General features: G+C 41.1%; 1 long non-coding RNA gene across 1 annotated transcript; it reads right to left on the bottom strand.

The window, feature by feature from the left end:
* Positions 1-16049: 16049 nt before the first annotated feature.
* Positions 16050-105218, bottom strand: LOC120742774. The gene is made up of 2 exons (XR_005697962.1): positions 104562-105218; positions 16050-21315 (listed from the first exon to the last, which is right to left on the bottom strand). It is a non-coding gene; the product is annotated as an uncharacterized LOC120742774 (long non-coding RNA).
* Positions 105219-144179: the final 38961 nt, after the last annotated feature.

A 144179-nucleotide genomic window follows, 5' to 3' on the forward strand; every position in this document is an offset into this window, starting at 1 on the left:
AAGTTCACCTTTGTTCACCTTCAACGTGTAGCTATTTCAGCACAGAACTGAGCTGTAGCTCACACACAATGATGGAAAGCGTACAATAAATCCAAGTACAAATCTGAGGCACAACCAAGCAAATCATGGTCTGAATCATCATCATCATCATCATCATCATCGTTTATTTGCATAGCACAACAGATCTTTGAATGCTTACCCAAGAGGAGCATTGTAGGCTTTCTATAGGCTTCCTCTTATTACTCTTTTTGTTGTATTTATTTATTTATTTTACAATATTATTCACATTATTATCTGTGTGTATTGTGTTGGAGTGGGCAGGGGGTGAAGGCCAGGTTGGTGAAAGGAGAAGAAGAACGAGGAACAGAAAAAGAAAAAGGGGGTTGAGGATGAAGCCAACAGACATAAACACAGTGTTTGTCATGAGCATCATGTCATGTCATTACATGCTAACAGGGGGCAGGAAGGACAAAAACATGGCATGATACACTAATAACGCTAAAAAATGTATTTTTATTGATTTATTTAGGCAGCAGTAAATTAAACTAGTCCTATGATGATCATTTCCATATTTTCTTTATGTTTCCCACTAAAAGTATCTTTGCATGATTCACGATTCAAAATAATTGCATCTTGGTGCAGCTTCCAGACAGAAGCTGACACTTCAGCTTCTGTCTGGAACAAGCTGTTTCAGCTCCTTTCCTCTTAAGTTTCTTTCTTCTGACTGGCTGCCCTTCAACAAACAAAAGGTTTGGTGTGGCATCAGGTGGGTGGTGCTGCTGTGCACACACAGACCACACTGAGCATATCCTCTCAGTGACGTTACACAAAGACAAGAAAAAAGTGTCCCAGACTGTTAGGAGCAGTGCAATTTTGTTTTGTGGTGATTACCTGTACATATGCTAACCTCCTTAGTTAAAATGTTGCACACGTGACTTCAGACACCTATCAGCAGACTCACAAGAATATTTTTCGAGGCTTATCACACGTAGCACACAGGAGGAGAAAGTCAGCTTCATGCACATTTTTAGTGGAAATACTAATTTAGTCAAGACCGCTGTCCTTTTAGAGCCACATGATGACCACTCACTCACTGTAAATACACAGAATCTGTACCAGAGCTGCTCTCACATCAGAACAGCTGGACATAAGTAGGTGAGATAATATTTGCTTGTCGCATGCAGTTCCATCAGGTAATGTCTAGAAAAGTTCAGGGTAATATATATAAACCATGTGTGAAAACTTGAGATTGCACTGAAAGAACATTTTTCTGAGCCAAGAAAGAAATATTGTAGTTATTGTTGCTTTAGGCTGAGATTTTTCCCACCAGTCATCTAATGTACATAAAACTGAGCATATGGTTTTTGCTCTGGCAGGCCTCAAGTTCAAGCTCAGCTGCAAATCCGTGAATATCAGCTGATGTCGGTGCCAGCCAGCATTATCTGATGGTTCACCTGATGCTCTTCTAAGCATCCAACTGGCAAACATCTTATGAGGCATCCTGTTCAAAATGGTTCAACCTGCCTCCCAGCTCCTCCTTTTCATGTTATTTCTCCATTTATCAGTCATGTCTGTTATTATTGATGCCATCTCTGTTCTGTGAGGGAATCTTGTTGCTTTGATTTGACTTTCCACATTTCCACATCGCTTGTAATATCTTTTCTATACTGTAGCTAGTATTGTTTTAACTTTGGAATATTCAATTTTAATTTAACATGACACTCGAGTGCCTTAGTTTTACTTACCTTCACTTATTTTTTTCTATAGAGTTTCTATCTTTAATATTAATACTTTAAGCGAGCATCAGTAGTCTGACTCTGACATGTGCATTGAAGGGCAGGGAGGTCCAGATGCGGATGGATTAACAGTTTAGGTTTGACTGAAATGGTCCTGATGCGAACGCTTTTAGAATAAAAAGAATTTGCCCAAATCACTGAAACACTCGACTGGATGAAGAGCAAAGTTTCACTACATCAATATTCATGTGGTGAAACATCACTGGGCACTTTTACAAATCTATTCCAAATGAAGTACCATGCATTTGTGCCTGCTATCACAGGATCTACCTCTCAAACATCATTTGATGCTTGAAATGAGCTCTTTCTTTCCAGCCTCCTCACCTGCCTTCCTCATCACAGGAACAGAAATGTGCGCGGTATATTTTTGGTTCCCTCTTCCGCAGACAGGTATTGTTTCGGATTCGTGACAAACGTAGAGTCGGGCTCTAAAGCGATGATGAGGGATTATTCTATTACTCATTTTTCCTCTCTGAAATAATGTACACGGGAATATTTAATATGGCTTTGGCTGCTGGGTGGAAAGCATCTGACTAGACTGCAGATTTACAGCGAGGTTCTGACCATTTTGCATAATCCCAGGAGACATCTGTCTGTGTGAGTCCCACCTAGTACATTTCACATTTGAAGAATTTAAATGAGGCGCTTAAGGAGCAGACACACAAACAGACTTTTCTAAACACATGCAGGCAAAGATGCTAATTTCCAACAGATAATCGGCTGTTCGCGGATAATCTCTGTTGCCCTAAAGCATGTACGCACTTTAAACCAGATTTTAATTCAAAAATAAACCATAACTGTTTAAGGTGTGTGTCTTTCTGCGCGTGTGAAATCCCGAGCCAAAATCTTTCCAGCTGCACTGCTGTTTATCTGTGTATCACTCACTTTATGGTATTTGTTCGCTGGTTTTTCCTTGTTTGCAGAACTCAGTGGATAAGAAGCACTTCTGTCTCAAGTTATGCCAGCCCTCCAAACACACACACGCACGCACGCACACACACGTTCGCAAGTCAGTTGTTACACTCTGTCCCTCTTCCTTGTCCTTGTAGTTCTTATAAATACAAATTACACGTCCTCATCCTCTTTGATTCCTTTTGTTAAGGTTTTGTGTTCCTCGCGTGTCCCGCCGCTAGACGATAGTCTGTCACATCTCGGAGGTGTCTGTGCACATGCGGCGTAGATGTGTGGGCCCGTATTAAAGCAGGAAGAAGTTATGTGGCTGATTCCGATCTTCTTTCAAGTGTCAGCCGGCTCTGCATCAACTTCCCTCCGCCTGTCTTTTACTATGTATGCCTCTCTTTCTACACCTGTCACCGCCATGCAACAGAGACAAATGAGCCTCACGGATGGTGACAGGATCTTTTCAAAACATTTTCCATCACCCTCATGTGTTTCTGTTTTTGCTTAACTTTCTGAAATAAACACATTTACTATTACATAAACAACACTACCAACGAGATAATTGGCAGTGCCCATTGCACCGTTTCTTCTCTTTCTCTGTCCCTCTGGACCAGATTTTATGAGATTTCTGTAGCATTGCACAAAAAGCTGCTGTTCTTTGGCTTCACAGAATAATCTTTCTCTCAGCACATATTGGAAGGCTGAATTTGTTCAAAGCAGCTGATTTTGGGAGCTCACGCACAGAAGAACGTAGGCTGTGGAATCGATTATAGGGCTAGTTATTAAAACAGTTAAATAACTGACCTTTAGTGAACTCAGCAAGTCTCCGCTGGGGTTCGAATCAAGAGAAAATGCTAGAGGTGGAACTTTTAATGAATTAATTCAGGTGTGTGACCTGACTGGATAATTAGGAAAGCAAACAGGAGATTAGGCGAGTAATCCAGATGGTATTGAAGCAATAGATCAACAAAAGAGAAACTAAATATCATTATTCTCTCACACAAAGGATCTAAATTCAATTGTCTAATTCAAGCCTGCATGCACTGTTGCATCAAGCATATGCAAACAGCGGCCGCATCATGTCGCTGGAGTTAAAATGCTTCTACGTGTTATTTTGTTCATCCTTGTCATCATATCTGGTCTTTCCCTGTGTTTGGAGATTTTTGTATTTTGGTTTATTGGGTTCTTTTGTATTTTCTTAGTGTTTATGTGTTCTTTGTTTGTGACTATAGGCTCAGCCACGATTCCTGTTTTGACTTTATTTTTCTTCCTTGTACTTTGTCTTTATTCTTGCTACTTATATCCTTAAATCCTTGGTTTCTTTTACTTAATTCAGCTGCTAGTCTCATCTTTCTTTCTCATTTTTCTGTGTTCTCTACTTTATTAGTTCATTCCTGTGTCCACGTTCCTTGGATGAGTTAGAGTTGTTCATTTCCTGTCTTGATTGTCACTAGTTTTTTCTTGTTACAAAGCTGTATGGATTTCCATCAGTGTGTGTGTGCGCATATTGTAACAGCAGTCTGGCGAGGAAGGAGCGGCTAGCCGGTCCAGCGGGCATGTGGTGTGGAGGTTAGCCGGATAACACGGAGCCAGTCAGTTAAATTAAACAACAGACCTTTATTCCTTGTCAGCAACATAAGACCATACAAGCCAGTTCTCCACGGCTCTACACTGTCCGTACATACATGTGCGGGGATCGGTAGTCGCCGGTGCCAGGCCGTTACAATGGTGAGGTCTATCCTGAGAACAGAACACGAGCAGCATGTAATGGCTGCCACGCTATACTCACACACCCCCTAGGAGACTCCCCCCCTAGTGGTGCTATAACCCAAAAGGTTTGTTACATCACCCCCCCGGCAATTCGCAGGCTGTCCTCAGCCGGACCCAGGTGACCCTCCTCCCGCTACCCTTCTTCACTATACATAGTTACATTAGGTACTAAGCAGGTTGTGGAGGAATTGTTAGACACCCTTACCTTAAGCATTGGTACAGTCAATAAACAAAATTAGTGCTTGAAGCAAACAATACAGAACATGCAGTATTACTGCCAATCCATCTTCCAGAGATGGTCATAGACAAGGGAAACAGTCAGACATACAACACAACCGGTCACACAAATCAGTACAACCGAAAACCAAACAAAGGCTCTCACGGGCCACGATGACGAGGGCTCAGTGGAACAGAACAAGTAATCACCCCTTATGAACAGAACAATTACAGCATGTACATGTATGAAACCAACCCTCAGTCAACATTGAGTCTGTCCGTATGATGACGGTTAGTCCACCTGGTAGCAGTCCAACCCTCAGTGATTCTGGGGCACCGGTGGGGTCTCAAATGATAGTGTTCCCCCTCGGCCGGTGGCGACTCAGAGGCGCCCTCGGCGGGGTGCCCGCCTGCTTCGATATCCCCTGAACTCGGGAATGAGGGCTGTTCCCCCGTTTCAGTCTCATCCAGGCTCTCCTGGGCCGAAGTCCGGTGCCCTGAAGGAGATGTGGAGTCCCAGGAGTAAAATGGCTGAACGTTCACGACGTGGAAGACTCCTGCGTCTTCACCAGTGTCAATCTTGGCTAATCTGTAGTTGACCTCCCCAAGCTTCTGAGTAACCTGGAGGGGCCCTGTAAACAAGGGTGCCAGCTTGGCCGTGAAGCAAGATTGAGCGTCCGATCGATGATGAGCTTTGACTTTCACCAAGTCTCCGACTGCGTAGGTCATCGGCCGGCGTCTCAGGTCGTAGTAGCGTTTCTGCCTAGCATGGCTGCGAGCCAGTGTCTCCCTGGCCCGATCGTGGGCCTCCTGAAGCGACGCTTTAAGGGTCTCCGGATAGGGCATGGATGACTCCTCGCTCTCCCCGGACGGCTTAGTAAGCAAGTCAAGGGGTGTCTCCAGCTCCCTACCATACAACATCATAGCAGGGCTGAGTCCTGTACTCTCATGGGGGGCCGAGCGCAGCGCGAAACAGATTTGGGACATGAACTTATCCCACGACGCGTGCTTATCGCCCACGTATGCGCGGATGGCCGTTTTGAGAGTTCTGTTCACTCTTTCGGTCGCATTAGTTTGCGGATGATACGCCGTCGTGAGGCGGTGGGTGGACCCAAGAGTGGAGAGAACAGAATCAAACAGCTCACTGACAAAAGGTGAGCCCCTGTCCGAAATAAGGTACCTAGGGGCCCCATGCCTAGCAAATACCTCGTTAATGAACTTACTGGCTGCCACTCGAGCCGTCGCATCCCGAACCGCACACACTTCGATCCACTTGGAGAAATAGTCTACGAAGACCAGTATGTACGAGTTCCCCGAAGCGGTGCGAGGTAGTGGTCCGACAAAATCGACCCCTGCGTATTCCCAGGGTCGCTGGGGCGAAATGGGGACCATGAAGCCCGCTGGCTTTCTTTGACTGGGTTTTGTGAGTTGACATACTGGGCACGACAAGACGTAGCGTTTAACTTCCGATGCCATCTTGGGCCAGTAAAACCTAGACTGCATTCTCGCTAGTGTCTTAGCAATCCCCAGGTGACCTGCTGTAGGGTGGTCATGATAATAACCGCACAGGGTACCCCGGAGAGCCGTAGGAGCATACAGCTTCAGCTCCTCCTGGGGGCGAAGATTGCGCTTATGTTTCGGGCCTCGGTAATAGAGTAGGCCGTCATTGACCACCAAGGACGGTGAAGGACTGGCGTCCGAACCCAGGGTGGGGGAACACTCCAGGTCTCGGAGCTTTGGACCTGCACCTGGGTCATCTAACTGCAGCTGCCTTAGTTGTGTTCGGTCTTCTAACAAAAGGGGAGGCTGGGCACGAAGATCCATGCCCCACATGACAGCATGCTCCGGCAAGATTTCAATAGGAGGACCCTCTGGTGCAGGTAGTGGGTTGCGAGACAGAGCGTCTGGCACCCTGTTGTGCACCCCCGCCTTATGTACGATGGTAAAGTCAAAGTCCTGCAAGCGCAGGGACCACCGCGCCAACCGGCCAGTAGGGTTTGGGCGTGACATCAGCCACTTAAGGCTGTTGTGGTCAGTCAAGACCGTCACATGAAGCCCTTCCACATAGGGACGAAAGTGTTCTAAAGCCCAAATCACGGCCAGACACTCCTTTTCTGGCGTAGAGTATGGTTTCTCTGCCTTGTGAAGAGCTCGACTCGCGTAAGCGACCGCTACTTCCCTACCCTCTGCATCCTTCTGCATTAAGGCCGCCCCCAAGCCAAGGTCACATGCGTCCGTATGGATGAAGAAAGGCCAGGAAAAGTCAGGGAGTGACAGGACAGGCGCTGTCGCAATGCTCTGTTTCAGGAAGTCCATGGACTCCTGACACCTGTCATCCCACTGAAAGGTAACATCCTTCCTTGTCAGGGCGTGCAGAGGTTCTGCATGGCGAGCGTATTCCTTTACGAATCTGCGGTAGTATCCCGTCAGACCGAGAAACTGCCGCACCTGTTTCATTGAGGACGGAGTTCTGAACTGCATCACAGCCTTGATTTTGTCATCGTCCGGTTTAATGCCATCCGGGGTAACCCGGTAGCCCAGGAAGGTGAGCTCCTTCAGGCAGAACTGGCATTTCTTAAGCTTCAACGAGAGACCCGCAGACCTAAGTCTCTCAAGGACCTCCCGCAGGTCCAACAAATGCTGTTCGAAGGTAGGGGACACAACCACGATGTCGTCCAGATATACAGCACATGTCTTGTAAACAAGGCCGCTGAGGACGTTGTGCATCAGCCTCTGAAAGGTGGCTGGTGCGTTGCAGAGGCCGAAAGGGAGCACGCGAAACTGAAACAGCCCACAATGGGAAACAAAGGCTGTTTTAGGACGTGAGTCCCCTGAAACCGGCACCTGCCAGTAACCCCTCGCCAGGTCCAATGTTGAAATGAATCGACCTCTCGCTAGGAAGTCGAGAGACTCATCGACCCGCGGTAAGGGGTATGAGTCCTTCCGAGTCACCTGGTTCAGCCCCCTAAAGTCCACACAGAACCGTGGGTCAGCGCCCAACCTGTTAACAATCACGACAGGTGCGGCCCAGGGGCTCATGGACGGTTCAATTATGCCATCCTCCAGCATTTTCTGGACCTGCTCTTCAATGAGTTGTTTCTTTGCAGGGGAGGTGCGGTATGGGGGGAGGTTAATAGGCCTTGCATCTCCCGTGTCGATCACATGTTCAGTTAAAGACGTGCGGCCCAAATGACCATCAAACATGCAGCTAAATTGTTCAAGGAGGACAACTAATAGTTCTCTCTGACTATCTGTTAGGTTTGCCTCCAGAGCTTTGGTCTCCAGCGAGGGCTCTACCATGTCAAGCGTCATAATGACATTATCATCGCTCAACAGATCAACTGAGCAACCCTCCTCTTCATCCGCGCCTGTGCATGGACTGTCGTCCATAACTACGGTTCTTGAGGGGATGTGGATTGTCAAAGAGGCCCTGCTCATAAAGTCCATCCCTAAGACAAAGGGGGATGACAAGTTGCGGATGACAGCAAACCGGTGATAAAACCTTTTATTCAAGAACCCAATGGGCAGCCATGTAACACCCTCCGGGAGACAGCGAGCACCGTCTACTAGGCTCACCGGTGGACCCATCCACTGGTGGGTCCTGTTGGGAGACAAGTTGTTCTCCAAAATGAGTTCGGCCCGCACAGCAGACAGGGATGCCCCCGTATCTAGCGTAGCGTTCACTGCCACCGAGTTGAAGTTAATTTTGGCTTTCAATGGAGTGTTCCAGTGCGCTCCAGACTCTACATCTTCCATGTGCCCCACAATGCCTTGCACAATCTGGTGGGCATCATGCGGGCGAGGCATACTTTGCGAATGGGGGGAGGGCTGCCTCATTGAAATGTCCTCCCCCCCCGGGGGTTTCCCGACTGCTGACTGGCCGCACGAGCTGCCGGCAGTGAATCCAGCCCCTCAGCATCGGCCAGTTCCAGGCCCGGTGGTGGGCCTGGGAGAGGTCGGTGGGAGGTTGCCCTGGGTCTGGCAGCACCTCGTTCTTTTGGGGCAACCCAGGTGCAACTTGGGCACGTGCGTGTGGTAAACCCCGGGCGGGAGCATTTAAAACAATGTGGTTCTCTCGCGCTTGCAACACTAGGGGATGAAGTAGGGGTTGAGCGGCCGACTGTACCTAAGGCTGTGTGGAGCTCGTGCGCGCGAAGCAGTAGGTCCATAACCGACGGGACCGGCGTACCGTACAACGCAACCCGATATTTCTCCAATGAATGTTTACATATGAGCTCGATCTGTTCATGCTCCGGCGGCGGGCACCTTAGCTTATTAAACTCACCGAGCATGTGAGCTACAAACGTTGGGAGGGGTTCCTCTAGTGATTGGACGCGATCGAGGATGCCCCGCCAAACGTGCTCTTGGTTATCAGCTGACACAAACACTGATTCAAAAAGTTGGTAAAAATGTGCCCGTGTAGTAATGTGAGAGCTGAGGGCCCTAAACCATTTACTGGGCTCTCCCTTGAGGAAGTGAGGGAGCTCACTCAGAACCTGCGAGTCGGTTAGGCGCAGCGACGATCTGTAGCTATCCACTGATTGGAGCCACTCCTCCGGTGACACTCCACCGTCACCAGCGAACACTGGGGGCTCCAGCTTGGCCTGGTGCAGCGCTGCGGCGATCATCCTCGATGTATTGCAGAGTTCCGCCGACTGACGCTGGAGAAGCGGAGGGGGCTCTGTGTTAATCCCTTTCTGTGTGAATGGCGTGGAAAAAGCCACCGGGTTGGGGGTTCTCTGAGGAGACGTTTGCTCCCCCGGTTCCCCTCTCGCGCCACCATCCAAGTGCTTCAGAAGGCTCTTTTGTAGCTCCAGCGAATCGTGCAAGCAGACTCGCAGTTTCTCCACCTCTTCTTGCAAGCTTTCCACCTTAAGATTGAGGTCATGAGGGGTAGAGCGAGGGATGATGTACTTAGTCAGGCTGGGAGCTTCAGCATCTGAGTCGCAGCCGTCTCCCTCGCTGCCTGTGTCTGGGTGGGACGCCATTTCAAAAGTATGGCCGAAACCACTCTCTGTCTCACAAAAGTTATGGCAAAGTGAAAGAGCGTTCCCACAGAGTACCTAAGCGTTAATATCCATCAGACAGAGAGCGTCCGTGCACACCCTGATGCTTCACACAAAACAAAACGTCCCTCTGAATGAGCACTGAGTCAAAGTCACTGTAGCGTTAGCCTTAGCTTTAGCACCGCCGATGTCGTAACGGTCCAATAGCACTGAGTTAGCGGTCCGACGGACCGTACAGTTACTCACGGAGTACTCCCCCTCGCAGGCGAGCGTGTCAAGCGATGGGTCGGCGCTCTTCCATGCCTGCAAATATCGTTGAAATCCCGGGGGGTCGGCTCCTTCACGGGGTCCTATCGGCCCGGCCAATACAGCCAGACGAAGAGAAAAAAAAACACGCCACCTCAGCCGAAGTGTCGATCGTTGAAAAACACGGGAAAAACATCCGAGCCCACCGTCTGTCGGTCCGGATGATGATGAAGATCCAGAGAACAATGTTCGGGCGCCACTTTGTAACAGCAGTCTGGCGAGGAAGGAGCGGCTAGCCGGTCCAGCGGGCATGTGGTGTGGAGGTTAGCCGGATAACACGGAGCCAGTCAGTTAAATTAAACAACAGACCTTTATTCCTTGTCAGCAACATAAGACCATACAAGCCAGTTCTCCACGGCTCTACACTGTCCGTACATACATGTGCGGGGATCGGTAGTCGCCGGTGCCAGGCCGTTACAATGGTGAGGTCTATCCTGAGAACAGAACACGAGCAGCATGTAATGGCTGCCACGCTATACTCACACACCCCCTAGGAGACTCCCCCCCTAGTGGTGCTATAACCCAAAAGGTTTGTTACAATATGTCCACATGTTCACAAGTATTTTCTTTTGCCTGTTTTTTCTATACATATTTACTAGGGGTGCAACGATACTCGTATCGATATTGAACCGTTCGATACAGTGCTTTCGGTTCGGTACGCATATGTATCGAACAATACAATTTAATTTTTTTTATTTATTTTATCAACTTTTCTTCTGACGATGCTGTCTGTGTTGAGAGCTCAGTGGATCTGCGTTTGACTACTCCGCCTAGGCTGCATTGTCGAGCGCAGATCCACTGAGCGCAGACAGACAGAAGCTAAGCTCGTTGCAACATGGCAAATTGAACCTCCCCCACCCTCATTCAGATCTGGCCTTTGGAACTATCTTGGTCTTCATGTGAAGCATGACCCTGAAGGTAAGCACGTCATGGACAAAAGTAAAACAGTATGTCGGATGTGCCACGCAATGCTCAATTGGTGGGAACTGGTGCGTTAGCGCAGTTAGCTTGTTAACGTGTTGACGCCGTCCAGCCCCATACACGGGGCAATCCGCGGTAACTCGTTAACAGAGATTTGCCGTGTTGTGGCGTTAATGTCATTTTAACGAGATTAACGCTGACAGCACTAGTGGGAACAAAATGAATATGACTGCACATTTACATCATCCTAGTGCAAAGACAAGTGGAAGCAGACAAAAACAACAAGCACGCATGCTACAAACTTTACCCGAGTCATTTAGACAGCCGTTAGCACAGGATTCTCCTTATGGGGACCTGATATGTTTAATATGCTGCTGAGAATAGAGCCCAGAAGAAGCGTATAGTATAGCTTTTATTTTGGAAAGAGCCATTTCTCTGTAATAAACTCTCTTTTCCAAAGATGAGTGATTTCTCGATCAGATATCAGATTTTTTTTAAAATTATTTTGTTGTTTCAGCAACATTAAATTTAAAAACTGTACTTTTGAGTTAAAATATATATTTAGAATTTTAATAAATGACTAATTAAAAAGGCATGAACATTTTTTTGTATCGAAAAAATATCGAACCGTGACACCAAAGTATCGAACCGAACCATGAATTTTGTGTATCCTTGCACCCCTAGTATTTACCTTAGGTATTTTTTTAAAGTTTCTGTAAAATGATTTTCAGAAGCTCCGTTTATGTGTCTGGATGAAGAGAAACTGAGATTTTGTCCTGCAGTATCAAAGGTGTTTGCATCTTTTTTTGATGTCGGATTGTGCACTGATTTATTGCTTGTGATCTTCTGATTGGCCAACGTTTCTTTATGACTAGATTTATACCAGCAGCTGTTGATTTTGCATGCTCTTAACAACACTTGACATCATGTTTTTCTTTTTCATCTGGACTACGTGGAGCTTTAACTCAGCAGAAATGTGTTTACAGGGGTAAGGACAGAAAGACGTTTTCCCATAAACTTCTACAAGACTATCGTCATCTGGTGGCCTTCAGATTTCCAGATTGGCTTTATTTTTCCTTCTATGGTGCATTCCTGATGTGTTCCTAATGTTTGGATAACCTTGTTCTGATATGTTTTGCATTTGAGCTTTTTCATTGGACTGTGTTAAATTATTTATTTTGTTCATTTTTTATTTATGGACTTTGACATTTAGTTGTTTTTAACCCTGCCACCAGGATCTGGGTCCTGTCCCCTTCAAATAAAACAATCCTGTGTGAAAACAGTTGCACAATCATGACGATTCTGTATTGATGGTGCTGCAACAGCATCAGTGTTGCTAAAGCAACACGTTGCCATGTTGTCTGGGATATTTTGACTTCAAGACACTTTGGCAGTAACACTTTTAATACTGTGTTCAACAAATGATTTTGTCCTACACTTAACCAAAGGAAAGTAAAAAACTCAAAACAAATAAGTCTTAATCAGCTGAAGTCAAATCATATCAAAATTAGAAAGCAACACTGATATGTATTTGACTCATACAGCATTACCTCTAGTCTGCACAGACTGTGTTGCTCTTTATCTCACCTCACTTCCTGAACCTTTCTGCTTAAAAGCCAGGAGGCCTGTAAGACACAGAAACACACTGATTGCCAAGTAGTCCAACTTGGCATTTTTGCCAGTGAGGCTTATTTGGCATAAAGCCCTGCAAGCAAACTTCACACTAGCTTCCAACTACTCTGCTATCTCACCAGTCTGGTGTTTTCCCCAAGTCCCAAATCTATGGCATCGCAGCGGTGTGATAGGTCAACCCCACCGAAGTTTCCTGAAGCAACATTAATCATAACACTGTAGGAACAGCAACACTGGGGCAGTAATGGATACTCCAAAAACAATGAAAAAAAACAAAAGGAACAAGTAAGACAAGTATTATATTGCAAAGGTGTTGATGACATTTCTCAGATTGCATGTCATGAAGATCTCTGAATCAGGGGACGATTTGTTTTAGAAAACAAAAAGAAATCTCTGAAAACAATCAGCAATTGATGAAAACAGTTGTGTTTTTCCATTTGTGTCTGTCTTTGGCTGTTTCATAAATCATTCATGAAACCAATATCTCTTCTAATTAAAAAAAAACAGATTGATTTTTCTGAAAATGACTCTTTGTTCACATTTAAAGATCCTTAAACCTTCAAAGAAAAAGGGAGCTGAACACTGAGCAGCAGAGACAAACAGGATTACGATGTCTTGTGCAAGAGTGTCCTGGGCCAAGATGGGCAGTGTTAGTCGCATTTTTTGATGGGCTGCAGAAACCAGGGCCAGCAGAGGAAACCAGCACAAACACCAGGAGACAAAACCTCCCCTGATATGAAGGAATTAAAAAGTTATAGGATCCTGCTGTCTTTTCTGTGCCGTGTTTGCATGTGGTTCCCATGTCTGTGTAGGTTTAATTGCTGTGTCTCATCAGGATTGTTTGCTGTGCGAAAAGCTAAAGTTTTCTTGTTATTTTATATCTTTCTTTTTTCATTATGATTTCTGGTGGCTTTTCTGAGCTGTTCCATCTCTGGATATAGTGCTTGGAAACTTGCACCCAGCTTATTTACTTCTTTTTCTCATTATATATGTTATGACCGCTTTGATTTTTATGGTGCTGCTGTTGCGTGGTGACCAGAAAAACAACAACAGACATGCCCGCTGAAGGATCAAAGGCAGAGGATGACACACAGAGGATGTGAAGAAGGAAAAAAATGATGAGAAAAAAAGCTGAAGAGATATGAACTATATCTTCTATAATGTGCTGTCGCTGGATGATGGATGCGATGAAACTGAGGGTCCATCTGTGATGGTACAGTTATGTGTTTCAAAGAGGCATTACTCTGGATCTGATGCCGACTGTTGCCAGTTCCAAAACGTTAGGGTGACCATGAATAAATCCAAGCATGCCAAGTATAGAAGGGGATGATGGTCACATTACCATGAAGGAAAACGTCTGCAGCACAAACTTTTACCCATGCAATTCCATCTTGATGGCACCCCTAGATGCCCAGGAAGTTGTTTGCATCCCTCTCTATGCTAACATGCTAACCACAGGTAACCCCATCCAGGCTCTAGACTTTGCATTCAAATGCTTGCAAAACAATTTCCCATCTACTTCAGTTTCCTGAAACTCCAAAACATCTTCACACCGTTCACATCATGAATGTAACTTTAATAAAAAAGTTTCTCAAATGAGAAATCAGACGCTATTTTGCATGTTTAGTTTGGTCTTCTTTGTCATTAATCCTCAGAATGGCAGTTAATTTGACAAAAAATATATATATTGACAAATAGCCCACATTCAGTCAGGTAGATACATGGATAATTAAAGTGTGGTGCCAGTGACGGCTGAGTGAAGAAATGCGTCTCCTGCTGTCGCTGTGCTTTATCAATAAACCAAGATGGATCTCCTCTGCGTGCCGCTCTGTCTAATTTGGATGTCTACCAGAGCCGACACTCAACCAGAGAGATATCAGATGTCACAGCGAGCTGCGCGTGATATTTCTTATTGCATCAAATCAACTTGAGGTTATATTAAAGGAAAATAATCTTTATTCTGGCCTTTATAAAGAAGAAGCAAAAGACTATTCAAAATCAGTCCAGTCATATTTGTAAAATGAAAACAATAATTGTTGAAAAATCCTTTGTTTTTTTAAATTAAAAGGTTTTCTTCATGATTTTTTGTTTTCATAGAAAATAAATTTTCCTGCTAATTAAAATTCAAAGGAAATGCCCTTGTGTGATGATCTCAGTGCTGAACTGTTCAATTTCTCATCATTACCAGTTTTTGATTCATTACAATCTTGTTGGATTTTTAATGCATTTATTTGATATAACTCCTGTTTTTAATCATATCAAAAACAACCAAACAAAACAAAAACACAACTCCCCACGCTGCATGGCTCAACCTAAGCAGGGATCTTAGCTACCACTATAAAGGACTGCTGAGACACCCCTACTAAATCTGCTCTGAGCATGAAGCTCAATCATGATCGTGTGCCAGAAAATAGGACTTGGTCTATCCTCATTCTTGCAGTGTCAGCGTTTACTAACAGCCCCGAAGCAGCCTTTGTATCATTACGCACCATTACATACTGTGAGTCCTAACAGCCCTGTGATTGATCACTCACGAGCTGGTTTAATTTATGATGTCATGCGTGTTTTCCTGCATCTTTTCTCCTTTTTTTTGGTACAGACAGTATGTAAATACATTTTCTTCAGCAGGAATGAAAGTCTCTGTGTGTTTTGACCACTGGCTGCACTGCATAGCCATGATGTGATTAACTAGCATGAGTCAAGCCAGACTCTGTAATGTTTACCATTGAAATCAAACAGCATCATTTTGGCTTTTCCCAATGATGTCTGTGGAGGGAAGCAGCCACTGAGTCAGACACCTCATTAACACGATCCTTGCAGTCTAACACGATGGTGGCAGCATCACGCTGTGGAGCGTTTCTACCACAGGGACAGGGAGGATGGTAAATGAAAAACATAAAACGGGACTGGATAAAAACGTTTTTGTAATTACTTAAGTTCTTTGGCTGAGGAGAAAGTATATATTGCTATACCTTTAGCAGCAATCATGTTCTTTCCTTATGTTCACTGAAGTTTGCAGGCAGTCATTTATGCACAGCTCTCCTGATCATTGACCAGGACAATGTGCTCCCCTCAATGACTGCAGGGGGCCCTGTGACTGGAATACAAGACCAAATCATCACCCTTCCAGCAGCTGTATGAGGTGTTTGGTTTTCTCCAAGCATGGCGCTGTGCACGATTGCTGATTGTTATCTGCCTTTAGCCTCATCTGCCCAGAGGACATTGTTCCGGAAGTGTTGTGATTTGTTCAGATGTATATTTGCAAACCTAACCTTTGATGTCGTTTTTAGGGAGAAAGGAGAGGCTTTCTCCTAGCAACCCTTCCAAATCAACCTTACTTGTTCAGTTTGTTTCTTATTGTGCTGCCTGGAACTTTAACATGCTAATTGCGGCCTGTGGAGATTTCTTTGAGCATTGCACAGTCCAAACTTGGGATCAGTCCTGGGAAGATTGTGGCATTAGTATGCTCCAGACCAGCAGGATACCGAAACGTCTGTTTTTGCAGCTGTGGTCACAGTTGCCGATGATTAATTAATGAAGGGGATTTGATTAGCATGGAGTGGCTGCTGCTTATCCTCTTAGTTCCTCAGAAATCGCTACTTTAACCTGTTATTAAGTGAAACGTCAGAATTGTTAGTGGAATATTTTAGCCTTTCAGTCTACAAAACCCCACATCTTTACTTTATAATTTTGGAGTCTTGTGTGTACATCAGTGAGGGAAAAGATAAGATTCGAATCCGTTTTAAGTCTAAAACAGAAACAAAGATGAAAACAAATATTAAATCAGTGTGTATCTGATGGTTTTGGATTTACAAAGCTCTAATACATCTTTCTGAAGCATATAGTAATGTTTCAGATGTCTGTATGTAGAAGTTAATTGCTGATGACTTTTCCCTTTTTCACAAAAAAAGAGTGAAAAAATAGAATATTTATGTAGCAAAGTGTCTTGTATGTCTTGTATATTTCCTTCTTTTTCTTTATACAGTGAATAACTCCTTCACGTGCTTCATGGTGGACTATCCTTCACCCCAGAGCTGGTTGATGCAGGTTGCTGCCCCTTCCTGAGCCTGGTCTTTCTGGATTGTTCTCCTGCTTTCCCCCAGCCCATCAACAGATCATTTTTTAATTATTATCATTGTCATTGTGTCTTCTATCCCGTCCTTCTCTGAGCCTTTCTTCCCATTAAAAGGGAGTTCTCCTTTCCCACTGTCACCAAGTGCTTGCTCATACGGGTTTGTTTTATTGTTGGAGTTTTCTCTCTATTATTGTAAGGTTTTTAGTTTACAATGTAAAACTGTATGAAGCCGTTGGTATAATTTGGAGCTATATTAAAATAAAACGGAATCGAATTAAACTCGCAAACACACATAACATAGCTTCATCTCAGACAACAACTCAGTAATAAAATGCTTCTTTTAAACTGAAATGTCAGCATTAAAAATCTAATGCTACATAATATATAAAGGTCTCCGAAAGCAGAATCAGGTTTTCTTTTGAGCCTGTAGCTCCCACCCTGGCACACCTTTGAGACTCAACTTAACATGTTGTCCAAATTCAACAATGCACACAAATCCACATGCACTGATAACAAAATGTGTGGATATGCGTGGATGCATGGTGGTATACGCACACACTAACACATGGGAAACAGTCTAATTTCTCAGCGGAAAGCAGCATGTCTTTGTATGTAAATTCATGTACTCATTGTTGTGCCTGCTTGGCTCACAAGACAGATGAAGCAGCACTTGTCTCCCCAGTCAGATAATCTGCTCTCCTGTAATTTAAAATTCCACTTTCTCCTAAAAAATCTCTCGTCGCAGCAAACACACTCCCCTGTTCACACCCAAACAGCCCTCTTCCTCTCCCCTGTCCCCTTTTCCTCGCTCTTTATCTTTTCTTCTCTCTATCACACACACAGGCTGGTGCCAAGTTGTTAAATTTGAGCTCTCCATCTACTTTCCTATACAGACAAACACACACAGACACACACTCTCTCACACACACACATGCACACTCATGCACAAACAGAGGCAAACACACAGCCTTGCAAAAATAGCATTCATCTCTGCATCCATCTCTGATTCTGGGCTCAAAGATGAGAATACTTTGGCAGGAATCTATCACTCTGTCACACACACGCACACACACACACACACACACACACACACACACACACACACAGGGAGAGACAAGCATAATCTCTCGCTTTCTATCTCACCACTCAAATTGAATCTGCGGTCTTGACAGGCCAAGAGGACAGGGACGACGAATAAAAATCACCTCATTACCCACATACACATCCCTCACACACACATACGCAGACAAACGTAGGCAAGCAGGTCATTCACATGCATTAGGGATGGGAATAGAGAAGCCTTGAATCTTGGTCAAACACCATTTGGTGTGTAAATGCTGACAGACGAGGGTAGCCACATTTGTGTCTGGAGGATCAGAGACGGTGTTTGGCAGAGAGGCTGGAATAATGGAGGGACGGACGGAGGCACAATGGTGTGTACATTTGTGCAGGATAAAAATAATGATGATAATGATTAGTCTGATGAAAGAAGGTCACAGTGACAATATAAGCACTGAAACTGATGATAATGATAGTGTTCTGTCAACCATTATCTCCTTTTGATCATCGATCCTGGCACACTGGGTGGATACAATCATAATAAGATGTGTAAAGCCTCCTGCTGTTAATTTTGTTTTAGGAATCTTTTCGTTTGTGCTCGGCTCTGACAGACAAGGACTGCTTAAAGAATGAAATGTATGCCACTGGATGAATACTGCTGTGTACAAATAGGCAACAGTGTGTTTTCAAAAAACTACAGGCCACAGGGAGCATCGCAAACAAACACTGAAGGCTGACACACTGTCACCCATTAAGAATCGACAAAGAGCACTTTCACAGGAAGTGGCAATAATAGGGCAATAATTACAGAGCAGGTATCAAACCTGTGAACTGCCTCATGAATATAGGTTTGAATTCAAAATACAGAGAAAATTTGCACTACTGGTGGCTAGTCCTCGAGACCCTTTACATACACAAGCTTTGTCATGAGTTTATCATTCTGATCATTATATAATCAACATTTTAAATGAATGATCAGTCTAGCATTAATTTCACTTAAGTATATCGTTGATGGCTGTTAATAAACACTGAAGTGATGATTAACAATGTCATTAAAAGTGTTTGTTTGTCATTAGTTAGTTAGACATTTCGTGTAGCATGCCGAGGATAAGAGACAAGATTTATGTTTTGATGACACTGCCTCTGTTATGTATGTGTTAATGACTTTCAGTGTTTTATAGCCAATCAGTGAATCAGTTCTCATCACAAATCAATCAAATGCTGCTGTTTTATCATAGCTATCAGTATCTCAGAGGTACACTGCCATTGGTGCAGTGACACACTTGACTTACGCCCAAATTCTTACATTTGAACACTTCAGTAGGACTCTTTAACATCCATCCATCCATCCATCCAACCATCCATCCATCCATCCATCCATCCACCCATCCATCCATCCATCCATCCATCCATCCATCCATCCATCCATCCATCCATCCATCCATCCATCTTCTTCATGTTTCAATTATTTACTAAAAAGTTAAATTGAGCTTCACAGCGTGAATACCTTCAGACAAAGCACTGTTTGAATGTGTTCTCCAGACAGTGTAAAATTTAAACTGGCTGATTGAGCAGTATTTCACATATAAGGAGTATATATAATCTAAATAAAATCCACCAGGTGTTTTTAATGTTACAATCCCCAGGCTGCTAAAACATACAGAATAAAAATAAATTCTGGTGGTCAGTTTTGCTTTGGCCTATCCTCACAACAAGCCTGAGAAGCTCAGGGATCAACAGATCACAGTGTGTTTGTACTGGGAAGCTGAATTTTAACAATCCTAATCTATGACACAAAATAATTGTTTATTTTATCGAGCTATACTGTAGCAACCTGATGTGAATTTGGAAGGAAAGTAAAATCTCAAAAGAGGACTGGAATTCAGTTTGTGCTGATGCTCACTCAATGCACGCCTCAGATTAACACACTGTAATCATGCAAACATAAGTAACCTCTGACAAGTCATAATTATAATCAGACTATATCGGGCATATGCACCAGATGCACGGAGGCCAAAACAACAATGTTTCACTGTGTTTGTCAGTGAAAGGAAGATTAAAATATTACGTGAACTGCAATGATATGTGAGAACATGCATCTTTTCTGTTGTGCTACTGTAATTTCAAGCAAAGAAATACTTTCTAATTCTTTTGTTTTGTTCTATACTTCTATATTTCTATATACAAGGTCCCTCTTGCAAAACATGCAAACTACAACACACATTTATTTATGGTTTTCAAAATTTCTGGTTTTGATCGTCTTCCAACTCTACGACCTACTACCAACTCTAATTCTCTTCAGAAGTGTAGTCTATTATTCTTACTCTTTCACTTTTTTTTAAGTGAAAGTGTATAAACTAGCAACACTGCTGGCACGGGTTCGTGTACTGTGTAGAAACAGACTGCACACTTATTAAAGAGATATTAGATTAAACAGATTTACCAATAACACCTCAATCAAATCCTTAAAAAATGATTCAATTAGTGCTGAAAGCTGAATGTTATTATTAATAAATCTTTTGTCGCTATCATTCAGCCTACATATGTAAATTGTTTACTTCCTAGTAGTGTAATATAAAATAACCAGAGCTACCATGCTCGGTTCACGATTCTAACATTTGGATGTAGCATTATTTTCTTGTCGTTTATAATTATAGAAACGGTGAAATTTTGAGGAAATGTGGCATTTTGCAGCTGTGATTTGTGGTTATTACACAGAAGCTACTACACGTTTTCAGGAAATCATCACATTATTTGAGGTTTGACTTTACGTAATGTGTGCAACTCTGATCCCTGGTTATTGCCTCTGCATAAACATTGTTACTCTGTTAACTTTAAACAAAGAAGAATTCCAGCATTATAATATGATCGTCAACCATTATCACTATCATCCATGAATCCTCTGCCTCTTATCTTTATCAGGGTGACACAGTAAGAGAAAAAATTTAGACTTTGCTAATTACTGGTTACAACCCTGCTTGACTTTAGACAAATCATGTTAAAGCTTCCGATTCAAAACATAAAAAACATAAAACACCGTCGGATCATGCTGTAATGCTCAGTAGGGTAAGTTTGAAATATTGTGGTATTTTCACTCTAAGCACAGCTCCAATTTGAGTGTACAATAAACACGTCTAGATTTTTCTGTTACCAGTCCCGTGTCCTTGGGTGGCCGTAACCCTTAAACTTTGACAGCTCACAATGTCTCATAAAGGGAAGAGATAATAGGATTTTTCATCTCTCCTCACACACGTGCGCACGCGGTCACACACAAAATCTCCTCCTGTGTTTGTGTCATGAACATTTTCTCAAAGGAAATAAAGGGTAAATCATGTGATGAATTACCTTTTCACCGCGTTGCACGCCTGTTTATGTATGTGTGTGTGTGCATTTTGTGCATTTGTCTGAAATGTTTGCCGCATGCCACTTTTGGTCTAAACTGTTAAAGCGCTGCTTTGTATTCTGCAGATGTCTTCTCATCCAGCAGTGAAGGTTGGCGTTTAAAAGCAGAGACAGAGAACAGAATGAAAAACTGACAGACACAAAGAGGAAGGGGGGGAAACTTTTTACCTTTGCAGATGGAGGTCTTTTCCAAACCAGCTGAGCCTTCAGTCTCAGAGCACTTTTCACATCACTAACAAAAAAGGGACAAAAAGTGGGAAAGGGAACAGGAAGAAGAAAATAGAGAGAGGTTAGTTTAGGGTAGAATGAAACAAGTCATTAAGCCCATTTAATGCCTCTACTTCAAAAACAAGAAAGCTGAGCAGTTAGGATGCATCAGGAAAAACACAGGAGCTGCTTACTATAAGTCTGAATGTGCCATTTTCCTGCAGTTACGGCGCGAGAGTCATCCAAAAATAATAATATGAATTAGATTTATATAACACATTTATAGGACATTAAAAAATCTATGTGTGTCAGAGAGGGAAGAGAGATTGACAGTGAAATGGGACACAGTCATGGGAAAAAAGTGAGGAATTGTTGAAATAAGAGCTGTGTGAGAAAACAGAGGGGGATTCCCATTAAAGAGACAAATGAAGGGACGGCTGAGGATGACAGCAACATCTGACAGTTGGCAAGTCAATGATGGACAGAGGGAGGGAGACAGAGAGAAAGAGCCTATATATATTGAGGCTAATATGTGGCTCTGTCTCGCAGAAGAGAGCTAACAACCTCCTCTGGCCTCTCTGGCACATGACTGTTTACTTGTGTCAAGACCCATGTGTATGTGAGTGTGTGTAGAGAAGAAGCTCCCATTATTCAGTTGGTGGATGAAGAGAAAACAAAAAAAAAACAAAATGCAAAAGCCTGCCTGCTATGTTACTGTAAAGTACCCCTATTATTTTGTCAAACCCCACTAAAATATGACCAGCTCATTGCAGCCTACAGAGGACAACATCACAACAGACCTGTGACTGTGACGAGGCTGACCCACAAATGCTTCATAAACATGCAGCTTATTTAAGCTAAGGTTGCTGTTTGAGGATAAGAAAGATTTTTTAAAATGCAACAGTGTCGTAACTCAGACAGAGGCAGTATTATCGATTTAAGCCAGAGGTTCCCAAAGTGTGGGGCGCAGAGCCATTGCAAGGGGGGGGGGGGGGGGGGGGGGGGGGGTCACGGTATGAAAAGAAAAAAAAGTGGGGATACAAATAATATCAGGCTGATCCTGCCACAATTTGTTCCCCCGGTTCAAATCACGGACAAATATTATCCCACAGTTGTTTATGTTTTTGAACCCATTTTGCACAGAGAGGCATTTTTTGAAAAATGTATTGATAGCAATGTTGAATATTATTACACAGGAAAAAAAACAACTACACGTAAAATAATCCCACCGTGACGCCTCTGCCTTTGTAAATGGAGGGACCGTAACTGCGTGTGTATGTAAGCGTGTAAAACCTGAAGATAGTCAGATTAACAGTACTTAACAGTACTTAACAGTACAGTACTGAACTTCTTTCCTCCAAACTCTCCCAGCTCAGCGTGTCACCAGCTACCTGTCATTGGATCACCAGCTTCCTGACAGACAGAAAGCAACAAGTGAGGCGGGGGGAGATCACCTCTGAAACTCGGTCCCTCAGTATTGGTGCCCCTCAAGGATGTGTCCTCTCACCACTACTGTTCTCCCTTTACACTAACGACTGCACCTCCAAGAACTCGGCTGTCAAACTCCTAAAGTTTTCAGATGACACCACTGTCATTGGCCTCATTCAGCATGGTGATGAGTCTGCATACCGGCAGGAAGTTGAGCGGCTGGTACTCTGGTGCAGTCAGCATAATCTGGAGCTGAACACTCTTAAGACTGTAGAGATGACAGTGGACTTCAGGAGACATCCCTCAACTCTGCTCCCCCTCACCATATCAGACAGCCCTGTGTCAACTGTGAAGACCTTCAAGTTCCTGGGTACAACCATCTCCCAGGACCTGAAGTGGGAGACCAACATCATCTCCATCCTCAAACAGACCCAGCAGAGGATGTACTTCCTGAGACAACTGGGGAAGTACAGTCTCCCACAGGAGCTGCTGATCCAGTTCTACACTGCGGTCATTGAGTCTGTCCTGTGCTCCTCCATCACAGTCTGGTATGGAGCAGCCACTAATCAGGACAGGAGCAGACTGCAGCGGACTGTACGGGCAGCAGAAAGGATCATCGGCACCCCCCTGCCCTCCATCCAGGATCTGTACCTCTCAAGAACCAGGAAACGGGCAGGGAAAATCATCACAGACCCCTCACACCCCGCACACAGACTTTTTGATCTGCTGCCCTCTGGCAGACGGTACAGAAGCCTGCAGACCAGGACCACCCGACACAGGAACAGTTTCTTTCCCCTCGCCATCTCCCTTCTTAACAGTTGACCTGTCACGCTGCTCCCACTGCCAGACTGCAACTGCACCTTATGTACATTTTGTAGTATTCATTCCACCTCATTCATTTCTGTATTTTATGTATATAAGTTTAGATTCGTTATTTATAGTTGGTTTACACAGTTTTGTGTATGTATGTGTAATGTGTATATATAGACACGTGTGTGTGTGTGTGTGTGTGTGTGTGTGTGTGTGTGTGTGTGTGTGTGTGTGTGTGTGTGTGTGTGTGATTTACATTGCTGTGCTTGAGAGCCACCATCTACCGGAACCAAATATGTGTCTGCACATATACTTGGCCAATAAACACGATTCTGATTCTGATTCTGATTTTGTCTCTATCTGCCATTCTGCAATTCATCTCATGTAAACAATAACGTGGCGCACAGCGTGACGTGAAGAAAGGCCCATACCTTTGACGAAATGCATGACGAATTCTGTATTCCTCGTCCACACGTAAACGCAAAAAAGGATTTTTAAAAACTCTCCGTTTTCAGTGATTCGAAACGCCATTTACGTGTGGACAAAAGGCCCAAACGCATAGAAACAGCTGCGTTTTCAAAAATACCCGTGTAGGTGTGGATGTAGCGTAAAACAGTTAGTAGTGTATTTTCTTACTACCTGTAATTTCTTGCAGTTTACTTGTATTTGCTTAATTGTTTACTAAATGTTTGAGGTGTGCGGCGGCGGGGTAGGTGGTTTGGGGGGGCGTGAACATTTTTCTTGTAAAACAAAGGGGGTCTAGCAGAAAAAGTTTGGGAACCACTGATTTAAGCACATATTTTAAGTCATGCTACTTAGGTAGGCTTGCAGAAAGCTGAATGGAAATATATCATGGTATTAATATTATTTTGTCCATCCCTGTAAGACAGGATTCATGGTTATGGTTCATGATCGTTATAGCACTAATAACCAGCTAGTTAGCTAACTGTTGCCGACTTTGTTCAGTAGACGTTTATGGTGCTGCATTTCTGTTTTCTTAGGTATTTGGTTATGGAGAGCCTCAACCGACACAAACATACTATACTCCAGTGCAGTCTTTCAAAAACACAACAGTGCACAGCTCGATGGTGCACTGTCAGCAGGCAATTGACTTACAAATCAGCCAGATCAATTAATGGAGTGACAGTAGAGTTAAAAAAAAAAAAAAAATACGATATGAAACGTACAGACGGTGGCTTTAGAGGACACATTTCTTGTTTCACTTCAGCTCTTTGTATGATAGAACTTTGCTATTCTTCGCGTCTGGCAACAGCCAACAACAACACAAGCAAGAGCAGGCAACATGTCTGCCTGCAGATGCTCTCAGCTGTCTGTAGCTCATTATGATTTGCCAGTGCACTGCCAATCAAGAACCCCGCTGAGTCCTTAAAGCCCCAGTCCCACAGGCCTAGAGGCCAGTGCCTGGCTATCTGGTAACCACTGGTTGCTAGGGAAAAATGTACATTTCCCAACCAGTTGGCAACCTCCTTGCAATTGCTTTGATCTTTAGTAGACTGGAACTTGCTATCATATCTGCAAACTCATGTCAAGTACTCTCTGGGCAGTAGCGAAACTGTGAAAAGTGTGACACAAACCAGAAATGCTTTTACTTTACTTTTAATTTACAGGCAAACATTCTACTTTTCCAGCATTGCACTTTTTCCACATTTGTTTTATCACTTGGTTTGCAGAGGTGTGGACTCGAGTCACATGACTTGGACTCGAGTCAGACTCGAGTCATTAATTTTATGACTTTAGACTTGACTTGAAAAAATGTTCTAAGACTTGTGACTTGACTTGGACTTTTACACCAATGACCTGGGACTTGAATTGGACTTGAACCGGTTTACTTGAAAAGACTTGATATTTCACCCCAAATATAAAATTTAACATGCATATTATATAGAGATTGAAAATGTGACGTCATTCAGGGGTAAAACCGCAAAGGATTCTGGGAACTCGTGGCAAGAGGTACTAGCGCACGCTGGCTTTCAATTGAAATCAGTCACACAGTGATAAAAAGAAACACAAAAATGTCAAGAAGCTGTTGTATTATTAACTGCTATAGCTGGTCGCATGACAGCCACGGGAAGCCGACGGGTAAAGAGATCGGTTGTTATCGGATTACGTCGTTGAAGAGAAATTGTTCAAACCATGTTTCCGAAGTAACAAAGAGGCGACGGATGGCCTGGATTGCAGCCATTCAAAGACCAAATATAACGTCCCAGAACACTCCAGCTCACAGGTTAGTCTGCTCCAAGCATTTACACGAAGGTCAGTGTTTTTTAGTAGTTAATGCGTCATTTTCATAACATAATTGGTGATATAGGTTACAAGCAAGTCTGGCGCTGAACAGAAATTGTCGCTCCTTTGTTTATTGTGCATAAATAGTGAATTGTCCTGACACAATATTGCGTTTCGCTTCTGTTATTATGGTACAGTGACAAAAACATACTTTTATTCACAGGATAAAACAGGTTTTTTGTATCACTAATTGTCCAGTACGATTACAGCATACAATATTATTGTCACTGCTACATTTCTGTGATGCGTACCAGAAATTATTTCCACTACTAATTAATTACCGTTGAGCTCAAAGGTCCTATTAATAAACGGTTAACGAATGTGTATTTATGAAGACGATTTGTGAGACTGGTAAACTTATGATACGTACGATGGTCTTTACTTTCTACACGGTGCATTTCAAGGTCCTGCACCCATCCGTCGGTAAACTGTACGTGGGCTTGTTGCAGTGACCTGAAGTTACTAAACTTCATGAGTGTATGCACTCACAAGAACCGTATAATTATAAATATGCATATAAATATGCTACGATGAGATAGCTGACTTCATCTAACTAGCAAATGTTGTCCAGGCTACGTTGGTGATGCAGTTTTTTTTAATATGTATGATATTTTTGTCATGCGATTTTAAAGCCGGTCCTACAAGCGCATCCAAGAATAACATGCAGCTTATCTCAGAACTCTCGGTGAAAATTATTCTTGGAGCTAGGTTTAATTGAGCTGCATTTTAAAGAGGTGCAATTTCACAATTTGTGTATATTTTCTAAGTTCACTATTTTGTCATGTGTTGAGAAAAACACAGATTTAAAAATTACATGGTCTAATATTTACATTTAGCATATAACTGCAACATTATTTTATTATTTTTTTTTTTTTAAAGACTCGAAAGGACTTGAAATTCAAAATTTCAGACTTGTGACTTTACTCGGACTTTTACACCAGTGACTTGAGACTCGACTCTGACTTGCCTGACATTACTTGAGACTTGACTTGAGACTTGAGGATAAAGACTTGAGACTTACTTGAGACTTGCAAAACAATGACTTGGTCCCACCTCTGTTGGTTTGTATTTAGCATGTCATTGCTGGTGCAGCCCCCTGTTTGTGACCACTTTCACCTCGTGACAGCCATACATTTTGTTACCCGACTGCACAGGCAACACATCGCCCTCTCAGGATATTTGCATAAAATGATTTCATTGGCTAACAGCTGCACTGGATCATTTGAATAAATGTGATTTGATTGGCTGACGCTCGCACTGGCCCTTGGGAAGTTGAATTTCTCTCGACTTTGACTCCAAGCAGGAAGACTAAAGCGAAACAATGGATCCATAATTCAGTTTGGCACTGTGTGACATCACCCGATTCAGCGTAAATGAGAAGCGAGGGCGCCAAATTCTGAAATGCATCCATGTGAATCTTGCCTAAGTCTATCAAGACTAATACTCCTGGCAGTCAGTGTCATACAGTTTCCCTACAGCACCTTTACTAATGGTAAGTGTCATTGCAGAATTACAAATTAGATTTAAATTTCATTACATGATATTGTGAGCTCAATAATTTGATTATCTGCATTTTGCAGGATAATTTAATGCAAATTGACAGAATGTTATGTGTTATGCATGCAGAGGTCTATTCTTCTGTCAAGATGCTTTTTGGCAATAAAGATCTCACATAAATTAGTTTTTGCCTTCGATACAGCACCGTCATTCCCAAATCAGTCTTAGACCCAGAATGAATTTCACCTTTTCATAGATCTACTCTATATTCACATAAATATATGCACATAAAAACTGGTAGCACATATCAAGTCATTGAATAATTTGATTCATGTTGTATTAATCATGAGTAAAAATTACAAGATTATCTCTGTTTTTTCAAAAGGACAAAGAGCTCAAATGTTCAAGTCCTTTTGCGTCATGATGATTTGATGTCATTAAAGAAAAGTCCAAATCTAGTCATGCAGCTTCTCTCAAGCTTGAGCTTAGCTTTGGAGTCTTGGCTTTATGCATCTTGTTGAATAGTCAGTATACTACATAATCCCTTCATTGTAGTTTCCTCTATTTTAAGCACTCAAGTGACCTTTTGTAGGCCTGTAAACCAGAACAAAGATGCTGATCTTTCTTTTTCTCTTTTTCTTTATTGGTTGTTTTGTCTGTCTGTCAGTGTCAGACCAGTTACTTATACTGAATACGTATTCCTTATTACCAATGAAAAAAGTTATTACATTGCTTCCGGGCAGCTCAGCAGCAGACATCCAATCATTCACACCTACACGTTGCATCTTTTGTATTTAATAAGTAGAAATCAAACATCAGACTTGCTGCCATCCCTCCAGTTTAGAAACATTTAATGACCTTTTCAACAGCAGGTGTTTTAGCCTCAGAGGCTCCACACAGTTCTCCAGAAATCTTTAAACATTTTGATACCAGCAAACTACTGACAGCAAACCAGCCACGCACATACATTTCAAAACACAGAGTGCATAATCATCACATGCTACACTGAAAAGTAAAATAATATATGGTTTTACAATCAAGGAATTTTCCTTATTAATTTAAAGATTTTTTCCCATATTTTTTTAACCACACGCTGAATAGTAGCGCTTGCCATGTAATAATGTATCCATTTTTTTTTACAATTTTTTTTAGTTTTTTTACATTGTACTCCCTTCACCCATCAGACTTTCCAGTCTAGCACATCTGGCCACATCTGGCCACTGAACAGCAAGAGCAGTCCTTTATCTAACTGGAGATAGCGAACAAGCTGCCCCTTACGAAGTGTGTATGCTTGGTACCGGAAAATAAAATCACATCACATTTTCCTTCCCAACACTGGTCTGAGGTTAGATCAGGCTGTTGAGAGTGAAACTAAATATAAGAATAAAAAGAATAAAAATATAAACCTGATGTCTTTGGAGATGTTCCAGCTTTTTTTTTTTTTACAGGCTTAAGAAGTCAACTCGGACATGTCAAGTCTAAAGTCAAGTCATTTGGCCTAAAGCTCGAGTTGGTACTTTGAACTGAAAATGATTAAATGTGCTTCCACAATTGAAAGAAATGACGACGGAAATAAAAAATCACATCTACACAAACATACACAAAGACACTCATTCAAGCACTGCAGCTTATGTTTTTTTTATTAGCAAGAGAGCCGCTTGAGCCTGAGGATGTGGAGATGGACAGAACCAAGAGGGAGAGACTGAAGGAGGAACAGGAGGATTCTGGGAAATGAGAAGTTACCTGAGTGGAAAAAGGCAAAATAGCAAACTGTTGAACGGCTATAGAATGTTACTTACAGCCGAATGATATTGCTAACAAGTGTAGCCATTTTGTACTTGTGTGAGTCCTTGGAGCCTGCCGGCCAGGATAAACAGTAAGACATTCAGACAACATCATTGAGCTCCGCAGTTCTGATCTTTACTGCAGGGATCCGTTTTTTCAAACACCACACGCTTTCCGTAATCGCGGAGGGCAACGGCGAAAACACGTATTCTATGATCAACCACAAAGTCTCTCGTGTCATTTCTGGCATTTGACATTACAAACCGAATGGAGACAACACACATTAAAATCAATCCACATGCAGTGGAGGATGAAACAGAGCAGGTGTGGTAGGTTTACAAGAACAATAAAGGAGAAAAGCATGGGGAGATGATAGGGGTGGGGGGTGTTAAAGTAAAGCAAAGAACAGCTAAAATTGAGGTTCTGATGCATTACCTGTGGCAAATTAGCTAAACATAGAAACTACTACTGAACTGCCTCACACAGACGCACAGTGAGTGCTCTTCAAGTATTCCTTATGCATCAGCAGTGCGCTTGCTTCTCTGTAGTCACCTTGACTGCAAATGGAGAGGACAGCAGAGAGAGGTGCTGCGTGTTTATTGTTATCCTGACAAACTAGTGTCTGTAAAGGCTAAAAACGCAGTGACCAGCGAGCCCAGGAGCACTGTGAGTGAGTCAGACTCAGCTGGTCTCCATCAGTGGGAGGTCTGTAGTGTGGGATATCTGATTTGCTGAGAGAAATATATAAATATATATATATATATATAAAGAAAAGAAAAAAGGGAAGTTTGGCCGCAGGCAAGCTCAGGGCACTCTGTCTCAGCCCTCTGAATGTCATTTCACTTGACTACTATAAACATATGCCCTGTATGTGGAATGTACCGTGCGGTGTATGCATTGTGTTAACATTTGTCAACAACACGTGCTTGAATAAAGAGCTGGATGAAGTTTGCATAAGCCGTAGGAAGCTGCACAGCACCTGCCTGACACAGAGCAGCAGACAGACTGATCCTGATCTTTCTTTGCTGTCAAGCAGAAGCCAGCTATCAAGACTGTAAGTGTGTGGGCTCAGGAGTGTTTGATGGGCTGCAGGACCGCTAATGAATGCACACAGCCAAACCTGCTCTGTGGGACATCAAAGGACTCACCCACGGCATTAGAGATTACCTCGGTGTCTGCGTGGACACTTAAGATACCAATAAATGTGTTTTCCAAAGGACACACGCTGGACGACAAAAGCCATCAAATCCCTTATAAATAGGAAGAAGAGAGCTCTCGGGGCTTTGGGGAAGAGAGGAAGTTAAGTCTGTCCAGAGGGAGCCGAAAAGGAGAATGGAGTATGGAACAACACCTACCAGTACTGAAGAGAACAATCTGCAACAAAAACAGTCTAAAGGAGGTGTAGAGTGTGATGAGAACAATCGAACACGCAACTAGGCCAAACCGAGAGAGGAACAAGTGGAATACTTAAAGGGGAAACAGCTAGCTGGTAAAATTTTTATGTACACTGGGAGTTTGTACCTGGTCTTAATCACCCTCTCTGTCCCACTCCGCAGACACTTGAGTATGCATGAACTGCATCAATGTGTTAATATATAAATATAGATATAGATATATATTTCAACACTATGGGTGGCTGGATTTGTATTTCCAGAATAAAAATGACTGTCATTGTGACTTTCAAATCAAATGTGAATGCATTTTATTTTGAAAGAAAAACACGTCTTTTGAGATTGGGATTAGCCTCACAGCCCCTGAGTGGGTGGCCTCACAGCTGAGCAGGCAGGGACGCGGGCACACAATGTAAATTAACTTGTGCTTATAATTGTGGCTTACAAATCCAGAGCAGGCAGCATTTTGTTAGACGTGGTGTACTGTGGTGAAGTGGGTGGAGGTATTTTAGGCAACCAAGATTTGAAGTGTTGAAAGTTTCATTAATTTCCTAGCTGTGACTGGCAGATGCAGCATTTCTGGGCCTCAGATGGGCATTTGAGTGTTCTGTTTTCATTGTCTGTGTAAAAGACTTGTTGTCTTTTTAATAATAAAAAAGTTTAAAGAAGCACGTACATGAATACTTAAGTTGAGAAGTTACCTACTGTATGACTACCTTTGAGCACACAACTCCAGTGAAGACAAACCCAATACCAGGTTCTGTAGAAAAATGCTAGAAGCAATTAGCAGTTTAAATCAGGTTAACAGCAGGGCTTTTTAGTACTTCCTGTTCTGCTCTGTGGATTTCCTACAACTGTGAGTCACACCTCTGGCTTGTCTCTGTTGTGATAGTATTATTTTTTAAAGCTCAAGAGCAGAACCAGGGGTGTCAATCTCATTTAGGTTCATGACCCAAACACAACCAAATTTGATCTCAACCAGACCAGTTTTCAATTCAATTCAGTTCAATTCAATTTTATTTATTTAGCACCAAATCACAATAGCAGTCACCTCAAGAGACTTTAGTTTTGTAAGGTAGAGATGCTACAATAATACAGAGACAATCAAACAACCCCCTTTGAGCAAGTCTTGGCGACAGTGGGAAAGAAAACCTCCCTTTTAACAGGAAGACACCTCTGACAGAACCAGGCTCATAGAGAGTGAAGAGGTGATTGACCAGGAAACATGCAGTGCATTAGTGAATCCTGTATTATACTGTCTTATAACTACCACTATACCACTACCACTAACTATAACTATCAGAAATGTGAGGTTGCTGGTCAAACTCCCAAGTTTAACCGCCTTAGGCCCTAGGCACACAGAGACCTGCGAGCGAAATTAAATCTGTGTTTTGTTTTGTACTTTTACTTTGAACGTGAACACTCCCCATTTGTGGTTTCTACCCCAACTACTGCTCCATGAGTAGTTGGCCAGTGTTAGTGTCTTCCATGCAGACTCTGGGCCAATCGTCTAGTGACCACAGAAATGACAAGAAGGTTTTTAATGCAGCACCTTCTCTCTAACCTTTTCCACCTAGTGACAGCCTCAAGAAACCACACAGCAAGCAGTGAGGGAATACTGGAGGTCTCTGAGCAGTTTCTTTCAGTGTGGTATGGGAGTTCATGGTTAATGCTAGCAATAAAAAGGCTGTTTTAAACTGTTTTTTCCTTCTGTTTTGAGTGCGTTTGAACATTTACGTGTAATTATGGGCTGTAAAAATAAGACTGACTTGACTTCAGTTGATTTGATGTGATACATTCTTATCACTACCAAACCAATGCTTCCTGCTACATAATACAGTCAAAGTAAGAAATTATGCCCTCCTTTTCTCCCATTATGTACCTTTTGTTTGGCTGGTTTTAGTGGCAAATGATAATGAAAAATGAAGACACTAAGGCCATAAGATAAACAAAAAGAAGTTTCTGAAACTCCAGCACAGTTATTCAGCTGAAAACCAATATTTGTTTCTGTTTCTGTTCCAGGTGCTCCAGCTGATTCTGACTGCAGTGTCACAGTGTTACTTAACGTATCAAGGAGTGTTTGTTTGGTAGCATTTTTTACCAGCCAGGAGCAAAACCTGAATTGTGTTTATACCTGTATATGAAGAGATCGCATTAGTTTGAAAGTGAGTTTTTGTATCAAGTTTGTGTTTTTCTTTTTTGTGGGTGTGTTAGTTTCACTGTCGGTGCGTGACAGAAAAGTGTAACTGGTGCTGTTTAATGACTTTCAAACTAGTGTATCCACAGACAAAAGGCACAATCATGAAAGATAAAATGTTCATTTCTTTTCAATTTGGTTGCCGATGTTTTTCTTTTTTGTTCTTTTTTTTGTTTCTTTGTAATGCAATTTTACAATCAGTAGCAGAAACATCCAACTTGACTCCAACATAAAGTACAGTCATAGTTGAAGCAGTAGAGATCATAATTGAACTCCCTTGGTTATGAGGCACAATGCCATTGTTCTTAGTCATTACTCCCAGCATGCATGCTGGGTCGTTTTCCTCTCTGGCAAGGTGTCAAACCCGCTTCCCTGCACTGCCTGACGATGTCTTGCCAGGCGTGCGGCTAATCTTTCCTCCAAACAAATGAAAATGGATTCAGGAGCGACTGCAGATATAAAACACAGTGATTCAGAGCTCACAGTCCTCTTGTCTATCTGCATGCACAGTCCCAGAGGAAAGGGAAAAAAAAGAGAGAAAAACTTTTTCAATTTCCTGCTAATAGCAGCACTCCCAGACACGCACGTGGTCAGGTCAGCGATCAGCTATTTCATGCTGGGCAAACTGACACACAAACACATTGACAAACGCATACTGAGAAGATATTGCCTGAAAGCTGAATGCTGATTTGCTAATGAGCTGTCATGGTGACTGATACTGCCATTTAATTGGCTGGTAAAGGGGGCAATTAGAATTCAGTGCATAGATGCACATCAGGAGAGGAAGACAGTCGGGTTAGGCTGTCTGTACATTATGTGTGAGACTGTTCGCTTCAAAGTGAAGCACACACTGGAACACCGGAGGCATGTCACTCACTCATTATTATTATTATTATTATTCATTCTGATTATGCTTTTGAACTGCTCCATGATCTGAAGTATGAATCTACCAGTCAGTGTGAATACATGTGGGTTACTTTGCATGCAGGGGGTTTCTTTTTCTTCTTCATCACTTTTCCTAGTTTATTTTTCTTCTATCACCGCCCTGCACTCTTTCTCATTTCAATCCTAGTTCACATCTTTTTCTTTATGACCATGGCTCACTCTTTCTCTCTCTCGCTCTCGTGTTTCTCATCACCATCTGCTGGCAACATCACTCAACACTATGCAACATCTGTCCAATTTCTTATTGTCACTTTCCTCCTGTCTCTCCTCAGACGTGGCTCTCTGTCCATTATGTCTGTCTATTTGATTTTCTTGATTAACTTCAATATGGTTTACAAAGTGTAACACTTCCCCTTTCACATAAGGACTGCCCTGATAAACATTAGTAATCTGACTTTACATACACGTTATAAATTGATTTGCATGTCACTGATTGAAATAAGTATTTGATCAAAACATGACTTTGTCCTTGGTGGAGACACTCGTGGAGGAAGGAGGTTCTCATCCAGGATTTTACGATACATTTACCCATCCATTGGCATCTCAATACAGTGAAGTAATCCTGTACCCTTAGCAGAAAAACAGCCCGAAAGCACCATGTTTCCACCTCCAGGCTTGACTGTGGGCGTGGTGTTCATTGCTCCAGACACGACGGGTCGAGTTGATGACAAAGAGCTTGATTTAAGATTTCTCCAGAATTTTCCCTTTAATCATTTAGACGTGTTCAGTGTCAGATTTAAGACGGGCCTGTACACGGTCTTTCTTAAGCAGGGGCACCTTGTGTGATATCAAGGTGGTATTACTGGTGAATGTTAACAAGCTCCTCCCGTGTAGTTTTGGGCTGATCCACCACCTTTCTCACATTCAGCCTCAACCCATGAGGCGAGATCTTGCATGGAACTCCAGGCCAAGGGTGACTGATGATTAGTTTATATTTCTTCCATTTCATAATAATCACACCAGCAGTTTCTCACCAAGCTTCTTGCTGATGGTCATGTAGCCCATCCTAGAAACTACCATAAAAATTACAGTCTTCATTTCATTGTAAGTCGTTATCACTCTGGCCCAATCACTTTCTTTCCCGCCTTCTGCGAGCCAATCAGGTTCCCATATACCCATATAAAGTAAGGTGCTTATGTAAGGGGTACAGGAAAGGACAAGTACAAATCAAGAAGCACAGATTCGCTGGTGTGTGTCATCCAACTGATTTTCGTTCTGACTGTGACATTCTCTGACATTTATTTTTCTGTAAGAAAATATTAAATTTTGTTTTGGTCTGAGATGTTTAATTTTTTATGTTTAATCCTTGAAATTTTAGCTTTATTCAAATAAGGAACTTCCTTCTCATGTATTCACACAGACTGAAGAATGGCAGAATCTGGATCTCTGTGTCTGCTGCCCCCCCCCCATACAGTAAAAAGTGTTTGTTTTATCTGGGTTGCCAGGTTTGTGTTGATCCGCTATGTTGTGGTTGTTAAGTCTGTATTTAACGTTTGTGTTTCCTCATTTCTGGTAGCTTTCAGAGCCCCAAAATCGGCTGCCTGGCATCACATGCAGTGGGCTTACTACGTTTAAATTTGAATGACAGTAGTGGTAACCGTCCAGGAATGGATGTATTTTTTTCTCTTTGAATGTTTTGTTCAACTGTTTCTTTCTTTCTGTGTATTTGTCTCTTGCTCATCTTCCATGAAGCCTCTCTGAAAAAACCTTAGACTCAAGCTTCATGAATAATTTCTGTAGACATTTTAGAGTTTTATGTGTGCTGGTGTGTTTGTTTGTTTATTTGTGTGTGCGCGCGTGCATGCAGGCCCAGACGTGCACGCTGCCTTGTATGAGCCAGGGAGGAGCAAGCACGGATCAGTGACCTTCGCACTGTTACATTTTTAAAACAGGCCGTGAATAATAGATTAAGTTAGAATAAAACAGTGAAGGATGAAATATGAATTAAAATAATGTGAATTAAAGAGATGGGGGCTGAGGGAGGGAGGAGAGGAGCAGCAGGGAAGGAGCGTGGGTGAGTGTGGGTGTGGGGGGAGGGGATGTGGTGGGTACAGGGAGAAAAGATGTAACGAGTGTTATTTGTAAAGTATAAAAGAGAATGAGCTGCTGCTACACCACGTTCTGGCCAATGTCATTAATTAAAGTCATAGTTAAGCATTTGTGCACTTTTTCTCTTTGCAGAAACAGGAAACTTTAACAAAACTGAATCAGCGATCAGAAAGCCCCAAAGAGCTCTTAACTGTAGCTTGTGCGGCTCAGAACAACATCAGATGTGACTGATATACAATTTGTGTCTTTAAATGTCATCGTAAATAGCATAAAAAGGTTTGTGACGCATAGTACTACAGGTACAGATAGGAAAAACATTTTCTTTTAAGATAAAATAAGAGAAAGTAGCTTTAACTAAATTAAATCAAAGCTTTATCTTGAAGTAAAGATGAAGCTCGCTAAAAACGCTGAAAACAAAATTGCAAACAAAATGTTTGCAACTCTTAAATCATCTGAAGATGAATCTGACCTCTTTTCTGCGTTAGTGTTTTGATTATTTCTGTTCTGCGGGAAAACCCGAGACTCGTCTCATAACGAATTTGTCCAGATTCACTGATAAACACAGCGGCAAATTTAATGCACTTTTCAGTGTTTATGCATTCAAACACATTCCAAGTGGCTTAACAAAGTGCCGTGAAGTAAAAACATCAATCTGAAAAATGAAGAGTCCCAAAACAAAGCCAAAAACAAGTAATGTGAAGATCCCAAGTCAATACTGAAATTACTGAAATATGACTGCAAATAAATAATAATGAACATAATAAACCAGAGAAGCAACTTTAACATAGCATGGCTGTGTTAACTTAACTGGTAAAACTAAGAATCTGGATTAGAGATAGATGTCTTCTTGTGCTCATTCTTCTGCACGAAGCGAATCGTTCGAATGTTTCTTTCTCCAGTCTAAATCAGGTCAGTCTGAACGATAGAGCTAAGACAAAAACCTATAGTGTTGTTGCAATTAAGGCGAGAGAGGACTGCTGCTCCAAATGAATCATACAAATTTGTAAATTCATATATTTATTTTTCAGTCAACGCACTGAAACGCTGCTGTTTGTTTGTAATGTGACGGCTCCAAATTAGAGCTTCCAACTCAATACATTTAACTCTGATAGTCGAGGAATAGAAATACCACTTTGTTTCCAGACAGACCACACTTAAAATTGCTTTTATTGATTCGATATTTACTCTGATTAAATGGGTATGTTTGATGTGTGCAGTGTAAATTACTCTAATGATCTAGCCGAGCACCACATTAGTGACTCCTGACTATCACCTATCACATTTGTCTTCATAGTACACCTTTCTGGTATTTCTTTTTTTACATTTATTTGGGTGTTTAAAATCGTAAAAGTCAAAGTGAACAGCTAACTAAAAAGGTCAATAAATGATTTGAGTGATTCTTTATGTGTTACATTAGCTAAGTTGCTTTTAGCCACCTGAAGTATTCAGAGCTTATTTAACTCCCTTCCTTGCTTTATTGAGTTTGTTTATTGTGGAGACGCAGTGCACTCACCAAACACCGCAGGCCTTTTCATGTAATTATAACATCTGTCTCTCATAATTACGACTCACTATCTAATAAATATGAGACACTATCGCATAATTATGAGATCCTGATCTCGTAATTATGAGAAAGGGGTTGAGGTGGTTATCAGTCATCACTGTTTCGGAAGACGAAGGCATGATGGCGCAACCATTTGCTTTCATTTCCCCCTTGATTTGAAAATAGGAGATATTAATGTCACTGAGTAACATATTATTACTATTAATATTAGTGGTGTGGTATTGTATGCCTCGCGTGCAGTACCAGTCACATTTCTGCATGATACAATCCTGTAAAATGAGGCCTCACATGAAATAAAGCAGTAGCTTCATGCACGTCTTGTTGCAGAGTCCCGTGTAATAGACACTAAGAGTGAAAACATGATAAGCATAACAATTATGTCATCGCTGTGCAACTAGAGTCCTTGTGCTGGCAGAGAGCACACTCGCAGGTGCTCTCTTCATTCATTGCTCAGTTCGATTAAACCTGTGTAGGGTGCTTAATGGATGCTTCAAAGTTATACATGAGAAATTTAGCCAAGCTATCAAAATTTGTGGACCTATTGTGTGTTATGGTATCATATAGCAACAGCTGTCATTTCCCCATCAGAGTATAGTATAATCACGATACATCATACAAAAAACCAGCTGATCAGTGAAGCCTCTCCTTTTTTTTTTATCTCAGACGCCAAACGTGGATCTTATCAAAAAGTAAGATTCATGCTATGCAACCAGCAGGAGAATACTCCCACAGCGCAAACTTATGTTAACTCAGCAGTAAAGTTTTTGATCATGGTTCAATAGAAACAGAAAGCTGGCTTCAAATAAATGAGCTTAATTTACTCCAAGAGAAGAAAGACTTGGATGAAGCCGGTTTATCAGACTTGTGCGAGTCGATGGACAAAATTCAGCACCACCTCTTGGCCTTCGTGACTCCTGCCTTCTCTTGTGAGTGCAGGTTTGATTTGGCATTTCAGAAGAACATCCTTCACCGCTGCAACTCACCGTGGAGCTCTTCTGCCACTCCATCCCACAGAAAATCTATCAAGACTTCCAACTTTGAAGTCCTCCCGATAGCGAATGATCAAAACAAACGAGTTCTCGCTCATCAGCAAAGCATCGACTGCTCTGCTGCAGATGCTCATTAAATTCAGAGATTGTAAAAATGAGCTCAGAGAGAGAGACAACCTTATGGCTCCTCTTTGCCTCACGCTGCTGCCGAGAAAGGCGGCGTGATGAGGCTCAGAGAGATCCTGATGGACCGTCTGCTGACAAACCTCATCGAAGCAACAACAGATCATCCCGGGTAAAGCAAAAGCTCCCCTCAGATAGTTAACGTCATGTTGAAAGCAAACTTTGCTTTGTTTTGCTGAGTTAGCTTCACACATGCTGTGTGCTGGAAGGCAGGAGAAGCTGCCAACCTAGTCATGCCCTGCTCAGTCAGAAAACCACTCCATCATACACTCCATCAGTGAATCAATTTACGCCACACAAGCTCAAATGAACGGACACGAACAACACACACGGCCACTTCTGCGGTCCACTCCGACAGCAGCCTGGCCGTGTGATGATAAATTGTAGTTACCCAGTGTGTGGTGAGATGTTCTGCTCCTCTGTACCTCTGTGCTAATACCAATGACATCTTTCATAGATCATGTCATTTTCTACTGAGCAGAGAGGGAGAGAGAGAGAGCCATCTAAACACCTGGTCACCTAGGGAGCACTGACCGAGGAAAGAAGGCAGTTTAGGTGACATTGAGGATGAAATGCATTTCACCGCCCATTGTCCTAAATGTGAAACAGCTAGAGAAGCAGATATTCACTGCACGCATTAGATCTCCCCTCTGCAGATTCCCCATGCAAAGTGCAGCTGTAAATAACAAATGTACTGATGTACAATGTGATGCCATGGTTTACATGCTCGTAATTAAATCGAGCATTGCTTACCCCAGCAGATCAGCTGATCATCTGAGCCATCAGCTCGCATCAGCTGATAGCTCATGAGATGCCCTTCTGCGTATCTGTCGCTTATATAGCAGTCTAAGCTGCTTTAGCACGCCCACAGTGACTGCATATCTGCAAGCTGCTTTGCACCCCAGTTCCTACCTTCATGCTGGTCTGACTTGATCAGTGTCCTAACTCTTATTATCGATGCCTGCTCTGTTCTGCGTCCTACGGCCTCGCTCTCTGCCTCTAGCTTTGCATTTTCCAGCGTTATGCCACCACATACAAATAATTGCATATGGAAACAACAATCTTCTTTCGACTATGGCGGTCCTGACCAGTGTTGGTCAAGTTACTTGAAAAAAGTAATCAGTAACTAATTACTGATTACTTCCCAAAAAAAGTAATCCTGTCACTTTACTGATTACTTATTTTCAAAAGTAATTAGTTACTTAGTTACTTGGTTACATGATTTACACCCTAAATAGGTAATAAAGCGATAGATCTTTCAGCCCAATTCTACTTTTTCTGCATAATCCATCATATAAAATGCAATCAAATTTAAAAGTCTCTTTTTAAAACTTGTTTTATTAGTTTTAATCTTTTAACTTTATGCATCAAACAAAAATTAAATTATATGCAACATTCTCTGACTGGAAGAAATTTGTTTAACATTTAAACCTATTTTCTGCACATTCCAGCACATAAAATAAAATAGTTTGTATTTACACTCACTCTTTCAAATAGATGCAAGTAAAACACAGCAGAAAATAAATAAAATCAAAGACTAAAGGTCCTGTTGCTCTATTTTCACCTGTATAGCAGGAGTGGGGCAGGCGGAGGTGTGCTCTGGTGCAGGTGTGTCGCAGCGGTCAGCGGAAGGATCCGACGGTTTCTCAGTGAGTTTCCCATTACGTGGTAGCGCACTCTGTGCTTGCTCGGAACTTTAGGGGTTTTTTTGGCTGTAAAAAGAAGTTTTCTTCCCATACAGTGAACAGCTGACGCTAATGTTTTTGTCACTTTTTACAGAATCAAACTCAAAGTAAGGTCAGTACTTCCACGCTTTAAACGCTGCACGCTCATACTCTCTCCCGCACTCGTTATATTATTCATTGTTGATCTGCACACAGCTGTTGTCACGAACGTCGCACTCGCTTACGTCATTGTCATGAGACACTCTCGCAAAAAAAAAAATCACGGTTTTAGTAACGCAGTAACGCAGCGTGCTTACGGGAAAGTAACAGTAATCTAATTATCTTTTTTGCAATAGTAATCCCTTACTTTACTCGTTACTTGAAAAAAGTAATCAGATTAAGTAACGTGTTACTGCCCATCTCTGGTCCTGACTGAAGGTTAAAGGGTATAGGGTGTGCTGAGGTTATGCATTTCCTTAGTATTCATTAACAGTGTTCATGCTGTAAAGTGTACAGTCATGCTTTACATTCTGGAAAGCAACAGCAAAACAGATGACACAATGTTACAACCATCATGTCAGTAAGGCAAAGACACATCTAATCTTAGAGGAAAACACTGCTGCTGGGCTTCTGAACACAAACATTCATGGTCATTTCTGAACCATGTGGCAGCACTGTGTTTTTTCAGTGAGCACCTAGTAAGTAAAATTCAAGGGGCATGAACACACTAGTATTCATGCCCCTGGCTTGCAGACAGGTACTTGGGTTAGGCTTCCATGTTAGGTGGCTTAGATGATCATCCATGCTTTATCCTCCGCTTATCCAATGTGGTTGTGGTGGCATCAGGCTAAGTAGTGTATTCCAGACATCCCTCACTCTAGAAACACGCACCAGTTCTTCCTCTTGTCTGAAGCATTCCCAGACAACATGTATAATCTCTCCAGTGGATTCTGAGTCTGTCCCAGGGTTCCTCCCAGTTAGACATGCCCAGAAAACCTCCAAACAGAGAATAAGTTAGGTGTTCACCATTTTATGCGCTGCCTATAACAGTGATGTATCGCTCCTTTCCCTTTAAAAAAATATCAATATTCCACCACAAGCTGATTCCAACAGACAGAAGATGCAATAATAAGGGAAATAAGTGTTTAAATCAGTAGCAGACAGGAAAACAACGCGTTCTTCTCATCATTTGAACAGAGGCTCAAGTGTTGCTGCAATGCAAGGCGGAGTTATCTGACAGGGCACTGAGCCAGGCAATTAAGTACATGCAGAAAACTGCATTTCCCCTGTTTCCTTTAGGTGTCGAAGATGAAAAACTTGCCACTGTAAATGGACTTCCCAAATGTTTTGTTTGGACTTTAATGAACAAAACAAAAGTAGGAATATGAACCAGGTCCCTGGTGTGCTTTGGCCTTCCTCTGTGATTGCTGTGATTAGTTTAATAAAAACCAAGCAAGCTTTATAAGCAAAGTTAAATGAGCATTTAAAACAAAGATCAAAAAGTTCACCTGAAATGGTTGAAATTACGAGGATACAAATCAAAAGGGATTAAATGTGCATCACAAATCTGTGTAACAACTTTAATTCCCTTGCTTGCTGTTTTGATTTGGCAGATCACGCTTACAGTTGCCCATATTAGACTTAAAGATTGTCCAGTATAAATAAAAAGGGTGTTTTGCATAATAACATTATGTTAACACGTTTGGCAACGATGATGTCTACTGTCTACTGAAAACTGGGCTATTTGCAAGTTTAAGTTATGTTAACCTGAATAGCTAAAAGGCAGTAGTTTCCCTGAGACTACAGTAGCCATCATACATTGTGCCTGCAGTTGTGTCTCTTCCTGCCTTTCCTCACTTATTTTCCCAGTCCACCTTCCCTTGCTCTCTGTCATAAGAACACACACATATACACACTTCTGATTTCACGTCTCATCACCCCCGTGACCCACATAGACAAGGAAACTAATTCACACAGGAAAGAAAGAAACAGATAGAAAGAGGGAGAAACTGAAAGGTGACAGGAGGCAGACCAAATGAGAAGGACAGGAGGCTGAGACACTAAATTAGAGAGAGCAGAAAAGACAGCAGTCTGCAGTGAGGATCCTGAAGGCAAGATGAGAGGAGGAATTGGTGGGAATGTGGATTCGGGAGGAAAAAAAGGGCAAAAGGGAGCAGGAATGGAGCTGGATAATGCAGCCGGTAAGTGATAGACCAAGCAGTGGGAGCGGTAGAGTGAGGTCAGATGGAGAGATGGATAGAAGAAGAGGAGTGAAGGGGTGGAAGAGAAATTTGGGTCGGCGAAGTGCAGCTGCATCGGGAGGGAGCCGAAATGAGGAGGTAAAAAGGGGGAGAGACAGGAGGCAGGAAATCAGTTGAGCAGACAGAATGTAGAGTATGTGTAGAGAGGATAAATGAAGGGGGGGGGGGGAGGGGGGGATGGGAGAGAAGTAGAAAGAGAGGAGGATGAGGAGGAGTGAGAAGGGGGGGGGGGGGGGGGGTGAAGAGTAACAGTCATCAGTATTCCAGCCTTGTACTCAGTTTCCAGCCAAGACAAATGAGAGCCAACATCAGGGAGGAAGTGGATCAGCTGAAAACACACCAACCTCTCCCTCTGTCACCCGGCTCCCCTTTCTCTATATTTCTCCCTATCTCCCTTTTCTTCTTTGCCAAAAAAGAAAGAACCTTATAGCTGCGGTAGCTCATGCCGTGGCAGCTTTCCCTAAGATTGCAGAAATATATATATATATATATATCTGGCACCATAAATAAATAGAGCTGCATCGGTGTGTGTAGTTCGGCCTTATCCTGGGTTATTTCAGCAGCGCGGGCATCCTGATACTGTGAGAGCATTAGTCCCCCTCCCCCACTGGAGACTTATTTGAGGTGTCATCAAGTCAGGGTTTGTTATTGACATTGCTTATTTATGACCTTTAGAGCTTGGCAACGCCAAAGGGGAAAAGATTTACACATTTGTTCAGCGAAGCATGTTAAATGTTGTCAAACATTAAACAAAGCAATTTGCTTAGAGTCTTAAATTATATACTGCAAAATTTGATTCACTGAATATTTTAAAAAAGACTGTATAAAGTATAGAAATGTCCTGTATCAGATAGTTAAAAACTACCAAGCTTGGTTTGCAAGCTACTTCATAAACTGTATGGTGCAATGCACAGACACACATCCAGGTTAATGTTTGCTATGCAAGAACTTCACCTAAGCTGAAGCAAGAACTTCATTGATGGGTGGGACCTCCAGAGGAGGTGTTATTATTTGTCCACAATAATTGCATAAGAAATACTCCAAAAGGCACCAACAGCACAAACATAGTTCAGTGACTCGAGCCAGTGGAGGTGAGGCCTGGCAGACAATCGACATGTTACTTAAGGCAGTTCCACCCTTAACTTTAGGTAATCAAAAATAACCCACTGAAGAGATGCTCTGAGGAGGGAAATTATCCAACTATTCAAACAGTTTTTGTGTTGGTCTAGCTTTAAGTGACTGCTAGAGAAACTGCAATTTTTTTGCACCAAGAATTTACACTTGGATCTGTGCAGTGTACGCTAATACTAATTAGTGCTATGTTACAAAAAGGTAAAAAATGCAAAACTAGACTTTACTCACAAACACCGAAGCACAGATTTCTCTTAGTGGAGTCATGCACACTGCAGATGATTGTATTTAAAATGCTCTAAGAGGCACCAACTCCACAAACACTTGGATTAGCAGAGGTAGAGCCCAGCAGGTAGCTACCAAGTACAACCGTTTGTGTGAGCATCCACCTGTCAGTCAGAACTGCCTCTCAGTTTGATCGCCATGGTCTTAATCTTCATTCAGTGCTTTATTTCCCCCCATCTTGCCTTTCCCTTCACCCTCCTAATGGTCATGGCAGATGGCTCCCCCTCCCCGAGCCTGGTTCAGCTGGAGGTCTCTTCATGTTAAAACGAAGCTCTGCTTACCCACCGTTGCCAAGAGCTTGCTCATAAGGGATTGTCTGACTGTTGGGGCTCTCTCTAATACTGTATAGAGTTAACTTTACAACATAGTGCCTTGAGGTGTTGCAAATTGCAAATTGCTTTGAAATTGCCAGCACAGCTCTGAAAAGGATCCGATTCGATGATTCTGACAGTTTTGGCAAACTGTAGCACACATGATGATGGCACTACTAGAATGACGACTCCTCCATATCCAAAACAGTTCATTAGCGTTCTGCTGGCATAGTTAACACATTTTCAGTACAAACCTGGCAAACATTGTGAGTCCTTTGAAAGAGTTAGAAAATTTGCAGGGAAATGAAAACTGACTTTGAACTCTGTCATTACAGCTTATATGGATGAGGTGAATAGCTGTAACTACAATTAGAGCCGTTACAGTAACATGGCAGCAATAACTGATATAAACCAAAAATTGGAGGAATAGTTTACTACATGCCACATATGTTACAAAGTTTGAGAAATAAACATGCTCGTTCTCTGGCAAAGAGTCCTCCCTTATATTACCTCTGCATAGTCTGGAGTCACATTTAAGTTTCGCTTGACTTGTTATTTGGTTATTATAACGCCCCCAGAATGCTAGGGAAAGAAGGCTGTTTGTTTAAAATGCACACTTTTACTACATCCCACCAAGTTTGGGTTTAATCCCATCTGCAGGTGGCAACACTAGTCCATGTTATCCACAACTATTCACAAGGTAGAGGTGTTTAAATATTACAAATGTTGTAAAGACAGCTTGCACATATCACCAAATGGCTATTTTCTGGAAGTATGTGCATCATTTATGTTAGCCAGAGCTAACATTCAGCTAGCTTAGAAAGACAATCAGGATAAGACAGGCAGCCTGGCTGAACATACTGAAAACATCCATTTGCCTTTGTATGGGTGATCGTGTGCCAGACATTTCTTGGTTTACCAGAAGCCCTCCGCGTGATCAACACTTTATAGAAAATGTACCCATCATCACCTCAAGATATGATGAGTTGCGCTACATTCAGTGCACAACTATAAGTGCAACAGGATGTGTTTTTGTATGTAAAGCAGGCAGAAAATTACTAAGTTGCTCACTGGTAACGGTTTTCTTTTTCCTTGACACTTTCCAGTAATAATCCTTGTTTACAAGGAAGCACTTTATGTCCCCCAACTCAAACATTTTTCCCCATAGAGAATATTTGACATTTTTGTTCAAATGCTGAAGCCAGCATTGCAGCGGTGCTAAATATACACTTGAACACATGCTGTTTAGAAGCTCTGCTGACTGAAGGCTGTTAGAGGGGAAAAATACAAACTATGATCTTGATGACACCATATATCAACATGAGACAGTCACATGCTCCTGGGCCTTGCCACAGCCTTCAATCAGCTTTGAGTTATCCCTTCAGTGTAATCTCCCCCCTCCCCTTGTGAAAAGCACAAACAGCAGCACACACAGTAATAATTCCACCCACTCTCTCGCTCTCGCTCTCTCTCCTGCCCCCCCACTGGGGTTTCCTGCTCTGATTACTGTTTGTTCGTACAAAAACAAAACCCACTGTGAGAAGGATGTTCAATTCTGACAGAAAATGAGAAGATACAGATTTATCATCACTCTCTCTCTCCCTCTATCTCGCTCACACACACACACACACACACATATTCAAAAAAACACACATTTACAGTTGTGTATAAATTACTTCAGAGAACATTACATCAATTTATAATCATCACTTATTATCATCCCCATCAGCAGTTCTAGGCTAACTCAGCCTACCTGGATCCTGACTAAAATCACGTCTTCTATAACTTATGTTGTAGAGACTTTTTTGGCTTTTTGTCCCTTTAAGGAAGAGACGTCCCCATAATGTGACTCTGTAAAAAGATTTAGGTCCCCATGGTATGAGTATACACACACACACACACACACACACACACACACACACACACACACACACACACACACACACACACACACACACAGGCACTGATAAAATCGAATCACACGGTTACTGGAACAACTCTATAAAGAGACACTGCGACTCGTTTAATTAAAATAATTTTGTTTTCATTTGTGTTTAGTCAGGTTTAGACGAAACAGCTAACTGGTCAGTTTCAGAAAAAAATTCTGGTGTAAGTGGGTGGCTGTGTGAATAAATGCGTGAAAAATCTCCGACCTTTTTCAGAAAGGCAATGGTGTCTTTACCGCTGCCCGGGGCGGGACTTGACATCCTGGTAACCAAGACAATAGAGGAGCAGCTTGCTGCCTTCTGCGGTGCCCCTGTGTAATTTTAACACATTATGTGCCACCACCATGAAATGCAGCACTAAGAGGTCGAGCTTTCCATGAGACCAAGCTGGTGGAAATTCTTATTGCAATTTCATGTGTTTAGTTGCATCTCTGTGTGTAAGCACAGCTCCCGCAGACCCGACTGCAGACTCATTCCACAAGCTCTCATTTACAACGAGATGCCCAACTCTCTGTCTATCTCGCTTTCTTCCTGTGCATTGTTCAATTTATAGAGTGACATAAGCTTATATTCCAAAAATAACATTTTTAATTAAACAATATGCCTACTGGAAATTGGCATGGATTTGTTCAAATCAGCCTCTAAGCATTTAGTTAAATCTCTATATTTAGGCATTAATTGAAGCATTGCAGCAATGTGCTGCAGAGAACAACAACTCTATGGTTAATATGGCCCACTGTATTGTCCTCATTGTTTTTTTCCTCCTGCAACAAACTGCAAACACATTTACACATGCACATGCTTGGATGGAGTAATAATGGGAATGAGCTAGTGGCAGCCAATTGTTTCTACAGTATCGTGTTTCTACCAGAGAAGATAAGCAATCAAACTGAAATTAAATGAAGGGAGCAAAAAAGGAGACGAAGGATGCATTAGCCAAAAAAATTAAGTTGAATTTAAAGTGCTCTGAAGAGGATAAGCAAGTAGGCCAGTCAAGAGAGGAGGAGAAATAGGAGGAGGAGAGGAGAGAATGGGTGGAGAGGAGAGAAACAGGATGGGGAATTGATAAATAGATCATTGTATGCGAGGAGCTGCTCAGCCTCTTCTCTCCGTCTTTCCCACGTCTCCATCTACTCCCTCCACCCCCCCGGACACCTGATAAAGAGAATTTCTAACTCATCTGTTTATTGTAAGTGAGCCTAAATAAGGCCAGGACACAGAGGAATCACACAAAAACAAAGGATCCACACACACACAGCAAACAGTAGCACAGTACAATGTCTTTTCCTGTTTCACGCCTTGTTTGTCTTGTCTTTTCATCGTCGAGCGTCCCCTATAAATGAGCCTCTGTGTGTGTGTCTGTGTGTGTTTGTTTACTCAAGGTTTTGACAGGATCGTGGCTAAACTCTTAACAGCTCAACACACACAGACTTGCACTAGCTCTTCTGACATACTGTTTCTCTAATGGAGGAAGCAGGCAGGCACACATGTGGATGGGACGGAAAACGTGAGAGAGACACACACACTCTTCACAAATTTAATACACAAACATAACAGAAACACTGTGCAGCTGTGATAACTTGTGGTACTACTCCTAACATGACAGAGAACCGAGAGATGAGGGGATGCAGCAGGCTGAAAGGTCATTTATAGATTTCCCCTCCCCCACACACTTTGTTTTTCATCTCGGAAAAAAATCATTTAAAACTGACTTTTTTACATTTGTGGGCAACCTTGAGCACTATGCACACCCGAAAAACTGCAGGGAATATTTACCAGCCAGGTGTTGGTGTATAAGTTGCTATATATGTGAGTTCTCGATGATTCATGGGCTCTAATCACATTTTGATAGATTACATAAACAGTATCAGGAAAGTTTGCTGGTAAAATGTAAAAGGTTACAGGTTATTAATTACCCTTTTACATATGAAGTATGTAATGAAACTTTAACGTAACTTTGATGACTTTTTGTTTTTAGAAAAAAATTCCTTTTTTTTTAAAGAGCATCATGGAAAGTCCTCTAAAGGCTTTCGGTCCTTGCCAAGGTTGACGCCGAGCGCTCGATACTTATTACATTTACGCTGCTGGTAAACGGGCAGTAATGTTAGAGCTCTGTTCGCACTTTAGAGCAAAAATATTATTGAAATCTGAGAACTGAGGAGCTGCCAGGCGATACAGTCACTCATCTCAGCTGTTCTTGTACGTCTGAGAAACACGTTTCCCAGAGCAATGCCGATTGATCTACCTTGGCAAGAGTCTGCACGAATACATAAGGAAGAACCAATCAGAAACAAGGATCCAAACCTGAGTGCATAACGTCAAATAAATGGAGACTCGCCAGATGTAGAGGTAGATTTTTGTGAGCCTTCCTACCCTTGAGGGTGAAATCTTTTCTATCTCAGTGGCTTTTTTTGTTTACCCAGGTTGAGACTATCTGTGAAAAAAGGCTGTTTCACACCAAAATGATGCAAAGCCACAGAAAAAATCTTCTTAATAAAAATAAAGTAGGACGTAACACCTTTTAATCACCAATATTTTGAAAACAGATAAATAGGATAGTAGTATCAGATATTATAGGAGTATAGGAAAGGCATGTCGCCTTAATTTCTCGATACAACGAATGTGATTTATGTAGCGATGATGATACAGTTTTTCTGATTCCCTCATGCTGACTTGAATATAGTTTCCTTAATTACAATAATATTCAACTTGGCTCCTTTGTTGCTTCTCCAATATTTTGTATGGTTGATAAAAGTTTAGTCGTTACATTAAGAAGTTTGAGAACTTGAATGTTATATTAAGAAGTTTGTGAACTTTTGCAATAACATCTTTCTACTTACAGAGACTGTATAAAAGTTATTAAAGCAGAGCAGGATATCGGTTGTTGCTTCGCAGCACGAATGCCGTCAGACCTCTGGAATGTAATTACTACACACAACACATCGTTGATCCTAATGATGTAAACCATTTTAAGAACTCAGTGCCACATCAACGATAGCAGCAGGTGCAGCAGCAGCTCCTTACTTTGGAATGAGATGGTGTACACAGAACATTGCAGTTTCCAACCCAACCAAAATTGGAAAAACGGGGGTAAACATGGAGGCGCTGCATTTTTCTACGATACTGGTATTTGTAAATGAACTGTAGGCAAGTGTTAAACCATCTGAAATTCTTTGCTTTGCATCTTTTAGGCATGACAGCACTATATAGTGAAATACTGGGAGAGCTGGGAGGGGAGTGTTGATTTAGTTTCTTTAATTTTTATTTATTTTTTTATAACTGGGAATAAAAACTTTCACGAAATCCCCTGTAAAGGATTTCATTGCCCTCTGCTCTACCTAAAGGTGCTGCATTTTCAGTTGAGCTCTACCTCCATATAACCTCCTGAAATCCTCATTTTGTAAATACAAGGCATTTATACGCCACCTGTTCTCTGCCTTCATGTCCCCCTGCACTTTATTTGCAGCTGTGCACCAACACACTGTGTTAGAGAAAGTGCTCCACTATGCAGTAAGTGATCGTTTCCGCAAGACTATAATAGGAAAAAAAAGATGAATACGAATAGGACTACGAGTCTGAGCAGAAAACCTGTTTAATCTGCCTCACACGGAGAGAACAACACATTAACAATATAAACATACTTTTAATTAAAGTTCAGATGCACTGGTAGCCACTGGGGTTCAGTGCTCGCTAAAACGAGGAAACGCTCTATCGCCGCAATTATATTTTTACATTTAAAGGCCAAATATACTCTACCAAACAAACTCCAGCTGCCCCATTGTTATAATTACCAAACACCTGTGAAATCTCTGGTTGTTGTTCCTTTTAGTGATTGCAGGAGGGGCATTTGCATCTGCATGTCGAGAGAAAAAAAGGTTTAATCACAGTGAAGCTTTTACCTTTTTAAATTGTATATCTGAACAAAACCACCTGTTGGGTTGCTCTTGTTTTTGTTCTGAAGCTAACTCTAAATTTTTACAACAACAACAAATCCTTTCCACCTTATACTGAAGCCTAAAAAAACCAATAGGTGAAGTAATGTGAAATTCCTGCCACTTTATACTAATAGTCTACTAGTAATCACAGGTATATCTTATTGTATCTAAGACATATGAAACATGATCGTCTCATGAGCATATGTTTAATTTTTATAGATAAAATCATATTAAGCGGAGTGCAACATGCAGGTTTATTGGTCTAAAAATACCCCTTTGCTTCGATTTCCATAACGATAAAAGTGCAGCATTGGAAAGTCCATTCAGGTACTGTAGCCGTCGTGCCAGCCATTCGACCATCAGGTCACAACGAAGGCACAACTTTTACTTTCAATGCGGCATGCTGTTTACTTCATGTCTCAATTGAACAACCCCGTCATTGTACATTTTTAAAAACGACATCATTAAGTTATGCATAATTAAACAGAAAATTGCATGTATTACATCTAAACATCTTTGCGCTCACTGTCTGGCTTATTTACAAAGCATTAACCAAGATTTCGAATGATTAAGTCTTCCCTGCTGGGAGGCATGCAGATGTGCTAGATTCTCATTGTTGTTATTCGGATGCTTATTAGAAGGGCAATTTCAATTTAAGACTCCACCTGTTACTCTTTGATCACTTTAGTCTGAACTTCCAAACACAGAACAAGGATCTCACTTATCCAGAAGAGACAGGGAGGGCCGCACTCCCCAAAGTGTTCATAGTCTTGTTCTCAGTTTCTCACACTGATCTCTGCTCGTGTGTCTCCCGCATCTGTCGACTCGCATTATCTTACTAATATTTCAGAGTTTGTTTCCTCGCATAAAACAGCAGGGATTCATTTAGTAGGCAATGCTCTGAGAGCACAAGAGGCTACGAAGCAAAAAACAATCCCTATCAATAAAGGATGCCTGATATTAGCACTGTGGATTTTCATTTCTTTCAACTGCAAAATAATTGCAAAATGTATGTAGCTGTTGAAGTTGCACTGAGTAAAATTTTAGTGTCACATAAAACAACCATAATATATCTGCGGGGGTTCCAATCAATACCAGTGCCTCAATACATTCCCTGCATGCTGAGAAGCTGAAATTTCCTCCTGCCACGCATTCAGGCACTCGAGTTCATGCACACCTTTAGAAAACTGTTACAGTCTACTTTATTCTTGAGCTTTGAAAAGCAAACAATCTGTTTTATTTACACACACAAACCTGTGGATGCAGCTGTATTAGGATAGCAGCTGGTAATTGCTGATAACACTCATAAATGGAAAAATGCTCTTTTCAAGGTGGACTGGACAAAAGTGAGCGCTGATAATGCATCTGAACAAAAACAACAAAGTATGTGCAGATATAACTATGTTGGAAACATTAGGGAACAATCAGAAAACACCAAAAGACATGACATGTTGTGGTTGATAGAAATATTTCAGAAGTCCACTCAAAGCTGCCTGGAAACTTGAAGTGGCAATTTCACACCACATTTGTGTTTTAAACAGTGTCACACTGCAAGACATAAGGCTCAGTAAAGACATTTTGATTTATCACAGTAAGAAAAGGCCTGCTTTCTGTGACTGACTGGGACTTTTGAAAAGAGCCATTATTAATTGTATTAATAGCATGTGTGCTTTTTCCTGTTATGAAAAATCAAAATGTTCTTAAATTTTTTTTATAATATTTATTTGATAGAACCTTGAGCTTCTTGTCAAACATATTTTAACATGAGATTTTAGCTTCATGACTTGTTTTTGTCATCTGCCATGGAAGAGTTGGTTCATCTGTCTATATCTATAAACCCTCTGATGTTTGAAACAGGTTGTGCAGTTGCAACACTTGCACTTCAATCCATGCATTCATTTTCTTAACCACTTATCCAACTGCTATCATGGGGCAGGGGTGTTTGCATTAAGTAAGAGGCAGCTTGCTGACTGGATGTGTCATCACATCCACCCATGCGGCCAATTTGCAATCACCAGGTAACCTAACAAGCATATTTCTAGACTGTGGGAGGAAGCTAAAGAAGCCCTCACAGGAATGGGGAAAAGATGCAATCTCCACGCAAAAAGGCCTGAGTCAACCAGGAGATTAAGTCCAGTGAACATTTTTGCTGTGAGATAACAGTGGCGACCACTGTACCAAGATACTGCTTTTAGGTTCTTAGTTCCTTTTTCAGTGTAAAAGGCAAATGGCATTTAGTTCCATAAATGTGAGTTGATTCTTTTTTACAAGCAAAGTAATTATCTGAAAATGTTAACAGAAAAGCCAATTTTGATGTTCAGACTGAATTCAAAGCAAATTTTAGAGGAATGACTGCATTCAACTCAATAAAAAAAATTCATGTGACTCTGAGATTGCTCTTGATGACAAAGCGGTTGCAACAAACACTCAGGGTGTTTTTTCTTCTACTTATCCTACTCAACTATCAGCAAACACAGAAAGCCAAGAGGAAAGAGTGTAAAGCCGCAGGGAGATCCTACTACGTTTTAAGCCTAAGCAGTCACAAAGTGCACGCTAACAATACGCATTCAAGTTGCTAACTAGCGATATTTAAAGTTATTTTCTGTTCAGAAACATGTGGACACACAATAACAGATCAATTGAGGTTAGCAAATCATCAAAACTCGATTAAAAAAAATGGCAGTGAATTTCTCACGGGAGTGTAAATATGTTGTACAGATGATGGAAGAAGACAGTGAGTTAGAGGAGATCAGGATGAAATATGGACATGTTCAGCACAGGCCTTTTGAGTGTGATTACCAGTGCGAAGAGGGCTTTAATTTAAGCCTCAGGCTAAAGAAAATACAGTATGTGGATTTTTGAGCAGCCCACATACAGTACTAATGACTCTGGGTTCAGTTCATTTTTCATCAAAATGTACAAGCTGTGCTCTCATAACTGTGAGTGTACACAACTGCGGTGCTCGCAGTCTTCCGGGGCCAAAATCTGCAAATGTCTGTCATCTGAAAATGTAAATTGGATTGATGTGGTTTGTTGCCATGAACATTTAAATAAGTAGCTCTTATTTTTGTACGCTCTCAAGTTAACATGGAGTGACGACCAGAGAGTGTTTATACTGAAGAGTCTGAGCGGCGGGTGATTCATAAGAGGATGTTAAAGTGGGTTGTAATCATTAAAATTCTAAGAATAGGATGACTGGTGTGGGTTGGCTGGTCAGGTCATGTGACCATTTATACCTCTTAATGACTGTGAAAAGTGCAAATCAGATCACCACTTACATTATAAACTACAGGAGTCTCCTTTTAGCACTTATATTTTATTAAGAGAGAACAGTTTGTATGGTGTTCTTGCCTTCAGTATTCCCTCTTTTTCTTCTACGATGAACACAAACACATTAGTGAAACACGCCAAAATGGTGAACATTGGCACTGCATTAAACGAGGGAACCTCGTCATTTATTTCACCTTTCAGTATTTGTTGAGGGGTAAAAACTTTGTGGCGTCTCCAACTTAAAAAAAAATATGTGCAAACTACTCTTAAATAATAGCAAATCCATCCTATTTTATATATGGTTTGAGCACTGTTAGGTATTGTTTGTGTATTTAATTCCATATATACAGGGAGTGCAGAATTATTAGGCAAGTTGTATTTTTGAGGAATAATTTTATTATTGAACAACAACCATGTTCTCAATGAACCCAAAAAACTCATTAATATCAAAGCTGAATGTTTTTGGAAGTAGTTTTTAGTTTGTTTTTAGTTTTAGCTATTTTAGGGGGATATCTGTGTGTGTAGGTGACTATTACTGTGCATAATTATTAGGCAACTTAACAAAAAACAAATATATACCCATTTCAATTATTTATTTTTACCAGTGAAACCAATATAACATCTCCACATTCACAAATATACATCTCTGACATTCAAAAACAAAACAAAAACAAATCAGCGACCAATATAGCCACCTTTCTTTGCAAGGACACTCAAAAGCCTGCCATCCATGGATTCTGTCAGTGTTTTGATCTGTTCACCATCAACATTGCGTGCAGCAGCAACCACAGCCTCCCAGACACTGTTCAGAGAGGTGTACTGTTTTCCCTCCTTGTAAATCTCACATTTGATGATGGACCACAGGTTCTCAATGGGGTTCAGATCAGGTGAACAAGGTGGCCATGTCATTAGTTTTTCTTCTTTTATACCCTTTCTTGCCAGCCACACTGTGGAGTACTTGGACGCGTGTGATGGAGCATTGTCCTGCATGAAAATCATGTTTTTCTTGAAGGATGCAGACTTCTTCCTGTACCACTGCTTGAAGAAGGTGTCTGCCAGAAACTGGCAGTAGGACTGGGAGTTGAGCTTGACTCCATCCTCAACCCGAAAAGGCCCCACAAGCTCATCCTTGATGATACCAGCCCAAACCAGTACTCCACCTCCACCTTGCTGGCGTCTGAGTCGGACTGGAGCTCTCTGCCCTTTACCAATCCAGCCACGGGCCCATCCATCTGGCCCATCAAGACTCACTCTCATTTCATCAGTCCATAAAACCTTAGAAAAACCAGTCTTGAGATATTTCTTGGCCCAGTCTTGACGTTTCAGCTTGTGTGTCTTGTTCAGTGGTGGTCGTCTTTCAGCCTTTCTTACCTTGGCCATGTCTCTGAGTATTGCACACCTTGTGCTTTTGGGCACTCCAGTGATGTTGCAGCTCTGAAATATGGCCAAACTGGTGGCAAGTGGCATCTTGGCAGCTGCACGCTTGACTTTTCTCAGTTCATGGGCAGTTATTTTGCGCCTTGGTTTTTCCACACGCTTCTTGCGACCCTGTTGACTATTTTGAATGAAACGCTTGATTGTCCGATGATCACGCTTCAGAAGCTTTGCAATTTTGAGACTGCTGCATCCCTCTGCAAGATATCTCACTATTTTTGACTTTTCTGAGCCTGTCAAGTCCTTCTTTTGACCCATTTTGCCAAAGGAAAGGACGTTGCCTAATAATTATGCACACCTGATATAGGGTGTTGATGTCATTAGACCACACCCCTTCTCATTACAGAGATACACATCACCTAATATGCTTAATTGGTAGTAGGCTTTCGAGCCTATACAGCTTGGAGTAAGACAACATGCATGAAGAGGATGATGTGGACAAAATACTCATTTGCCTAATAATTCTGCACTCCCTGTAAACTTCCTGACTTTTAGATGTTTTTATGCCACTATAGGTTTGTATGTGATTGCTTTGGAAATACATAATGGATTTTTTACCTTTTTTTCCCCACATCAATGAAATACTTGTACTATCATAATATGGCATTGCAAAGGTCTGAAGGGCAAAAGATTATTCACTTCTTAAGGCGAACATCGTTACCTTATTCTGGGTCCAAATGCTCCCAAAATCAAACAAGCTCTGAGGCACCTATAAGTATTAAAAACAGTCTAAATTATTTCAGCTACAGTAAATGGATCAATGACACTGTTCTCACAGGTGTTACAATGCTATTTAATGCCCAAGCATCCATGAAAAAGAGGATTTAAAATGTCTAGCTGAGACATAGGTTAGCAGGAAGTTAGCTAATCTAGCTTTCACCTAAAGATGATATATATTATTTTCTGACTGAAATATTTTCTTTTTCTTTAATGTAAACCTCTGCCCTAACTTTGCAAGTAAATAAAGACAGAACACAAACTACTAGAAGGTTAGTGGTGTTGGACAAGCTGACATATATTATATGCTATCTGATGGCTAGCTAGGCAAGTGAGGGTTAAGCTAAAAACAGATTAGCACAGTAAAGACGTAGGATTGCATTACAACACACAATGCATGCAATACAAGACACAATGCATTTACAACACTTTAAAAAGATGACAGCCTCAATCAATTCAGTAGACCTGGAAACAGTGCTGAGATTTCATTACTTAAGTGGTGGGTATGGGCTAATTTAAATGTAGTGTTTTCATCTAATCTACATATTTTGATTAAGTTATCCATATGTAGCCCTTAATTCACTTTATTTGAAACACTGCTGTCTACCTCTGATTTAAATCAAGATGTGACTTTATTTTTTTATTCTTTTCTCTTTTTTTCTCCCACTGCTCCATGAGGATAAAAAAGGTTTTTATTTTCCTAAGAATATCTCAAACCTGTATATTTTTTTGATGAGCAGATTGGCACCCTGATGTGAGGTCTGCTAATGGAGAGCTGAGTGAACAAGTTTTCCCATTGAGTATTAAACTTTTCAAACACACCCTCTAAGGGTATGAATCAGGAAAATATAAATAGTTAACAACTTCCAGGGAAGTATTTAAGAGCGATTAGCTAATGAATTAATAAAAAGGTTTCCATACAGTAGAAAGATTTTGAGAGATTATATTTTTGTCAAACCCTCGTGTGTGTGTGTGTGTGTGTGTGTGTGTGTGTGTGTAAGAGACCCAACTGTTACTCATGCTGTGGGGACTTTCTCCAAATCTTTTCCCACAGTCACATTAACGAGGGGCTTTGTCATCCTTATAGGGAAGAAAATATAAGTCTCTGCAGTGTAAAATGTTACTCTTTAAGGTAAACACGTGATTTAACATGAGACTGCGATAAGATTAGGAAATTAGCAGTTATTGTTCACATTAGAAAAACACAAGGAAGTATAAGTAAATGTCCTCTAAGGTTATAGTGCCTGCATATGTGTGTGTTCATGTACTTGTTAAAGCCATCACTACCTCCATAGGTGAGGAGATGTACGCTTTGGGAGCACTTTGGGGGTCACTGAGTTTTTAAATACACACATTTTTTCCACATACATATTCATAGAGTGTGTACTCATACACAGTCCTGCTGTACCTTTATTGGCTCTATTTCAAACCATTCAATTATTCAGTGACTCATCTTATAAATATGCATATTCAATTTGTGAAAGACTCTGTGTGTGTGTGTGTGTGTGTGTGTGTGTGTGTGTGTGTGTATGTGCGCGTGTACGTGTGTGTGTGTGTGTGTTTGAAAGAGATCCATCTGGTTCTAAGTACCTTCCTCTGAACAATATGGCAAATGAGAAAGCAGAACCTTCTATTATAGTTACACACATACACATAATCTGTGTTTGTGTGTATTTGCGTGTGTGTGCTGTTGTGTGTGCGTGCGTGCGTGTGTGTGAACACCTACAGTTAAAGAGCTGAGTCAGGTTTGTTCTCTTACCGTGCTTAGTATGACATGACCACTGGCCAAAAGGTCAAGGCCTGGCAGTTTAATGTGTGTGTCGATGTGTGTGTAACTGAGCAGGATCAGGTCTATAAAGAGGTAACTCACATCTCTGACAACCACTAAATGACACAGAGGAGGAATGTTTGTGGTGGCAAATGTTGTTTTTGTTGTTGAAGTGTCTCCATCAAACTTTTGACCTACATCAGCTGGAGAGCCTCGAGCCCTCTCGGTCCATCATATTACTTAATTGTGTTGCACATCACAACCCCAACTGATCACTGATTCTCACTCATTCGTTCTCATTAGTCAACTATTAGAGAGAAGAGGCATGTGTTTAATTGCGTTTGGTTAGTAGCAAGGCAATAACAACAACAACAACAACAATAATAACAGTAATAACAATAAATGGCAAGCTGGAAACAACCTTTGTTGAGGATTTACAGTAACTCATTTTCTGCAATCATTGACGGCGCCTCTTTTTTTGGTGTCACCCTGTTCATCTAGTATCACTAACTGTTAAGGAAGGATGCATTGTTGCTAGGTTGAGAAAATGGCGCAAAATTTGTGTTGAGTGGCTTTCTGTCTGTATTTTATTCATTTTTTCTACCCTCTCCCTGTCATTCTGAATTTCTATTGGCTGCACAACTGCTCGTCACGCTGTGCTGAGCAAAAGCCAAAGTGTCCTGACCAGCCAGTACACCACCACTGCGCTGGACTTTACTCAGCACAGTGGGAAAGCATTACTGCACGGTGCAAGCAATAGAAAGGATTGGATTTTAGTGCACAGCATATGTCGCTTACTTTGTGAAAGTGGCAAGTAGAAGGTATGTGCTTGTCGAATTTGTGTGACTCATCAAGTGTATTTTGGTCAGGACCATTAGGTCATTATTATCAAGTACTTAAGATTTAAGTTATATGACATTTTGAAATGTAAAACAAAAAGATGGCTAGATCTTCATCGGACCTTAAAAATATGCAAATACTTTGCAATAAAAAGAACCATTGTCATAACTAAGTAATGTTTTTCCTTTATTTCATAACGTTCTTTCTGGATTAATAACACAAACAATATTAGCAGCGCTCCTGGTGACTCTAGTGCATCACTACACATCACATTAGAAACATCTAGAGTGAGATTTACAACCTCCTGCGTGTGTGAATACGTAGTTTATGCACCTCTTTCCTGCTGTGCAGGGGAGCATTTTCTGCAGTAATGATAATTCACCATCATTAAGGTCTCCCATAATAATGATACAGGCTGTGGTTGCCAAGCACACACCTCAATAACCCTCTAACAGCCTGCAGTACTCAAGTGGTTTCATAAACCAGGTGAAAGTCTATGATCCCTTCCATGAAACCAAACTGACAACAAGCTCCTGAACATGTGCTTTCGCACATAAAAGCCTGCAGGTGCAGACGCAGCATGCAGCTGCACAAAAAGGGGGAAAAAAGCAAACACATTTGCATGGATGTGCACCCTTTTTCCCCTCACCGTGTCAAATTCAATATTTAAATCACTCACACAGACACGAATTCGCACCACATTTTAAAGTCACTCTCACAAAATCCATACCGACACATACAAACACAGATACAGCTGCAAGGACATCGGTGTCAATCAATTATCAGCCTCATCTTCTGCATCCTGTCACTGTCACTGCAGCTATCACGCACACACATAGCACGGTGTGTGCTGACACAGGTTATTAACAGTCTATTCTGAACACCTGCACCGTTTGCACTCTGAACATCTTTCTCCCTCACACAAACACACATTTTTTCACCCTGCTTTGTGATTGACAAGCCATATTTTTGTCACCCAGAAAGGCTGAGACACTTGGGTGTAAAAGGATGTTCTCTCCCTCTCTCTTTTCTTCCCTCATCCCTCATCCTTCACCCTTTGCTCCTCTTTTATCTGCCTCCGTCCCTCCCTCCCTCTCTCAGCTGCGTGTGTATGTGTGTGTCTGTGTGAGTGTGTGAAAGCTCGCCTGATTCAGCTCCCAGCCTTTCATTGAAATGTTATTTAGCCAACCAATTAGATGTTGGGAACAGCAGGTGAGCCCTGAGCTCTATCCAATCAATGACCTTAATCCTCCTTAATCAACCAATTAAGATTCTATTATCAGCACACAATCGCACACATATATGCAAATGTCCAACTACAGTTCAACTGCAGAATTGCAGCCTAAGCCTATATCTTTGCAGAGAACTACATTACCATAGCCTAAACCTGCAGTGGCTCTTTATAAACTTTGAACCTGTGAGATGGAGACTTCATACCTAACAGTATTTGATAGAGGCTCATAGATGAGTTTAAAATGCTGTTAAAATATACTTCTATGTTTTTTTGTTGTTGTCAGCATCCCAAATAATCATTTTTGAGGGGGTGGGACTTTTAAAGGGTTAATCCCTCCCCACATTTAATCTTTCCATCCCTCATTTTTCCTCTCTCATCCATTCAGTGGAAAGAAAAAGTCAGAAATGTCATAAATGTTTTAAATAATCTCGCATGTGCACCCTCAAGAGTCCCACAGTCTTATTTGCAATTTAAATTTTTTCCAACTTCTTTAAATCTCTTCCAAGATCTTAGAGGTGCAGCTGGGGAAACAGCCTCAAATGGAGGCCACGGTGAATGATGGACCGGGATCGATGGTGGGAGGGGAGCTGCTAATAATTTACAGTAACACAAACCTAAATATGCAAAGCAGAGATGGAGGGAAAAGAAGAAAATTAAACATTTTCGTCATATACATTTAAAAAAGCCCTCAGATTTGACAGGACTGCATATTTTCTTTAGTAATCTCCTAGAATATAACCTATTTCCTCCCTGCCCAGTAGGGTTATGATTACGAATATAACCCTACACTTCTTTAGTGTGTGTGCGCGTGGACACAAGGCAGAAAAAGGCGGGGAGGACTATTCTGACGGTCAGTGACATCCTCTTTCTTTGCATACCATCTCTTGCGTTTCTTCATCTGTTCCTCCCTCACCCGCACTACATCTCTGTAGCAGTTGTGATCCCTACATTTATTCAGATTTATTTTAGTCCAGAGTATCTCAAACAAGGCAAGTAATTGTTTGCTCTGAGCGATAAGATGTGGGAGGGAGCGGCAGAAGATGTACACAGAGAAAGCGAGCGAGCAGGGAATCAAGCAAAACCCAGAAAACCAAAACTATACAGGGAGTGCAGAATTATTAGGCAAATGAGTATTTTGTCCACATCATCCTCTTCATGGATGTTGTCTTACTCCAAGCTGTATAGGCTCGAAAGCCTACTACCAATTAAGCATATTAGGTGATGTGCATCTCTGTAATGAGAAGGGGTGTGGTCTAATGACATCAACACCCTATATCAGGTGTGCATAATTATTAGGCAACGTCCTTTCCTTTGGCAAAATGGGTCAAAAGAAGGACTTGACAGGCTCAGAAAAGTCAAAAATAGTGAGATATCTTGCAGAGGGATGCAGCAGTCTCAAAATTGCAAAGCTTCTGAAGCGTGATCATCGAACAATCAAGCGTTTCATTCAAAATAGTCAACAGGGTCGCAAGAAGCGTGTGGAAAAACCAAGGCGCAAAATAACTGCCCATGAACTGAGAAAAGTCAAGCGTGCAGCTGCCAAGATGCCACTTGCCACCAGTTTGGCCATATTTCAGAGCTGCAACATCACTGGAGTGCCCAAAAGCACAAGGTGTGCAATACTCAGAGACATGGCCAAGGTAAGAAAGGCTGAAAGACGACCACCACTGAACAAGACACACAAGCTGAAACGTCAAGACTGGGCCAAGAAATATCTCAAGACTGATTTTTCTAAGGTTTTATGGACTGATGAAATGAGAGTGAGTCTTGATGGGCCAGATGGATGGGCCTGTGGCTGGATTGGTAAAGGGCAGAGAGCTCCAGTCCGACTCAGACGCCAGCAAGGTGGAGGTGGAGTACTGGTTTGGGCTGGTATCATCAAAGATGAGCTTGTGGGGCCTTTTCGGATTGAGGATGGAGTCAAGCTCAACTCCCAGTCCTACTGCCAGTTTCTGGAAGACACCTTCTTCAAGCAGTGGTACAGGAAGAAGTCTGCATCCTTCAAGAAAAACATGATTTTCATGCAGTACAATGCTCCATCACACGCGTCCAAGTACTCCACAGCGTGGCTGGCAAGAAAGGGCATAAAAGAAGAAAAACTAATGACATGGCCACCTTGTTCACCTGATCTGAACCCCATTGAGAACCTGTGGTCCATCATCAAATGTGAGATTTACAAGGAGGGAAAACAGTACACCTCTCTGAACAGTGTCTGGGAGGCTGTGGTTGCTGCTGCACGCAATGTTGATGGTGAACAGATCAAAACACTGACAGGATCCATGGATGGCAGGCTTTTGAGTGTCCTTGCAAAGAAAGGTGGCTATATTGGTCGCTGATTTGTATTTGTTTTGTTTTTGAATGTCAGAAATGTATATTTGTGAATGTGGAGATGTTATATTGGTTTGACTGGTAAAAATAAATAATTGAAATGGGTATATATTTGTTTTTTGTTAAGTTGCCTAATAATTATGCACAGTAATAGTCACCTGCACACACAGATATCCCCCTAAAATAGCTAAAACTAAAAACAAACTAAAAACTACTTCCAAAAACATTCAGCTTTGATATTAATGAGTTTTTTGGGTTCATTGAGAACATGGTTGTTGTTCAATAATAAAATTATTCCTCAAAAATACAACTTGCCTAATAATTCTGCACTCCCTGTACAGTAACAAGGACATATGAGTACGCAGATATGGATGGATGGGAAAGTGAGTGGTTAGAGAAAAGTGTGTTTGAAGTATGCCACTTATCCATGCTCACAGAACTGAGCGCGGGAGGAGGAGGTGTTGTTATTTGAGAGTAAACAGCAGCTAAGAGAAGATGGCGAATGCTTGTTGAGTTTATCAGAGCTGAAGGTCTTCTTTAGAAATAATTCACTGACCAAATTTACTTATTGGATTCTTGTTTAAGCAGCAGAACCACACAAATTTGAAAATTATAGTAATTTAGCCACAACATATGCAAAAAAGAAGTAGCTTGTTGGCGCACTGTAGAGTCACACATTAAGTATAAAGCTGCTGCCTGAATGTCGAAGCTACCGAACATCAGTAAAATGTCCCTGATTTCAGTTAGAGTTTGCTTGGCTTGTGATAAAAATCTACTCGTTGGTGAGCTGAAACCTGCAATGATGTGATGCTCTTATTACCAACTGAGCCTTTCCATCCCGGAAACCTGCGTGTGACAGAGGTTGTGGAAAGTTTGACACCAGTGTGATAAGCAGCTCCAGCCACTGAGAACTTCTTGCCAGCTACGGTGATTAAGTTACTGCAATCAACCGTAAAGTGTCAAAGTTTCAGTTGGGATGGGAAAAGAAAAAACTGTGGAAGCAAGAAATGATGTAATATGCAACAACAACGACTATGGCAAACCCCTTGGAATGTACACCACTGTGGAAAAGTCTTGAGCCACCCCTCATTTCTTTATTTTTTATTCAAGGAGCCAGACTTGTAATTTTTAAAGTGGTCTTGAACAAGAATACTCCAGGCTTTCTGAAAGTCTTTAAAAGTTGTGGTTTTATTTGTTTAATTGTTTGTTTTGTCTTTTTTGTTTATGAAGTCATAAGGAATGCGTGAATGATCTGTGAATCATTCACGCGCAAAAAGTGCACTTCACTCAAAAAATGAACCAGCAGCAGACAAAGAACCAGAAAAACAAAGAACCACTTTTAAATTGTATTTTCAGGCACTTTGTCAGAAAAAAATAGTATTTTGCACCAACAAGGTGATAACTAAAGAACTACTAACTGAAAACTTGGCATATCTGAACATGGTGTGCACTGTGTCCTTATAAAATTTTAAGAAACTAGAGAAGTAAAGAACAAAAGAAAACGTGTCAGGCATTAAAAAAAAATCCCTACAACAAATGAACTGTATCTGAAAATCACGTCCTTAAAAAATTCAACAGAGTGCTGACACAGAACCTGGGAGATGCATCTGGCCCTTCAGTTGATTCATCTACTGTTCACTGAAGCCTCATCAGAAATGATCTCAGTGGAAGGCTGGCAGCAGGAAGCCATTCTTAAAGAAGGAGAAAACTGGGAGAAAAGGCTGAAATATGAATCATTACACAAGAATTGCACTGAAAGTCAGTGGCAACAGGTCTGACAGAGTGAGGAATCCAAATTTTTGGTGAAAATTGTTTTCAGTATGTAGGGAGGAGATAATCCGAAATACATTGCCAATGCAGTACACACAATGTAATGTGCATAGTGTCAGTGTCTGCGGAGTCGCACCTCAGTATTATTAAAGGCAGCGTAGAATGATATTGACACAGAACAGATCAAAAGGCAGCCGAGATCCAAACAAAGAGCTTCGAATGTTGTTCAGGAATCCTGGAGAACTTTTCCTGAAGAAATAAAGAACTGACAGCTTACCTAAGAGAGTTCAGTCTGTGTTAAAGAATAATTGGTCGTACTAAATATTGACTTTCAAGCTTGTTAAAACTGTACAGACTCTGTTTTTGCATCATATACTATATCCATTCATGCAATTATTTCCCATTTTCCAAGCAAAGTATGCATGAAGTGTATGTCCTGGCTCACTCTTAAAGAAAAAAAGTGAACTGCCAAATTCTATTAAAAAGAAAAAAGAAAAGTCGTGATTCAAAGGAAGCCCTAGAACAGTTTATCATGTCTTAACTACAGGATTGCTCAGAGCAAGGTTTTCCTTCTATAATGAACAGTTTAGTGCCTACTTCATCCAAAAGAGCTCACTGCACCCTAATTTTCTGTTAGACTTTGTGGCCAAAATTCAGCTAATTTTACATTTAGTCAGCAGGATGTTGGCAAGACAAAACGGGATGGCACGAGGTCACGACCACTCTTTTATGCAAAGTTTTTGCATGCAGTCCAAAGTCAAGCAGATGACATCGAATAGGTAGTTGTAATTCGACCCTGGTTAGTGACCAGGGTATAGCTGCTGCTGATGAACTTCTCAGCTTTAATGCTTTATCACTGAAAAATTGTCAAATAGTCACGACAAGTAAGCCGAGCACATAATACAGTCAACAGGAGCCCCTGGACAAAAATGAAAAAATAACAGCTAATCTGAATTCTTGTTTGGTCAGTCTGATGTTCCTCGTGCCACTGACCTCGTTAATCTACTCTGACAATATAAAGGTTCTTTTCGTACACAGCAGATTGGAGATGAAAAACATTTCTCTGTGTCAGATCATCACCCCAGCCTTTCCGAGAGAAGCCACAATCCTCTCAGTCACGAAGCCTTTTAGTTGAATTCCAGCACTCCTGCATCCAGTGCCCTCCCTGTGTTGCCATGGCATTCTACTGTTGGTACACATCCTATGGCTCGGTGAACAGTTCCAGCGGCATTATGTAACTCCTGAATTTTTCCAACACCCTTGGTACCATGTATGTGTATCTGTGTGTGTACGTGTGACAGAGGGAGGATGTGTGCTCTCTGCATTGCGTTTAACGGGGTAGCACATGCTGAGACTGGGGAACAGTTTTTTAACATCTGCCTTAATTGAACCGCACTCAAGCATAAATTAGTCCACCCTGCCAGCTCTGCACTTTCTAGTTTGTGTATCATGTGTGTAAGTGGGTCCTTGCGCCACACATGTTTGTGCATTTTGCGAACAGATTAAAAGCTGGACCTATTTTCCTGATTCATCTCTCGTGCACTTTTACACACACACATACACTTTCACACCTTTTTTAATCACAATATGTAATGACCAACCAAGGCAAGCAAAACTTCAATGGGGAAGATATTTCCTCGCTCATCCTCCTCAGTTGTGTTTTTTACTTTCTTATAGTGGAACGTAGCACTGATACATTTCATGCTCCTTCACAATTTCATCATATCCATGATGTCCAAATTCTGTCCTTTGCAATTTCCTCCATGATCACATCTACCTAATTAGCTAAATTCCAACCTGAAATATTCATTTGGGAAAGTTTTCCACAACTCGCTGCCTCTTTAATTACCACCTTGATCAGCAGATTTCATGAAGTGGTTCCATCTACCAGCTGTTGGCTGCTCAACATCGGCAGCATCTAGACTCAGGGGAAAACCCCATTAAATGTTTGGGCCAAAACAGACTTTTCCCCCCAATTACAGCCATTTTAAAAGACATCAACAACTTCCAACATTGACAAAACAAGCAGAAAAAGTTTTTAATAGTCGTGCCAACTGGCAGAACTAGAGTGACTTACTTAACCATTGCAGTTGATCTTACTTGCTGTTAAGGGTTGAAGATCTCAGTGGGTTTTTTATGAAAAAAGATTTTTTTTTGTTTCATATGACTAAAAGTTAATAAATATAACAAACCTGCAAATTTCTTTAATTGCTTAATTGTGTTATACTATATCATCATGGAAAAACGAGTTAACGTGCATGCAAACACTAAGATTTTCTGTCAGAATTTAAAAACTCTCTGTTACATGTACCTTTGCTGTCTGTGTCAGTGCGGAGTACTATAAACTAAAACTAAGCTGAAGTTAGTGGGGGAAATTGGATATTGAGCATATAAGTTATGTACATGACATGACTGTGAGTTCTATTGAAATTAACTGAAAACTAAACTGGAAATACAGACAAAACAAAGTTAAAGAAAAAACTAATTTTAAAAAAGTTAAACTGTCATAATAATCAAAGCACTAATGCAACTGCCAATAGACCAATACTGTGGATGCTACCTGTCTCTTGTCCTCAGTGTATTTATGCACAAACATGATCAAGATGACCTGCTGAAGTTCAAACACTGCTAATGCAGGACCCACAATGTAGCATCAGAATGGCAAAGAAACACGATTTTAATGACTTCTAATGTAGCATAGTTGTTGGGACCTGATAGGTGCGCTCACGAATGAGTCGGAAGTTGAAATTATTTGAAATTATTTGTTCAACTCTCCCTTAACTCATATTTCCCACTTGGAAGGTCTGAGCAGTTCTACATATTCCAAGATTGTGGCACTGAATGTAAAGAGTATCAACTTTTAACCCTTACTGCCACTGTTGTGTATTTCTGACTTGTTAAATAAGCCATACACAGAGCACTGAACAGGCTCTGTGTATGAATGTGCTGCAATGGTGTTTTTAAGAAGAAAGAAGTATGAATTCTCCGGGTGAAAAATGCTTTTTTGATGCCAAAATAAAGAGAAGAATGACCAGACTCCTGAGCTGATAAGAAAGCAACGATAACTCAAATATCCAATCGTTACAAGCAAGGTATGCAAAGGAGCATCTCTGGAATGCAATACATCCAACCTTGAACCTCTGTCGTAGCAGAATACCACACTGAGTGATTCTTTCAGCTAAGAACAGGAAACTGAGACTATATTTCACATGTGCTCACCAACACTGGGCAAGAAGAAGATGAAGGATAAAGAAGGAAAAAGGATTCAGATTCAGACTGAAGTCAACAACTTGCCAGCATGGTCCACCCTGCCTTGCATTCATGGTTCAGGCTTCAGGAGGATATTTTTTAGTCCCCTTTGAGACCCTTAGTAGCAACTAAGAAGTATTTAAACACCACGGCCTACCCGAGTACTGTCGTTGACCATGTCTGTCCCTTTAGTGTGTACCCATCTTCAGGAATGTGTTTCATGCAGCACATAACGAAGTTCAGATCATCTCAAACTGGTTTCTTGAACATGAGAATAAGTTCCCTGCACTCAAATTTCCAGCCAATGTTGGATTTGTGCCACAAAGAATTAAGGCAGCTTTTAAGGAAAAAGGTGGCTTTCCTTAAGGTCCTTATTTCAAAACAGGTCACTTCTCACTGTTAGTATTCAACAAACAACTTGTATGCAAGTTTTATATTTGCCAGCCCAAAGGCAAACAAAAGCACACAGGCTGATTGCAGAGAGGACATTAATTGGTCTGCAGTCACGCGCTACTGAGAAAGCAGAAACGCTGGGAAGGAGTTTATGGTTGTTTTGCAATTTTTAAAGGATCTATATACATTTTTTAACATATTTTCAAGGCACGTGTCCTGTGGCAGGTTTATTCTAGAAAATGCGTCTGACTGGAAAAAACAACCTGCCTGAGATCCCAAAATAGCCAAAGCCTCTCAGCACGTAACTGACACTATACGCAAGTGTTTCTTCGATCCAATCACTTCTTTGCCTCATCAGTGCGCTGCACCGAAAGAGACCCACTTCCCCTCCACTCCTGGCCACAATCAGCTTTCCTTTTGTCACCTCCCTCCCACACCCCTGCCAGCCCTCCTTTTTCACCTTCCCTCATCCATGTCTCGTCTCCTCTTCATCACTATAGAGAACATAAGCTCAACAGAATGAGGGCTCAGTTCAATCAAACCATATGTGCGCTTACCAAACTTTCTCTCTCACTTCCCCTTTTTTTCCCTTTTAATCTTGCTACGGGAGATAAGATATGAATGCTTCTCAAGGGTCTCGAGCTGGGGTCAGATGAGTTATCTTGGTGGAAGAAAGTAAAAAGAGGAGCGGGCAGTACACAACAGCAAAGGACAGAGAGGGGGGGGGGGACAGGTGAGAGGAGGATCAAGGGAGAAGAGTTGTGCTCTAAACTGAAAAAGCGCTTGAGTGCTGTCGGTTGAAGTGTATTGTGCTGTTGCTCTCAGTCACACTCCAGTGTAGTGTTAGCGGTGTCTGGGGCATACAGGAGTGTGTCAGCACTCAGATGATGGAGACATTTGGTGATCAGAAGCTATCAGGGCATCAGTTGCCTGCTCCCTTCTAAGAAACTGGGACACTTCACTGACTTCTCTTGTGTGAAAGCGTGTATATGTGTGCGTGAGCGAGACAGTAAGATATTTGTATCCTTGGATGAGTCCACTGCAAGGACACACACACAAAAAAAGAAACCACTTAATAAAAACGCAAAGCACATGATGTTTTAGATTTTGTGAAATCAAAATATTTAACCTCCAACAGCAGTCATTAGCCACAGAGTGGGTGTTGAACCAGACACCCGAGGCCCAATGAGAGACGAGAGCCACTGGAGATGAGAGGCATCAGAGGGGAAAGTCTCGGGGCAGATTGCGAGGAGAAGAAAGCTAGATGTACGAGTGAAAGAAGACTATATTTGGACAATGAGAAATGGGTCTGGTTTGTTAATGACACTGCACAGCAATGTCACAGTAAAAATCATTATGTTCTTCAATAACAAGTAGAAATAAGTTGAAAAACACTTACAGTTAGATTACATCAATGCTATTTATCGATTTGAAGGGATAGGTAAAGCGTCTTACCCAGAGTTATTTATGGCATCAAGGTTGCTTTTCTTCTGATTCTGAGCATACAGTGGAAACACTGATTCAGGAGACTTACCGATGCCCCTCCGGTGGTCCTCCTTGGGCTCTCGCACTCTGGGGCCTCTGGATGTCTGGAGCCTGGATCTCCTCCATGCCTCCTTCATGCCTTGGGGGACAGGGCTATGGCTCTCTACATTCTCTAGCAGACCATTACACGGGGAAACCTTTTGAATACAAGCGCACTGATCCACACAGGTGTGCACACGGGTGTTCACTGTTCATAGACATAGACTACACCTTTATTGGCTGCTACTTCCAAGCACATTGTGTGCTGTCGGTCCTGCTTGCTACACAACAACATTCAATATTTAGTATTTACTGCTGTTTACACTTAACTAGATTAACGTGATAGTGTTGCGTTTAGTATGTTGCTCTGTTTTTTTGCTTGTTTTCTCTTCTTTTTCTCTCAACAGGTGATCCAGGAGATTTTTTTTCTCTTTTTTCTCTTTTTAAGTGCCCTTTCTCACTGTCTCTCTCTTCCCTTCTGTTTTTCTTTTCCTTCATCTTTCTTTCTCCCTTTTCTATCCCTCAGTCATGTCTGTCCCGTCTGTAACAACTGAAGATAAAATAAAATAAATAATAACAACAAAGGTTGATCAAATGGACCAATACGGCAAGGCCATGATGATCCATTTGGCAAAGTAAATCCATTGGGTATCCTTGTTGGTCTTCAGACAACAATTCTGACGGCTAAAGAACCAAATGGGACAGGCAACAACAAAAAAAAAGGAGACTTACGTTAAACAGGAGAACTATGCCTTTTTATAACGCCAAAATTCAAATTTACATGCTATGTTTTGCTGTACCTAAGCCACAGGAAAACTGTGTAGTCTAAATGTTCACCAAACAAAATTCAGTCATAATGTGTTTCAAACAGTGTCAACCTAAACAGAAACTCCATCATACAGTGAAATTACATTTTTCTTACAAAATAAACCAAAACATGTCATCTGCCTCCAACACCCCTGCTAGCCCTCCTTTCTCAGCTTCCCTCATCCATATCGTGTCTCCTCTTCATCATTTCTTCGGGTCTGAGCCTGCGCTGGAATGGTAGCGCTGGGCAGGATGCCTGCTGTGTTTGCTTCAGATTACTCCTCACCCCCGACCCAACCCTGTGGCTTGTCACGTGTTCCATAATGTTGTGCTGTCGACATTTATGTGATTTTTTGTGCAGAGGAGTTTTTTTGTTTCCCGTTCTCATGCTGTCCTCCCAGGAGCCCAGCATGAGTAGAGGTCCCTTTTTTTCCTCTTGTACTTTCCCATTGTAGTGTATATTTCAGTGTTTTTTTTCTGTAACGCTACCGATCTCCAACCTGTATCCCCATGTGATGTCTGTGTTGTGTGCGTAAGGTCGGGGGGGGGGGGGGGGGGGTGTCCTATTTCACTGCAGGGCAACCTGCACGTGGCGAATAAAGCCTTGATTGATTGATTGATTGATTGATGGCTGGCTATTAAACAGCATGACAGTTGCTGCACATCTGCATGTCACTTTGCAACCCACATAAACCCCAAAATTCACCTTTTATGCTGTTTCTGACACCCAATGAACATCTTATCTTCTTCAACACTTTCATCTGTAGCTTGGCCTCCAGTCTTTTTGTCAGAGCCGCCATCTTTAAACCATACCTCATAGCAGGTGTCACAGCTTGATCTTGTAAACCTTTCCTTTCACTCTTACACTTGATGATCACGTTTGAATTGCCAAAGATTTTATGCTGTTTCTGATCATCATTTATCCCAGTCTGGGGATATCTAGCTTGTGAATCTCCAATTCCATGCTTAACAGCTGGTGTGAGGTGTTTGTGCTCTTATGCTGTGCTCGGTTTGTGATGGGTTGATGGATTTATTTGTTTAATAGCCTTAAACCCCTTCTCAGGTTGACAGAAAACAACAATTGCTTCTTTAAGATCACTGCAGATGTCTTCATGTAAACTTTATATTTCACATGGCATAGGAGACTGACTCCACTGAGTCATAGTGGTTAGTGTTACAAAAAAAAAAGATCATCTGCATTAAAGTAGAGCCTTTTACAACATAAATCACACACTGTAAAGCTCTATTTTCCAGACTTATACTGCACACAACATCTGTGGAGAGACCCGAAGACGACAGTTCACAGATGCTTCCCATCCAGTCTGACAGAGCTCAGGGGATCTGCCAGGAAGAATCAGATAAACTGCCCAAATCCAGGTGTGCAAAGCGTATAGAGACTTTCTAGAGTAAGGACTGAATTAATGGCCTGAATATCTCTGGAAATGAGAAACTTCAGCTTTTGATTTTTTTATATATATCTGTATTTGCACCCACATTTAAAAACATGCATTTATAGCCTCTGTCATTATTGTAGATTTATGATAAACATGTAAAAAACGGCAAGAACACAACATAACATGCAAAAATTGAAGGGAATAGTGTACATTTCACAACTAGGTCATTTTCATGCTGTTTCATCGTGTTGCGTTTGATTTCATCACGTTGTAAATTATTTCACTTATTTTAGCCTACTCTATACAGATAGTTGATTTCCCTCAGATGTCTACAGTAAATATATAAAAGTAGTAACTTTTGTATATCTGAACTCAGATGAAGCACGTATGAACACTCACCATTATTTATGGATTTTTTGGCGTGCCTGGTTTCCATGGGAACTTAAATATTTTGGGACAGAGTCGAGCACAGGCGTTACTCGGGCCATATGGGGTGTAGTTGTGTTACAAGGTGCCTACTACTCAGATTTAGAATTTACATAATACTGTTCCTCAAGCCAAGAGCAAATGCAATTAATCAAATCAAATCAAAACTCAGAGGCTGCACAGATTTTTTTCCCCCTGAAATATCAATCACTACTTCTGAACACACCAATGTAAATGTTTTTTGGAGGTTTTAGCTTTTTAACTTTAAAGAAAAGCAGGATGTAAAACCATGCATAAAAACAGCTTATCTTAAGATTTCCTCATTTATCTGAACTGAATTTACAAGAACATAAATCATATTTTTGTAAAAGCTGAAACCAGCAAATATTTCATTTTTTCAGTTTTCTGTAATAAGTTATCATATATACATATTTTTTTGTTTTTTTTAACCTTCTAACAAATTAAAACAAAGAAATTAAATATCAATTTGCATATATGAGTTTTAATTTGTATCACTTTTGCAACATCCAGCCTTTTTGTGGAATTTTTGCTTAAAAAATTTTTGTGCAGGTTTGTGATGAAAAGAAAATCCCACTGATGATGTAGAAGTCTAACAAGCTAACAAAACTCATGTATCAAATCTTATAGGACCAAGATAAGCATGGGGCATAATTATTTAATTACTATATGAAGAAATTAGTCATTTTTAAAGGATTTGAAAAAGCTTGTAAAACTACAACTACCAACATTTGTTGTCTTACATGATCTTTTCCCACGTGTTTATTAAGTTAGCATTCCTGGGCAATTTTACAAGCTGAAAATGTGATAATATAGGAAGTTATCTGAAATGTCATTCTAATTAGGGCTAATTAGACTCATTTCAATGATTAATGCATTCAAATGATTTTTTTTAGCGTTTAAACTGTGTTCAGTGTTAAAATCAGCATGTAACACTTTTGCTGTGAAAATCACTCCTCTGAAAGTCTCTTTTCACAGACACAAAGATCAGAGAGATGTCACTGTCTGGGAGGCAGGACCACCTCTTCACTCTCATTTCTGTCACATGTCAGATTTTACCTTCAAACTGTGTCGCTCTGAGGCAAAGGAGTGAAATCTGAATACTGAGCTGCATAATCGCTACACCATCCAGTAGCACCATATTACAATTATATACTTGTGCATTCAGTAAGCATCCTTTTCCCTTTAGTAATCATTCATTTTTAAGCAGTTTGCATAAACTTAGAGAGACTTTTGTCACAACACATAATTCATAGAAGATAATAACTTGCACACAGCAACATACGCAGGAGAAAACATGCAAAGGGGGACATTTATGAAAATGATGACAGTACTGTCTAAACCCAACCAGCCCAAGGTAAACAATGTGGTTTTTTTATGGGTGGCAGATCACTTTAAACAGTCCCAGAAGACTTTGTACCGTAACACTGTGTTGTGAGCTAAATGAACAGGGACTTAATGTGTCCCAGATCCTTCTAGCAAACTAAATGCCAATCGTGAGTTTAGCTTGTTAGCACGCTAACATATTTTAATTAAGGACCAGTGAAAAAGCCTAGACCAACACTTTGTAACCACCAGTTGCTAAAGAAAACCTTGTAATTGCTGGGGTTGCGAGCAGTTGTGGACTGTAAAGCATGCAACATACGCTGGAAATTAAGCTTTTTGCCTTTTGAGAGAGATGTTTTTTAACATTAGGGCACAATTTAGCTTAAGGTTTCTACTCAGTGGTTTGTTAGTGAATGTTTGCAGACAAACCGATGTCTAAGGGTGACCAAGGCAATCCGCTAACAACCAAAGCAATCACAAGAGGTTTTTGGTGCACTAGCTTTGCAACCTCAAGCAGGTACTCACCAACCAGCAGGGGAAAACACATTTTTCCCCTAGTGACAGGAGGTTGCCAGGGAGTCAATGACCAATCTCTAGGCTTTTGTGATTGAGGCTTTAGTGGTAAAGATTGAGTATTGCCAAAGTCAGTAGGATTAATTATCTGAGGACTGTGAATTATAATAAAATAAAGATGTTCCGTCCATCTTTGTACAGGATTATCTTTCTCCTCATCCCACATACTGAGACCATGTTCCATGTTTTGTCTGGCTGCAGTTTACATGTACATGTAAATGTATGCGTAATGTGGTATTTTTTTTTAATGAAAACAAACAAAACTCACTAACCTTTAACAACCTGGCCTCTGGACACTGTTGGAGGAATCAGGCCATTGTTTGGATGAGGTTAATGCTATAGTGCTAATGTATTATTTGATTGATGTATTTCTGTCTATTGCCTTCCTCAGGGTCGATTTGTTGTTGTGTTGTTGCTCTTCGATGGTGAGTGCATTTTAGAATTAGAAAATGGTGAAGAAACAGTAAATGGTTCTCTTCCACAACTTTAGCAATGTCCAAGGTGCACAAAGGAGCATAGAGCCTAAAGATGTTAACGCATCTCACACTTCTGTTTAATCAGTTTTCTGTTTGACATTTATTCAGCTGTGTGAAAACAATAACTTTAATCTCAGCCAAACCGATTTACTCAGGAACAAATAAAACACTGAAAAAAGCCAAACAATAAAATTTTTAAGTTACCTAAGCAATGTGCCTGGAGTCCAGCGTTCTCGCCAGCTCTAGTGAGCCTCAACCTCCCAGTCAGCTATCAGGCTGGTGGGTAACAGACGTCTGGGATAGGTTGGGCCACGACGGATACGCCCGACCCATCCTTCAAATGAAGGACCCATTTGTCAGCCACATGTGGAGCAGCCTTTGAATTGGGACAGCTTTCGTCGCCTGGCTGTGACATAATCGGCCTTCAAATGCGGCTTCCAAGGATGCAGCCTGTGAATTGGCACATACCTATTCTCTCCTGTAGTCTAATAGTCTAATATGGAGTGCAGTAGTGATGATGCATGGTGTCCAGTAACTTGGTCTGAATAGTTACTTGCTGCAGTTAAAGGACTTACATGCAGAATTGCTGTATAACCTCACTCACTCATTTACTCTTTGCCTTGTGTCATATCTGTTGTCATTTTCTTCACTGGAAGCTCCTGGGGTTCAAAATCTGTATTTCATGATGTCATTTTTTTCAGCACATATTGTGTTCATGAGATTTTCACTGCATAATCACTGTACAGAGGATATTTTTTAATCTCTTATATATCCGGGGATCATTTTTATCGTTTTTTTTAAATTTCGTCATTCTATTTAATGACAGCTAAGAGTATCCATTAAATTGACTTGGCCATTTTTAAATCGGATTTCTCAGAAGAAAATAAACTGACATTATGAGTTTCATGCAGAGAGTAGCAATTGGATCAGAGTCGGAGCCAAGTGTTGCCTGTAATGGGGATGTGTGTATATAATAGTGTTATGTTTAAGTTGGGATACGATGCTTTTATGTGAAAAGGCAGCTTTCAAATCTTTCTGATGAAGTAATGAAATCTTTTATATTCAGGCGCTGATATTTCCTCTTAACTGGGACTCAAATAAAAAGTTTCACACAGCAGCTTTAACATTAAAATTAGTGTCTTTCAAAGACAAACAAAGCACTCATCTGAGCCCAAACCCAATTTTCTGCATTTGCTCTAAGTCTCCAGTATATAAGTGACTGCGTGTGACTTGTGTTTCCAACACTTACTGAAGCGCTGCCATAATGCTCTGCTCAGGGCTGTGAGTGACACTGAGGAGAACTTCAGTTGCTCCTCAAATTCCAGATTAAGGTTGAAAATTCAATCAGACTGTAGGCAAAGCAATAAAACTGAAAATGATAGTAGATTAGTGCAGAAGTAATATACTGCGATAACCTAAAATGTGTTCCAAGGCAACCTTATTCCCCAGAAATCACGTTCATATATTACCGAGTTGTTTTCACAGCTATGATGTGGTGCTAATCTAATGACCGACTGGATTCTGCTCACATCTGAGTTTAGGTTTGGAGGCAACGAGAGCACGATCGAGGTTTTTGTTTAATGCAAAATAGACGTGGATGTTTTCGACAGAAAACCGTAACCGAGTGCCGCCGCTACCTAAACTCTAAAAAATGCATGTCATAATCCAAGAATGGATAGCTCAACAAACGGGTGATGTTACATCAAAAAGATTACATCTTTTCTCCGATGTTTCAGAAAATCATTATATTGAATTTTGAGCCTTGAACCAATCCAACAAGCTATGATGCTTTTTACTCATACCTGTAAAAAATGTTGATTTTGATCAAAAGAACAAAGAAAAATGTGGGGAAAAAAACAAAAAGGTGCCCGACTGTAAAGAATTACTTTTAACAGTGAAGGAACTACTCATCCCACAATGCACTACAAATTCCATATTCCGTACACATTGGTGTTTCAGGTTAGGATTGCAGCTTGAATAGTTCTACCCTCTACTGCAGTAGAGTAGCTCTACCCACTAGACTTTTGAAGCCTGTAGCTCACAATCAAAATCCCCGTGAAGAAAAAGAATTGGATTTTTTACTGTTGAGGCCTATAGGGCTTTTTATACACTTAGATGGCTTCGATGTGGTGCCCAGTTACGGAGATATCAGCTGCAGAAATATCTGCCGCCTCTTGAATATAATGGTACAATGCTGCGTGGTGCACAAAGCACCAAAAAGCATACATTTGAAAAACTCATCAGTGATGTCTCTTTCTTGAAATCACCATCTTATCTCAAACTGTATGAGGTAAGTACCACCAAGCTCCATTATTTTCAAGAGAACAAAAAGGAAAAAAGAAACAAAAAAGATGCATTGCACTCTATCCACAGACAACATGTATATAAGCTGTGTCACTCAAAGTGACAAATCACAAAGGGTCATTCAGAATCACAAAGATTAAAAAAATAGTCCACTCTCCACTCACTGTGAAGAAAAACACAATAAAAAGGACGTCAAACCAGCTTCTCCTTTGAGAGCAGTACCGATAAACCACAAGGCGCAATTCCTAATGTGGATCTCACGTTTTCTTGACCAGAAAACCTCACTCGTGGGATACATACTGCCGCTCTTTGCAATCCACTGCTTCGTACATTAGTTCATAATAGCGTCTCAGGAGGAAATCGCGGGCTAAACTAAAAGCACATGAGGGTATGCAGGAGAGAGTAAATTACAGCACTTTAGCGCATAATAATTCTTGGAATGTACTGAACATCAGAGCCTAATAGCTGAAAATAACAATGCATTCGTCTCTGAGGGTCAATTTTTCTTTAATGACACTTGCCTTTTTTATTGTGTATGGAACCATCAAAGCAGCAGCTCCTGTGTAACCGTTCAGGCCTCTCGGGCTTTCACACGGCACTCAGTTTCTTATCTGCACATGCGCATTAGCATGACAGATGGAACAACGCAGCCCTGTTGTGTTATAGCATCAAAACTGATGCTATAAAAGAGTTGTGGGGTTTTTTAAATAGTTTTTATGTGAACACGAAGAGCTTCTCATAAATTAACAGCTTAAATCATGTGTTTTTGTTTTGTTTGTCTTTTTTTTAAGATTTGCATTTCATCAGAGTCTAATTTAAGTCAAATGGTGGTGTTAAGCTTTAAATTATATACCAGTGCACACGTTTTAGTTTTTATTTATATATTTTTTTAATTAGCAATGCATACAGGTAGCCAAACTAGTCACAGCATACTAAAACGTCATTAGCAGTAATCAAAGCTTTGGTAACAGCTCAAACAGTGACAAAGGACAGCATCCAAGGTTAAGGTTAACTTCCTGAAAGATGATGAAAAGAAGCCTAATGAATACTGGTAACACATTCTGTCTTCAAGTGAAGCCACAGTACATTTCTCTGGCTCATATGGGATCCAGTATGTTCGTGTGAACCTTGAGCTCTTCCTAATCTAAGATGGCGCCTGTGTGTGCGCTGCTTGCTGTCAGCTGTTACCTGTTTTGTTTTTGCTAGCTTTGTTTACATCTGTTTTCTTCAAAAAATCTCTCTACTCTTCTGGTTTATGACTTCCAATCGCTACTAAATATCTGAGCTACTGTTGGAGAGCAGTCCCGACTGGCCCCATGATGTGAGGAATTTTGTATCCCACGTGTGTTAGAGACCGTACCACTGTTCTACAGCGGCGGTCCACATTGCCATCCCTCCAGGAAGAAATGCCACAGAAGGCGAGGGAAACGGGGTGGTGTATTGGTAAAGATCAATTCAAATGCTACATAAATAAATTTGACTTTGACTTTGACTTTATCAGGGCTACCACAGTGAAGTATGAAGCTGGGACTTTTGATGATATGGGGCTAAATGAGTACAAATAGTGCTGGGAGGATCATACTTAAATATGGCACCATCAGTGCCTATGGGCATACCAAAATACTCCCAGCCTCCAGAAGTCTGGCATGAAAGGAAAATTCCAGCATCACAATAATCCAAAGCACACTGCCAAAATCACACAGGAGTCTCTGAAGAAGAAAAAAATGGAAACTATGACCTGGTCACCTGACTCAAATCCAACAGAACACCTCTGGGGTGTTTTAAAGGGAAAGATGGCACATTTCCTCCAGCAAGGAGGCTTTTAAAAAAAAAGGTCTCTCTGCAGTCTCTACAGGAATTTAGCTTCCTTCATGCCGAGTAGGTTTGTGTCACCTTTCAAAAATAAATCTGGACCCTGGCAGTTCACATTTATGTTTGCATTGAGGTCATAATGTGAGGACTTTATTGTTAGAAATAGTAAAATAATGAATCTAAAACAGAAATATATGCACAGGTCAGTGGATTCAGAGCATATCAACACAAAAATAAAGGCATGGGAGTTTATGTGGGCGCTTGCCTGTATGTCAGAGATTACAGTGTCAAGGACCTTTGGTCTGATGAGTAGAGCTACACTGTGCACAACCTCCTGAGTGCACACATGCATGCTCTTCACAGAGATAGCAATGTAATATGCACTTCCCATACAAAGATAAGAGAAGCAGAAACTAATAAATCCCTGCCTCACCCAGAAACATGCAAACACTGCACGTCTCTGAGTGAAGCCGTATACACACCAAAATTTGACCTGAGCTTGAAGACAAAATGAGCTAAACATCTGATTTAATCAATTTGTGGCACGACAATCTAGATTTTTTTTTTCCTCCAGCAAGCACAAAGCCGAACGAGGAGCTTGTGCCTTAAAGCTCAGTCGTGACTCTCCGTGAGAAGCAAAAACACTTTGATTTCGCTCAGCTGGAGAACATGCACATCTGCTAATGTTCTTTTCAAATTCAAACCTGAAACCACAGCAGCCTTTAAAAATGGCATGTGGACAAGCCCGGGGCGGAATTGACAAATCCCCCCAGCAGCATCATTTAGGTCTGCTGTTAGAAGGCATGAGGGACAAGTGGTGCACAATGTGAGGAGTGGATGCCTGTTGCCTTTGAGCCTGTGGCGATGCATTAAATATGTAAAGTCATTTGGCCTAACATCACTCTAGAGTGCCAATACTGGTGCTGGAAGAGAAGAGGCTATAATAACTCATGCTCGCCAAAGCAGTAAAGCAGCCACTCCCTGGGCTGCGGGATGATTTGGACCTTACTGTGACTGCACATACATTACTGAAGTGGACTGTGAAATGAAAGCCAGTATGCAGACATAAGGCTTATGGTACCTCTTTTTCAGTCAGGTCCATTTCTGACTGGCTCAAACAACAGCCGCTCTACACTTTACGTTCTAGACTTCAACTCTGAAATGGTGCATCGTTAAAAAAAAATGCAAGTGTAAGTATTTCTCTTCCTCATTATTCTCTCTGCACAAATGCATTCCTTGGTTAATGAACAACTTCTGATCAGCGGCAAAACACAAAAACAATAGCATGTATTTTGTTTGATGTCAGGAAAATAAGAGTGGAACAGAGTGTCCCCGATACTCAGAAGCACATTCTTTGCAAACTGCAAGTTTTTCTCAGTCCTTCCCTCGTTGGTCTTTACTATTCCTCCTGTTCTTCACCGCCTTTCTGTGAAATATATTGCTCTTAGCACTTGAATATGTATCCGTCCTGACTCTTTTGGGTGAAAAATGGCTTTCATCTGGGATCTGAGCTAAAGCAAATTACCCTTCTGGTGGTATAGATCACTTTTAGGAAGGTAGGACTCAACGCAGAGAGAAAGAGAGAGAGGGAGGGAGAAAGGTAAAGCAGTTGAAATACTCTAGTTTGATAAATGGGAAAGATTTGGGAGGCATAAGCGAAAGTGAAAAAGAAATATTAATGAGCGAGAGCAACTTGAACTTACTGTGTTTCACTGAACAACAAACAACAGAGGGAGTCGGGTTTTTGGTAAATTGACTCCAAACATCAATCTGTCATGAGAAAATCTAATGTGATACCACCTGAGAGAAGAGAGAGACCCTATTTTTTATGAGACAAATATAATATAATATGAAGTTTTTGTGTTTTGCTTTTTTGACAACAGAATGACCCACATCTTTTTCCAAAAGATTTTTTTTTTTAGTCTTTTTGTCAACCTCAGGGGAGAAGGACTTCAAAAAGCTCCTGTCAGAAATAACTAGACAGAATAACAAAGAGGACTGAGCAAGAAACTTCAGGGAGAAAAGTTCATTCACCAAAGACGACGGGGACGATAAAAAAGGGATCAAGGAAAGGAAAGGAAAGGAAAGGAAAGGAATTTACAAGAGGGAAGAAGAACAAAGGAATGGAAGAATGATAGCCGACTGCCCTGAAGCATATGTGTGTAGTGCGGTGCCAACAACATATGCACAATTATCTAATGATAAAACTGTCTGGAAGCACTTTGTTCCTTGTCTCAAACAAAATATCGCGCAGTCACTTTGGTGTTGACTCGGACTTGACACATATACACACCACATGAGCCAATCCATCAGGCCGTGGTGATGACAATGAGTGAGGTGGCTGCGGGCGAGCCTGGTGATAGGTGCATATAACAGATGGTCCCATCAGAGCGAGCGTCAGAATGACTTCCTCTTTATCATCTCCCCTGACCTCTTTGCACTCTTTTATTTCTCTTCCTCATTACATTTTCTTTAACTTTACTCTTCAGTGACTTACAAATCTAAGTTTCTAAGTTTAAGGTCTTTTTTGGAAATTCATTTTACGAATTCACGGTTTATAAAGATTTTAAAAAAGAAATGAGAAAAGACGTCACAAGTAAAGGAATTAAGAATTCCTTGTTTTTAATTTGATCACATTTAAGAAATATTACAACAAAGAGAATCGCTGAGAAATTAGATAACATTTAGTAAGGCATAAGCAGTCACATGAGATAGTAAAATTAGAGAACAAAATTAGATTTAAGAACTAAATTACAACGAAGACGTTACATTAAAAAATCGACACAAGTGAGAGAAATGAGATCTGCTAATTGTGTGAAAATTTGAAATTCAGTTCAATTTTTTTATTAAATAGATTTTACATTTAGAAAAGGAAAGGGTAGATAAAACTGATGAGTTGGAAGGAAACTGACAAAAATATTCAATTGAAGGCAGGTTTAGACAAAGACAGGAAAATAAGAGCGATAGCAAAATGAGACCCGAGAAGACAAAATTTACTGCAGGAATTAAATGAGCTACCATCAATAAACTATGAAATGATGAGAGAGAGAAATGGAGTAATTAAAAGGGAATAATGAGATGAGATACAAGAAATTATGTAAGAGAGGAATCCAAAGAAATAAGATGAAACAGATGATTGGGATTACAGAAACAGTAACGTAACAAAAGTCAAGGATGTTCCTGGGGAATTAAAAAAATCAGCTTTAACACCTTAAAATACATATCTAACATTCAGAGAAGAAACAACTCTTTTTGATGTAACTCTACTCAACATACTCAAATTCTTCAATAATCTAATGGTTTTATAATTAGTTGTTTCATTGTTTCATTGTTGTTTATTGTGACATAGCATGTATTGGCACAACTCTGCATTTCCTATGTCAAAGTACGGCACAACTGCACATCGTCTTATGGCTGTTGTTTTTCTCACCTTGCTAATTTCTAACTTGCAGTCACAGGGAGTTGTACTGTCTGCCTATTGGCAGCCGGCTGCATAACATCTTCGAACCAGCTGTCAACTGGCATTGCATATATTCATTAATGGGATAAATTAGTTTAACTAACTTTACCTCCACTGAGGAGGTTTGCTTTTCTTTCAGGCTATAAAAACGACCACTTGAATAATTTTGAATGAATTCTAATAAAACTGGGTGTAGATGGATTCGTGTTAACAGTTTGTTAAAATCTTCACAGTCGACTTACTAATTTATTGGTGAAAAATTGACACAAAGTCTTATCATTTAGAAACTGTGACTCTTATAGGTGTGCATGTGTAAAGTTTCTTATATGAATGTTATGATATCGTCTTTCAGTTGACCTCTGACCCCCTCACCTTCAAGGTCAACTAATTGATCTGAAAGTCAAAGTAATAATAACGCTATACCAAACAATTTAAAACTATGTTTCTTACTACCATTGTTTGTATTCACGGTATTTAGGCATATAGGGAACAATATATTTGAATTCTAAATATCACCTTACTTTGGACCTCTGACTGCTTCTTTAACATCAAATAAGGTCAAACCTTCATTAAATTTCATCTTTAAAATTCTCCTGCCTTTGTTAGCAACATTTAGTAAATAATAGAGCTACATGGAGAAAATCTAAATATCATGTTATAGTTTGCATCCAAATACCATATCACATTTGACCTCTGACCTCAGATCTGCCATTCTTTCAAGCTGAACCTAAAGTCGTTTATATCTTTAAAGAAAGTAGGAAGAATGAGAACGAGCTGCCTAGTTAGTTAGAAATACTGTAGTATAATATTATACAATAAGCTCAAGTTATTATTCAAATTAAAGACTGCCCGGAGAGTGAGCTACTGTGGTTTAGTTTCTGGCTCTCTGAGTGCTTCTCTTCTTGTTTTCAATAGAATTTATTTAACTGAAAAGAACAACTGCAGAGAAAAAGCATCACCAGTGTCCTGTATATGTGGCTAATTTTTTAACACAAGGTCCTTGACTGACATTGCTCCCTGATGGTGAGTAAAGACCTAAAATAGCAAGAATAATCACCTTATGCAACATTTAGAGTGTCAGTTCATTTACACAGCAACTGCAGTTGTGGTTAAATTTTAACCAAAGGTTTTTAAAATCGTGAATCTGATTTGAGCTGGCATTTATGGAGTTTTAGAAAGTTTCGGCCTTTCATCGAGGACTGAAGTTTGTGCAAATGTTTTACATCGTGTAACTCTACCATTTTCTTCAGCTTTATTTGGACATTGAGAGCAAAAGTTAATAATGAGGAAGACCCTTAACTTTAAGCGTATGCCTTTAATTATTTAAATTGTCAGATATAAGGGAAAAATTATATTCATTACATTTTTTTTCCGTGATGAAATAAGGATGATTTTGTGGATAGCGCTTTGATAGCATGATTACAGAGAGATGTAAATGGCTTAATGACAGAGGCTGATGCTTGAGACGGAAGCAGAATTCGTGGTGTTATTTTAAAAAGTGACAAGAGAATAAAGAAATATAGTGATCGAGGAGTGAGAAAATAGAGAAATGCAAAACGGTATAACAAATACCATCACTTTCAACACTTAACTCTTTGTATCTTGCTCATACAGACACATCTTGTCTGCTTTTGAACTTCAGCAAACCTGCAGTGCATGTGTGTTCTGTATTTTACAGCAGCACGTCCATCTACACGCCCGTTACAGCTAAAACATGACTGCTGTGTCTACAGCATAGGCGTCAAACTCTGGCCCGCGGAGCCATACCAAATTACTATTAGAGCTGGCCTACTGGTATTATACAGCTAATATATATATTGTTTAGTATTAAGCTTTGCTTGTTCCATATTCAGTTTTTCAGCAAAACGTGTTTGAGTCCATAAGAAAAGATTCATTCTTATATCTGGAGGAATAAATATATTTCAATAAATATTAACATTAGCCCGCGACTTTGTTCCAGTTTTGAATTTTGGCCCACTGTGTATTTGAGTTTGACACCCCTGGTCTACAGTATGGAAACAAGCTGATAAAGCCAATAGAGAAACAAAGTCGTTTTGCGACCCAAGCCTAATTAGTAATTGATGGAAGCCTGGATGTAATAAAAGGGGTTTTTGATGGCCTTGCTGTGAGATAGATGAGAGAGATCAATGCAGCCAAGGCAAGCGACGCCACAGTATTTCTAAAGAGCTCCAGCATGTGACAGACAGGGCTACCACGCGGCAAAACTCGAGCGGCTGCTCAGACACTCTGGCCAGCCTGATAAGATTTGACACGTGGGCCCCCACATGTCCGGCGCATATGAAATCCTACAGTGCAGCCCTACTTCCCCCGAAGGCTTCTTCAAGCTTCAGGCACCCTGGGAGTATTATCTCTTCCTCCTCCACACAGGTGGACTGACTGACTGACATCATTTACTGTTTCAGAACTGCCCCGGATGCTCTCCATCTCCCACTAAACTTCCATCTTCACTCTGCCCGAAGACATCTGTCACGGATGCAAAGAACATGTAAATGGAGGAAGGGGGGTTTAAAGAAGGGGGTAAATCTCATCACATTAGCACAAAAATATTTAGAAGCCAGAGATTAGAGACCTGAGGCTGATAGTCACATCAAAGACATCACTCTCTTGCTCAATCTTTCTCTTTTTTCACTCTCCCTTGTTCTCTCTGCCTCTGTGACTCTCCCTGCCTTCACTCCGTGAGTGCGTGGGTGCAGCTCGTTCCTATGGCAATGCCAGTCTTTCTAAGCTCGACCCCTATGTCCCCTCTCTCAGAGCACTGCTACTTCATTAATTATGGACACACAGACTGCCAGTATCGCCTCGATATTTATCAGAACTGCTCATTTTGTGATTTTGTTTTGTTAGTTCCAACACGCACATCTGAGAAGATATCTTTTAAACAGCGATCATTTCAGGTTAAGCGGGGAAATAGCGCTCCCTGAAATCTACTTCCTAATTTTCTGCACCCCGGCACCTCGGCGCTGTGATAAGCCTGATAAGAAAAAGACTCTTCAATGATAATTAAATCAGGTGTTCATCATCAGTACATCAGGGCCACTGATAATTAGCAATGATGTGACACTCTGTTTATCCCTCTGGGGAGTTTCTCTTTCCCACTGCCCTCCAGCTATACACACCAGCAGCCTCATTTAGAACCAGAAGTGATTCATTGTCTTGCTTAAGGACACTTCGCCAGGTCCGACGCTTAAGGTCAAGTCATGTGGTCTCTCTGGCAACCAGGGAGGAACGGCGAGAGTGCTGACAAACAGTGTGCAGCACAGTCATCAGCCCATGACTATCAGCAGATGACCTGGGATGGCCCATTCAGGAGACTGAGGGACTCAGTGAGGATGTTTTCTACCAGTGGAGAAAAAACCCAAAGATCAGTCACGGAAGTTGATAAACTTAAAACTTAAATATTTGATTTAATTCTATGTGCACAGTATGTTGATATTTAAAGTGCTTATTAAGTCAGTGCAAACAAGTTCAGTTATTAATTTATTTTTCTCTGGTTGTGCTTTTTTTCTTATTTGCACAAAAACAGCATGTCACTGTAATTATAGGCAGGCATGATGAATGTAACTGCATCTTCTCAAATCTTCTTTTCAGACTCAAATGGCACAATTACGGATGATTAAATGCAGTCATCATTAATATAATGAGAAACTTATAATGAGTGACCTGCTCTTGAGGAACACCAACATCATGGTTAAAATTACCTTCAGTGATCATGTTTAACGACAAGCTTGTCTGAACACAAGGTTGAATAAAACTAGATATTATGAGACAAACATAAAACTAAAAAGCGTTGTTAAAGTCAGAGCTCAGAGGAGAATGGCCAGACCGCTTTGAGCTGATAGGAAGGCAGCGGCAATTGACGTAACCCCTCATTACAACCGAGGTATGCAGAAGAGCATCTCTGAACACACAAGATGGACTACAGCAGCAGAAGACCACACCAGGTGCCAGGCTTGTCATTTAAGAACAGGAAATCAAGGCTGATAGCTGCTTCCAGCAGGATAACACACCATGTCACAAAGCTCACATCCTCTCAAACTAGTTTCTTGAACATTGCAATGAGTTGACTGTACTCAAATGGCCTTATGGTCCCATTCTACTACGAATGGGAATCCACATGATGGATGCACAGCTCAAAGATCTTCAGCAGCTGTAATGTCATCATGTCAAATCTCCAGCACCTCGTTTAATCTATGCCATCAAGAATCAAGGACGTTCTGAAGGCAAAAGGAGGTCGAATCTGGTGCTAGCAAAGTGTACCTAATGAAGAGGCAAAGTCTATTGAAAAGCTATAAAGAAGAAAAATATGTATGCGAATATGTGAATAAAATATGTGTATCTCTGTGTTGTGTGCGTATATTAAGTATCAACAAGGTAAAATGATCAAATTAATTCTTAGTTTAGCTTTTAGGAGCCCCTTGCAGAAAATCTGACTGTATCATCAGCTCACTGGAAACCGTTAACATCATTATTTATCGCAGCATTCTGGTTGAACAGATATTATTATTGTGTGTTTCTAGGTTTTCCAGCCGTCAAGTCTTCGAGCCAAGCAGAAAACATATCCAAACAAATAGTAGATGTTTCTGGGAGACTTAAATTTGGCACGGGCTGTTATGTGAATACAAAGCACATGAATTTCTTCCCGACATTTATTATAAAACAGAACTCATCGCCTGGCAATGCCAGCTTACAGCTTGCTTGGTGGGCTTTACCAGGCACTTGTTTGTGACATAATATATAATAAACAGCAAGTAATGATTTAGAGTTCCCTCCCTCACTCTGGAAATTTACCAAAGTAGGTCTGAGGTTTCTTCATTGTGTAAGAATGTTATCAGATTTCTTTTCATTTTCTTTGTTTTTCATGTTTAAATTCTTCATCCATTTCACTGGGAAGTCACGGCAAACTCTTTCACTTACAACCGCGTTAGAGTGGAGAGCCAACTTAGCAGGGGACGGTCCTGATTGCTCCTGCAAACTCTAGAGGAAATATGTGACCATTTTCTTCAATCAATCAGGGAATCAGGCACCTACGTGAAGTGCATCTTGTCTTACAAGCTAATCACTAATTTGTTGATGACCTTGTGCGTTTCCTTTTTAAGCTAGAAAAACATCACAGTGAAGTGTTATTTGAAGGAATGTGACATTGTTCCTGCTCAAGTTTTCCTTTACTTAAATCATCAAAGCTACTTTCAGCTGCTCCCTTGTCACAAGGGTTTTGCCACAGCGGGTAAGCTGGTTTGATTTGGCAGACGCTGATGAAACCCAAAAGGACGGTTTGTTTCTCCGGCTGGAATCGAACCAGCAACCTTACACTTCCCAACAGAATGTGTTAACTGCAAATCAACAAATTTAAAGACCTGTCGATTCTCTTGTGTGAATCGCATCTTAATTTAACCATGACCCATCATCCATTAACTCGCCCAGTGTATCAAGCTAAGCTCAGTTTATTCTTGTGGATGTTTTCCACACTTGCACTTTGTTGCTTTGCCAGTTAATTTTTATTAATTTAGGGCCCCGATATTAATTTACAGTAACTTTGGTGGCAGCATGCATAAATTACTATTGTATTGCTTCTGTATACACATACAGAGATGTCCCAGATTTCAGATCGCTGTATATATTTGTGTGTGTGTGTTAGCTCTAGGTGTGATGCATGTACTACTACTCAGAGTCTTCAAAAAGCACAATAGAGTTCACTTTCTGTTCCACGTTATCGTCTTCAAACGCAAAATGATCATGTCACTTAAATCAAAGAGTCCAGTGTTTTGCACCATTAGGCTAAAATATAAGGAGTCCTAGTTGGCTTCTGATTGGCAAGAGGCCCGTTGATACACAGCTGCTGGCTTCACACATCAAAGGGCTTTGAGGATGGAAGAAGAGGAGCCAAATATTCTGACAGCCACTCAGTTCTAATTGTAGAAAACGTGGACAGAGTGACAGTAGTCAACTGTTCAGCCATTACAGAGCGCCCCATTCAAACAGACAGGGCACACATGAGCGCACAAACGCACACGGTAAAGCGCAGTCGTACGCAACTAAACACCTAAACACACGCATCCCCAAGGATCTCATTACTGTGATTGGCTGCGGGACCTTTTGCTGATCGAGACACTCCTTTATGTTACATTTGCATCTTAACTATATAAAGTGCCTGAAATGCATGCGTGTGTGTGTGTGTGTGTGTGTGTGTGTGTGTGTGTGTGTGTGTGTGTGTGTGTGTGTGTGTGTGTGCGTGTGTGTGCGCGTGCATGTGTGCAGCGCGGTGCAATGCAGTGCAGGCAGTGGGGCACGTATGTGTTCGTGTGCGTGAGCAGTTTCGCTAAGAGTTGTAGTGCTGCAAAAAACCAGCGGAGAGAGAAGAGAGGAGAAGAGAGGAGTGAGACCGTGCATGGTCAGAGAGGGCAGGCGTGAGCTAAATAGCTGAGTTGGCAACTGTAGACGAGAGAGGGAAGAGAAGGGTGGGTGAGTCACACTGCTCTGTGATGAGGTACAGTGTAAGGACAGTGGACTTTTTCTGTTTCTTCCTGTGGGGAAATGTTCTCGGTGGCTGGAAGCAATGAGCTGTGTGTCTGTATAGTTGTGGGGGTTGCTCTTCTGTGCTTTATTTCCTATGATAATCATATTTGACTTTAATCTGTGGCCTAATTTTGCCCAGAAAAAAAAAGAGAGGAATAAAATGTACCACATGACCAGAAATATATGGACAGATCACTGCTTTGTATGTTGTCCACAAGATAATGAATTATGGCTGCAGGGATTAGCTTTTATTCAGGTATAAGAGCCTTAGTAGACTGATGAAGAGGAAACAGGCCAGTCTACTTTGGAGATTTTTCAATAAACTGAAACTGTTTATTACATACAAGCATGCCTCACATGCTTGTATGTACGCTGTGCACAATGCATTCCTCCTGTTTACACTGTCCAAATGGAGATCTTTCTATTCTAATTCTATTATTAGAGATGGGGACTTATTCCAGAAAATCCCGCCTCAACAGCACAACTTGGCCCAATCACGAGTGTAGTAATGAGTATCTTCCAAAGCGCTGTAGTCACACAGGAAACAGTGTTTCCTCACTAAAACTAGAGCTCAGAAAACAAATTTACAGTGAAAGCCTGAAAGTTCCCAACTGTATATACATTAGATTGTAGTGCACAGATTTTTGGTTGACGTTATTGTGCAAAAGTCTTGAGCCAGACCACATATTCTTATATTATGCTTACAAAGAGCCAGCCATGCTTGTATTTTTTAAGGAGCAATATACGTTTTTCTTTCGACGTTGGCTGCTTTTCACTTATTTTCAGTTCAGTCCTCATGAGTCTACACAAAGCAAACCACTTAGCAAAGAACCAGTTTTAAATTGTACCTTGCAGCCTGTTCCAAAAAACATATAATTTGTTCCAATTTATTTAGTAGAATCTACTAAAAATGCCAATAACACAGATTAACATGCATTTTGCTAGCGAGGTGATTCCCAGAGAGCTATTTGCTAGAAACTTGCCAAAAACCAAACATGTGAAGGACAAAAGAAGAACAAAATATATCTACAGCAGATTAACAGTAACTTCAGCAGCTTCGCCAGCAGCAGCATCTGGCCCTTCACTTGATCCGTCTGCTGTTTACAGAAGCTTCATCAGAGATGGTCTCAGTGGAGGGGTGGCTGTCAAGAAATCATTCTTAAGGACGGGAAACAGAGAGAAATGCTTAGTTATGACATATGAGACAAGAACTGGACTGCGAATCATTTATGGAGGGATGAATCTGAATGTTTAAGTTTGTTCAAATCAGCAATATGTATGAAGGAGGTCAGCCAAAACTGAGGGAATTATGAACACAGAAAAGTATCATCAAATTTTGATTCACTGTGTAATACCAGGAAAAAAAGATACCTGGATAGAAAAACACACAGTGGAACATTATCAGTCATGGATTTGGCTCCCCAGAGGACTGGACCTCAACATTACTGAAGCAGTATGGGATCATATTGACAGAGAAGAGAACAAAAGGCAGCCAACATCCAAAGAAGAGCTTTGAATGTCCTTCAAGAGGCCTGGAGAAATATTCCTGAAGACCGCTTAAAGAAATGACAAGAAAGCTGCCTTCAGGCTGTATTGAAGAATAAACTCATTAGAAATTTAAATACTCCTTTTGTTTGCATATAAACTGTATTTCCATTATAAGTTTGCACGTTTCAATAAATTTCCTATCGTCTTAGCAAAATATAAAGAAATGCGGGGTGGCTGTGCATCTAGTAAGCATGACTCCCAACTACATCTCATCTCTGATGTAAAGATCCTTGTCTTCCTTGTCATCGATCCTACATTTCATCGATGTCGATTTTTTGATGTTTTATGATTATGGCTCAGAGTGTATGTTAGAGGCAAATAAAACGCTGTGCTCTTGAGTGAGTTTCCAGATGCATATGTACATGTGTATATTTGAATGTGTGATGACTTATTGCCAGTGCAAGCAATAGCAGGGGATCTTGTCACCTCAGTTCCAAATATTGCGCCACCTGCAAATAACTGAAACGTGTCCACATACTATTGGTTTTATCCTGTCGCAGCAGCCAGTGTGAGTGCAGGCATGTGAGAGCAGCAGCTTTGCTCACAAAAGCCTAACTGCGTTCAGCCCGTGTGTTCAAAGACATAATGGTGCATCCAACTCCGTGTGACACGCATACAGACGCAGACACACAACAGATACAACCTCCCGTGTGTGATATTTTCAGTTTACACGTCTCAATGTGTCCTTGACTGAGCTCGCTCTGAGTGACGCACAAAGAGGCTCTGCTCTCTAAAGTCCCCACCACTCGCATCTCTCTTTCTCTCACTCGTGCTCTCCCTTCTTTCTCTCTCCAGCTCTTGCTTGAACACCCCACCCAGAAATCCGGTCTTGATTCTAAGGGACGCATGTGGGATTTAATGCAATTTGTAGGGGAAGGAGGCAGGGAGGAATGAATGATATATTGACTTCTATATAAAAGCAAGGCTGTGGTGGTAATCTCATTTCAGGAAGCTGTGATGAGATTCTGGCCTGTTTTCTCTCCAAGATGATGTGACTTTGTTCCTGACATCACCATGCAGCTGCCGTGCGTGTGCACCAGTGTGTGTGTGTGTGTGTGTGTGAGTGCCTCACGCTCTATGATATGCTACTCTGATTTTATCAGGAAGCTCAGCTAAAACAGCATCTTTATTTTTGTGTGCACGGTGGAGATAAAATCTGAGCACCATTCTCGCTCTCTGCAGTTACTCTTTGCCTTACTAAATATGTACATTTTAGGCCTTTTAGAAAGAACATCTAAATAAATCTCTGGAGCGCTGCTGGTTTTTTAAGATGCTGAAATGCTTTTAAATAAGCCTGCTGTGCTTTTTGATGTCAGAAATATTCATGAGGAAGGCAGCCTCAGCACACAGGAGTGGCAGTGGCTCACAATCACAGTCTTGATTATTCAGTGCAAATTTAATGAGTGTTAACTAGTTATATTCCTGTTTTTTTAAATATATTTTTAAACACAGGACCCGGCTCAGCTTTCATTGGGAAGCAGGCGATTCTGAACTGGCACTTACTTTCAAACCACCTGCCTGCTGTTCTTCATGTCCTCAGCTTTGAATAGAGGCCTACTGTGAAAATGGCAGCGGGTTGGGGGTGAGGGGGCTGTAGCCTGTCCCAGCTGTCAAAGGGTAAAAGCCTGGGTACACCATGACCAGATCAACAGTCCATCACAAACTATAAATATGCATCACTTGTAATTCTAATTGTTTCCTGATATGTTACACATAACGTCTAATAAGAAGAAGAAGAAACAAAATGATAAAAAAAAAAAAAACCGAGCTGCAAACATGTTTCATATAAAAGCATGAGCATGTACACACTTGTTGCTAGGTGACACTGCCTGGTTAACTGTACTGTAGGCTACAGTGCCACTCTAACCAGAGGAGATGAAGAAGAGCAGGCAGACGGGATCCTGACACTGATATGGTGCTATATTTCTCTAACTTGTATTGTGAAATTCTAGACAGAAGGCACTAAAACAAACTTTGACGTTAGGGTTTTTCCAACGCTCAGCTCAGTAGTTGTGGATTAGTGGTGCCAAAAGAAAGCAGGTGCTGGGGGTTGAAAATATGCCTCTCATAGCAACAGCTTTACAATGATGTTAAATCCCACTCATGGCAGTGACGGGCAAATAGCTCCACTCCCGGAAGAGTGGGTTGTCTGCCAATTTAGTGGTTTGATGCCCTGTGTACTTCAGTCTGCACGCAGTTGCCTCTGATGCATCCACTGGGACTTGAGAGACCAGTGGGTGATGTCACCAAGGCAGGAACCAGCCCTGCTTGTAAAATGACTGAATGCCCAGAACAGGAAGTGGATGGACTTTGTGATGAGATTATTTTAACTGCAGTTTAAGGACAGCCCTGACCTTTCACTCCTAATATGATTTCAGATTTATTTTTTGATTGAATAAGTGACTTATGGGCCAAAAAACTTTACTCTCACTTGTAGCATCTTGGCATCTGGTGCAGCGCACCTGTGTAATGCTGATGGGAACTGTTCCCAAAAAGTCCCCGAAGGAGGAAGGCCTCATAGAAAAGGGGCATGTTGTGAGATTATGCTGTTAAATCGAGCTGATTTAAACACATTTCTGCTGTCGCTTAAACTGACAAGTCATTAAAAGGGAAAGGTTAAGTTTCCCTGTGTCACAGAGCGAAGCATCGCCTGCTGCAGCTCTGAAGCACTTGAACACTTGAACAGTCCTGAGCGGTTGACAGCGCCGCTTGTTTGTCGTTACCCAGGATTCTCGGTGTTGTCATGGTAATAGATGTCTGTGGGAGATCTAAGGGGATGGAGAAATAAGGATGGGAGTGCATCTAACACTGAGCCATTGTGATACATTCACAAAGATTTTTCTTTGCTTTTGCCTTTCTTAATTTCTTTTCACACTGTTTTCACCATCTCAGGACGTCACCTGCCCTGTGAAGCATTTCATGCTCAGCGTGTGTTTTCAGTTCCCTTAAAAAATAAAAACTTTGAAGAAAAGTAAAAGATAAAGTTGCCTTACTTTTAAAGATTAAAGAAATGTTTAAAGTGTTTAACTATGCATTACTTCCAAAGTCAAACTGATGGTAGAGATTAAATATAATTTGCGATTGCTTGAGGGAATAATTTGACACTTTGGAAAATGCACTTAATTGCTTTCATAGATGAGAGGATCAGTATCATTCTCATGTCTGTAAGGTATATGAAGCCATTACCAGAAAAATGGGGAAAACGAGCCTTATTCTGTCCAGAAGAAACAAAATCGAGCCGCGAGCACACGTGAAGCTCACGACTCATTGTACTTTAAAATTCGGAGGGATCTTGTTATCACAGTGTGGTTGTGATGTGTTTGTACACTTTGGTTTCTGAACAATTAAAACAAATAAGATCTGATGCGTTAATTAGTGCACTTTGGAAGTGCTGGTAGGTGGATTTTGTCATTCTTGCACAGAAGCAGCTGAATCTCCTGTCAGCTTCAAATTATTTTTAACAATATTTTAGACACATGACTGTAGTTACAACCTTTTTATCAGAAAACGTTATGCAGCAATCTGAGCTTTAATTAAGCATTTGCGGTAATAAAAAAATTACTTTCATGTTGCCGTTTGTGGCTTACAGGATGTACCCCATCTCTCAGTTACTGGATCTACTACTGGCTGTTGTCCAGATGTTTTTAATCACCCCTCATTTCTTTATATTGTATAAAAAATTGACAATAGGTTGAGTGATTTATTAAAGCATGCAAACATACATGGAAATACAGTATCTGAGGCACAAACAGAGCTTGTACGTTTCTAACAAGTTTGAAAGTCAATATTTGGTGTGATCACCTTTATTCTTCAGCACAGCCCGAACTCTCTTAGTCATTTCTTTAAGTGGTCTTCAGGAATAGCTCTCCAGGCTTCTTGAAGGACATTCAAAGCTCTTCTTTGGATGCTGGCTGCTTTTTGTTCTCTTCCCTTTCTATCCAGGTATGTTTTTACTGCACTGACAGTGTGTCTGGGATCATTGTCATGCTTAAAAATGAAGCTGTTGCCCGCCAGACATTTTCCTGATAGTATTACACAGTGGATCAAAATTTGACGGTACTTTCCTGCGTTCATAATTCCCTCAGTTTTGCCTGACCTCCTTCATACATATTGCTGATTTGAACAATCTTACACGTTTGGATTCGTCGCTCCATAAATGATTTTCTGTCCAGTTCTTGTCTGATATGGCATAACTAAGCATTTCTCTCTTTTTCCCAGCTGTTACCCTCACTCACTGCTCTCTCCTGACCCTCTACTTACATATTGACCAAAAATTCTATTTTTTGATTCATCACTCTCCAAGATCTGTTGCCCCAGATTCTCAGTTCAGTTCCTGTATAATTTGGCATAATTTCAGCACTTCCTTAAAAATGGCTTTGTTTCCTTTTTTGATGAGGCTTCAATGATCAGCTTGAGAGCCAGATGCATCTCTCAGGGTCTGTGTCAGATATTTGCTGGATTTCTTCTTCTCTTTCTTAAGGACATGACTTTAAGATACATTTCATCTGCTGACGATAATTTTTTAAGGCCTTCTTCATTTGTCCTCTACTTGTCCAGTTTCAGCTAATAGCTCTTTGAAAATCACCTCATCGGTCTATTAATACTATTTTATGCCTGTTAATCTGTGGCATCTTTGACATTTTTCATAGCTTCAGCTAAAGCAATGCTAAAAGTTAGTTTTTGTGACAGGCTGCTAGTAATAAAATTGGTTCTTTGCTCAGTCGTCTGGTTTATCTCTTGAGTTAGGTGCTTTCCTTATTCTTGAATGAGCCATAGATCAGTGTTAAACAGTTAAACTAAAAAACATTCCTCTGAAAAAATGAAAAAATGAAAAGGATTGAACTGCAAATGATCGAACAAGCAGCCAGGTACCAAAGCAAAACGTTGAAAATTAAGCATAATATAAAAGTAAGTACAATATAAAGATATGTGGGTTGGCTCAAGACTTTTGCACAGTAACGTAACCCAAAAATCTCAAATCAGTTATACAGTCATTTAATCCATTAGTGGGTCAATGACAAGTTAATCACAAGTCATTCTTTATTAACAAACATACACTCCTGATTCGAGCTTCTCCAGTGGAAGAATTGCTTCTTTTTGTTGGTCCCTTTGGGGAAAAAAAGGTGATGAACTTTTTTAAAGTCCTTGTTTGTGGTTTCATAAACATCAATCGAAAATAATTGGAGGATTCACTCTAAAGAAAAACAATCATCAGTTGTAGCCCGAGACCGGACAGCTCCCTTTTTAGCACTCATGACTCTGAACAGCATGTTTTTACCGCCCGAGACAAGCTGAAATAAAGAGCCGACTCTTAACATTTTGTGCAAGGCTCCTCAAACAAAACCAATCTGCAGAAGCTAGAAGACAACATGTCACATCACAACACAATGCCCGGGAAACAGAAAAAGCGACAGACAGAAGGAGAAAATCATAGGCTGAGCGCAGACAGCCATTATAAATCATATACACCTTACACTGCCTTCACTCACACATTTAACACCCTGCATATGCCTCAATACAGAGCATGTCACACTTCCAACATGCAGTATAAACTGCCAGCAGCTGACAGATATCAACGCTGTGCTCATGTTTCTCTTTCTTTTCTTTGGTTCGGCTGTCCGACACATAGTGCACGCGCACACACGCACGCGTACACACACACGTACACGCACACTCCCTCACACAGACTCTCAGCACACTTCTGTGTGTCTTCAAGCTGGCTACAAAAACTGGATAAAATGCACAACGCTCTGGGAAATTAAAGGATTATACAAGGAGTGATATTTAGTTTGTCTCGGCGCACACTCGGAAACACACACGCATTTTCCGGCAGCATTTGCTGCCTACACACACATATGCATGTGTACTATCCACCCAAATTGACATAAACATACACACACGACCTCTGACCTCCTTCAAACACTTAGTCTGCCCACTCGTTCACTCAGTCACTTAGTAATTCACACAAAACAGACACATTAATAAACACACGCACACACACCAAACACACATTTGCCTGCCAAGCGCTGGTATTTCCCCCCGGTGTTGCAGCGCGCTAATTGACAAAGGGTTTGTATGGTTTAGCCTCTGCTGTGATTGCCAACTGGATGATTTCACAAAGCTTGTAAATAGCTGGAGTGCTAAATTGAACAAAGAAGATTTTTAAAAATCGAAAACAGGAACAAGGACAAGTCATGGAAACACGGGATCAATTAAGCAAAAACATGTTTGATCACAGGACTCCTAAAAACCTGCAGCTGTGAACAGCAGCCTTACCATCAAATAGTATGGCATCCAGTTACACTAATAAATTCAGAAACAACAAATAGTGGGGCTTGCGTTACTTTTACACGTACACACTGTGTTTACGCATTATTCATGAATCAAATGCCCCAAAACTGTTTATTTCAAAAAACTAGTTTTCTTTTGTTTCTGGTTGAAGTTCACTTGTGGCCGTGTTTCACAAATTTACCAAAACAGACACTTAAATTGGACACCCACTTATCAAGCTGGCTTCCCTGCCAACCATATGGGTATTACTAATTAACTTGAAAAAGTACAAATCACAACCATAAACTATTTAACACAGAGCGAGTGGCTGAAAACTGAGAAGTTGTTTCAGCCATCCAAGACTGTCATAGTGAATCTGATTAAGGAAATAGTGATGTCTTGGCTAAAGAGACCCTGCACAAAGCACAGTATGCACCAGTGACAACTGACATGATATGGTAAGATTAAATTGTCTTGTTGATGTCAGAGAAGAATGGCCAGGTTTTTTTGAACTGATATGAAGGCAAAAGTAGTTCAAATAACCACTCGTTACCGAATGTACGATGTCATTGTGTTGTGCTACAAGCAGAAGACCACACTGGATTCATCTCCTGACAGCTAAGAACAGGAAATTGAGACCAAAGGTGGATAATAGAAGATCGGAAAAACCTGTTGTGATGTCTCAGTTTCTGCTGAAGTTGTGATGGTAGTATTAGAATTTGGTTTCAAAAATCAAAACCATCAGTATTTCAGGCTGGCGTTGTTATAGTGCTGGGGATATTTCCTTGGTGCAAGACATCATTTAAAAACCACAGCCTACCTGAGTAATGTTCCTGACCATGTCCATCCCTTTATGACTATAGTGCGCCCATCTTCTGATCGCTACTTCCACCAGGATATCACACCATGTCACAAAGCTCAGATCATCTCAGACTGGTTTCTTAAACATGACATTGAGTTTCCTGTACTCAGATGGTCTTCACAGTCAACAAATCTTAATCCAGCAGAGCATCTTTGGGATGTGATGGAGCAGGAGATTCACATCATGGATGTGTGACCAACAAATGATGCCAACATCTCAATATTGGGCGATCGTGGCTCAAGAGTTGGGAGTTCGCCTTGTAATGCTGGTTCGAGCCTCGGCTTGGACAGTCTCGGTCGTTGTGTCCTCGGGCAAGACACTTCACCCGTTGCCTACTGGAGGTGGTCAGAGGGCCCGGTGGTGCCAGTGTCCGGCAGCCTCGCCTCTGTCAGTGCACCCCAGGGTGGCGGTGGCCATCACCAGTGTGTGAATGTGTGTGTGAATGGGTGGATGACAGGTTGTGTAAAGCGCTTTGGGGTCCTTAGGGACTATTAAAGTGCTATACAAATACAGGCCGTTTAACCATTTTTTTACCAATATGGACCAAAATCTGAGGAACCTTGTTAAATATATGCCTGAAGACAAAAGAGGTTCAAGGCGGTAAGAGTAAGCTGAACCTAATCAAGTGGCCAGTGAATGTACATTCATGTGTCTTTTTTGATGTTTGACTTCTTCAGCTATACCTTTCTCGAAAACCTCACAAGTTATGCATTGCTGAATTATTTTAACTATCCTACTTTATATATTTTTAAGATGTTTTGATAAAAACACGAGGATTCCACTTCGAATGGTGAAAACATCCAGTATTAGCTTGAATTTGGTCTCTGATTTTGGAAACGGCCAAAACTTGTGTATTTCATAGAGCTTTTTCACTCAGTCCTGTGCTCGTCCTCCCCACTGCCTGAGAACGCTACACAAACTGCTCCATGAGTTTATACAAACCTAAAGGCTAGTGGAAACATTGGAGTTATAGACCATGTCTTGCTCCATCATTGACACATCTGAGGTTATTCGATACTCCCAGCAGAGAGGAGAGAATATCTTTTCGAATTTCCTCTCAAGCAGTTTCCATTTTTTGTGTGCTCACAGTTTTTGGGGTTTTTTTGCTTTTTTTATTTCCTTGTCTCTTCGAAAGCTCTGGAATCTGAGCTGTTGTTGCTGTGAGCCTATAAAGCCCGCTGAGACACTGAATAGGATATTGGACAATACAAACAAACTTGACTTGACGTGACTTGACAGACTGAAACCATAAGAAATGCTGTTTTTCTTTTTGTAGATGCCCACTTTCACACTTGTAACACAAATGCATACAAAGTAGCTTCTTCAGTGCATTCAGTGCTTTCTTTTGATCTTCTGCCACAAGCTGGAAAAATAAAGAAACAAAGAGCTTACCTGATAACACAACTCATGCATATCAGGGATTCAATGTGCTGCTGATGTTGACGGTGAGCAGATGAGTTACGAGGTTAGCTGATTGTGCCCGATTTAGTGTTTTGTCTCGGGGGGGGGGGGGGGATTCGGACCCAACTGTGCTGTAGACTGTGCTGATGTGAATAAGACTAACCCCACCAATTATAACAGTATGGGAGAAAAAACAGAATTAAGCACAGCATGCTGTCAGTAGCAAGCTAGTTCACAAGGATGTGCTAATATTTCCCACTTGCTGACACTGAATACTTCCCCTTTATACTTGTATTTCTATAATTCTTTTTTAGAAAAAAAAACAAGCCCAAACTTTCTGCTTTTAACCCCTAAGCTTGACTATCCCGATGTCTCCTAATAATATTGCTCAGCTGTAATTAAACAATAGTCGTTGAGGGCACGCACACACTTCACAGAAAGATAATGAGCTCCTTGTAAATAAGAAGTCGTTAGACGTGTCTCAGGGTTTCTATTTGAGTACGTTCTTTACATCTTGTTTCCGGGGCAGCCATGCACGCCGTGAAGTGGTTTGAAAAAGAGCTTCCAGGTGTTAAAATGGTTGGATTTTTAGAAACTGAGCAAAATTGTTTTAGGGGGATTCAATCATCATCTTACTCTCAAATGTAAAAGTTACCTGTTAAGCAACTGGGGAGAGAATCATCTTCACCATTCTTCTCCACCATTGCCTCTTTCAAAGCTGCTCTCAGAGCATTTCAAGTAATGGGAGGGGGATATAAATGACGCCTAAACCCTAGAGAAATTTGTCGCCAAAGAAGAGATGCCTGAAAGATAAGAGAGGAGGGACATATCAAAAAACAAAATCTCAGTGTTGTTCTGCTGCTGCCGGCGTCTCTGGGTTTTAACAACAGATCTGATCTTTGTCAGGAAGCCGATGTGCTGCTCAGTCAGAGAAGGTAATACGATTTCAATGGTCCAGCCTCCACTAGTTAATGGGACAGCCGGAGAGATTTCTCCTCTTAGCCCTGAAGAGCACCTCAGACACAGAGCATCAGAGAGCTTTTCAAGTCTCTGCCAGGCCACAGTCTCCAAACCACCTCTGCTACAGCGACAGTTCTGTCTGCAGAACAGAGGGCAGAGGGGAAAAGGGAAAAAAGGACGAGGAGAATGGGAGGAAAACATGTCTATTGAGCGATTCTTCCACCCTTTTGTTGCTGGGGTTTTTTCTCCACTCTGCCTTTTTCATTTCGCCCCGTGGCATCGCTATCCCTCTCTCCATCTCTCTTTTCAGTCTCTATCGCCTCACCCTCTTCACCTTCCCTCCCCCTTCTCTGCTCTTTCTTCTTCTCCTCCTCTCATACACACAGCAATCGCGCCTTGATTTCTAGAGAGGGGTGGTACGGCAGCAACCGGCATACAAACTAGCTGACTCAATACACACATACACACACACATAGGACGTGTGCATTATGGTATGTGTATAGATAGATGGGAAGAGATGAGAGGTAAATTTGGGAAGAGCGGGAATATGTTTGGACAGAAACAGGAAAAAGGAGAAGCTGCGTAGAGCTTTACTGGGGAGTGTAAGTCAGGATTAGGTTGAGTTGTGGAAAACTGGCAACAGCGAGATACGTGTCAGCAGATATTAAGCACCTCGTTCATCATTTACGCTATGGATATGAGGTATGAGGTCAGCTTTGGGTTGTCTCAGCATTTCAAAATGTAACGACCGGGTTAATGAAACAGGCTCTCTGGAATCTTTATACACCGCGACTCGAGACCCTAAATGGATGCAGCTGCTGCTGCTGTTGGGCAAACTTTGACGGCCTTCGTCAGACCAAAATGAAAAGCTCACCTTCCACTTCAGAGCTGTGAGAGGATAGCTCCTTACTCGCTAATTGGATATACATTAGAGCTACAGCTACATTAGAGGAAGATTTTCTCATTGCATCTATGCAGACAGATTTGATTGGCTCACTTGCCCAGGATTTGAGATCCACCATAGAATAAGACAAAAAACTTCTGAAGAATTTTTTCTGAAGCTACCGCTCTCTGACAGCGGGACTATTTGCGAAAGGAGATGTTACTCTGAATTTTTTTTAAATGCACCTTTTTAATCCTGTATGCACCACAAGCTGTATTCCAGTCACTCACGCTGCGTCAGACCACAGAAACTGTGCGCTCCCCTTTTTTGTGGCAGCAGGTTTTTGGAGTATTTTTAATGCTTTAGTCTTCTTTTAGACAACTTTTGTGTTGCTTTAACGCACTGTTCAGGTTTTGTCTGGGGCAACGTCACACCCCTGATTTATTTTGCACGTCTTGTGGCATAAACTGCAAAAACATTCCTTGTTAATTTCAGTAGACTTACTGGCATCGTACTCCTACTGTAATCTACATCAGCAGACTAACTCTAATAAAATAAAGTGCATTTCAGTATAGAATATAATCACAGTAGGTCGCCGGTAGTATTTCAGAGGCGTCAGCATTGATATTCAGCTGCATTTACAAAAACTGCAAATTGCTGTGCAAAAATTCTTGCATTTTTATAGTGTATCTAATCTTTCTGTGTTGTTTCTGCTCATTTTTGCTGAGAAATACTCTACCCCAACCTTCACCATTTGCATTCTTTATTCATGCATGCGCCTATATGCTTACCAGTGTGTGTGTGTGTGTGTATGTGTGTGTGTGTGTGTCGTGAAAGAGAGAGAGAAAGGGAGAGAGACAGAGAGTTGCAACTTGTAACAATAACTTCCTAATTACAGTTCCCCAGTGTTTGTGCAATCTTCCTGAAATGCTAACTAGCCTCCTACAGGGAATATGGTACATTATTAATCCATGTGCTCGTGTGTGTGTGTCTGTAGCACGCCCGCGTGCACCTCTGTGTGTAGACGTGTGTTTATTTGCGCTACCTGTCCCTCTCCCCTTCTTGTGCACATGCATTGTTTGCATTCAGCTGAGTACGTGTGCGTGCCACGGCTGCTGTGGCTGCATGTTGTGCATGACTCCATGAGCGTGGAGGTGTTAAGTTTTTCCCCCTTTCAACACAAGTAGCCTAATCTAAGACTTTTGTACAACCAACTTGTATTTCTATTAAGAAAAAGAAGGAAAAACAATAAATGTAACACAACATTTTGCAGTAATAGCGCAGTAAAGGGGAAAAAAGTATTCACATTCAGGCCCAGTCAGCACTGAGGTGCCACATTAACTATGCACGCGGATTTGCTTCCACACGACGGGGTATTCCCTCTCAACAAAGATCAACATTATGACGAGAGCTTCTGCCAGCACTCTGCACCAACATGCTTAATATGGGGAGCTGGTTTCTGTTGAAATATGGATGGCTTTGACAAATAAAAACTGGTGAGAGTTGATTCTGAAATTAAGCTGGGGATTTCACCAGATACACGCCCTGTGTTGCTCTCTTGCAGCGACAGCCAAAGGGGCGAAAAAATGCAATAAGTGGATGGGAGAGCGAGGAGTGAGCTCCCATTACATCGCCGCGCTATTCCTGAAGAACTTGCCCCACAGTCATGCCTCTAGGTACTTGGATTGTACTATGGATGGATAGCTCGCTCTTGGGTCTACAGTAAATGAGACAGCAAGAGATGGAGAAAAAAAAACGTCTTACAACTTCAGGAGAAGGTTAAGAGCACCAACTGAAAGCAGTACAGACATCACGCCCATCAGTTTTCATTCATTTAGTCCTGCGGACATCCTGGCAGTTCCCCTCCACTAAAGTTGTCACTTCTCATTATGGCTGATTTTTAGTGCTGCCACCTGTCTTATTAGAAATGTAACCATTAATGTCGCAAGATCTTTCCCACTTGTGCCGCTTTGGCACAAAATGCTCTCACTGTGGAGCTGCTTGCAAAGAGATGTTGTTTGGCTTAGTCGTGCAAAGCTTTTAGGTCTTAACAACCAAACAAAGCAGATTGGTAAGCACAGGTTTGTAGGGGAGAAGGGGGGATGTCCCTGTTGATTGGAGAAGTGTACTGCTGCAGCAAGCACTGCAGTGCTAATGCAGGATGAAAGCAAGATGAGCGACCTCTAAGATAGTTATCAGTGAATTCCCAGGATAAGTAAAGACTTCACTGTGACAGAGGATCTCCGGCCTTAAAAAGAGCCAGTCAACCATTTTAAAATCCCAAAAGCATAATGTCCTAAACTGAGTCATTGAAACTGTTAATGCTGGAACTACCTCATGTCTATTCATGGTGCCAGGAGTGGGGCCATGCTCCTCTCTCGCTCTTTTCTTTCTATCAATCTTTCCTTCTTCCTTTTCTTTCCTGCTCTCCCTCTGTGGCACTCAGCCAACAATTGGAGTCAGTCAGTGGAAAAACTCTGTTAGTAGTCCATGCCCTATGGGACAAAGTGGCAACAACATCCGTTACAAGAGATAGTGGGGCAGTGGGCAGGAGGCACGGGGCACAGAAGCCAAAATTTAACTGGCTGAGTGACTCTGGCTCACACGCGTGCACTTAGCGGGCTGCTGTGTTTATAAAAAACACGTTTTTAAAGGTGTGGTTTATGGCTTCACAACCAGTTTATTCATTTATGGAAAAGCTGTGGTAACAAATAAAAGCATGGAGGGAAGGAATGAAACTTATTTAGCAAAGTCTGGAGCCACCACGAGTCCCAGTGTTAAACAGTGCTGCTGCTCGTCACTCTGAATGTGTGAAACTCTGTTGAAGTGATGTTTGCATGATGGCAATGAGAGGTAACAAAAGGTCTCCCAAAAATCTACTTTAAGTATTAAACAGGGTTCAAATCCGGTTACTGTGAAAACCATGTGAATACTCTTCACGTTATTCCAGTGTTCATTAAGTCAGTCCAGCCCACCTGGTGCCCTATTAGGAAGAATTATCATTAATTAGGTTTCTCTACTCGTATTCAGTTTTTCCTGTAAGGGATTCACCATTGGTTCCACACAGGAAGTTTCATTTATTTGTCACAATGATCATGAAACCTGAAAAATAATGACTTATGCAGCTCAGGGGGTGACACTAAAGTTTGACAAAAGGTCTAGTTAGGAGACACAATATTATGTTTGGGATTCGTAATAACCTGCGACTGTGATGTATGGTTTGGAGATGGTGGTGCTGACACAACAACGGGAGGAGGAGTGGGTAGCAAAAGGCTAAAATGATTACTGGGAGTGATCAGGATGGACACAATCAGAAATGAGTACATCAGAGGGACAGCTCAGGTTGAGCAGTTTGGAGACAATGTTAGGACACAAGGCTGAGATGGTTTGGACATGGGCAAAGGAGTGATTGTGGATATACTTGACAAAGGAAGTTGAGGATGGAGAAAAGAGGAAAATCACAGAGGAGGTTTGTGGATATAGTGAAGGAGGACATGCAGAGGGCTGGTGTGACAGAGGAGGATGGTAGGGACAGGTTGAGATGGAGGCAGATGATCTGCTGTGGAGACCCTTAAAGAGGAATTAGCAGCCTGTTGGGAAAAAATGTATATATAAAAATTAGCAGACATAAAATAGCATTTCTGTGTCAACAAGGTGATTCTCAAAAGAGCTTTTAGTTGAAAACCTGTCATATCTTGGCATAGTGTGCAGTGTGTCCTTAAAAGATTTGAGGATACTGGACAAGTAGAGGACAAAAGGAGTAGCAGGCCTAAAAAACTACCTATAACAGAACAGTATCTGAAAGTCGTGTCCTTAAGAAATGGAAAAGAAAAATCCAACAAGGGCCTGACACAGGACCTCAGAGATGCATCTGGACTTTTAGTTGATCCATCTACTGTTCACTGAGGCATCATCAGAAGGTCTCAGTGGAAGGCTGTCTGTCAAGAAGCCATTGTTAAGGAAGAGAAATGTGGAGAAACGGCTGAGGTGTGAGAAATTATGAAGGGAGGAAACCAACAGACACCCAATTTTCACCCACTCTCATGTTCTCCCAACTTTAAGGTAACATAATACCAAATCCCAGGAATGCCCCTTTAATTAGTCACCTGCACCTGCACATGGTCAATTTCTTCTATGGTGGGATTTTCTACAGTGCAGTGGTGAAGGTGCTCTGCGTGTTTAGAGGGGAAAAACAGAAATTATGGAGAATACTGTTTCGGCATCATATGAGTGTAAAGTTATTCCCGCTTCAGACTAATGTGAGACATCTACAGCTGAAATAACGATTTCAAAACATCATCAACACAGAGAAGGGGGGAAAAGAGTTCGGAGTGCAGGATTTTTCTCTCCGGGCAACCCGGCTTGTGTGGAGCCGCTGTCCAAGGTGCTGAACACGGGGCTGCAGAGGGGTATGAAGGCTCTGGCACTACAGAGCGTCCCGGGACGAAAACTACAGTAAGACCAAGTGACCGACCTAAATGTGAGCAAAATGTGGCCCCACCTCAGAAATATTACCAAAACCTGAGCAGGCTTGCATCAAAATCTGAACAGAAATTACTTGCACGGAATGGAGCACGGTGTCTGTCAGGCATGCATCCACCGGACTGATAATGTAAATCTGGGTGTACGTACTGTATCTGCGCCCGCATTTATCAATGGACTCATGAGGATGGAGATAAGACAGTCGAGACAAGCTGCCTGGGAATAGCCATTCAGCAAATCCCCCCCCCCCCCCCCCTCGTTCACCACCAATGCACGCGCGCGTGCACACGCACACATAGAGAGAGAGAGAGAGACACACACACACACACACACACACACACACACACACACACACATTCTTAGACACGGGCTTCAGTGTCGGTAAATTCGGAACCGCAGGAATGCCAGAGCGCTTGACATATTTCAAAGTTGCCTACGCAATGCGAGTCCAGCCATCACGAGAAACACACATGAAACGCACATGAAAGCCCTGCACGCAGTCCACACATGCTCCTCATGGTTTTTCACTTTACCTGTTCCAGATGCAAGCGTAGAAAAAGAAGAAGAAGAAGAGCTTCGCCTCGCAGGTGTCCGCGGCACCAACGTCCCCTCGTTGCCTCTGGCAGTATGTGTGGTTTTGTTGATACTGGGATATTTATATTTATATATATATGTATTTATCTTTGTCTGTACTGATTTGTCCCAGCTTGTCTCCTCTGCGGTCTCCGTGAAGAGCGGTGACCGGGAAGTGGCTCGTGCGATCACGGCATCAGTCAATGTGGTTATTGACCCGCGTCAAGATTTTCTGGATGCAAAACGGCGCCTGATGTGACGCGCTGCCTGCCCGCTGCTGTCTCCCTCGTTCTTTGCCTCTCTCCTCTCAGTTTCTGCCTCTCACACTGCGTCAGGCTCCGCTCCCCCTCCTCTCTCTCTCTCTCTCTCTCTCTCTCTCTCTCTCTATTTCACTGCCTTTGACTCTCACGCTCTCTCTCTCACACACACACACTCACGGGAACAGACGGTGATTAATTCGTTAGAATTCCACCTCTCTCTCCCTCTCTCTCTCTCTTTCCTCTACTCTCCCTCTGTTTCTATAGCTATGTGCCTCGATCCGTCGCTTCTTCTCTGAACTAAAGCGTCCACCAGCCAGCTGTTCCGGTAGCCAAGAGAGCGAGAGAGAGAGAGAGGGTTGCTTGGCACTTCAAGCGCAGCAGACAGTCATTTAGATTAGATGCTTTCCCATTTGGAGAGCGACATACTGTAGCTGTATAAGTGCTGCACTATCAAACCCAAACCGGGAAAGTTCTTCACGAAACTATATGAAATCCAGCCTGGAGTTCTTTAGAAGAATAGGAGAGCCATGCAGAATAGCGTTAGAGATATACTGTAGTTTGTTTTGGAGTGATAGGATTTCACATTACTGCCTTTTTCTATCTGCACTCCAGCTGCCGCTGCTGGAAGCATCAGGTCTCTGCAGCTGGAGGCGAAGTGACAGAAGCCTACCAGCCTGAACAGTTCAATGTTATTTGAGGTTGGCTGTTTGCCTACATGCACTACGGGGCAACCTGATGTCCTGCCAGCAGACATGGTCAGATTAACTGCCTCTTTAGTGCAGGCACACACACACACACACACACACACATACAGAAACAGACACACACGTGGGTGTGGATAAATAGCTAAACAACTTAAAAGCGCTATGAATGCTGAAACCACATATCACCACTACAACATGTACTGTGGTCTAAAAAGAGAAGAAGAAAAAATATCAGAGCTTCTGTTAAAAGTCGTGCACATTAAACACACAGTTGGGTGTCCTCTGGCTTATGTTTTGTGTTGCATTAATGGATATGGAAACTATATATAAATCCAGTGACCTAGCGCTACATGGCTGCAGGTGATGGCTGGCATTATAGTGAACCCGAGCCTTGTGACCCTCATCCTGCATGATTGAGTATTTAGGAATTAGGGGCAGATGAGGCTGGGTGGGGGGACAGAGGAAGAAACAGAGGGAAAGACACCTCATCCATTTGCATAAATCCATGCTCGTGTCTGCCTCTGTGGGCATGTGGGGTAAGTAAAATCATACAGGACTGCACAACAGACCACTCAGGAGCTTTTGTGAATCGCATATTAAATCTCCTGCTTCTGCTGGGTTATTGAGGCAGCTGACCGCTGACCTACTGTATTAAAGCATCCCCACGAGGGACTTAAGTATTGAATGATGAATCACCATATTATTATTGATGGAATAAAAAGGGTGAGTTAAATGACAGAAAACTTAATCAGCATATCAAAGCCACTCTGTGTGTTTTTACTAAAGGATTCTTCAAAATCTGAAGATTACCTGACTTGGTAGATTTACAGCAGGCAATAACAATGGTCAGAATGAGCCCACAGGGCATTATCGCCTGTGTCCTGATGTCAACATTACATTTAGTTCCCTCCAGCGCCGTGTTTTAGCTTTTCAACTACACTCATTTCTTTCACTCCCTCTGCTCCCATCAGAACTGCGTCCAGATGTATCAGCATCTGCTTCCAGGAGAAAGGCTCTGAAAAGCCCACGGCACACCTACCTTCTCATGCAGCACCAGATTAATGACAAAGTTATCGATTAGCTGGTAAATGTAGCGGAGATTTCAGCAGCTAAAGAGACATTTCCTACACCAGCTGGCAAGCAAGCACCGGGCTGACGTTCTTCGGGTGGAAATAAAACAAATCTAATAAATGAGAACATTTCTGCAGGATGCTTCAAAGATGCGACATTAGTGAAGCACACAGTAGTTGTTTTCAAAGCTCATTTGCACTGCACGCAGCGCTAAAAGGAAGATTATTACCTTTAGATGGACAAATCAATGAAATGCAACATAAAGTATTCTTACACCCTCTCTGTATGATTTGCATGTATTATTTGCAGCGATCATCAGTCCGCCTCAGCCTCTTCTTAGATGCCCTCGCACTAAGACTTTGATGATCCTAATTTCCCAACATGCTTTTTCAAACCAAGGTTTGATTATTAGAGGTAAAATGATTTATTCATGACATTAAAGCTTTGATTACACTGTGCGTGATCAGTTTATAGATCTACTAAAACACAATCAGTTCACATGGGAGCTTTTAGCAAAAATCAATATTCAATACCAAACAAACTAAATCCACTCTGATTTGTAATCTATGCAGACTTAAACATATCAAGTGAACCTCAACTAAAAGTTTAGAGTAACTCCATCTATTATTCAAAAGCGACTTTGGTAGGATTATGCTCATATATATATATATTTGCTTTGTTGACTGATATCATTTACTGATTGTGTTGCATCATTATTCACTCACACGAGTGGCTAATATTTATCTCTTGTATCAATTGTTCACCGGCTAAATGTTTAAAGACAGCGTGACAAAGATTTAGAGTGACAAACAGTTCAGTTGTTTTCTTACATACGAGGAGATTTATGAAGATTGATATGAAGGTGTATGACTTATAAAGATTTCTTTGTTTCTTTGGAACAAAACTGGAAATGCGTGACATGAAAAGAAAAGAAGAAAGACTTGACTGCTATCAGCCACAACGATATTTTCACTAAGTATCAGCAGAGAGTTTTATAATCTGTGTGTGTTGTTATAAAGCACCCCTGCTTTATCCAGATTTCACAAAATTATTTCAGTGCTTTTTTGTTTTGTTTTTGTTTTTTGCTTCAAAAGTTCCAAAAGTTTAAACGAAGGGCAAAAATTCTTGAACTCTTGAATAAAATAGTCAAGATGCATAATCAAATTGATTCACTGTAAAAACAAGTGAGTCATACTTCTGGTGTTAGTTTGGCAGTATCTTTTTTTCTCCCCACAACACAGTGACTTTCAAAAACACCTGGAAAATAAGAATGAAGTTTTGAGCTGTGAGTCATGCGCGTTGGCAGGACCCCAGCACCACTATGCAGTAGTTCACTAAATCCGCCCTGCACTGTGGTCGACTGTGGATATAAAATACATCACTTCCTGTGTGACTGTTGAAAGTCAGTGGGACATTTTGAAACTGAGCCATGGACACCTCGAACCTGCTGTAAAAGTGTTTCACTTCGAGACCTTTACAACTAAGCTTATTTAAGAGATGTTGTGTCACATTAAGGTATTTAACAACAAGTTTTTCCTTTGGACAAAAGCCAGTAACCAGGATAGCTGCTGATCATGGTTGGATGTCTCCTGTGAGCATCTTTTCAAGAAACTCAAAGAGCCGCTGTCCCAGTTTCATGACTTTGAGTTGAGCACTGCATGTGAATGTTCACCTACAGTATGTTTCTGTGTATCAATTAAACATCATCTTATTGAGCCTAATGTGTCAGAACACTGCAGGGGCCATTCTGTCGCTTTAGCAGATTGTTATTTGATTAATTGTCCGTCGAGGTGTCGTCTGAGATGCTGACTCCTTCTGTACTCTCGGTGACAGCTGAGCAAATTCACTCTGTGTATGCGTGCACGTATTACAGGGTCAGGAACTAACCTGCTAGTTCAACATGACTTCTATTTATAACTGAGTGAAGTTTTATAATTAGTTTTAAATGCATGTGTGATGTGTTTACAGCTGTATCCACAATTCTTCCAGATAACCATGATAACCACAGTTTTACACATTAATAATTTTGTGTTTTTTGTCCAAAAGCAAACTCAGCAAAGCTCGTAAAATATCTTAGGCAGCTGTGAAGGCGACTTGAACCAGGTCTGTCACTTTTTTCTAGAGTGACCAACAATAATATTGAAGAAGCTAGATTCATGGGTGAATCATTAATTGTTTTAAAATGAATGACTGAACGACTAATTGATCATCTGACTGTTTTATCCAGTCTTAAAGGTGCATTAAAAAGAGTGAAATTGGGTGGTTGTTACATTTACAAGAGTTTAACTTGTAATTTGAACCAAATAATTTCATGTTTCTATGTTAAATGTAATTAAAACATGTAAAATATGCATGCAATTCAAAAACTTAACACTTGTTAAATGTATTCTTGTTGTGATGACATGATACAATCTAGTAAGAGTGGATAGTTGCCTAGACTCGCGATATTCAAACCACAGGAAAATCACTGTGGATATTGTTATTTATTGTGGTTTGACCAGTCAATGACACAAATATAAAGAAAATTCTCTATCAAGCCTTGTAATCATTGATTTCCTACTTTTCTTAAGTATGACGGCTCAGTGGTGCAGTTGTTAGCGCTGTTGCCGCACAGCAAGAAGGTCCTGAATTCTTGCTACCTTTCTGTGTAGAGTTTGCATCTTCTCCCCATGTTTGTGGTGGTTCTCTCCAGGTACTCCAGCTTCCTCCCACAGTCCAAAGAAATGCAAGTAGTGGAGTTAGGTTAACTGGTGATTCTAAATTAACCATAAGTGTGAATGTGAGCGAATGTGGCTCATTTAAGCACAGAAATGGCACCTAAATCAAGAGATGAAACAGTGTTCCATCTACAGCTAACACAGAACTTAGGAAAGGTTCTAGGAAAAGATGCTAGAAAGGATGTTGGATATGGAGCTGCCAGGCAGGAGGAAAGAGGAAGATCTCAGAGGAGGTTCATGGATCTAGTGAAGGAGGACATGCAAATGGTTGGTTTGACAGAGGTGCATGCAAGGGACAGGGTAGGATGGAGGCAGATACCTGCTGTGGAGACCACTAAAGATGAGGACATAGAGGAGACAGAAGATTTTAGTCACTTTGTTAGTAGCAGCCTATCTAAAAAAAAAAAGACATGAATCCATAAAAAGTCCCATAGATAACACAGTTTGACACTATAAAACAGTATTTTTGTACTGCATAATGTGCAGTGTGCCTTTAAGAATTTGAGAAAGCTGGACAAATAGTCAAAAGACAAAGTGGTAAGCCTAAAAAAAAACTACAACAGATGAACAGTATCAAAATAGTAAAAGATCAAGCAAAGACCTGACACAGGACCCAAGAGATGCATCTTTCCCTTCACTTGAGCAAGCTTTTGTTTACAAAAGCCTGATCAGAAATCGTGTCAGTGTAAGGGTGGCTGTCAAGAAGCCATTTCTGAGGAAGAGAAAAGGCTGAGCTATGCCAAATTACACAAGAACTGGACTGAAGTGGCAACAGGTATGAATCCAAACTTGAAATTTGTAGCTCAAATTGTTGCCAATACGCATGGAGGGGGTCAGGAGAGAGAAAGGTAGAGATTCTGTCATGGCTTGGTGCTGCATTTAAGCCAGTGGTGTTTGGGATTTATGAGTACTGTCAGATTTCAATCCATCGTGTAATACCACGAGAAAAGCCTCTGATTGGGAACAGGTTCATCTCTCAGCATGACAATGATCCCAAACACACTGCCAGTGCCAATGCAGTAAAAAAAAAAAAAAAGTACACCTGGATAGAAAAATGCACAGTGAAGGATTATCAGTAATGGATTGGCCTCCCAGCACCTGGACCTCAACATCACTGTAGCAGTGTGGGATCATCTTGATGGATCTTGAGGAATAAAAGGAATAAAAATCTAAAGCAGAACTCTGAATGTTCTTCAAGAACTTATGATACATTTTAATAACAAAATACTGAAAACATTACAGCACCTATTTCGCTTTTTTGGGTTTTTTTCTTCTTTTTTTTTGGAGGAGTGGGGGCGGGACGACCATATGCAGCATATGTACCGAATCTGCAACTAGGCATATGCTTCAGGTGCTCTTGTCTATCCTTGCCCACAAACACAGGAAAAACTACACATGGAAGACAGCAACAAGTGCAGCCAGCATAAAGGCTCCAAGTGTAGAGAAATCTTTTTTCTTTTTTTCAATCATCCACAATTAATTTTGTCAGTTTTTCTTTGGCCAGTTGTGGTATACTATCATCAGTTTGAGAATATTCACTTGCAGACCCTATTTGTTCCATGTGTGTTTTTACCCGCCACATTTCCTCCGCATGTGGCCTACATTGAGACACAAATGGGCACACAATCGCTCATTTGGTGTGGAGAAACACACTTACAGGTCGACCGATCTGGCAGACAGGCAGGCAGAATAAAATGCCGACAGGTGGAGGGCTTCAGATGACTGACATGAGGAGAGCAGAGGTGAGAAGGAAGCCTATCGAGCATTCTTGAGTTGCTTTGGACCCCTGTCACAGTGCAGCTGCTGGTAATGTCACCTTCATTTGTGGCAGTTGTGTATTGTATATGTCTATTGTCACAGTTGCAACATATATATTTGCAATATATAATACAATGTGTGATGTATTACAATGTTACAGTTACTTTCAGTTCCAACAAGGACCCAAAGCTTGCCTCACCAATCTCCTTTTTTTTTGTGCTCATAACCTTTGTTTGAGTTCATACATGCTCATCAGCATCCTTCCTCCTAGCTCACAGCTAACATTTTTAGGTTAATGTTACTGCCGTTGCTCAGCAATGGGGGACAAGGAAAGTGAAAATTAGCCCGTGGCTAGAGGAACAGAAGCCGTCACAATGCAGATGAAGATGAGCTAGTATGGAAGAAATAAGCCCTCATCTAAGCACACTTTGGTTTCAGAAAGCACAATGAAACAGAAGAAAACTATATGCAAATGCTACAAGAGGAAGAGCCTTCTCTGATGAGGAAACACAGACAGACTATTCCAAGTGCATGCTCAAGAAAGAGGTAAAAGGAAATAATCAGGGCATTACTCAGGTGTTTGATAAAGATGTTTACTGGAAAAGGCATGGGCTGTATTTAAGCTTTTGAATATTTGATTTCTTGGAGCAACATGAGGTGTGACACAATAATTTAGATAGATTTTTTTTTCAGCAGCTGCCTGCCTGAATACCTGAGCCACCGAATATGGCATGAAATATTTACTCTCAAAGTTACAGTTTAACACATTTTAGATTAGAGTGAAGAGTCCAAGGAGCTTGGAAAGAAAGCAAATCTTCTTCAGGTCTAAAATAACTTTTAGACCTTTTACGACTTGGATGACTAAGAAAACATTTTAGAGTTTAAATTTCACTATAAAAAAAGTTCAAAGGCTTTGTTGCTGTTTAATATTTAATTAATATCACTTGGGATTTAAAGCTATAATTTTATGTTTAGAGCACAGTGTAATAATTTAAAAAAAAACACATCATGGTAGTTTTTGTTCATAAGTGAATCTTAAAAAGCACTGCTATATCATTACCAAAGTAAATGTGACCCTTAAGTGTTATATTTATGTTTCCCAGTCTACAATTTGGCTTTTTCTCAAAGCTAAACCTGGTATGTTGGTTAGAGGTTAGGATGAAGTATAGGTTGGATTTAATAAAACAGAACTCAAATGCAGAGAACTGTATCAAAACATATTTTCACTTAGTTTTTTTTTTAGGTTTTTATGCTAAGCACCATAAATAATTTTGTTCAAATAAACTTTCATTTAGATTATCACACATGTATGATGCCCCCATTCACCTGTGGTGAGAAAAAGGCTGTCTTACCTCAGCTGTCGATATGTGTCCAGTCTATTTACTCTATAGGAAGTGTAAAAAAAAATCATCTGATACGAGTTGATGAGTCACTGAAGCTCACTTCCGTCTGATGACAGTGATACTGAGTTGAGTTATTGGGGTATGATCACCTTTCCTGTCAGTAAATGATAAATGAACTTAGATAGCACTTTTATAGTGCTTTATACCAGCGGTCTCCAACCTTTTTTGCGCCACGGACTGGTTTATGCCCAACATTATTTTCACGGACCGGCCTTTAAGGTGTCGCGGATAAATACAACAAAATAAAACTAGTACCGGTACCGAAAAAAAGAAGATTTATTCATTACACACGTGAAAAGACCAAGGAAAACCGAGTTAACGATAAAAACGATAACAAAATAATGCTGAAAACCGATAAAAACCCTGAAAACCACACATTTCACACCTGAGCCTCAACTCTCGCGGCCCGGTACCAAACGGCTCACGGACCGGTACCGGTCCGAGGCCCGGGGGTTGGGGACCGCTGCTTTATACAACATGCTTCATTCACACACACATGTATGCAAACATTTTTTTTCATATGTCTAAGTGCTTTCTAGCTTACATTCACAGTCCAATGGACACATCAGGAGCCACCCCCGAGGTAAGCACTGCTGTTTTTGCTGCTGTTAGCCGATGGTAGTGAAACTTTCTTTGAAGTGAATCTAACACTGTTGGACTCAGACATCGTGAATAAGCTCTCTTGTGTTGCAACAATGTAATCAAACTGTTTAGCAGAGAGAAAGTGGGACTATTAGGTCTCTCAAGCCCAACAGTAGCTTGGCTAATGTTAGCTTAAAAATACTTGTCGTTGCTGTTTAGATTAGGAAGCGTCAGGTGTCTGGGGACAGCAGGGTCATATGTATAATCAGCTGACAACAACATCAATAAATTAGCATGTTGATGCAAGTTTTTGTGTGTTAGAGCCTTGACTTCAGTTCAAGAGGTGACCCTTGAGGTGAGGAGGAAAAGGATGAGGCGGTAATGAGGGAGGAGAAAGACATAATTAGAAAGAGATTACGGAAAGCTACATGTGCAAAGGTTAAATGGTCACATATAGTTTAAAAGAGCTATTTGTGATCTTTAAATGAAAAAATAAGTTATGTGTTCAACATGTGTGGCCAGTCTCTAACCACATACGTAAAATGTGATTAGATGGAACATGATGTTCGCCTTGGCCACTGTATTCAAAATAGTGGGGCAACAGTATGGCTTCCACAAACTGCAACTATGCATCTTTAATGGATACGTTCACCAATGCATCAGTTTGTTAGAAGAAATAATTACATACTAATGCGCATATTTATCAGTAAAAGATTCTTCTTTCTATAATAAAAGTAATTGTTATGCCTTCAAATCTTTAAGGTTCAAACTTTGAAACAGTCAGATGGAAAGAAGCTGAGAAAAAGTGAGAGAGAGAAGAAGTGTTTTTGATTAAAGTGATGAACTTAAGTTTAATAAATTAGTCCACTACAGCTGACAGCAAAATCAAAAACTGCTTTTGTGTCAGAACTAAAAAAAACAAGATCCAAAGCCTAACTGACTACTGCCCAAAATCAATAATAGAGTTAAAATGTAAATGAAATCTTGATCGACATCACAACATTTTAAAACCTAACTGATGCAAACCACCAAATAAAATCCTGATGAATGTGTGCGGGTCTGCATATGTGTGCATTAATCTGTGTCAACGTCTGTCTGGGACTGCAGCCCCAGAGGACCAAAGTCTCCTTTGATATGGAACGAAAGGCCAGCGGTGGCAGCGAAGACTAGCCGAGGCAAGAGAAAACATGAAAGCTGCAGCCGTAATTATGCTTAACCCTCACCCCCTTAAGGAGAGATTTGGTGATGCAACATCGCTCCTCCTTTACCAAGGTTGATAAAGCAACAGCACATCGCTCTACCTTTTGTAAGGCTAAAGAAAAAGTGTCTTTTTTTTAAATAAGAAGCACACATGTACACACACATGATGGAGGACAGAATGAAGACGGAAAAGAAAAATAACATTGCACTTGAAATCTTTTGAAAGCAGCATCTGTAATCACTCATATTCCGTAATTATATCCAAGCCTTCAGGGTGGGTTTGGATGTGTAGCATCTCAGCAGCTCCACCACCACATGGTTCTCACACAAACATATGTAACAGTGTGCTCACACATACAGACATACATGCGCTCATTTATCTCGATGCGGTAATAAGACTAATGATATCCCATGGGTACCTCAAAGTGTGAAAAAGGGACTGAAGAAGGAGAGTGGAAAAGAGAAAGAGCGGGAGAGTAAGTCTTTGTGAACAGTGTGCTCTCATCTCCGTTGGCAGGAACGCCATTTGTGAGTCTGTATGATGTTTAAATAGAGACAGCCACTGACGCGTGCGCGCACGCACTCGCCAAAAGACTCACGCATATGCACAAAGACGAGTGCGTGCGCTGAGTAGAAGACAGAGACTGGGGGAATGGAGAAGAAAAGAGGATTTAAGCGACACTGGCAGGCTCTCACACTGTTTTTAGGTCAATGACAAGAAGCCTATTCAACAGAAAGACACGCCGACACACAAGTTAAAAGTACACAAATACTCGCAGTATACCATTCACGGATGAGCAACTCCAACATCTGCATCCACGCACGCACAAGCTGTGCATACACACAAATATACTTAGCTGCATTTACAGTCAACCCTAAGAGACCGTGGCAGTACTAGAAAGGCTCGACAGACGTTGCTCTGTATGTCCCCAGCTGGTATTTTTTCCTCATTGTCCTCTCCTTCATGTCTTCCCCCCTCTGTCCATTTATTCTACGCAACACGTAAACAGGAGTTTGTTGATGCTGTTTTCTACATGGACCGGCTCCATTTCCTGTCCAGTTTGGAGGCTGTGTGTTCCTGACCCACCATGTTGGCCAGGGTTCAAAGGGACAGTGTGTTTGTTTGTGTGCAAGTGTGCGCATGTGTGTGAGCGGGCATTCAGATCAAAGGGGGCTGGAAACAGTCTGTCATCCCACTAGGAAGCATCAAGTCTCATGCATATTCACCAGAGGACGTGCTTGTGTGTGCACGCGTTCATGTGTGTGTGTGACAGCATGGGTGTTTTAATGAGGCCCAGTCATTTGCTACTTCACTAATCACTTATCTTTAAGAAGTGTACATCATTTCCTGCCAATCAACTAACTTCCACCCGGTCCCATTAGCATTAAGCTAAAAGTCTGATTAGAATTTATTCACGGGAGCAGGTCAGAGACAGTCAAGATGTGGCACTTCACAACGTCAGAACACCTGTATGAATATTAAAATTAAAGGTATACCTCATGTTCTTGAAGTTCAATCTATTCTCTTCCGCTTATCCTTTTCAGGGTGCCTATCCCAGCTGTCACAGGGCGAGAGGCGTGTGTAGGACCGCCTTTTTATAATGTAAATGTGGTCGTTTTGGGTGTCTTTTCAACGTCAAACTAAGACTCATTTTAGAGGTCGTTTTTATGCCACTTCCATAAGCTCTGTAGTCCCATGTTTCCAGAGGGTGGAGGGCATGTTTTCTGTACAGAAACAGATATGTGTGAAGGAATGCAGCATGATCAGTGGACATTTCCAAGTTGGCGCGGGCTCTTGATATTAAGACAAAACTGAGCAGCTGCTTGGATTTGGAGCAGAAATGTTCCCAGGTTCTCACAAGCAATTTGCAAAATGTGCGTATCGATAAAGACTGTCAGGCAGATAATCTAGTTCATACACACATACCTGCACAACTTTCTCATACTTTGGCAGTCTCCATATAAATAAAGACTTTTTGTCAAGGCTGAACACAACCTGGATGAGGAATGGTGGGTGGAGCCCACTCAGGAGCTGACCAATCAAACCATTATGACAGGAAGTAACCAAACGCACGGAACTACTTACTTTTACATTTACACTATATAAATGTACACTTTCATGAAAATGGGTATGAAGCTCTCCTGTCGCAAGACTGACATGGAGGATCTGTGATTATCATATATATACATTTTTGCAATCAATAACATACTACCATCTCTCGAGCAAGAGAAAAGAGAAAACTAAATACATAACTCACCCTTTTCTGAACCAACAAAGATCTCCATAGTCCCAGTATACAACAAGATGGACGCAAAAGCAGACAAAGAGCTGTTCTGAAATAGTAGGAAAAACTTGTTCAATAAACAGGTGACTTAATATATTGCTTCCTTTGGGCAAATCAGAATATCCAGTAAAGTAAGGGGGGAAAAGTCAAGCAGAAAAAGGTGAAGATTAAAAAAAATCAATCATAGCCACTCGGGGGATTGCCACTCTGTCAAGCAGCACATGGTTGCCCAAGTAAGAAATCCAGCTGGTTCTGCATACAAACTGCCACTCACTTTCTTCCAAATGTACTTTTTCTTAGTCACGCTCGTGTGCTTTTCTCTATTTATTTCAAACTGGATTCCATTGGATAAATTGACTCTTTTGTGACCACTACCCTTTCTGTCCTCTTCTGTTTTAATTCATGCGATATGGATTTTCCCCTTCAGCAATTACAGAAGTCACTGATTTACCCCTTCAGACTGTCTTTGTTTTAATCTCTGTGCTTTCCTACCCTCTTAATAGAAATGTCCTTTGGGCATTGTTTGGCTACTCAAGGACCCCTGGAATCACCTCATGGCAGTGTTGTGCTTTAAGTAGCGGCCACGTTGTCAGGTGGGTTTTGTTTACATTCATTCTGAGATTTGCCTTTTCCTTGAATAGTAATATTTGTTTATTTGTGAAATGCCAAAGAAAAAAAGATAAAAGATACCCCACCCTGACATCATCCATCGATGGTGAAATCCTGTTTTGAAACATTTGGCCATTGAGCATCATCATGTCATGAGTGACAGTTGAATTTGGCTGACAAACCAAGGATATTGGCCCTATCATGCCCTAAAGCACACCCAGCTATTATTTTACTCTAAGAAAACACTATGTTCCTTTTCTTGCAAACTTTAAATTAGGTTTAAAACTAATGAATGAATTAGTGCTGTCAAGCATGTGACCACTGGGCTCTAGAGCAGTGGAGATGTGTTCTCTGGTTTGAAAAATCATGATTCTCCATCTGGCAATCCGATGGATGAGTCTGGGTTTGATGGTACTTGTTTGACTGCATTGTGGCACAAATAAAGCATGGTAGAGGGGGGATTATGGTGTGGGGGTGTTTTTTAGGAGTCAGCCCCTTAGTTCCAGTGAAAGGAACTCTTAATGCTTCAACATACCAAGAGATTTGGGATAATTTAATTCTACCAACTTTGTGGGAACAGTTTGGGGATGGCCCCTTCCTGTTCCAACATGACTGTGCACCAGTACACAAAGCAAGATCGATAAAGACATGGATGAGCGAGTTTGGTCTGGAAGAATTTGACTGGCCTCAATGTTACAGAATACCTTTGGGAGGATTTAAAGCAGAGACTAAGCCTTCTCATCCCTCATCAGTGTCTGACCTCACAAATGTGCTCCTGGAAGAATAGTAAAAAATTCCCATAAACACCCCCCTAAACCCAGAAGAGGTGAAGCTGTTATATGTGCAAAGGGTAGGCCAACTCCATATTAATCCCCATGGATTAAGAATGGGATGTTACACAAGTTCAAATGCCCGTTAACCCAGATGAGCAAATACTTTTGGCAATTCAGCGTACCAATTGTAACATTATTTGGAGATAAATTATCTGAATTTCAGGAGCGGGACCACGCCTCCAAACATGCCCCTTCCAGCTCTTATGTATATATGACCCCCCAGTTCTACAAGCTGTTCGTTCTCGCTTTTGTGCCCACCCTCCCTTCCCTTTTTTCAATTCCCTCGCTTCTTCACTTCAAATTAGTAGATGGGGATCTGCCAGGCCCAGGAGACACCGCCAGTCCCCATCGAGGCCTTCCCCAAACCGCACCTCAATTCTTGATTAAGCCATTCGCCTGTATCTACTAAAAAAATGCTGCCCAACCTTCAATGAGGACGTGGGCCCAGCTAGTGAAAAACAGCAACAAAAGCATTTCTCTTTACAGCTCAGATTTATAGTTTTGGTGAGTAACTCATCAACACATAATGGCACATAAAAAATCTATGACTATGAATGTTGGCTATGAATGAACGCTACAAAAAAAACAAAACAAAAAAAACAAAAAAATAGTTTTATTACATTTATTACATCACTACTTCCAAACACAGCTGATGCTCGGCTCTGTAGAAAGCATGGCAGTGTGTGTTTACTCGTCAGCTGTTTACCATCTGTCAGTGATTCAGGAAATGCACACTTGCAGGTGACAGTCATTCATCCAGCATCCACATCAACAAGGTGGAAATCTGTAATTGTGTGTAAGTATTGAGTGTATTTTATCCTTTCACAGTTCATATAAAGAAACTAAAATATAAAGGTTCCATGGAATATCAGCTTATTTAGTTCTCAAGCTGGCAGGCATGATTTTAGTGCACGTTCACTGACAAGAGAACTATCCCATCACCCCAAGGAGAACAGCCAAGTTTTAAGCATTATCTCATTTTAACACCTGTTTTGCCAGTTTTGTAGTAAATCCATCCATTTTCTTCTGCATATCCTAGTCCAGGTCACAGGGGGGCTGGAGCCTATCCCAGCTCCCATAGGGCAAGATGCAGGGTACGTCCTGGACAGGTCACCAGGCTAACACATAAAGACAGACAATCATTCTCATTAATGGGCAGTTTTGAGTTACCATATAACCTAACCCCACTAACTGCTTGTCTTTCGACTGTGGGAGGAAGCCGGAGCACCCAGAGAGAACCCAAGCAAACACAGGGAGAACATGCAAACTCCACAAAGAATCCAGGTGGTGGGACTAAACTCAGGACCTACTTGCTGTGACGCAACAGTGCTAATCACAGTGCCATTGTGTTGGTGAACAGTAAGAAAGCTTAAACTGTGGTGGTGTGTACTGCTGCAGTGAACAGGGCAGCACACGGCTATGGGATGTGAAGATGAAGTCCAGGGAGGGAAAGTTGTCTCCAGTAATTCAGTATAATTTCACAGGTAAAATGGTCACTGTAAAGGCAAGTGTTGGTGGGGACCCTCTTCTTCAAAGTGTCTCTTTAAAAAAAATCAATCCAGCTCTCCTTCCACAGATCAATTTTAGTAATTTTTAATGAGAGGACTGAGCCATCTGCAAAGTCTGGCATCAGGGGAAAACTAATAGCACAGTGAAGGCACAACTAGCTATCTACCAAAGTTAACAAAAAAAAGTTAACACAACCTGTGTAATTAATCAGCACCGTGGTGCAGTGGTCACTCACCAAGGTCCTGAGTTCAAACCCACCAGGACCTTCTCTATGTTGTCACCGTGCTTGTGTGACATGCATCTAAATTGGCTGTAGGTATGAATGCTTTTGTTCTCTCTGTGTTAGCCCTGCAGTCAATTGGCAACCAGTCAAATGATAAGCCCCTTCCTCTTTAACCTTAAATTGGATAAGTGGTAAAAAATAAATTTAAAAAAAGGATGCATGCAATGTTCCCTCTAATTGCGCACTGCTGGCACAGTCTCTGCAGAAATTCTGCATTGTGCACAAAAAAAATCTAACCTGAATTGAAATTAACATTAATACTTTAACAATTCTGTTTTGCAGTGTTAGTCAGTGAGTGACTGGCTGCTCCCATATGGGATTAGAACGATGCCACCTTATCCCATAGTCCAGCCAATAATGCGATTCGCATTTGTATATAAGCAGCTAATCAACGTTGCTGACAGGCTATGACAGCGTCCTTATGGGCCGACACCGGTGTTTTAGTTAAGCAGCGTGGCTGATGTGGAGTGAAGCCACATTAATTACAACGTGTACAACCATTGGAGATGTGAGCAGGACAGACGGAACAATTGACGGAAAAAGTGTTGACTTTATAGTTTTTTATAGTTTTTAAATTGTGTTGATAGGCCACGGAAAACCAGAGTTATGATAAAAATATATATGCAATGTTTGTTATTTTTCCTGAATACTATCGTTGTTTATATTTACTGTGGGAAGAAACGGTAAAAACGGCGTTTTATAAGGAAAACACTCGAAAGCCTGTCAGCAAAAACACCCCCCCTCCCCCAGCCTTTCCTATTGGTCGAAAAATGTACCATGTCGACCAATCAAATTAGATGGCAACATGGCCTTTAGTTGTTTAGGAAGGGGGAAGTTTTAGGAGTGACAGCGGTGTTTTGAGATGTGCGAGATTTTCGACATTTAGCGCAAATCTTGTGTAGTTAGTGTGTAGTGCAGTCAATAGTTTTGACAGGAGTGATACATCTCCTGTTGTCAGGCCTGCAGGTATCAGGCTGTTGTTCTCCTTTATCTCATAGTGGACAGAAATTAAATGTCATACAGGACTCTCTCCCAGACCACAGACTCATACTCACAATACAAGTCAGAGCAAAATAATAATAATAATAATAATAAAGTTGTGTGCACACGTCTAATGTTGCTCACAGTGGTCCAAGGGATCGCTCAGGGAGTTTGTATGTTTGCTCAGACGTGAAAAATTAGAGGGAACATTGGATACATGGATGGATCAGCAGCATCTGGAGAGAAATCTTTAGGTACGTACCCGTGGCTGTTGAATAGCACAGTTTAATGCTAATGATATTCATCCACACAAGAGACTTCTACAAACTTAAAAGTGCACTTTGGGCTTTTAGAGTTGTGGTTCCCTTTTTGCTTGTAATCAAAAGCAGAGATTTTTTGTGACCCCCTCAGTGCACATCTATGATTTGTGAGCAAGTTGTTTGAGGATTGATTTTCCTTTCACACTCTGTTTTACTTGGATACGTTTTAGAGGTCTGCGCGGGGACTTGTAGTACCTTAAAAGAAAGGAAAATCTGAAAAAGATACAGTATAGCAGAACTGAACTTCTTCCAATTTTCTAGACTGGTGAGCATATTGTTGCCTCACCAATTATCTTGCAAACATCTATTTCAACAAGTACTGTTGTGTCAGAAGCATACAGGTGTGACTGATAATTATCTACTTGCCTTTGATGTATTTGTAGATCACTAACATTTTGATGTAGCATTTTCACCGACATCTGTTCATATTCATATAAGTGCATACTCTCACACATGGGCCCGGGCATTGTCCTGCACCAGGACCCACTGCATTAAAGTGGGGTCTGCTGTCGATTGATCCAAGGAATTCATCCCAATACCCAATGACAGTCAGGTTGCTGTTGGCTACCCTGTAGAGGTCTGTGCGTCCCTGCATAGATATACCTCCCCATACCATCACAGACCCATCACCAAGCTGGTCATGCTTGGTGGTGGCAGCCTAACCTTCTCCACACCTTTTCCAGGCCCTTTCACATCTGTCACACATGCTCACCGTGAACCTTCTTTTATCAGTAAAAAGCACAGGGTGCAAGTGGTGAACCTGCCAGTTCTGGTATTCTGTGGCAAATGTCAATCAGGCTCCACCATGACAGGCAGTGAGTAGAGGACCCACTAGACACTTTGGGTCCTTATTGACATAATCATGATGGTTTAAGGACCTTCTACAGCCCTGCCAAGCTCTCCTAGAGCAACTCCAAGAGGCAGGCAATCTCCTCCATGCTCTTGAGACTGTGCTGGGAGACACAGCAAACCTTCTGGCAATGGTGCATATTGAAGTGCCATCCTGGAGGTGTTGGACGGTCTTTGTTACCAGTTGTGACACTGACTCTAGCCAAATGCAGAACCCGTAAAAAAAAAAAAGAGTCAGAAAAGAGAAGGAGGGAAAACCATTCCTCTTTGGGGGGTGGTGTCATTGTTGCCCCTCTAGTGCACCTGTTGTTAATTTCATTAACACCAAACACCAACAACCCCCTTTGCTACTTAACTGAACAGATCAATATCTCACAAGTTTAACTGACTTGATGCTAACTCTGATTAAAAAGTCTTCCTTTTAAATTTTACATTTTACACTCTAAATACCCTAAAGTTACCAACTAAAATCTTAATCCTGTCTGGTCTCCTTTATTCAAGACCTGCTGCACCTTGCCTGTTTCACAGGGATATTTGACTGGAAACTCTACAACAAGATCATGAATGTTTGCTTTCAAATCTACCAATGCCTGATAAAGTTTTTATTTTATAAATATCTGTCTTGCACTCCAAGCTAGTAAACAACTTAATGAAGGCTTTTGCAGGTTTTGAGGATTTCTGTTTTCTAATAGAGCTGGCGTGTAACAAATCTAATGGAGACAGTCATCTTTTTTTGTTGTTGTTTTTTTATAATGTACATGATGTTCCAAGATGACATATTTCACCTCCATGCTGTTTATGAGTTGAAGATGTGCGCAATATATCGCTGTTTTAGTGCTGCCTTTAAGTTCTAAACACAGGGCTGACAGACGGTAACTTTTTATGCCAAAAGTGTTTCTATTTTTCAACAAGAGCAACCACAGCATTTTTTAAAGCTTCACCAAGAAGGAAAATGAAGTGTTTCTGTGAAGCCAACACAAGCCGATAAGCAGGAAACGCTTCATGTGAAAACATAATGGCTGCCATAATTCACCAGCACCTTAACACTTCCCTAAAGACCCAGTATCTGTTTATGTACAGTACGTGCGTGTATGTGTGTCGCATTGATTTATCAATTCTCAGATGGCTTAAGCAGCGTCTGCTTTAAATGGGTCAGTTAATGACCTTCTATGTTAACAAGTCGCAGAGGGACATAAAGCTGAGTTATAGGAGAAATGGAACTGGAGACGATTTTTATATTTTATTAAGGTTGCGTTTGGACACACGTCTGCACAGAGCCTCATACGAGGTGGTTCCTCTGCAGTGCAAGAAATATGAGGTTTCGATATAAGCAGTAGTCCCATCGGCTTCTGTGGAATCAATCGTCTCCCTGCAAACAATTTGCCCCCAGGCAACAATAGACAGGCTTAGTTTGACTGTGTGTGTTTGTGTGTGCACTCTGCATGTACATGTCCATTCACATGTGTTTGTCTGCGTGCCTGCACAGATATTTGTGTGCAGTGTATGTGTCAAGGACAGCTGTTCCTTCTGTTCCTTAGTAGGGCCTCGGGCAATTCCCCATCCAGCCTGTCCAAATGCTCCTTTCTTCAGGGGACAGCGTTAGATTGTCATCGTTCTTCGCCCTTAACAAATCCTTCCCAGTGGCAATCATCACAAGCTGAAATCTCTGCTGCTTAAAATTTTTGTTTGTTTAATTTCAGCACTGGTAGCTTTGGAAGTGCTGATTATAATATCACCTCCCCCTGCATCTTTCAGCCTCATCTCTTTGAGTCTTTGTACATCACCTCTATGTTGCTAGAAACCCGGGACAAAGTTTGTATTTCAAGTGTTACTAATTATCAAGGCAAAAACTTTTGTAATAAAAACATGAAAATCATAAAGGAGAAGAAACACAAGACACAAAAAATGGGTTGTCAGTGGTGTCATCCGGGGGGCTCTGTTATGATTTTTGCATTTCACTTCATTAAAACCAATAATATTCCCTCATACCCAAGAGGAACATGTGACTGTAACACTTATCTGACTTAACCAAGCAAAAACCTCCAGGGCTAAGAAATGCAGCCAGCACAGAGGTATAAAAAAAATGCAGTTCCTCTAATGGCCCCTGGAGACCGGCTCCAAAAAAACGAGTCAGTCCCCTTAGACTCTATGTTAAAATTTAAAACTTAACCTGCAGAAATAAACAGGAACACTGTCAGGAGTAGTGTCGTGGATGAGAGAAGGAGGACCCAAACGCTGGACTCACAGGCAGGTAGGTGAAGGTGGATGTTTATTGCCGATGGAGTGAACAAACAGTACAGAGGTAGGAAATGGCTGGCTGGCTGACTGAATGAATGAATGAACAAAGGACTGACTGACTGGCTGGCTGACTGACTAACTGAACATACAGACGACATTAACATCAATGACACGACAAAGAACTGGTGAAACCGAGGAACTTAAATACACAGGTTGAATGATGACAATGATTGGAAACAGGTGAGTACAGGGCTGAACATAATCTGACTAATGACACAGGAGACAAGCTGACACGGGGAAAAAACAGGAAGTGAGAACATTAATGTGGCGAACTAAACTGAACATGAACAAACTGAAATCACTGGGTCAACGACCCAGGAACCCTGACAAACACAGCTGGTTAAGAAACAGGGATTTTGGTCTCCTTGGCTAATTTCCCCTTTCATGACATCCGTATGGTACAGTACGGTGGTCCTGAGGGGTCAAACACATGGCAACTTGAGAAAACAACAGAAAGTGCTGCAAAGCCACATTTACAGAAATAGTAGGGGAAAAAGACAACAACAAAGGAACAGAAAAACATCCAGAAAAAACCCTCACGAAACACAACAGAAGTGTTTTTGGGAGACAAGAGCGTGACAGAACAGCTGTGGAGGTGAGAAGCTACCAGTAAACAGCTAATAGCGAACATTTATCTGTAGAATTGTATGAATCATGCAATTAAAACACACACCACATGCATCTTTTTCTGCCTGACAACATAGATGAATCTTCTGCTTCTTTTAAGCGTGTCTCAATGCGACCCTTTTCCACTTTTGCAGTTTTTATGTTGCGTTTTTGCCTCCCCATAAAAACTTCCTTTGTGTTTTATTCGATTTCCTTTGTGTATTTTCTTTATTTCTATTGTGTTTTGTGTATTTTGCTGGGTTTTTTTTCTCAGGTTGTGGTGTATTTGACATTTCCCAGGGCCACTGTAGAATAAGGACACAGTTTTATACCAATTTAAACTGCATAAGGGACTCAAGCCTCAGGGCTTTAGAACAGTTGTGTACAACCCAGTCAGTGAAGTCATGGTGGCGACATCACTCTTCTGTGATGGGGCGATTGTGGCTCAAGAGTTGGGCGTTCGCCTTGTAATCAGAAGGTTGCCGGTTCGAGCCCCGGCTTGGACAGTCTCGGTCGTTGTGTCCTTGGGTGAGACACTTCACCCGTTGCCTACTGGTGGTGGTCAGAGGGCCCGGTGGCGCTAGTATCCGGCAGCCTCGCCTCTGTCAGTGTACCCCAGGGTGGCTGTGGCTACAATGTAGCTTGCCATCACCTGTGTGTGAATGGGTGGATGACTGGATATGTAAAGTGCTTTGGGGTCCTTAGGGACTAGTAAAGCGCTATATAAATACAGGCTATTTACCATTTCTGTAGGTAGTCTGTGGCGTGAAAAAACAAGCATGTCTGGCTAACAAGGCTGAAGCTTATTAGGAGTCAAATAACCTCACAGTCAGCGTTAACTATTTAAATGAACTAACTTCATCTCCAATGATATGACCTCCCTTTATGAACTTCAGCACACAGTCCAGTATGAAGTTTGAACTTTTTTCATGAGGTTAAAATAATTTTTTTGTTTCCATGATACGAAATATGCAGAGACGGGTCCATTTCTCGGCTTCTTAAAAGGTGTAAACTTACTTACAGTCAGTTGAGTTTATGCATGTTCGCTCATGGTTTTATTTTTCAAATTCTTTCCCAGTAGGTCTGGTTTTCCTTACATGGTGCCCCAGTGAATAATTTTCATCTGTTAAACTCCTAGCTAAGCATTTTTGCTGCATTTTGCAAACTTCTTTAAGCTTACAGTGGCTTTTCAGCTGTATGCCCCACCCCCCACCCTCGAGGTTTACCTTTGGCCACCCTCGTCCACCACATACATACATACACACACACACACACACACACCACAAAATCTCATAAAGGAGAACTGGAAAAGAGTAAAAACCCACATTTTTTCTGTGACGTTTAAATACTAGAAATTAAATACACACACACAGTATGATGTCTGGAGGGGAGTTAAACCGAAACACAAAATATTCAGTCAAAGCAGGAACCACCACAGCTGAATGTGACTGATTCTTCTAACTGCTAACGTATGCAGCTCCAGTATCCTTTATTCTCTTTCCAGAAAGTCAGTCAATATTTATTTTTTAACAAAACATTCCCTGATATCATTTGTTGCGCATTTAAACCAACCAGTTGTTACACCGTCTGGTCTTTCTGTGCCATACAGCTCTCTCAGTCGCCAACTTAAAATTAGGCGCTCCAGAATACACTTAAGTCCAGTTACTATTTGATTTGCTCTGGTGGTCTTAGGCCTCAGTAATACACTTCTAAAGTCCAATTAGCAGCCAGTCCAGTTGTACCAAAAGCCTCATTATTATTGTTCTGGTTGCAGATGCCCACAGTTTACGTGGAAGAAGTCAACTTGTCTGCAAAAACATTAACTACAAGAAAAAGTGCAACGTAAGCTTTTGGTTTTTACACCAGAATAAAAGTTGTGCCTTACCACTGAAACCGACACATTTCAAAAGGCAAAAATTGTTGTTTGAAGGTGAACGGCTTTAGCAATCAATTTCACAGTGACTGCCAGCGACCACTTGCAACGAGTAGGGAAATGTTCTCTTTTCTGTATTGACCAGTGTTTGTGACAGGGCCCTTAGGGTTCAATACACTACCCATGCAATACTACTTCAGATATTCTCTCTTGTCTCCTATCAACTCACAATCTATAAAGGGAAGAATATCTACACACAAGCAGCATCTCAGTTTCATACTCTCTATTAATTCAATCAGACATATATTTATACTGCGACTGTACGAAGGTCAAGTATTTGCAACATCTGCACAGAAAATGCGACGTGTACTTTCTCAAGAGTTTGAGCACTTTCTGTTCGGTCCTTTCTACAAGATTCTCAGAATAAAGACACAGCTACAAAGACTGCTTCCCTTAGTGTATGCCTGTTAAAAACTTTCAGTCCACAAGGCTTCGAAATGAAGCAAAGGGGGTCAAAAACCTGGAGGCCCTCAAATGGCCACTTTAAAGTTCTTCCAAAAGTGTGTCCACCCTCGTAAACCGCCATACTAAAACATTTATGACTTTTAAGTATCTGTTAATATTTTTAGTGTATTCTTCCCTTGTGGTATAAATATTTTCTGATAATTTCCCAATTTAAACCCTTGACAGTGGCTGTATTATATTTAATACATGAGCTTTTGTGAGTTTTTTGAGAACTTTCCATCATTAGTTTGACTTCTTTCCGTCCAGAAAACTTAAATAAATTCCAAAATACATTCTAATGCATCGGAGAATTGTAAAAATTTAGCAAATATGATGCTAATTAAAGTTCATACATAGGGTTAGGGTTTTTTTTTCCAAGGTTCAGGCTTTCAGGGATTAAACAATTGTATTTTATTTCATCTAAAATGCCCCAATGTACTCACTATGCAATAAAAAGATATTTGTAAAAAATATATCTTAATATTATCCACAGCAATGAAAAATTAAATAAATAAGTACGGAAAAAATCCCCTCCATGCTAAGAGTCCATACTGAGGTAACCTGAGGAGTGATTACATATGACCCCTGCTGACTGGAACCACCTTTAATATGCCGCAGGGTTTTTTTCTGTGCCCTTTGAAGTGACCTCAGCAGGACTCAAGAGTTCAGGCTTCAGAACGTTCCCTTAGAAACTTGTAATTCACACTGAAGAAAGCACATTTCAGTGAAGCAGAGTGATGTGGACAATGGGCCCACAGTAACAATAAAGAGAAAATAAACACAATCTATGAGCTCAGATCAGGCAAAAAGCCATAAAAACCACCTTTGAAACCAAGGCTCGAGTCCTGCTCTATTAGCCTGCGCGATCTTTAAAGTATACTTCATAGCCTTCAGCCACACAAGAAAAGCTCCTTTTCAAAATGACACTGTTTTCTTTACAGCAGAGTTCAGTTATGTTAACAGAAATGTTCTGCAGTTCCACAGTCACAGCATTTCTGCAAACCAGGCGTTTATGCCTATTTATCAGACCGCACACGCTGCTTTGTGGTTTGGGTGGAACATTCAAGAACGTATCTTATCATCAGATTCTATTGTTAACTTCTGTTTCTTTGTTAATTACAATGTAAGAGGCTTATTGTTTGGTTTTTTACACGTAAGAAGGAAAAACGTGTCTATGTGTGTGTTTGTGTGTGTCTGCCTGGTTGCATGCTTGCACATTCTGAAATACAAATCTATAGACAGTAATCAATTCATTTTATTCTGTGTGTTTCTTTGACGTATTGTTTCTATATCTTGGAGAAAGGCGTTGTTTGGCAATTAGACTTCAGGGTAGTTATCGATTATCGGCTTCTCCTGATTTGTACTGCATACTGTGTATAGCCTATATAAACATCCTTTACTACAAACTCACACACACATACACAGTTATTGTAAGGAGTCTTTGAAACAGAAGTTCTGAGATAACAGCACCGCTGGTGAAATGATGCCGAAAAGTGACAGAGTTACAACAGTTAGTGCACACAGACACATTAGGAGAGATCGTTCTGTAGTAGCATTCATAAAAAATCTTAATAGCAAACAAACCTAAATGTACAGCAATGTATGTTGGAACCATTACTGCTGAGATGTTTGCGGTTCAGAGTTATCGCTGTTGTTCCACAAGGGCAAATCTACTCTCTAGTAAGGGTTTGCGTACAAGAATACAAAGGAACAACAACAATAGCGTCAACAATAAATCACAAAACTAATACAGAAAAAAGGAAACTTGTACCAAGTGAGCAAAGCTCTGAAGTGCAAGAGTAGTCCAAGTACCCAGACGGAGAGCAGTTTTCCATTAAACATACCAATATCACTTGGAATAAAAGAGACTGAAATGGTACCAGTGCCACTCGTGATGCAGAGCCACTAATGCTTTATATCTTTTTGAGGCATTTTGTCCATGTGAGAATCTAACATTACACAGTATTACAAAGGCGAGGTTTCATGAGAAGGAACTAATGGAGAGAATCTGTGGGCTGAATCGACAGATCATTTGATTTATTCAGGCCTTGCACAGCAACTGATAACCAAATCTGTCTGTAGTAACATTGCTGTGCCATTGAAACAAAGAATGGTACATCCTGTCAGGCCTCCTGATGACCTATCTGTTAGGCTTGATCTGACTCTTCCCATTTTAACACTTTGTTCTTATTAAGAAAAGCAAAGACGTGACAGGAAATACAGCATATGGACAAAAGAACTAGTGTAGGTACCAAGTACCTACACATTACACCAACTTCTCAGCCATGGAAACCAATACCATGAAGCTCCCAGTGCACAGTTTTTGTGCTGATGTTAATGTCGGAGAAAATTTGGAGCGCTGCAGTTATTGAGTCAGCAGTGCGTTGGTACATTTTTTGCACTATGTGTCTCAGCACTCATCAATCTCATCTGCAACTTTGCATGGTCTGCCATATTGTGACGAAGTCATTGTGGTTCATAAACTCTTCCACTTTGCAATAATCCCACTTACAGTTGTTTGTGGAATACTAGGAAGAAAGAAATTTCACAAACAGATTTTTTTCCAACAATGAAAACACTGAATACGCTGGACACAGGACAAGAGACTATCAAAATAAAACAGGAAACATGAGACACACCCTAAGACACGGCCTGATTGAACACAGGGAACAGAGGGAGCAAGAGACACAAGTGGGAAACAGATGACTCAATGTGGAGACAGAACTTCACATGCAAGATACACATGACAGACAACGCAGGGAGGCACAAAAGGGAATAGACTCAAAAGGAAAGTCAACAATACCAAATGAAAACATAAGAAACACAAAAACACTGTGTCAGAGGCCCAGTAGTGTGACATTAAGCTGCGTTTATCTGCTGTTTCTTAGACTGTATTGTTTCAGATAGTGTATCTGTTGCTTAAAGGTCATCTATCAATCATAATCATACTTTAACTGCATAAGAAGGTGCTTGGGTTGCTGTTACCATGTTTGCTTCCTACTGCTTGTGTTTAGAGAGGTGTGCTTCAGTGTGTCTCTCCTACAAACACACATCTCAGAGAACCGAAAGTATTAACTTTATCATATTAATGCAGACATAACCACCAATTACTTTTAAACTCAGTCTTTTAATAGTCTGCACCATCACTACTCATTCCTTAATATTCATTCCTCACAAGTCCTCGGGGGGAGCATTAGTAGCAGCAGATGTCCTGTGATTGTAATATCCAAGAAACTTTCAGAGGGATCAGTGATCCCTGTCTTGCTGCCATGGTGAAGGAATCCCAAGTGGCTCCAATGTACAAAACGGCTCCAACAACAATTTCAGCTCCTTCCAGAAGATCAGTTATTAAGACTCTCTTCACTGTTTGGCTCGCAAAAACACCAAAAAACATGCTGATCAGAAATGAGGCATATGCAGATAATGTAGGGTTTTCTTTTCATTTTCTTAACTTTAAAGGTACATTTTTCTGTAACAGTTTTTTTTCCCTACAGACCAGTACAACAGAGGTAAATGGAATTTATTTTGAGGCTCTCAAATTACTGAAAAACCTGAGCAGGAATACCAAAGGCCTGGCTATAATCCATTTTCAGTGGAACTGCTATGTACTTCAAACATCAATCCACTCACCTGCGTTAGATTGGCAGGAGAATGCATATCTAAACCTCGGCAAATAAAAGAGGAAAAAATCACTAAAGTCATAAATCTAAATGACTCAACCTTTTCAACCTTATCACTATGCTGGTTTCTAAGCACAAATCGCTTCATTCCTACGGTCTCTGTCCAGGTTGTATCACTCCAGTGGCTATTCATAGAACATGCAGGAGTGCTCACAGACATATTCAATCTGTCCTTGGCCCACGCTGTGGTACCGGCCTGCTTCAAATCCACCTCCATCGTCCCGATACCCAAAAACTCCAACCCATCTTGCCTCAATGATTACCGCCCAGTAGCACTCACCCCCATCATCACTAAGTGCTTAGAGCGACTGGTCCTAGCACACTTCAAATCCTGTCTCTCCCCCACCCTGGACCCCCACCAATTCGCATACCGCCAGAACAGGAGCACAGAGGATGCAGTCTCCATCGCACTGCACTCTGTCCTCTCACACCTGGACAACAACAACACCTACGCCAGAATGCTGTTTATAGACTTCAGTTCAGCATTCAATACAATCCACCCCTCACAACTCATCAGGAAACTGACAGACCTGGGCATCAATTCCCTCATCTGCAAATGGTTACTGGACTTCCTGACCAACCGCCCCCAACATGTCCGGCTGGATAACCACTGCTCATCTACCATCACAATGAACACCGGTGTACCACAAGGCTGTGTGATGAGCCCTTTCCTCTACTCCCTCTTCACCCACGACTGCAGACCTGCTGATGGTTCCAACACCATCATTAAGTTTGCAGATGACACCACGGTGATTGGCCTCATCAGTGACAACGATGAGGAGGAGGTGGATCGTCTGGCTGAGTGGTGCGACACAAACAACCTGCTGCTTAACACCGAGAAGACCAAGGAGCTCATCGTGGACTACAGGAGGAATGCTGACCCACATCCACCCATCCACATTAAGGGGACGGCTGTGGAGCGTGTGAGCAGCTTCAAGTTCCTGGGAGTCCACATCTCCGAGGATCTCACCTGGACGACCAACTGCTCCAAGCTGGTCAAGAAGGCTCACCAGCGCCTCTTCTTCTTGAGGACTCTGAGGAAGAACCACCTGTCCTCAGACATCCTGGTGAACTTCTATCGTTGCACCATCGAGAGCATCCTGACCAACTGTATAACAGTCTGGTACGGGAACTGCTCTGCCTCGGACCGGAAGGCGTTGCAGAGGGTCGTGAAAACTGCCCAGCGCATCGCCGGAGCACCACTTCCTGCCATAAAAGACATCTACAGGAAGCGGTGTCTGAAAAGGGCTGGGAAAATCATCAAAGACCCCAGTCACCCATCACATGGACTCTTCACCCTCCTGCCCTCTGGGAGGCGCCACAGGAGCCTCCGGACTAAGACCACCAGGTACCGGAACAGCTTCTTCCCCACAGCTGTCAGACTCCTGAACTCTGCCTCCTGACATCTGACCCACGTTAAACTCATGGACTGAACATACACACACCCACAATGGACAACTGTACCCTCAAACACACAATAATAACATGGACTGAACCACCACTCACAACCACCAGCACTTTATATAGCCTCTGTAGAAACTATCTACACCCTCACTTATCTTAACTGCACTACTGTATAGCTCTGTGTAAATAATCATTCTATACATTCGATAATCTTTAATCCTACAACTGTTTACAACTTGCATAGTTCCCATTTCTGTATAGCTGTATATCTCAGATTTCTGTAAAGTTATTTATTTCATATTCTGTATAGTTTTTCATATTTATATCCTGTACATAGCCTGTACATAGCTTGTACTCACTACAGCCTGTACATACTTATAGTTATAGAATATTCACAACATACTTCATACCGTGTACATTATAACATACCATAACAGACCCATTTCTGTAATATACTTACATATCTATATTATTGTTAATATATATTGTAATATATCTATATCACTAAAGCACTTCTGGATGGATGCAAACTGCATTTCGTTGCCCTGTACCTGTGCATGTGCAATGACAATAAAGTTGAATTCTATTCTATTCTATTCTAACATGTAGAAGGTTTTTTACTGTAGCCAGCCACACAAACACTTTCTGCACTGGGTGACTTTTCTACCAAGTAAAAGGTTTGTGAAAGTTTCATCAGATGTCGAGTTTCTCCTTTAAACCATGTGTTTGATTTATGCTCAATTTGATCATTTTTGACAGAACAATTTAAAGATTATTTCCAAAGTATTTAGGACTAGAATGGAGGGTTTGCCTTTGATCTTTATATTTTGAGGCCCTTAAGACTTCAGCCCACTCACCTCTAAACAGATAACCACTTTTGCCTTTACATCAATCATCTGTGTATCCACTCGACTCTCAGGATGTCATATTTAGTCTGAAACTGAAAAAGATCGGTTACCGTCATGTGATACAGAAAAAGGTCTGGAGACCACAAATGTTCAATCAGTTAGCAGTTAGCTAGTCCTACACACATATATCTCAGACAAGAAGTTTTTATCAATGTCCCTTTATTTGGAAAAGAAAGCTCTCTCATAACTCATTAAAGATGTCTTCTCTCCCACGCAGTCACCCATTTACATTTTCATCCTCTCCTCCAAATGAGACATTATGGAGGATTCCCAATGGTGAAGATTGTTTTTCCTGCAGACAAAACCACAACCAGCCATGTTTTGAATTTTTTATGCAATGTGGTGATAATCCAAACAGACACAAAGTAGGGGATTACCTCAACTGTATTCCTAATACCAAATTCAATCTCTTTCCACACACTTTCAGCTTTTTCACAAATATATGAAGAAAAGGGTCCCCCATCTCTTTTCCACTTCTCCAGCATATGTCATTAATTTTCATCTTGCCAGTTTACAGAGTCCCGAAACTACTATTGATTACTGTGCAAAGTATTAGCTGTCACTGCACTTCATGTCAGTAAGTATGAAAATATGTTTTTTTTTGTTTCAAACAGTCCTGCCCTGAACAGTTTCATTTTCCTCATTTCCATCCTGTCAACTGTGGTGAGTTAGTCCCTCATATATTTTAATCAAGTTTTTATGACCCACCTCTGTGTAATATCTTCTGAAACAGAGCGTGAATTCCAGTGACACAAGGAAAGGTACATTTATTTAACAAAGTCAAAAACAGGTGTGAAATAGGCTGTGTCTATTAAACCTGTACTCACTTATAGAGAGAAATGAATATAAAATTCTGATTGCCTGACAGGAAAAAAAAACACATTTTAAAGTGTGAAATTGACACAAAATGTGATCTATATCTTTGTGTATATGGTAACATATTGTCCCTTTCTTATGGCACTCAACACCACTATGAAAGTAATTTATTACAGCTGGAAATCAATTAAACCACAGCACTGCCAATATACAAAGGTTGTACTGAGAGTCGGAGAAAACTGTCCTCAGTCACACCGTGGAAAACAGTGGTTGGAGACCACGGCATCACCAAAACTCTTCTGACCATGTGCCATCTGTTTCCTGTTGCTTTTTGAATAGTTGTGACTTTGGTGGGTCTGATATCAGTTCACAATTCAGTGGGGTCAAGTTGGCAATTTAATGCAATCTGTGATAAAATTGCAAATAACAATAAATAACATAGAATCACATCACAGTCCAGCCAGAACCTCAGAAATTTGAAAGACAAATTCAGAAATTCCTCCACAAGCAGTCATGTAATTGCTGCATGATGGCAGTTCAACTGCAGAATGACACAGGTGCTCAACCACATTGTTTTTATACAGGAATAAAACTGGAGTCAGTTAGCAACCAACTGAATCATATCCTCTGCTGCAAACAGATGTGTCAGTGCAGACTGACTCAGACTGATAGCAACGTGTTGGAAGTCTGTCTGCATTTCTAAGTGAGACTGCAATTATTTGAAAAGCTTCAGTTTGACTCAGAGTGATTGCAGCCGGTCCAAGACCGCAAGAGGTTTCCTCCCACTCGGTGAACTGTGCTGTCAAAGACAGTGGGACAGATGACCACAATAACAATGAATGTATTGCTAAATAACTTAACGCTGCCTAAATGTGGGAGAGAGACACATGAATAATGTAACTTAGCTAACACAGTAGCCTAGGAAACCAGCAGTCGCCTCAAAGACCAAACACCAAAGCTAATTTGGGCATTGTCACTGAAATAAACTTGGTCACTGCCTCCAGAGTAAGATTTTTAATCTGTCATTTTATCGAACTGTTGTTGGTATTGGTGATGTCAGATTATTTATAACAAAAATGTGATGAATGCTGGTTGGAGGGGTCCACTGTGAATTTTTGCTTAGAATCAGGTTGTAGGATCACCACTGGCCTAACTCTAACCAGGTAGTTTTCATGTTAAAGCTAACCAGACAGTGTCTTGATGTCTGCTCAATCATCCAGGTAAGTAAATCCCAAAAGGTTGATTCTGGTCATCTCACTGTTGATCAATGGTCATGACAATTTGCATATTAATGATCAAGGAACTGACCTCCCGGCCCATTATTCATTGTTCACTCAGTGGTCCTACTTTCAGTCATTGTGCAAATGTACTGTTGATAAAGTTGAGGAAACCTGCAGTCAGCTGAGACTGAAGAAGTCACTTGGATGAGTGACGAAACGTTTCTCCCACTGAAAACGCTACGTCCAGATGAACAGAATCAACTTTGGGGCATTAACCAGACAGTACAAACGTACATATAAAAGCGATACAAGAGGAAGAAAAAAAAGAGCACTTAGTGACTTACGGACCAAAACCTCCTGCTTCCTAATGTGGGCTTTGGCTCTTTCCAAAGGATAGAACTGTAACAGTGTTAATTTCATTGACTAATATTTTTGGGTCAATTTTTGCATTTGATGTCATGAAAAGGAAGCTTTTCCATCCATTCATTTTCAGCTGCTTATCCAGGTCTGGATCATGAGGGCAGCAGTCTGAGCAGAGATTCACAGACCTTCCTCTCCTCAGCTATCTCTTTCATCTATTCTGGGGGGACGTAGAGGCCAAGCCAGCCAAAGAGACATAACCTCTCCAGTGTGTCCTGGGTTTGCCCAGGGGTCTTCTTCCAGTGGGATATGAAACACCGCATGGATCTTAAAACTGCAAGCTGCATTTAATCATACATTCTTACAGTTCTTTTTTAAGTAAACTTTTAGCATTTGAGATGAAGGAGGGCAAATACATTTTGTCTCTGTAAAATTGTAAAACAGGGCCCTACCCTTGGTGACGGAGGTGTTTATTACATATAGATAACTACAGACATGTAACATGACAAAGCAAGCACTGTGCACCACTGCTGCCTATTAGGCTCATAATGTCCTATCCTTACATGCTTGATTGGTAGATAAAGGACATAACACTGGCAGTCCATCTTAGGATGGGCTACAGAATCATCAAATATCAAACGAACCGCAAGAGCTACAGGGATGAATTACATACTGCGTGAGGTTAACGAGAAAATGTTCGCGTTTCAGGAAATTGACCCTTTAGGTTCCATTTGCATCATGTCATAATGATCGAACATCAAATGGGTTTCAAGAAACGACGTTATTACCAGCACTCATCATCAGACATATGATAATTTCATTTTCCTGTGTGACACTGAACTACTTTCTTTTTTTTCTAACTTCATGGAGCACAGACTGGTACGCGTTCTCTAAAAAGCAAAGCCTGAGCAGCTCCACGGTTAGTTACTGCAGCCTGGCCTAAAAGACCTCTAACAATTTCATTCCTATTTCATTTTTCTATACTGACTGGAACTTCCTTTGACACGTTGACACTCAAAAGCACCCCATTTGCATATCTATCGAGAAGAAGCTCTCATCTCTCCCTCGCAATTTACAGAAATTCAAGGTTTTATTAGGCTCATCCCCTGCTATTCAGCTTCACATGTGGTGCTGCACACGCTCCACTTCACAAACTGTTATGACGGCTGCTCTGAGGGTGGGCAGAAGCTACTGTGCCTTGTCTGTGGGCAAAAGGAAACCAAAATAGCATGTGACGATAAAGTATTGTATTTGAGCAGAGTTCTCTGGGAAAGTCTAATATTCAGCAGTTACTTTATTCTCCAGGTAACACATTGATAAATATTCCCGCTTTTACAAGCCATGCTTTAATTATTACACAGTTGTACCTTGATTCATTTCCTGTTTTGCCAAATTGTTAATTATTGTTAGCGAACAGTTTGATGTGTTTCCAAAGAAGGATAAATGTCAAGGCTACAACAGCAGGCATTTAGGAGATCATAAAAAAAATTACATGATAATCCCAGAATGGAAGTTATGAATCATGAGCATATGAACTTTTCCAAAAATAATCATCATGTTTATTACCAGCTCCTGACCTGTGCTCGCTTGAAGCTCTCTCTTATTTAAATGCTTGTGCGCATGTACGACATGTCAAGAAGAAAGACAAAAACGGTGTGCATGCACACTAGAGCAAGCTGCCGTTAATGTCAACAAGAGGATATATGGTCTAGTTTTCACAGGGCAATAAGGGGAGGGGCTGCTGTGAAAAGAGATGCCCGGAATCTAGCATCTCATCTGGGAGGAAAAACAACTCACTCTGGGAGTTGTAAACCAACTGCACAGCTCGACTTCCACTCTCATGAACAAGGAGTGCACTGAGTGTAGGGGGAATTTTTTATTTTTTTAAAGAAGGAGAAAAAACCCCACTCCCTGGGTGAATTTGTGTGTTTCCTCACAGGCTACAGTTCAGCCTGCTCGATGCAAGCATGAGTGGTGTAATAATTAAGAGAGCCCTGGCCCTCAGCCTCGGTCAGTCTGTCTATTATTGGTTCAAGCTGAGAGTTATGTTTGTGCCAGTGGACTAGAATAAGCACTGATTTAATCAGCTTGGCCACAATTAATCATTTTGCTTTTCTGTGATTCATTAATTCACACCGATGTTTGCAAAATTAGGTCTAGGAAAGTCTCCAGGAGTGATTTGTAGTATTTCACACATGCGCCATCCTCCAGCCTTGAGAAAGCTTTTACAGTTTCCTGGTTAGACATTTTATTTTAAATCAACACACTAATGCATGGGTTTAATGCGGTTGTCCTTACGCTTATGACTGCTTTTCATTTAGATTATTCCATTTACTGAATTGCCTTAAAAACTCCTCTGCCATGTAAGGTCTTTTAACACCCACTAAAATTAAATCTGAAGGAAGCCAAACTTTTCCAGTTCTATCCACAAAACATTTGGATGCAGCGTATAAACTCCAAGCACACCCACAGAGATATTTTCACTGATTAGAGCTCTACTCAAAGTTGACTGGAAATAAAGTAAGATGTAAGTGAGGCCAGCAAACTCCATGTCACAATAAAACTGATACAGGTGTAACTGTTTAAGCTAAAACAATGTAGAACAGAAGGTGATGTCTGTCAAATACAGGCTTACATTTCTTTTTTGCGTTACTACTGAATGTATGTATGTATGTTTTCAGTCATGACGCAACACAACAAAACTATTATAAACAAAGCTGAAAAGGGATTTTTGATATAAAAACATCATAGAGTTGGCACAAAAAAAATCTGGTTACATTTGAAGAAATATAGGAGGACAGGTTTTTAAAAAGCCCCAAATTACACCATTGTTACCACATGTTCATGATAGATGATGATAGAACCAAGAACCAAACACATTTTCTTTCATTCTGATACATCTAGTTCTGTATATCTACTTCACTCTTTGCCTCAATGACTTTCTAACATTACAACTTTCACTAGACTAGCATATCGTATCCATTTACATTTACCTGCAGTTAACCACAGTGACAAAGCAAAGCCGTGTTTCTTTGCTGTGTCCCCATCACAAATTCTTCAAACTGTACACCAGCAAACATTGAATACCCATCAGCTGATTGTTTGTTTTGGGGGTTTTTGGATGTGTAATTCTGGATGAAATATAGTTCCAAAAATAATGTTAAACTCTAGAAAGAGAACATTTCAAGAACTGTTTTCAACAAACCCTTTACTGATTACAATAAAGCAAAGAAACCCACAAACAGATTTTTGATCTATATTCCTCTGACAGTCAGTGTCCATTAATTTCCGTTTTTGTAGTCAGACCATGACCAGAACTTTGCCAGCCACATTTGGGACCTAACTTTCACAATGCCTGCTGTCTTAAATTTGCTATTGATGACTCTAGACATGATGAAAATGAGAGTTCAAAAGCACATGGCAAAAAGTTAATTGTTGCTGGTGGGTGTTGTGAAACAGTGGACAGAGATGGTGGATGTTTGCATCAAGGATTCAGTCTAGGTTACACCCCTAGAAGCAGCCGAAAGCAGCTCAGTGTTCGGTGACAATGCTATATTACTTTTTAAAGTCTCTTATTCAGTCTCGTCAAATAAAATGCTGCACAATGTTTAAGCACTGCTTAAAATAAGATGAATGAAATTGATTGGATTTACTGACAGACTGTCATAGCATTGTGGCAGAGAATTTGCATGCCCATCCAGGCGTGATGTTTCCGTGTTTCCATCACTGTCAGACTACCTGCAACTACAACAGAGTCCTCTGACTTGAATGATTGGCGACTGTACCCTCAGCTTTAACTAGAGTGTTTCAAACTAGAGGCAGGCATTGGGCAAAAGTGCTGCGTGCTGATGCAAATACAAGGCTTCAATTACACTCCTTTGTGTACACACTCATTGTGACTGTCATTATGTTTAAAGGATCATATTGGAGTTTTGTTTTTTTCAGTCTATAATAAGGTTTTATAATTTTATGAGGATAGACAGACCGAATTGCAGACAGTGACTACGGGAGCATTTATTACAGATACATTTTGCTATTCTGCAATTATGAGGCACTGGGTTTTGCAGATGAGTGGGCAAGCAGGTAAGTAATCCAGCGATTCTGAATAAAAGTCCAATTACCTCCAAATACACATTGTGGGAATCTAGCTGAGTAGCAAGCAGTGAGACAGTACACTGGAGCTTCCTGGAGAAGGAGACAAGAGCAGGAGAAAAGTGGATTCAAACTAGGCTGCGCTGTTGTTAGCACTGAGATAGCTGAATGATCTGGTAAAAGTGAAGAAGAGAAGCCAATACTGCGTCCATCTCAAGATCACAGACGGTCTTGGGATTCAGGGTATGCAGTTAGTTTAATCCGTAACCTTGTCACTACGTTTATCCTACACATGGCCCTTTTAAATATATTTCATTAATTTCTGATTAGAAATTATGGTCGTTCACTTGAGCAGCACGGGTGTTAAGCAGTAATCCAAGAAGCAGTGAGTCAAATAATGCATTCACTGGAAGAGAAGAAAAAGATCTGCTTTGAAGCAAATAGCAGGCTCAAAGAAAACACATAAAATGTCTTGCAATTACAAAAATTGAGAGAGAAAAAAAGTGAAAAGGAGCAGATAAATGAGACATGCTGGTGTTACAGCAGTTGTTCACACACACAGAGAAACACACATGTGCACATTTGTCACCAGAAGATAATTTTCTTCTATTTTCATGGTTTATTAGATGGTAAATTTGACACTATATATCACATTACATATTTCTGACAGTGTTTATAATGAGTTAATGTTGAACCTCAGCACTCAGATATAGATAAGAGTTGCTTTTTGCTTTTTGCTCTACATTTGGGGACTGTACGGTATTTAAGAGTGTGTGCGCATGTTTGTGTGTGTGTGTGTGTGTGTGCATGCACGCATCTGTGTTAGATGCTAAAACACAATCTCATTTCCTGCTTGTTTCAGGGCTGCATGTCGAAGCCAGAGTGTGTCCAATGTCAGCTTACAGAACATAATCAATCCTTCTGTTGTGTAATAAACTGTTTACATGTACAAGTATATTATTTACATGCAAATTATTTAATATATATTCATGCAAAAGGAAGCTCAAAGAGTAAACTACAAAAAATAACACTGTAGCTGCCCATGAAAAGCGAAACATAAATGTGTTTCTGTGTTAAATGTGTACACTGTTAAAAATTAGCAAATGAGAATAACTTAACCAAAACTCCATATGATCCTCCTCACGTTCTCCTTTCGCCCTCTTTTTTCATTTTTCATTTCTTTATCGCTGCTTCTCTCTGCCTTCAAGGCTGAACTCAAGCTACCTCAGAATCCTCCCTCAACACAAGGCCATGCAAGATTAACAGTGTGTGTGTGTGTGTGTGTGTGTGTGTGTGTGTGTGTGTGTGTGTGTGTGTGTGTGTGTGTGTGTGTTTACCATAAATTCTCCTCTTTCCTCCCCATGTTTCCCCCACATAGAACTAGATAGATGAGGTTATTTGTAAGTACTCTACACTGACAAAAACTGCTTTTATCTGCTCTGTGCTGGAAATGATAAAACAGGTCTCAGGATAAAAAAAACATATCATGAAAGATGATGCGTTTTATTTATTTATTTATTATTTATAGGTTGAATGCGCTATGTGACTACTCCTCTTTAATCATTTTGCCTCTTTACCAATGTCTTATAGAATACCAATAGCAAGCCATAAGTGGAGACACCATGATGCCATAGTTTTCAAAATCTTGAACTATTCCTTTAAGGAGATCCACTGTGAAAACACATCTACAGTCCCCCCTTGCTGCCTCCATGAGACATAAGAAGGAAGTAGCATTCAGGTGCTGATAATAAAATAGGCTTGATTAAATGGATGTGCAAGCAAGTGTGAACACCTTAAAAAAGCAGTACCTGAGTGCACAATCTTCCCATGAAAAAAGAAAAAAGAAATCCAAATCTACATCTCAGATTCTACAGCCCTTCATACAAGTACAATTATCAGAATCAGAACACTTTATTAATCCCTGAGGAAATAATGTGGTTAATTACTCCAACTAACAAGACTAAATTTAATGATACAATATATTACAAAGTTACAAACTATAACAAAATAGCTATAATAAATACAAATAGCTCTAATAATAAATATCTGAGTATAATACACAAAACTAAATATACATGGTTAAACATTTAGGTGCCCGTCTTATCATGCTGTATACTCTGTAGAGGATGTGCAGAAACTAAGGGTGTGCAACTACTGCAGTCTGTAGTTGTTCTTTAGATGGAGAAATTGTACAGTGAGATAGCCACATGCGGATCAATTTATTGATTCTGTTGGCATTCGCAGCAATCAACCTGCTGCCCCAGCATGCAACAGCATAGAGGAAAGCAATGGTACCACAGACATGTAGAATATCCGGAGCATTGTCCAACATACAGTTATGTATATTTGGACACAAGTTTTACTTTTTTTACCTGTTTACTGAAACATATTCCAATTATAGTCATATGATGAACATGGACATAATGTGTCGACACCCAGCTTTCATTTGAGGGTATCCACACTCAAATTAGATGAAGGCTTTAGGAGTTTCAGCTCCTTAACACGTGCCCCCTCTTTTTAAATGGATCAAAAGTAATTGGACTCAAAGGCTATTCAATGGGCAGGTGTAAGCTATTCCTTTGCTATGTCATTATCAATTAAGCAAATAAAAGGCCTGGAGTTGATTTGAGGTGTGGTGATTGCACTTGGAAGATTTTGCTGTGAACAGACAACATGCGGTTAAAGAAGCTCTCCATGCAGGTGACACAAGACATCCTTAAGTTGTGAAAAAGGGAAAAAAAAATACCTGAGAAACTGATAATATATTAGGAGTCGCAAAATCTACAAAAGGGAAGAAAGCACTGGTAAACTCAGCAACGCAAAAAGACCTGGACATTCACAGAAGACAATAGTGGTGGATGATCGCAGAATCATTTCCACGGTAAAGAGAAACCCCTTCACAACAACCAGCAAGTGAACAACACTCTCCAGGGAGTAGGTGTATCGATATCCAAGTCTACCATAAAGAGAAGACTGCATGAAAGTAAATACAGAGAGTTCACTGCAAGGTGGAAGCCATAAGCCTCAAGAACAGAAAGGCTAGATTGGACTTTGCTAAAAAAAAAATAAAAAAAAAAACATCTAAAAAAAAGCCAGCAGAGTTCTGAAAAAACAGTCTTTGGACAGATAAAACCAAGATCAACGTCCACCAGAATGATGGTAAGAAAAAAGTATGGAGAAGGTGTGGAACAGCTCATGATCCAAAGCATACCATATCATCTGTAAAACACAGCAGAGGCAGTGTGATGGCTCGGCCATGCATGGCTGCCAGTAGCACTGGGACACTAGTGTTTACTGATGATGTGACACAGGACAGAAGCAGCTGAATGAAGTCTGAGGTGTTCGTAGACATACTTTCTGCTCAAATCCAGCTAAATGCAGTCAAACTGACTGGGTGGCCTTTTTATAGTACACATGCACAATGACCCAAAACATACAGCCAAAGCAACCCAGGAGTTTATTAAAGCAAAGAAGTGGAATATTCTTCAATATGCCAAGTCAGTCAACTGATCTTAACCCAACTAAGCATGCATTTCACGTGTTGAGGACTAAACGTCAGACAGAAAGGCCCACAACCAAACTGCAACGGAAAGCTGCTGCAGTAAAGGCCTGGCAGAGCATTAAGAAAAAGGGAACTCAGCATCTGGTGACCTTCATGAGTTCAAGACTTCAGGCTGTCATTACCAGCAAAGGGTTTTCAACCAAGTATTAGAAATGAACATTTTATTCTCAGTTATTTAATTTGTCCAATTATTTTTGAGCCCGTGAAATGAAGAGATTGTATTAAAAATGCTTTAGTTCCTGACATTTTTAAGTATTCTTTTGTTCAGAATTAAAGCTGAAAGTCTGCAGTCTGCACTTCAACTGCATCTGAGTTGATTATTTTAAATTCATTGTGATAACGCAGAGAACCAAAATTAGAAAAATGTTGTCTCTGTCCAAATATTTATGGACCTAATTGTGTGTTAAAAAGACCTCAAAATAGACCTGAGAATAGAGACAGCTCTGGCTGGATTGAAACAGAGGTCACTGTTTTCCTGGTCCACAGTCATTTCTGAGGTCTTTAGTTAGAAAAAGACTGCACAAGTATGGGTTACTTTTAGTGACTGCCAGGACAAAGTTTCGTCTCTCTAAAAAGAATGTGGTCGCACAGTGAGATTTCTGGTGCAGTGTAGATCAACAAGTGGAGGTTTTTGGCCATAATGAACAGCGCCATGTTTGGTGAAAATCAAACAGACACAAACATCTTATACCAACGGTCAAGCACGACAGTGAAGGGGTGATGATTTGGGCTTGTTTTGGTTTCCACCAGACATTTGAGTCGACTTTGAACCCCTGTATATACAAAGTATAGAAAATCTGTCTGACAGCTAAAGCTTGGCCGAAATTGGGTCGTGCAGCAACAGCAGCAAATCTACAACCGGATGGCTGTAAAGAAAATAATCAAGATGTT

This window comes from Simochromis diagramma, unplaced genomic scaffold (genome assembly GCF_900408965.1).
Source record: "Simochromis diagramma unplaced genomic scaffold, fSimDia1.1 OVJJ01000798.1, whole genome shotgun sequence".
Classification (NCBI taxonomy): Eukaryota; Metazoa; Chordata; class Actinopteri; order Cichliformes; family Cichlidae; genus Simochromis; species Simochromis diagramma.